Here is a 144,179-nt window from a genome sequence, read left to right on the forward strand (position 1 = left end):
GAAAAATTTGCATGGCAGAGCCATCAGAATTCGCATACCGCTATGCGGGTGTATGCGAATTTTCATGCAAATGCGCATGAAATCAATGGAAAAGCACACAGGCACTGCCATGGTTAAATTCGCATACAGCTTCATTCATGCAAATTCTGCATGCACATTTTTTCCGCTGCGTTTCGCACCGCACAAGTGGAAATGGGCCCTCAGGGTTACTTTGAAGAGGAGCTGTAGTGAAATTTTTTTTTAAACAATATTAAATTATTAGTCAGTGTTTGCCCATTGTAAAATCATACCCCTCCCTGATTTACATTCTAAAATATCACTGGTGGCCACATCTTTAGGTAAAGTTCTGCAGAAAATATTTTCCGAAGCCAGTAATCGAATACCTGCTCTCCCAGAATGCTCTGAGAATTCTGCATAAACAGCCTAATCATCTTTGGGAGGTCAGGGCTATGTACCAATATACAGCAACATGTATAGGAAGCAATTTCTTATGCTGAAACCAGAATAACTCAAGCGGGTATCATGACTTTCACTATCACTGCATTTTACAATCACAACAGTGCCTCTGTAAAGGACTTCCAAGCTGGCAAAATATACATTTACACTTACTTGGGCTTCTTCCAGCCCCTAGAAGTCAGTCTGGCCCCTCAGCACAGGTTCACTGTATTCTTTAATCCTGCTCTCAGCCTTGTGGTGGGTCAACGATCCACTAGAGGCAGGGAGTGTGGAATACAGCAGACCTGTGGCAAAGGTCTAGTCAGAGTTCTAGGGGCTGATTCAAGTTATTAGAGGCCTACTGGTAAACAGATTATGTATGAAATGCGAGATACTCTTTAATAAGACAGATTGCCTCAAATACCAGAAATTGTATAGTGCATTTGTATACATCCAATGTATCCTTCTGTTTGAGGGTGGATGGTGCCATCCTACCTTATGCACCTATATCTGCAGTAGAAGACAACACACAACATGATTTGAATACAAAAACTTTATTTTACATCCTACATTCCAATACAGAGGTTAAAAAAAAATCAATATTTTTTTAAATTATGTTTTTAAAATCTCCAATAGATTACTGGCTATGAATGCATAAAAAAAGAAAAAAACCTAGGAGACGCAGCTAAAATAATTACAGTATAGTACTTGTGTCAATGGCAAACCATGTCAGTGCAGTTTCATAAATGAAGCTAAGCATAGCCAACCTGCAGCCCTCCGGCCAACAGGGAAGAAAAGCATGCTGGGAGTTCCTTCCTAGGCAGAGGGACAACAGATCACAAGCCTAAAGGCTGGTACACACCTTCAATTGCGATTGAACACATTATGTAGGTAGGCCCTTGTACTACATGGAGGTGATAAGTGGACTGAGTATTGAAAATGTTGTCCCTCATAATACATGGAGGTGATAAGCCTTGTACCCACTTCCAATTTTGAAGGGCCAATTTTAACACGAGCACATCTCAGCAGGTGAGCACTTCAAGTTTTATTGGGATAAGAAAGCAGCTTTCTACCACGTAAGCAATCATATTTTCCCTTTCATTGTCTAATAACATGTATGGCGTTTTTCTCCTGTCACCCACTAAGGATGCAATGTTAGAACGTCTTGCCCATGGACTCCTTACTGAATAGGTACTGACCCTAATCAGGATTCGAACCCTGGTTCCCCATGTCAAAGGCAGGGTCCTTAACCAGTACACTATTCAGTCCACAGAATGCCAATCATTCTTGAATGCAAATTTAGGAGACCGTATGCAGCTTGCACTTGGGCCAATCAAAACAGCAGGAAGTGTGTGTGATTGGGCCATTTCCAAGCAGCAAACAATCTGCACTAAATCTGTACACAAGGCATATTTTGCCTCTCGTATGACATCTCTAGTTTCTAACCAATCGTAGCCCATAATACTGGGATAGCAAACAATAGTGAAGAGGTAGGGAGGAGTTATATAATTAAATGGAAACAGATAATCAAGAGCAGCCGATGAGCGACTTAAAGGACAACTGAAGTGAGAGCGATATGGAGGAAGACAGATTTATTTCAATTTAAACAAACCAGTTGCCTGGCTTTCCAGCTAATTCTCTACCTCTAATGCTTTTAGCCACAGATGATTGGTACTCTGACTAAAGTCTAACTGGATTAGATGCATGCTTGTTTCAGGTGTGCGATTCAGACACCACTGCAGCCAAAAGAGATCAGCAGGACTGCCAGGCAACTGGTATTTATTAAAAGGTTATAAATATGTCAGCCTCCATATTCCTCTCACTTCAAGTTACATTTAAAAACAAAAGTGACTGTATGCCCCTTCTGTTTTCTATGCAGGACAAAACAGGAAACCAAAGTGACGTGTGATCATGTGACCAATATTCAAGTCTCTGACTGTGTTGTGATTTCTATGTCACCTTCACTCCCATGTGACAGATAAACTGCAGATTTATTGCAGGATGTGTACTTCCTGCTTTCATGGAAGCAGACATTAGATCTGTGCTTCCAAATTAGCCGCTCTGCCGTGGCGGTAAGCTGTTCTATTGGGAGTCACTGTAAAGGTACCTATTAACGGCACAATTTTTCACTAAATATGATCTCTCGATACAATTTAACGATCGTAACTAATCTAAAGGCATCATAAAGCAACTCCAGTCCTCACACATTTTTGGCACAGCTCAAATGTGTTGGGACTGAATCAGGCAAGGCCGTTCAGCGGCAATGAGCCCCGGTAATTGCTACAGTTGCGTCCAGTCTGGCTCTTCTGCGCATGCGCAAACCTCCCACGCATGCACAGAATACCTAGACTGATGCAACTGAAGCAATTACCGGGAGTGATTGCGGCTGAGCGGCAGACCATGGGAGGACTGTGTGAGACTTGCATGTGTTCATGGGGCTGGAGGAAGCCACAGGCAAGTACTGAATCTATACATTTAATCATCTCTGCTTTCATTTTTTTTTTCTTCATTTTAACTTCATACTCCCTTTAAACAATACAAATAGCCTGGCTGTTCTACTGCTACTTTTAGGGATAGATCCTGAAGAAGCATGCAGATCGGGTGCTCTGACTGAAATCTCACTAGATTAGCTGCATGCTTGTTTCAGGCATGTGATTCAGACAATACTGCAGCTAATGAAATCAACAGGACTGCTGGTCAACTACTATTTTTTCAGATTTTCTTCATTTTTCTTTAAAGAGGAGCTGTCAGCCATCCTATCTCAGAAAAAAAAACCCACAAAAAAACCCTCCTTTGCTTAATAATTAATGCAGCTTGATGCCCCTTTCCCTCCTGTTTACTCCTCCCACACTTCTGTTTCCTCTCCGATTGGCTAATGTTGCTCATGCTGAGAATGCACTTTCTACAGTGAAGGGTGGGCAAATCGGGCAGAGGATAGTAAGGGAGGAAATTACATCAGGATTGGCTTCAAATAGCCAAAGTTAATATGGGAAATGCTAAGAAGGATTTTCTTTTTACTGTTTAAAAATCACTAAAATCAAAATGTGGACAGTGCAATAAATGTTATGCAAGTAGAGAAATATATATTTACTCTACTTACATAACATGTATTGCACTATCCACATTTTGATTCTAGTGATTTTTCTACAGAAAAATAAAAAAAGAGAATCTTTCTTAGCGTTAACTATATTAACTGTGGCTATTTTGAATCCAATCCTGATGCAATTTCCTCCCTTACTCTCCTCTACCTGATTTGCCCGCCCTTCACTGTAGAAAGTACATTGTCTCAGCATGAGAAATATTAGCCAATCAGAGAGGAACAGAGGTGTGGGAGTGGAAAACAGGAGGGGAAGCGGCTTCAGCCAATCAGGCTGCATTAGTTACCGGTATGTCTGAGGGGAAATAGAGAAGCAAAATATTACAACCCAGCATGCCCTACAAATTTCCTTTTTGTGTACCAAATAAAAAATATGATCATTTATCAAGAAAAGTATTTGTGATTTTCACTTTTGGATTGCCTGGTTAGCATCCGTATTACAATAAATAATTGCTTTTTGATTTTATGCCCGACAGTTACACTTTTAGTTGTGCATAAAGTGTTTAATCTTGCAAAGCAGAGCCAGCTTACTGATCCTTCTTTTAGGGCCAGATAAATGTCAATGAGTAATGCAAACCAAGTTCATAAAGCAGACGTAAGATTAAAAAAAAGTGCAAAATAGGAGTGAAGTTCATATCCTGTACATGGAGTTAATGAGGTCTTGCACAGAAGGTCCCCATCTCCCAGATACATTGTAAAGGGTAACAGTACTTACAATAGAATTAGGCAGTTCAACCCCAAATTGCACTCTGCATATAATAGGCAGTTCTTCAATGAATTGTATTATTAATCAGACACTTTCCTCAGTCACAGCAGTCTGTACACAGACACGAGTGCCAAGGTGCTCACTATGGTACACATAACCCAGGCGGGCGGATGAGAAGTATCGGCGCAGGCCACTTGGGTGCAGGATACAGCCAGTATATGGCGGATCCTGCTTCTGCATAAGTCCTGGTCGTGTAAAATACTATTCCCCCTCCAGGCCACCATGGATGGTGGGAAATGAAATAATTCGGCCTCCAGAAATTGCAGGAAGCTGAATTGTGTTCTAAAGTTAACTTCAGCTCAGTCTTCTGACGGCGCAGAAGTTACTCACTGTGCGCTGCTATAGCCATAATACCTATTACGGCCCATGGTGGCGCTGGCTGCACCCAAGTCTCCTGCGCTTAATTAACAGTGTTCAACCCAGGGGTACTTTATTTGGGCCCACAAGGTACTTATTCTGGTTTATAAAACATTAAAGACTACAAAGGATTGACTATCACAAGTTCAAGTACCAAGTGAGCCCAAACAGTTTATTAAAAAGCATCAAGTAATGTTTGGAAAACAAAACAAAACACAATGGAGTGTAACAAATCTATGTGCAACAAGGAGGCACAATGCCCTGGTGTACAACAGCAACACTATGGGTCTGATTGAATGACGGCATCCCTTGCCTCTAAGCAGCCATTAAAGCAAACCAGAATCGAAAATCAACTTATGAGATCGTGAATTGTATGTGTAGTACAGCTAACGAATAAATTATTAGTAGCAAAGAAAAGAGTCTCCTACTGTGCCAGTACAAGAAGAAACTTTAGTTATCTATGCAAAAGAGCCTCTCTGAGCTATTGGACCCACTAAACCCAATACATTCTTGTTTTCTGAAGCACTTAAAGTGAATCTTAAGTCAACTGTAAAAAATGAGATTTACTCACCTGGGGCTTCCCTCAGCCCCCAGCAGCCGATCGGTGCCCTCGCAGCTCCGCTCCGATAGCGCAGCATAGGGGGCGATATACAGGCTGGGAACGCGAAGAATCACTCGCGTTCCCATGCGTGACGGCCAAACCGGAAGTGCTCGCCGGCGGGTCCTGGGACATCGGAGCGGAGCTGCGAGGGCACCAATCGGCTGCTGGGAGCTGAGGGAAGCCCCAGGTGAGTAAATCATTTTTTACAGTTGACTTAAGGTTCACTTTAAACAGCAAAAAACAGTGAGAGACAGATTGAAATAAGGTTTTACTGCAGGAAAGTAAAAAGGGTCATTATTACCACTTTGTTTTAAAGCTTAAAGGGGCACTATGGTGAAAAATGTAAAATATGTGCAAACATATACAAATAAGTAGTATGTCTTTTCCAGAGTAAAATGAGCCATAAATTACTTTTCTCCTATGTTGCTGCCACTTACAGTAGAAAGAAGAAATCTGACAGAAGCGACAGGTTTTGGACTACGCCATCTCTTCTATTCTATTGAATGGCAGTTGCTGAATCCAACTGCCAAAAAGCTGTGTAGCGAGCAGGGAAGCTGACCAGCATCATTGTTTAAATCCTTTTTTGGGAATATCTTTATAAAGAAGAAAAGCCTTGCTGAGAATCCCCTATGAAGAGATGGACTAGTCCAAAACCTGTCACTTCTTTTAGATTTCTTCTACCTACTGTGAGTGACAGCAACATAGAACATTAATTTCAGTATATTTTACTCTCGGAAAAACACTTCTTATTTGTATACGTTTGCACATATTTTAACATTTTTCGCCATAGTGCCCTTTTAAAATGCAGTGTGGTTTGTAAACTGCAAATATGACAGAATGATGCAATGTTATTAAAAAAAAAAAAAAAAGTTAAGTTCTATAAAAAAAAAAAAAAATGTGAGACTCTTGTTTTTGCTATTAATGTTCTATTTGTTATGCATACTACTCATACAATTACTGTATATTCTGGCATATAAGACTACTTTTTAACCCTTGAAAATCTTCTGAAAAGTCAGGGGTCGTCTTATACGCCGGGTGTAATTAATACGCCCTATCTTGCTACCGCCTCTCAGATCTCGCTGCTGAGGACAGTAGTGAAGCGGCGCAGGCGCACGTTTGCGAGATCTGAGAGGTGAGAAGGAGGTAAATAGGATACAAGGGCGGGGCCAGAAGGGTGAAAGAGGCGTGTTTTATGGGCACGGCGCAATCTATTCTTCCATACCGCTCTGATAAACAGGGAGGCAGGGAGAGCTGACCAATCCAACCAGTCAAGCGCCTATATACTATTCTATACTGGGTACCATATACAGTACAGGACCAGTATATGATTTTTTTTTTTTTTTTTATTATTTTGTGTGCGTTGGAAGAGGGGTAGTCTTATACGGCAAGTATATCACAAACTCTATATTTTAACTGGAAAAGTTGGGGGGTCGTCTTATACGCCGGAATATACGGTATATCATAAGGTTTGGTTTCTGTAATGCAAACCTGAAGGAAAGACTCAGACCTGATGAATAGACAGCAGATATGCGAATAAGCATGTTGCACACAGGCAATAGGGTGGAGGTGGGGATTGCAGTCAGTCAAGCAAGCAAACCTGTGAGGTTTTATAAAGGTTCAGACAGCTGTTTATGGGAAAATAGTAATCAGCCATGATGGAGGGGAGGGTGGTATAACTGCACTATTAATCAAGGCCAGTTTGCATATTTACAAGTGCATTTATGGCCAAAGCCCAGAAACCTTATACAACACAATGGTTGCAATATATACAGCAGTAACCATCTTGGAAGACCTCAGTAAGAAGATGCATATAAAAATAAATTGCACATAAATACTACAAGGTTTATATTTAAGAAAATGTTACAAAATAGAGGAAGTGGAGTGTTCAGTTGCCAGTCTTGGTGAAGTTGGTGACTCATCTGGTGCAGAAGTCGATGTGGGCGAGCAACTCGCGGTGCTGGCTGGTGGGGTATACGGCTTTACATTGCGGGCACTCCAGGAAACTCTCGTCCAGCAGGTTTTTAGGTTTGGAAGACGGGTGCTGTTCTCGCATGGTCAATTTGTCTTCAAACTCCGATGCAAAATTGCCAGGTTTTTCAATAAAGTAAATGTCACGTTTCTGTGAAAGACGAGGAAAAAAAATACAGGTAAGTGAAAATACATTTTTGTGTTAATCTAAAAACTGAGGAATATAGAGTGATATTTACTTCCATCCACAAAATCCCCAGTTTTCACTGCAGAGAGCAGTAGAAGCTTTATCTCTAGTCACCAGCAAAGGCAAATGTACTGTAATAACTGCTGTCTGTCTGCCTCTGTCTTCACATTGCCCATCTCCCTCTGCTGAACAGACATATCACCCTGGCAACAGCTGAGTTACTTCAGAAGGAAAGGAAGGAGGCAGAGCGAAGACACATGCCTTCAGAGAGCTTCAGCTGGCAATGATTACATTTACTGATGGCTAGAGATAAGCAAGCCTGTACTACTCTCTGTAGTGACAATTCAGCTTTTTTACACACAGGAAAGGCGTAGGTACCCTCTGAAAATGTTCTTTTATGCAACCAAGTTACTGAAAATTTATTTTTTTGGAGTATGATCCCACTTTAAGTGCAAAATATTGCATCTTTTCTGTGGCTGAAGCTACACCTTAGCTTTTGTACATTACATATTAATGTACAAAAGCATAGTGAGGTATCTAAAAGACACGGATCTGAAAAATCGTGAAAATCTTACATTAACCTTCCTGCTCAGCTTGTCCATAGCCGCCGAGTCTCATATCTCTGGCCCTGCTAGGCCGATTTACTTCAAACAAACTGCGCCACACGCAGCTAGCACTTTGCCAGCTGCGTGTGGCCTTCGCACGCAGCGGCAGAAGAGGGGCCCCCCCGCCAGAGCCCTGTGATGCCCGGACACTTTCGGGCAGCGCAAAGGGCTGGATCTGAGGCGTCGACGTCCATGGCGACAAGGTAAGCCTAACAAGAAATCCCACTCTCAGCGGGATTTCTTGTTACTTGTGATCGCCGAAAGCGATCAGAAGGGCGCACCTTGTGCGCCCTCTAGTGGGCTTTCATGCTGCTGGCAGCATGAAAAGAAAAAAAAAAATGTAAAACCCTGCCGCCGCCGCCGCCACCCTGGCAATTTAAATAGAACGCCAGGGTAGTTAATGCATTCTGGACAGTTGAAATGTAAACATTTAAATAGTTTCCATCTGATTCTAGTGCAGTTGTGAACACCTGAGTCTGACTTGTCACTGAGTAGCAGCAAAATACAGTAGTGGCTACCATCTACCTCAAAGGGAAAAAAAAACCCTTAAAGTCCACCAATCACACTGAGTAGATATTAGAGACACCCCTTATTTGAAAGTAAACTAGTCTAACGGTGAGGTAACAATGCAGAGCTGCTTATATAAGGAACGCACATATCCAAACAGTATGTGTTTCCCTGAAAATTGTCTCTCACTTACAAGAAATTGATTCTGCTGATCATGTGGGTAATGCTGGGCATACACGTGTCAACAATTCTTATCAATCGAGCCGCTGATGGCTCGATTGATAATTTCCGACATGTCCGATCACCGCGCGGATCGATTCCCCGCTCAATACCCGAGCGGGGAATCGATCCGGCGTCTAATCGAGCCGCCGGATCTAACCGTGTATTCCCAGCATAAAAGTCTATTTCTTGTAGGCAGAGATCTCAGTCAGGCTCCCGAGAGCTATGATCGAATAAGCGGTGTGTCCTGGGAAAAGGTGAAGAGGTAAAGTGCTGCTGATGCTTATCACTACAGATCAGGATGGCTGGCTCCAACAAACATACATTGCCTGACACATATACAGGACTGTAGAATTCACATTATACTGCTGCTCTCCTGTATCCAGTCTTTGTATTGAACGTGACTTGCTGGTGTCATGTGGACTGCTGCTGGGGCTTTCATTCGGGGGAGGGCTTATATTTCAAGCATGTTAGGAACTCCTGCTAGGGCTTATTCTCAGGGGAGGTCTTACTTTAGGGGAAACAGTAGTCATCACAGGACTTAAAGGGGATCCGAGATGAAAAACTAACTATAACAAGTAACTTGTCTATATATCTTATCTTAAGTTTAGATCGTTTACACAGCAAATCTAGCCGCATACAGCTTCAACAAAATATGATTATTTCTTCCTGTGATACAATGACAGCGGCCATGTTCTGTTTGTAAACATTACACACAGGCAAGCTGATAGCATCTCCAGCCCTCAGCCTGTGAAAACATAATTCCCCCTCCTCCCCTCTGCCTCTAAAATCTATGGCTAGTACCATCTCCCCCTCCTCCTGCCCAGACTGAGCTCCCATAAGCCCTTGCTACTGTCTGAAAAACTGTGGGCGAGGCTTGTTTAGTTTATAGGGAATTGGAGTACTAAAACAAAAATAAAAGTATTTGGCTTGAGAAATGCCTTATAAACTATATGAAACAAACAATTATGCAAGGAGTAAAAAAGTTTCTCAGATCCACTTTAATGTAAAAATGGGTATGAGGAAAGATTTAAGTGATATTGAACGAGGAATGATCTGGTGCTAGCATCTCCGAAACAACAACTCTAAGGATTTTCTTGCCCAACAGTATCTTGGGTGTTGAGTGGCAGCGATTAGGTCTATTCTGGTCAAAAAAGGTTGGTGAACGAGAAGTGAAAGGAGAGTTTAACATGCATAATCCACAGCAACAGAAGGGCAACAACTAGAAAAATTACAGCGGAATTCAATGCAGGTGCATCACAAAGCATATCAACAAACAAGAGGGACTTTGTAAAGGATGGGCTTTAGCAGCAGGAGACCAAGAGTACCTTTGGTATTACAGAATGGGAAAAATCGTGTGGGCCTTTGCCAAGGTGCTCGATCGGTCTCAAATTGGTTTGAGGAACATCAATCAGCATTTAACCTGCTTCCATGGCCTGCTCAGTCCCCTGACTTCAATCCTATTGAGCATTTGTGGGACAAAATAGAGAGATCGCTTCAAAACGTGTAAAAGCCACCATTCAATGACCCAACTTAGAGCTGCCATTACGTCAGCATGGGCCAACATTCCTCAGCAACGGTATCAGCAAGTTGTTGAGTCCATGCCAAGAAGAATATCAGCTGTGACCAGAGCTAAAGGTGGACCAGCTGTGACCAGAGCTAAAGGTGGACCAACTCGTTATTAGAGGGTGTCCAATCAGTGTATGAGGGTCATCTGGAGTGTAACATCAGTTTGCATTTATTTGCCACGCAAGGTATTCTGTGTAATGTAACTTGCATCTGTCAGGGTAACCTTCTCTCCCTGCACCACTTGTCACATGGCTGCAGAACACCTGTGACCGTTTGTTCTGCATGATTAGCATTTACATAGATAGACCACATTCTACTAATGCCCATTTCATTTCTCATCATGTGAAGCGTTCATGTGTGAGACTCAGACTTTACCCCTGGTTCCAGCTTTGTGATCTGCTCCTGTGTCTTGCGGAGTTCCTTCAAAACTTTACAGAGCTGATGCTGGACGCTCTGTCTATCAATCTTCTCGTTTTCCAAATCTGATGTGCACCTCTGGATCTGATTACACAAGAAGAAACAACAAAGCCATCAGATGCAAGAAGCTCACTTGTATTTTGCAACTTAAAAAGGAACTCCAGTAAAAACTAAACATTAGCTTACCTGGTAATTTTATTTTAGGTAACCCTCCAGGACAGGTATACATCGAGATCTGGCCCCTCCCAGGAAACAGGAAACATCCACAAGCCTCTCTATAAGTAAAAAGATTTGTCAGGTATCCGGCAGTATATAACCAAGAAACAACTACCAACAGGTCTCAACTCCTGACACCTAACCAATAGCGTATTACAAATACACATTATTATTATAACTATTAACACTTGCCTCTTTCATAGTGCACAAAATTAACATATCTTCATATATACATAACAATATATACATAGCTTATGAACAATACGGGTGGGTTACCCCACCTGTCCTGGAGGGTTACCTAAAATAAAATTACCAGGTAAGCTAATGTTTAGTTTTTTCCATTAACCCTCCAGGACAGGTATACATCGAGATGATACTCAAGAAAACACTAACCTTTAGGGTGGGCTGACCGCATGTAAGACTTTCCTTCCAAAGTCTTGGTCTGATGAAGATATCCGATCTAGTCTGTAGTGCCGCATAAACGTTCCCAAATTCTTCCACGTTGCTGCCTTACAGATTTCCAGAGGAGAAGCACCAGCTCTGAAGGCCCAAGTTGTTGCTGTCCCTCTCGTAGAGTGAGCTTTAAGATTCTTTGGGGGTACAACCTCCATAATTTTATATGCTTCCAAAATGCATAACTTAATCCAGTTAGCTATCGTTCTTTTTGAAGCTTTCTGCCCTACTAATTTACCTGTGAAATTTACAAATAATGCTTCAGTCTTTCTTAAATTTTCCACTCTTTCCAAATAATCTTTAAGTATTTGTCTCACATCTAATAAATGTCGTTCCTTTTCCTTGTCATTTGTCGGAATCGGATAGAAAGTTGGCAGTATAATTTCCTGAGATCTGTAAAAAATATCTCCAACCTTTGGAATAAACTCTGAACTTGTTCTAAGGACTACTCTGTCCTTATAAAAAATACAATAGGGTTTCCTACAGGATAATGCCTCTAATTCACTAACTCTTCTTGCAGAGGTAATTGCTATCAAAAAAATAGTTTTAAATGTTAACAAACGCAAGTCCATTTCTTTGTGGGAATCAAAAGGAGGCCTAGTTAATGCCTTCAGTACTAAGGATAAATCCCACTTCGGAAATGGTTTGACCGCAATAGGTCTATTCCTTTCTATTGATCTCACAAAACGAGCAATCAAAGGATGGGTGGCCAATTGTCTGTCCAAAAAAACAGAAAGTGCTGAAATTTGTACTCTAATCGTGCTTAGAGCCAATTTCTTCTCTACTCCACTCTGGAGAAACTCTAATACTGTAGCAATCTCATTCGACTTAAATCCTGATTGTTCCTTCCATAAATTATATGTCTTCCAATACTTCAGATATATAGCCCTCGTATTCCTCTTCCGACTCTTAATGAGTGTGTCTATCACTTTGTCTGATAGGCCATAGCTTTTTAGAATCCGCTCCTCAGTAACCAAGCTGTTAACTTCCATTTGTTGATGTCTGGGACCAGCTGCCTCTGAATTAACACTAAATTGTCCTGAACAGGCAGAGGTAATGGATCTGCTACTTTTAACTTCAGCAGCAGAGGATACCATGATCTTCGCGGCCAATTCGGGGCGACCAGAATTACTTTCGCTTTGGATGCTGCAATCTTTCTCAAAACCAGAGGTAGAAGGTTCAATGGTGGGAATGCAAATGCCAGACTGAAGTCCCATGTTTGAGAAAGAGCATCTACTGCCGTCGGATTGTCTTTGGCGTTCAGGGAGAAAAACTGACGACATTTGGTATTCTCTTGATTGGCGAACAGATCTATGACTGGAGTTCCCCAAACGGATGTTATCCATTGGTATACATCGTTGTTCAATTGCCACTCCATATTCGATAGCTGTTTGCGACTGAGTAGATCTGCTAGTAAATTCATAGAACCCTTTAGATGAATTGCTGTAAGCGACAACAGAGTCTGTTCTGCTATGTTCAAGATTTCCAAAGCTAGTGTCAACAGTTTGTGTGATCTCGTTCCTCCTTGGCGATTTATGTAGGCTACGACTGTGGAGTTGTCTGTCCTTAGCTGCACATGCTTTGCCGTTATCAAATGCTGAGTTGCTATAAGGGCTAACTTGACCGCCATTAATTCCCTGTAATTTGAGGACTGACTCCTCATATGCTGCTGCCAAAGACCCTGTACTTTGAAACCCTGCACATGGGCCCCCCATCCTGACAGACTTGCATCCGTAGTCAGAATTACTTGTGTAGGGAACTGCCAAGCTCTGCCCTGAGATAACGAGTGGGGGACTGTCCACCATTCTAAGCTCTCTTTCACTGTCTCCGGAATTTCTATCAATCGGTCCAGAGACTGGATTGTCTTGTCCCAATTTCTCAACACCCAGGACTGCAGTATACGTGCATGTTTCATGGCCCACTGCACTGCTGGAGCCACTGAGTTTAACAGCCCCAACAGTCTCATTGCATTTCGGATCGAAATTACATTGCTTTTCCTGAAATCTTCCGTCTGTTGCACGAGTTTCGCAACTTTTTGTTCTGGTAGGAACATTTTCTGTTCTATTGAATCTATCATAAATCCTAGAAAGAGAATCTTCTGAGTGGGTTCTAATTGTGATTTCTCCAGACTTATAATCCATCCCGCTTGCTGAAGCTCTTTCACAACTATCTCCCTGTGTAGTAATAATGTTTGTCTCGAATCTGACATTATCAATAGGTCGTCCAAGTAAGGAACAATCATTATTCCCTTCTTGTGTAAGTGGGACACTAGCTCGGCAATCACCTTGGTGAAAATTCTTGGAGCGGACTTTATGCCAAAGGGGAGGCAGCGGAACTGATAATGGGTTATCATTGGACCCTCTTTTACCGCAAACCGGAGAAATCTTTGAGATTTCGCTTCTATTGGGACATGCCAATAGGCGTCCTTCAAGTCGATGCTGAGCATGAAACAATTGGCTGTTAGCAACGTTCTGAGAGAATAAATCGATTCCATTCTGAACTTCTGATGTTTTATAAAGGGGTTCAGAGGTTTGAGATTTAAAATTAGTCGATACTTTCCCGACGGTTTTTTTACCAGGAATATCTTTGAATAAAATCCTCTCTTTTGCTCCAGGATTGGCACCAAAGTGACTACCTTCCTTGTTAACATGTCTTGCAGAATGCAGGACATGGCTGCCTGTTCCTCGACTGACCTTAAATTTTTGGTCACACTGAATTTCACTGGGGGTTTTTGCTGAAATACTATGTGGTACCCCAGTTTGACCAGATTGAGGATAAATGGGCTGGTTGCGAATTTCTGCCACTGTGGGAAAAAAGCGCCCAACCTTCCCCCCACAGCCTGTTCGCTGTCACTGCTGTCTCTTAGCAGCGGGGTCTGAACTGCCAAACAATGCGTTTGGTCTGTTCTGCTCACGTGAAAAAGACCAGGGCTTACGTCTATTTTGGGGTTTGACTTTATTTTCTTGACGGTTCTTACGAAAAAACTTCTTCCCCTGTCTAAATGGTCTCTTTCTGGGGAACCCTTTCTTTCTGTCTGATGTTCGTTCCAATATTTCATCCAACTGTGGACCAAACAACAGATCACCAGAAAAAGGAATAGTACATAACTTGTTTTTAGATATATTACTACCCTCCCAGGTCTTGATCCAGATATTTCTCCTGGCTACATTAGACAAAGCTGCAGCCCTTGCTGTAAGGCGAATGGACTCTGTTGCAGCGTCAATAATAAAATTTATGGCTTTGAACATCACGGTAAAGGAATTTAAGATTATTTCTTTACTGGATCCCATCTTAATGTGACGCATTACCTGATGCATCCACAGATCTAAGGTGCGGCCCACACACGTAGTTGCAGCCGCTGGGCGGAAATTTGCACATATAGCAGACCAAGTCTTTTTTAGAGCAAACTCTGCCTTTTTATCTGATTGGTCTTTAAGGAAACCTAAATCCTCAAACGATAACTCATTTTCCTTTTGTACCTGTGAAAAGGCCGCATCCAGCTTAGGACATTTGTCCCACAGCTTACAGTCTTCCTCTGCAAAAGGGAATCTCCTTTTAAACCCCCTAGATAAAAACACTTTCCTATCCGGGTTTCTCCACTGGCTATCAATCAATTGCTTCGTTGATGAATGTACAGGGAAAACCATTGGTTTCTCCCCCTCCATTCCTGCGTACAATGCATCATGTGTAGATACTGATGAAGGCGTTTCATCTTTTAACCCTAATGAATCATAGATTGCCTTTAATAACTCATCTGTCTCGCTGGCAGAGAACCTAAATCTAGACGGTTTATCCTGATCTTTCTCTGATAATTCTTCCTCAGAATCACACTCAGAAATCTCATCTGAGTATTCTTCTGGTTCAGAATCTGATAAAACAGGACGATCCGTTTTTGCAGTTGCTTTCTTATGTGTCTCAGAAGGTAATGTCTCTCCTATAGAGACATCAGTAGATTTCCCAGTAGGTATAGCCGTTTGATCTATAGGATAAGCAGTCGGAAATTGTTGCGGGCTTGTGTCTATAACAATAGGAGACTGAGCAATAACCACAGGCTGCTGTATAACCGGCTGCGCAGCAGGAGCAGCAGAAGGTACAGTTCCAGAACCAGTCGGTATTTGTACAGGTGGTTGATTAATAACAGCTTGAGCAGACATGGATTCTCTAAAGACCTTCATAGATTCTGACATTTCTTTGCGGACCATTCTCAAAAAATCTTTATAAGCCACAGCAGATTCTTCATTCAAAACTCTAGTAGAACATTGCTGACATAATAGCTTATTCCAATGCACTGGCAGCTTCACATTACAAGAAGGACAGCGTTTTTTAGGCCTAACAGCTTCTGATGCTTCAGTAGCAGTGGTAACAGTTGTAGCAGTTGAAGCTGAAGATGAAGCTGCAGCGCTCTGAAAAACAGATAAAGTACCACTATTGAAAACAGCCTTAGCCTATTTTCAAAACACACAACCATGTGAGCAACTTCCCACCGAAAGCTATGTCACCAGCCAAATCCCCAACAACACAGTACTAGCAAAGAGCCACCACAGAAGCCTTCACATAAACAACTGTTTGTATGTGTATAAATGATACCTTAGTATCCGGCTTTGGCTCTTGCGTCTTGGATTCCTCCTGAGCAGCCTGCTGGCCCACGCTCAGAGCAGACGCCGACTGTGTCTCCATTTTGCGTCCTGCACGAGTGCAGAGACGCTGGGGACGCTGCCCACTCTTCTATCCGGCGGGCGGAAGTGACGACACCGGAACCGGAAGTACTCCGGACGCCATCTTGGATTATGGCACGCTATGCCCCACTCAGCCTCCGCTTTCCGCATAGCGTGCAGTCGCCATTCCAGCCGGCGGCGCCTGCCAGTAAGAAGCTGCAGCAGCCCTCTCTCCTTTCAGACCATCCACAAAGGCAATATGGAGAGGTAAGCGGACAACACAGGATAACAAACCTAATGCTCCTGGACATGCCTCCGCCGCACCAACAGCCCTTAGCCCCCCAAGCTCTCCAGGACTGCAGCGCAGGTATAGAGAGACCTGTCCCTGGACAGGAAACATCCATACTGCCGGATACCTGACAAATCTTTTTACTTATAGAGAGGCTTGTGGATGTTTCCTGTTTCCTGGGAGGGGCCAGATCTCGATGTATACCTGTCCTGGAGGGTTAATGGAAAAAATAAAGTAATGAAAAAAGTGCTTAATTTTTACCATAATTACTTATACATGATTTATTCAGTGTTTGCTCATTGTAAAATATTTCCTCTCCCCGATTTACATTCTGAAATTTCACAGGCAACATCTTTACTGTTGGCAGGTGATGTCTGTGGAAGGAGATGCTGCTTTTTTTTTTTTTTTGGCAGTTGGAAACGGCTGTCATTTCCCACAAAGCAAGAAGGCTCCCACAGTGTGATGTCAGAACATGTCATGCTGACATCACACTGTGGGAGGTGTTTCACCACAATATCAGCCATACAGAGCCCCCCGATGATCCGTTTGAGAAAAGGTATATTTGAATTTGTTCAATTCAAGAATAGCAATCCATTTTTCTGACTCATTGTAACATTTCAAAAATCTGACCAATGTACCACACACACGTTCAATTTTTCCCCAATCATGAATAAAATAACTGAAAGCTCAGACTTTTTTGGAACTGTACATCAAGTAATTGACAATCCATCACACATACCATACAAGTCTTGATAAAGTTGGCCTGAAATCTCCAACATGTCCAATCCAATTGACGGAGCAACTGCCATTCACTAAGTGCTTTTAAAAATAAAGAGAACCCTGAGAACTCCCACATGAGAAGATGGGCTAGTCCAAAATCTGTTGGTAATGTCAGACTTCTACTAGCTACTGTAAGTGACAGCAACATAGGAGAAAATTTATCAGCCATTTACCATAGTCACATGGGGAAGGGGAAGAAATGATCCCTTAACCACTTGCCGACCGCACACTCATACCGCGCGTTGGCAAAGTGGCAGCTACAGGACCAGCGACGCAGTTCTGTGCTGCAGGCTAATTAATCAGGAAGCTCGCGCGAGCGGCTGCTTCCTGTCAATTGACGGCGGGGGGCTCCGTGAATAGCCTGCGGGCCGCCGATCGCGGCTCGCAGGCTAAATGTAAACACAAGCGGAAATAATCCGCTTTGTTTACATTTTTACAATGCTGCTACAGTAGCAGCGTTGTAGTAGATCAGCAATCCCCGGCCAATCAGCGGCCGGGGATCGCTGTCACATGACAGCGGGAAGCCTATTAGAGGCTGCACAGGACAGATCCGTTCCTGTGCAGCCTCCGATCGCTCGGGCAGGGAGGAAGAAGAGGGAGGGGGAGAATGTCGCAGCGGAGGGGGGCTTTGAGGTGCCCCCCCCCGCCACCCACAGCATACAGAAGCGATCAGACCCCCCCAGCACATCATCCCCCTAGGGGGGAAAAAAGGGGGGAGATCTGATCGCTCTGCATGCCAGCTGATCTGTGCTGGGGCTGTAGAGCGCACCCAGCACAGATCTGAAAATACAGCGCTGGTCCTTAAAGGGGGGTAAAGGCTAGGTCCTCAAGTGGTTAAAGTGGTATTACACTCAAATTTAATTTATGTCCTAAAGCATTAAACACAGCATAAAATTTAACAACTAAAACCATCTGACTGATTTTCAAGGTACTTGAAGGGTTAAACCTCAAGTTTTTTTTTTTTTGTTTTAACACACCACACCTATCTGTTAATTGATAAGTGTGCCTTTGCCAATCAGCATTATCAGATCGTGTTGGAAGAGTGATAGATTGTGTAAACAAGGTAGAAAATGTCTCGCCGTCGACAAGACCAGACACAGAACATTTATATTGCGCTTTTCTCCATGTGGACTCAAAGCGCTTCAAGGATGCAGCCACTTAGGGCGTGCTCCAGGGGCGACCAGGATCATTAGGGAACCTTGCCCAAAGACGCTATCCAGCTGACACCAATTACTAAAGCCTGGCACATTACATTTTGATTGGCCAATGATGGGCTAATTTTACCACCTCCATGCAGTAAGAGGGACAACTGGTTTTAAACAGGGCTGTGGAGTCGGTACAAAAATCCATCGACTCAGGTTAGGATTCCTCCGACTCCTCTAATTTGCATATTACAATTTTGTTGTTTGAAAGTATGTAACATGAAATGCGTCTCTTAACTGCCAACGCTTAAGAATTTTAAAATACAACTGAAGTGAGAGGGATATGGAGGCTGCCATATTTATTCCCTTTTAAGCAATACCAGTTACCTGGCTGATCTTCTGCCTCTAATACTTTTAGTCATAGACTAAAACTAGTCCTTGGTAGGAGTACTTGTAGAAGGTACAGACCGGAACAAAGAACATCTATCAGGCCCTAGGCAATGTAAGTGTGGGTACATGTAAGAGTGATGTGCAGGCACTCTGCAGGGGAGTGAGGGGGATTCTTCCTCTATTACACATTTTCCATGCACAATCTGAACCAGGTTTATGGGTGATAGACAACACCTTTGTGGGGAGTGCATATGTAGAGTATAGTACTGCTGTGGAACAAAGTAAACCTGAGACAGATGAAATTAAAGTTTTATACATACCTGGGGCTTCCTCCAGCCGCCTTCAGGCTAATCAGTCCCTCGCTGTCCTCTGCCAACTGGATCTTCTGCTATGAGTCCAGGTACTTGAGCCAGTCGGGCTTTGTTGCGCATGCACACACTCCGCCGCTGGGTGCGTACTACACCCGCGCAGCACAACTGCACAGGTGCAGAATGTTCCTGGCTGTGGGAGCGGCACGTGGCCGGACTGCGCTGACTGAATTACCGGGACTCCTAGCAGAAAATTGAGGTGGCGGAGGAGGACAGCGAGGGACTGTTTAGCCTGAAGGGGGCTGGAGGAAGCCCCAGGTATGTATAAAACTTTTCTTTTCATCCGTCTCAGGTACCCTTTAATTTGTAGTCACCAAACCAAATTATTTGATTTCATGAGCACAGGGAGTCCCTACATTTGCATTAACCAGCATCAGTGCAGAATTATTTCCATCTCATTGACCATCTCTATTAGTGACACGGCTACACATCAGGCTTTATACTTACAGCATAGATGTTTAGTATATATAAGAGATTCCTGTGTACACATCATATATACAGTCACAATCAGATGTGTATATCTGACTTCAATAAAGCAGTCCCCGTATTTTTAAAGCAGCACAAGTAACTCATTTTTTATTGGTTTATTTCATTTTTGTGGACTGAGCACACCTATTACTGTATGTATAAAAATGATTTACTGTATGATGACTAATATCTGAGAAAGAACATTTTATCATATTTTCTATTTTAATTACAGTTTAAATTCATTAGGAGTCGGAGTCGTGCATTTTCTCCCGACTCCGGGTACCTAAGATTTGCCCCGAATCCACAGCCCTGGTTTTAAATACCATATTGTGTAGGTAAACTCATACTATGAAGAAGTGGTAAAATTGGTCAGTGATTGGCCAATCAAAATTAAAGCCGTGTACCAGGCTTTAATTAGAAGTCAATCTGATAATTTGTCAAGGATACCAGTTACCTTAAGTGAGTTGTAAGGCCTAGTTCACATTAATCGCCAGCACAATCACAAGTGCTGAGTGCTTTTGGAAGAGATTTCCCTGCGCTTTTCTAAGCGTTTTGCTTGACAATTTTTTTTCCTCCTGACAATCAGGAAGTGAACTCTTCGACTTGGAACTAAATAAATACAACGTATTGATTTTAAAAAGTGCTTGCCAAAAATCACTTTTCAAAGCACTTTTTCGAGCACTTTGCAATTTCCCTATACTTTGCATTGAACCCCAAACACTCTTTGCTATTGGAAAGCACTGTTGTTCCCCTACTATATATGCAAGTCTCATGCTGTGAGCACCAAGGTGACTTCGGGACTCCAGGTAGTGTGCATCAGCTCATTGGGTGCTGGCCTTTTCTGGAATGACTCTCTACCTTGATACCGAAAGAAAGCTCACCGCTCATATGAGAACACTCACATTGAGAAACATTGCACGAGCGCTTTTTAAAGTCGTCCGCACTTTTCAAAAATCGAAAAGTGCTCAGTGTGAACAGGCCCTAAATTTGCATTGAAGTGACATCAGAGCGGTCTAATAGCGTTTCATATTATTTTTCCTGTGTTATACACACATACATACATTAGGGCAAACATTTAATTTGGAGTGTAATCCCACGTTAAAGGGAGTAAATGGAGCAGGGAAGAAGAGGAAATGGGAGGGAACATCCCCACAAGCTTGCCTCTTCATGTACAAAAAAAAAAAATTAAAAAAAAAAATTACTTTATCCAAAAGTAATATTTTTAAGGAGTGACTATGGTGATGGGTAAACAAGAGGAACAGATGATGCACAGAGGTGTGTGGATCCAGCATGAACACCTCTGATGTTACCTTACGTAGCTCTGCCTCGGGCCAGGTATACTCTAAGCAGCAAGGAACTTCACGCTTTGCCAATATTTGTAAACCCAGCACACAGTACCTATCAGTACATAGAGAGTTTTATGAAGCAGAAAATGTATCTCCCACCTGCTGCTCTAAGGAAGCCACCTTCCTCTGGTCCTCTTGTTGTCTATGTAGCGAGGTCTTCATGCTCTCCATCTACAACCAGCAACACATTTGTTAGACATATTGTAACTTCCTGGTCCCTTGCACCAGACCAGTTATGTAGAGTGAAAGTAAAGTAAAAAGAGGAAAAAGTAAAAGAAAAGCCAAGCCCTGTTTGATGACCCTGGAAGGACCTTGGCCCAGATGCAATTCACTTTTTCACCTGAGTTTTCTCCTAGGAGATCATTTTTCATCAATTTAAAATAACTTTTTAGTACTTTGCAATGGAAAAAGTACCAAAAAGTAGGTAAACTATTACTGTAAAAAGTTATTTTGAGTATTTGTTTGATTGCTGGTGGCATAAAAGGCATTTTATTTTAAGTTGTAAAAATATCACCTTGGAGAAAACTCAGGTGAAAAAGTGAATTGCATATGGCCCCCTGTGTGTTCCTAAGTAAAACGAGATGTCTCAATAGGTTTGCCCTGCTAAGAGTAAGAAAGGAGAGTCAGTGGGAAACAACATGCTGCCATAAGGGTCGCTCTTTCAAGTAGCTACATATTCGTAGCTACTCAAATTTGAAGAATTAGTTACAGCACCTGTGACCACAGGAGAGAGGGGTTAACTTACCCATGTGGCCATCTGATCTGATAAGTTCCAATCGCGTCCCACCTTACGTTCACGTCACTACCACACTTTCTCCTTCAACCCGGAAGCGTGGTAGTGACGTGAACGTGATTTGGGATGCAACGTGAGATGCGATTAGAGCACATCGGTTCAGATGGCCACATGGTCACCCCTCTGCCATTCCCCTGCTATGCCCCACCCCATAACCCTCCCCTCTGCCAGGTCTCCCCCACACACCCTTCATCCAGACTGTTCATAAGCACCCCCCCCCCAACCGCCTTCACTCCTGCCAACATTGACAAAGTCAATCTATTGCTTGCTACTTACCCTGCCCCCTCCACTCTGACACCCTCCACCCCCACTGCCCTGACTTGGCCCTCACCTCCTTGTTCAACCTCTCCCTCAGAATTCTAGCGGTTTATTTATGCAGGAAAGCGGTCATATGTGTATGTATTAAGTTTTAATGTTCTATGCAAAATTTCATTGTAAAGTTAGAGTACTTTAAAATTTTGCTCTGGGACATCTTGGCATATTCCAGGCAGTGAAACTCAGATTAATTTTAGTTACAGAAGCTAAAACATTTGTTTGTTTACGTTTCAAGCATCTTTTCAATGCCAAGGTTATAGATAAACGTTGTGTGAAGACAAAGAAACGTTTAAAAGTCACATTACTGCAGCAATCGTATATGTATATTTGCTCATTAATTACATTAAATATTAATAATCAATACAGTCCTTCGAAAGAAATAATTGTTAAACCCTATAATTACATAATAGAATTTATTACTTTGAATTACATTTAAATGCTGGATTCTGCCAGTGAAAGTTTGAGACAGTAACATTTTCATAAGATTGTTTTAATTTTAACTAGAAGATTGTTTATCTGTTCTTTTTACTAGAAGGACATTTCAACTAGCTGAACAATGATAGCTGATAACATATGCTATGTTTTGGGAACAGGCAACAATATAATGTGTTTTCCCAATTATTTAAAAATGATTAAATAGTGACATCTGCCAGGGAAATTACTACATTTATTTATTCATAAGAAAGACAAATTTATAGAACATGATTTAGAAGTATTAGGTTTTAAATATGCAATTATACCTTATAGGATTGAAGGGGCACTACAGCGAAAAACTGTAAAATGTAAAATATGTGCAAACAGACAAAGAAGTACATTTTTTTCCAGAGTAAAATGAGCCATAAATTAAGTTTCTCCTATAATGCGGTCAGAAATCAGAAATCTGACAGAAGTGACAGGTGTTGGTCTAGTCCATCTCTTCATAGGGGATTCTCAGCAAGGCTTTTATTCTTTATAAAGCCATTCTCTAAAAAGGATTTAAACAATGATGCTGGCCAGCTTCCCTACAGTTTTTTTGGCAGTTGGACAGAGCTGCAATTCACTAAGGGTCCTTTTAGACTTAATCAGTTGGTATGCGTTAAGCAGCGTACACACGCCGGACTTTAGGCAACGACGAGTCCGTCGTTGCCTCCCGCTGGGTGGGCGTGCCAGCGACAGTCCGGCGTGTGTACGCTCTGTCGTCAGACTGATACGGCTGTTTCTGAGCGATCCGCCCGGCGTTAGTGCTAGTTAGTGCTAGTTTTTTCCATAGCAGTGCATTGGGAAGAATGGAAGTTTCAGCCAATCAGAACCAGAGATTTGGGGAAATTTCAAAATTAGACAGACATATTTAATCCAGGTGTATAAAAAATAGGTGGTTTTGAGAGCTTTCAGAGACATCCAGACCAAATCTCTCCTGAAAGAAACCTACTCAGCTACAAGCCAGAAGCTACCTTCCCACACGTGGTTCTAAATGCTGAAGAGATGACGGAGAAGGGGTAATATGCTTAATATTCTGGCAATTTACTTTATTTTCTAGCACTAACTTTTTGCCAACCGCGCCACGCCAATTAGCGTGAACGCGGCGGCAGCCCCAGGGCCACTCCATGGCAATTGGCGTGAATGGCCTATGGGGCTAGCAGGAGAGAGTGCGGGCGCCGACGCATGCGCATCTCCGCTTGGAAGGAGGAGCTCCGCCTTCAGTCTCCCAGCAGCGATTGCCGCTCGGAGGCTGTTAGACGGCAAAACCGCCGTCTAATATACCTGTACAGCGCTGCAGTCTAAGGACGCGCTGTACTGGGGACAGCGATGTGACACGGCTGTCCCCCTGGGGTTCACAGAAGCAATTAGCGGTCATAGGCTGAAACCTATCACAGCCGATTGCTGTGATAGGCTGACAGGTGGGGGGGGGGGGGGGGGTGGAATTAGGCATTTTTATGTTAAAAAAAAGAAACATTGGGGGAGTGATCAGACCCCACCAACAGAGAGCTCTGTTGGTGGGGAGAAGGGGGGGGGGGATGTAAATCACTTGTGTGCCGAGTTGTGCGGCCCTGCAGCAAGCCCTTAAAGTTTCAGTGGCCCAATTTATGAAAAATGGCCTGGTCTTTAGGGGGGGGGGGGGGGGGGTTACCACCGCGGTCCTAAAGTTCTGTTAACATGTTAGCATAAAAAATAGCTTCTAATAATTTAAAAAAAAAAAAATACTTGCTATTTCTTTAAGAAGATTACTACAAGTTTCACAGCTACTATATACACAGCTATTAATACAGACAAGACTACTTTTTTTCCTATTCTGTATAACACAACTGTTCTATTCTTTTTTGAATATGCGTAGAAGATTGATTGCTTGGCTATAAAGGCTATGATGAGATGGAATTCTGTTAGAAGGAAAGCTACCTGGAACTGTTCATATTTTGTATATATGCTGTATGATAAGGAAATACATTCTTTTTATATAAAATCATATACTGAGTGCTCTGATTCATTTCAAGGTATACCGTCAATCTATAATTACTGTTAGAGGGTTCAGACCCGCTATGCCGGATTTATAAGATAGCAACGCTTTAAAAGTCTGGTCCTTTACTGAGTTAGCAATCATGGAAAAAAGGCAAGAATCGCGCAGGTTTTTGATGTCCCCACCACCACCTTCCCCTCAGCTTGTAAAAAGGCCACTGTACTTTCCCTGCTGAAAGAACCTTAACTTGGCCCCTCCCTACCCTCCAACTATTGCTCAATCTCCCTCCTCCCCTTCGCCTTAAAGCTCCTCGAAAGCCTGATCCACAGACGCATCACCCACTACCTCAGCACCAACTCCCTACGCTACAATCTGGATTCCAGCCAGCACACTTGTCAAGGTAGTAAGTGAACTTACCCTTGCCAAAGCGGAAGGCAACTACTCCATCAAGCTACTTATTGACCTTTCCTTAGCATTTAATATACAGTTGACCAGCTCCTCGTCCTTCAATCCCTACAGGCCATAGGGATCTGCAACAGTGCTCTGGCCTGGATCTCATCATACCTCTCTGATCGCCTCTTCACATGAAGATACCCAAATCTATTTCTACACCCACCTCGATCTCTCCCCCTCCACCACGGACAAGGTCTCCTTCTGCCTCTCGACTATGTCCTCCTGGAGGTCAGCTGAAGCTCAACTTGGATAAAACGGAGCACCTCATTTTCCCACCGTGCTGCACGACCTCTCCTGGATATTCACATCACAATCAACAGCACTTCCATCCACCCTACCTTTTAGCGCCGCTACCTGGGCGTCACCCTAGACTCCTTCAGACCCCACATCCAAATAGTTACCAGAGCCTGCAATTTCCACCTTCACAACATCTAAAAATACGCCCATTTCTGACCTCAGACACTACCAAGCTTCTCATCCATACCCTTATCTCCCATCTTGACTATTGCAATGCCCTACTGTCTGGCTTTCCACGAAACGCATTGCACCCATTCAAATCAAGGGGGGGGGGGGGGGGGGGTGAGGGAACCTATTGCTCGTGAGCCACATATGGCTCTTTTCAGGCCTGCATGTGGCTCTCTGGCTCACTGAATTTTGGGGGACAGGCGAGACTGTCAAGTTTTAAATGAGTGCACCGCCTCGCCACCATCTACTTCCTGCGCGCCCCCCCCTGCACTAAAACTCCTCCCCTCACATGGCCGTGCTGTGCGCCGCCACCTCCAAGCACCGCTTTATAACTCCGCTCCCATGTGTTGCGGCCAGTGATGTCATGTGAGCCCGCGCTGTGGAACCCCGCCGACCCGCGGCAAATTTCAAAGCTGCCTGGCCTGGTGAGTGTGCTGTCTAATGCAGCACTTTCTGTATTTGTTATAGTCCACTCCAGCACCTCACCTGCCTCCCCCGCACCAAGCAATTCATCTGCCACCCAGCACCTCCCATCCTGACCAGCCTCTCCCACTCAGCAACATTAGCTGCTGCTCCCATCCTGACTTGCCTCTCCCACTCAGGATGCTCACCGGCCTTCCCCACTCAATGCACACATTTCCTTGTATTTCGCTTTAAACATATTGTACGGCTCTCACGGAATTTCATTTTAAAATATGTTGCGTTTATGGCTCTCGGCCAAAAAGGTTCCCTACCCCTGATCTAGACTCATTCATTCTTCCCACAGCTCCGGTTCCACTTTTCCCCTCTGCGAAGCCCTACACTGGCTCCCTATCTGCTTCAGGATCAATTTTAAGATTCTGTACCTGGCCTACAAGTCTGTGCACAAGACCTGCCCAATCTACATCTCTGGGCTCGTCCACAGATCTATACAGTACACAGGACCAGATTTACCATAAGGCACATGCCTACAGACGTATGATGATTGGAAGGCGGCTCACTCTCCTCCCCAAGTGCCTCCCTCCCGCCTTACCTATGCAGAGTCCTGAGCGGAGTGTAAATGACAGGTAACTCTCCCAGTCTCGGCATTCAACTGACGAGATCTCCCTTCAGTCAGTGGCACCTCTAGCTACCTAATACTTGGGGGCAGCTCTAGCTACTTAAAGGATACCACAACTGAAATGTGACATAATGAGATAGACATGTGTATGTACAGTGCCTAGCACACAGATAACTATGCTGTGTTCCTTTTTTTTTTTTTTTCTTTCTCTCTCTGAAAGAGTTAAATATCAGGTATGTAAGTGGCTGACTCAGTCCTGACTCAGACAGGAAGTGACTACAGTGTGACCCTCACTGATAAGAAATTCCTCTTTATCTCTTTCTTGCTCTCAGAAGCCATTTTCTGCTAGGAAAGTATTTTATAGGTGGAATTTCTTATCAGGGAGGGTCACACTGTAGTCACTTCCTGTCTGAGTCAGCCACTTACATACCTGATATTTAACTATTTCAGGCACAGAAAGAAAAAAAAGGAACACAGCATAGGTATTTGTGTGCTAGGCACTGTACATACACATGTCTATCTCAACATGTCACATGTCAGTTGTGGTATCCTTTAATACAGATAGCTCTTGCTACCTTATTTTAAAGTTAAGGTCCAAGCTCCTGAAAAAAAACAAATTCCACTTACCTGGGGCTTCCTCCAGCCCCTGGCAGCCGTCCTGTGCCCTCGCCGCAGCTCCGTTGCCTCCAGTTGTCCCCGCACTGCAGAAGCCGACCTGGCGAGGTCAGCTTCCTTTACGGCCTCTTCTGCGCTGCATGGAGCGGGTCACATGGTCCGGGCTGACGTCATCAGCATCGTACTGCGCAGGGGCAGAACTACGAATGATGGGCAAGTGAATGAAGGGAGAAGTGACAGCTGGGCCAGCCAGTACACTTGTAGGTTCATGAAGGGTGAAGTCTAGGGTATCAGGACAGCTGTGCCTATAGGCTCCTGTGATGTAAATCCAGGCCCAATTGTATATATACCTGCCTGCCCCCTCCGTCCTCCAATGATCTCCGCCTCGCTGCCCCATGCATTTCTGACTCCCATGCACACCTACAGGACTTCTCATGAGCCACCCCCACTCTATGGAACTCCCTCCCACCCCCTACCTCCCCCAGACTCGCCCCTTCCTTCAACACCTTCAAGCAAGACCTCAAAACAGATTTCTTTAATGGATACCCAGAGCGCATGCGCAGAGGTGCACCCGGGCACGGTTGTATGCTGTAGTACGTGTGCAGCTCGGCCAGTGCAGGTGCACTGACGCGCGACCAAGCCGACGGAAAATGGGGCCGGAGGGCAATTACAGGTAACAAAGGGGGGCAGTGAGCATCAGGACAGACCACCATACATACCTGCTCCCCTTTCATCTTTATTTGGGCTCTGGTATCCTTTAAAATGGCCTAATTTCACCCCCCCCCCCCCCTAACAATTTAGCTCTCTCAGCTGAGCACCTTTTCCACAGCCCTAACTTATGTGTCCCTCCCCCACACTTTAGATTGTAAGCCTTTGGCAGGGCAAAGTGTATCCTTTTTGATCTTGCAACCCCAGCTATGACACCCTTCCGATGGACTAGCTCAGACTTGAATTGCTGGGTCTCTGTAATGTAGTAGTAGTGTGTAGTGTAATACCCAGTTTGCATGTATAACCTTGTGCTACTTCTCCATCTGTCACCCCTTGTTTACAATGCATGTATCCCTATTTATTGTCCAGCGCTGCACAATTTGTTGGCACTTTATAAATACAACTAAAATAATAACAATAACAATTATTATTATTATTATTATTATTATTATTATTATTATTAAATAATTTAAATGAATCAAAAATGTACTCCATTTACCCAGCTTAAAATATACTACACAATTAAACTTCATAGGTACTTCTTAAAATGGAATCCTACTTAATAAAACCAATGTCCCTGCATCGTCCTCCTGTGTCTGTGCTTTTTCGCATAGCGCATGCGAGGCACGCAAGCGGCCATTAGAGCAGAAGGATGATGGGGCAGGCGTGTGCGGTGCGTCGGCATGCGTGTACGCGCTGACGGTGGTCACAGGGGGGGGCGAGGCCTAGAGCCCGTTGTGTTACCGGGCTTAGGTCTACTAGTATAAAAGGCAAAATTTACATTCATTAACAGCTTCTGGACCAGCGTGGTCGAAATCTACATCCTGCTTGTGGCTGCGCAGCTCTGACAGAGTGTAGATTTCAACTATCGTCGCCACGCGGGCCCTGCAGCTCCCGCCGCAACTCACTTGCCCATCCATTATGATGGCAGAGCTCTGTCAGCTGGTCAGAAGCAGATTTCATTGGCTCCTAAACCTGTGATCACAAAAAGTCAATCCCCATTGGCTTACATTGATGAAGTGCGGTGTGACCGGCAAGAGCAGCAGATCTACAGATTTACAGGTATCGGCAGTCTCTGGTCTTTAAGGGGCTAGAGACTGCTGATATGGAAGTAGTTAAAAAGGAAAGAAATCTACTATGAAAAGCTAAAGGAAAAAAGTCTACACACAAGTCATTATGCCTTATTCTGTGTGGTATTGACAGGATCAGTAATCATAATGGAGCCATTCTTTGTTATAGTTTTTTTTAATAGGGCTTGAACCAGAAGGTGTATATTTTTCCTGACTGCGTACGGGTCCATGTTACAGATGACATCACTGCCCTAAATGCTCCCGTGAGGCAGACTAGTCTACAAGGATGATGGAAGCTCCAGAGATGAGGTTTAGTAATGACGTTTGTTTTTGTTTAGCAGAAGAATTTGCTAGTAGATATACTGATGTGAAAGTAATTTTTATATGCAGACTTGGAATGTAGAGGACAGATCCACCTCAAAGGATACCTGGAGTGACATGATGAGATAAACATGTGAATAACTGTAAGGGTTAAATATCCCGGGATCCAAATGACAGTTTCTCTGCAGTCAGACTGAAATCTAAACAGTATAACTCTCACAGATAATTACTTTATTTCTGGGACTAGAAGACTCACTTTTTCTCCCCAAAAGTCTTATAGTCCAAATGCAGAGCGTTCCTGACTTGTGAACGCCTGCTAATATGAGCTGCCGACCCGCCGCAATGTCAGGGGCTCCCTGCACTGTGCCCATGCAGGAGGAGGACATGGGGGAAACGTAGGACACAAGGGGACACAAAGGGGCAGAGAGAACACAAGATGGACACAAAGGGATATAGGCGTAAGACAAGGAGGACACATGGGGACAGAGGAGGACACATACGGGCATGAGGTACAAAGTGGGCATAATCCACAAGATTCCCATCACCATGGATGCACCAGGTTTAACATATATCCCCCCCCCCCCCCCCCCCCCGGTTATTGTCCTCTAAACCTAGGTGTGTGGGTGTCTTCTAGTCCAAAATACAAGCAATTATCGGTACTAAATCTCATGTGTGGCTAAGAAAACAAAAACAAGACCAGAATTCCAGGAAAGTTCTATTTAGGATTGATTATCAGCAGTTTATTTTCACTTCAACTTTGCTTTAACTTGTTAACGACTGTGACTGTCAACTGTTAACGACGCCAATGAGTGTGAGCGCGGTGGCAGCTCCAGGACCACCTAACGCCAATTGGAGTCAAGTCCTGGGGTGGTGATTTGCAGGAGATCGTGCGCACGATAGCCGCTAGGAGACTGTAAGCTGTCTATTTACTCTGTACGGTGCTGCGATCTACTGCAGTGCTGTACTGGGGACAGCCATGTGACACGGCTGTACCCCTGGGCGGCAAGGAAGCAATCCGCTGTCATAGGTTGAAGTCTATGACAGCCAATCACGCTAATTGGCTGGCAGGGGGGGGGGGGGGGGGGGAAATAATAGAATAATAAAAAAAAAAATTATTTTGTTATATTAAACAAATATTTGTAAAAAAAAAAAAAACATTGGAGAAGCAAAAACAGCCCACCAACAGAAATCTCTGTTGGTGGGCAGAAAAAAAAAATGAGAGGGGGGTTGGGGGTTGGGAAGATACCTATAAAAAAAAAAAAAAAAAAAAAAAAAAAAAAAAAAAAATAAAAGGAAGCTAAAACTAACACTTACCTGGGGCTTCTATCAGCCCCCTGCTGCTGTAGTGTCCAGCATCGCCCTCCTCGATGCGCTGTACCCCACCACCGGCACGGGCTAATTATTCATCTAACTAGATGAATAGAACTGCGGCTGCCCTTGTGCTCGCTCCCATGCGCGTCAGCGGGAGCTTACTGCGCAGGCGCACTACAAGAAAACTTTGTACTGCGCCTGCACAATGAGCTCCCGCTGACGCACACGGGAGCGAGCACAAGTGCAGCCGCAGTTCTATTCATCTAGTTAGACGAATAATCAGCCTGGTGGTGGGGAACGGCGCATCGGAGGACGACGATGCAGGACATACAGCTGCAGGGGGGCTGATAGAAGCCCCAGTTAGGTGTCAGTCTTAGCTTTAAGGTACCAGAGAACCCCTTTAAAGTTGCAGTGGCTTATTTTGTAAAAATGGCCTGGTCATGGGGAGGGGGAGGGGAGTGGTTAAACAGTACCTAATCCAAAAATAACATTTTGAAGGAAACACCTGTCCAAGTAGCCTACCTTCCGTTATCCCTATTCAGCTGGTTTTCATCGCTCATCAGTGGCTGTAACTGCTGTAAGGCAGAGGTTTCATTTTGCATGCATCATCAAATATGGCACCTGAAGAGCTTTGCTTTTCTGCGCAGAGCAGCTGACAGAGCGGGAATCTCCTCTGCGCTCGTGCACTGTTCCAACTTCAATGCATGAGCATCTTGAAGTCCGACGCACGGCCGTGCAGGGAACCGCATGCGCATAGCTGGGAAAGAGCGGTGGCGCGTGCACACGATAACAAGCCTCGCGGAGAGATAGAGCAAACACACACAGGAAGGTCTTTGCAAAAGTCAAGGTGTCTGATTAATCGACTGGCTAGTCAATGGGTAACAATCAAGGGGAACCACAGGAGGCAATTACAGAGGACGGGGGCAAAAATTAATAGTGCAGACACTGCGGCAAGTGCCTGCTTTGCTTCAGAAAGATATACAAGTCAATGGAATGACATATTTGCCACAGTTTAGGTTCCCTTTAAGTGGACACAGAATCTTCCTACCTGACTACACAGCTCTGAGGTTTTCCGCTTTTCCTCTTCATACATTTCCCGATATACATCCAGTTCGCTCTTTGATCTCTGCATCTTCTCCTTCATGCGTCTGCGGTCGTCCTCGCGCTGCTGCCGCTCATTTTCGCTCAGGGATTTCAGGGCCGTCGATAAATCTGCAGCTTCTTTCTTCTTCTCCTCCAGTTTCAGCCTCGTTTCAGAGAGTTCAGAGTTTAACTGAGCCGAGATCTGACGCTCTCCTTCAAGATCTTTCTTGGCGGAGGCTAAAAGTCCATTATAATATTTCTGCATCTCTTCATCTTTTCCTGGAATGTCAAAATTAGATCAGATATTCAATATATTTGCAGCATCTCCAGCCAGACAAATAGGATTCTATCGCTTTTCATGTGGCCGAGCAGAGAGCCAATATGGTTTGAAGAGGAAAAAAAGAGGGAGGGGAATGTGGGAGGAAACCAAGAGCTCATATAGTGTAGTAAGTTTGTGGCACAGGAAATAAGATGAGTGATGGTCAATGAGATGCAAATAATTTTGAGTTGATGCAGGATTATGCAAATTTATGCATCTTGAAAATGGACCAGTCACATTTTACCTCAGCAGGACTTGATCGATTCATTTTTCCAAGCTGCATAAATTTGTATACAAAATTTGAATAACCCTGCATCAACTCAAAATTAATTTGCTCTCATTGACCATCATGAATTAAGACATTGTGAATAATTACTCATGTGTGCCACGGGAGTGGCAAACCAGTAGGGAGAACCAACCCAACCCTACTTGTGTTAAAAAGTTGCTCTCTGCAATTATAAACAAAACAAATGGATATACCCTCCACATTAGGTGCAATGAAAATGTATGTGGTTCAGAGGCACCAACGTGAAATAAAATTATTAAAAACAGTTGAAGGAAAAACCTCAATGGTGAGGCTAAGAACTGTAATTTTATTGATTCACATAAACCAAAAAACTCATAGAATGCAACACGTTTTGAGGGGCTAGGTTCCTGCTTCTTCAGGCATATAGAGAGCAAAATCTCCAATGAGCTGTAGTAGAGCCAAGAGTGTCAGTTGAGAGCTTTGTTCATTTGGATGCAGATTTGTATATTATATGCAGATGGTAGTATGTCAGTAATGTTACCGATATTCTACTATTACCTCTCCTAACCCTCTCTCATACTTCCCTACAGCTGAGGTGGAGTATGGCTACATAATAGCGGAAACGTATCCCCCGCCAACATCCTGTATTTCCACCACCCAAATTAACCTCCTCATGTTAGGTCAATTTGCAAAAGCCTGTAGCCAAACAATGGTACTCCGAACCATCAAAACGGAACAAAGATAATCAGCACCGCTAGAACCAAATCATGCTTGGCTATACTATAGCGAAGTGCCCAATGCCACAGCATCCCTGCTACCAGTATCCTGAGCTTGGCTATATAATAGTGTAACATGGTGTTAGTCGTCACTGTAGTGCCTGCCTAGTGCCCAAATTAACCTGTTGGCTCTACCTTAAAAGCCAATTACATTACCTGCTTCATTAGTAGGAACCCCCCCCAATTTCATCGCTTTGAATTGGCTTATGATGAGGAACCTCATTAACCAATAAAATGGAGGGAGGGAACATGGTTATACTCTATTTTTCTAAAGAAAGTTGGATCTAACAGTATAAATTAAGAATGTACCATTACAAATAATTCGATCATTTCACTTCTTTGCTTCACATTAGAATTTTTTTTTCTTCTAACAAAAAGTGAAGTGTAAAGTACACTTTAAATGACTTCATGAAATAAACCCAGATGTTACCGTTTGAGCTGTTCTCCTTTCTCTGTTGAGTTTCCTTGGAATTAGCCACTTGCTGTTCCAACTCAAAGATTCGAGCCATCAGCCCCTGAACAAAGGTCTCACGCTGCTGGTCATATACCAACCACTGCTGGTTCTTCTCCAAGGCCTGCCAACCATGATGGCATAAGAAAAAGTGTATTAACAACAAGGACATAGGACCCCGAGCAATTTTCACATTTCAGTGCTGCTCCTATTCATTCACCAATGACTTGATTAGCACTTATCACACCTTTATAATCTATTATTGGTTTTGTTTTCAGGACAAAAGGCTTTTTAGTGGGTGATATTTTGGTTTAGAAATTACCTATTTTCTTTGTAATTTAAAAGGAAAATAAGGGGAAAATGGTAAAAACAAACTCCATTTTCATCCATTACAGCTTTACAATAAACAGTGCTAACTAGAAGTTAAACTGACACATTTGTGTATCCATCCTGGTTATTACATTTTGATTATGTTCCTAGTAATGTATGGTGACAATATTGTATTTGGAAATAAAGGTGTCTTAGGATTTGTGGTTTTTGCGTTCTCATTGTAAACCATCAATGATTACAAGTCCTTATTTGCAAGGATAACAGTAATGTAAAGGTGCGTACACACGCAGTACTGTAATGGACGGGTCCCTCAGACCCTCCCACTGGGCGGGCGTTCTGCCGACAGTAGTGCGTGTGTACAACGGATGAGCCGGTTTCTGAATGATCCGCTCAGCGCTGGACGGACAGACAGACAGACAGACCAAGTTTGGGTTAAAGAGATACTGAGGTCTCTTTAAAATTCGTTTTTTATAACAAAATCCTTTTTAACATATTAGCCCTAACTAAACTGCCGCATCCCTGCAGCTGTAAGCTATCTAAACCCCCCCTAACTCACCCTCCCCTGCTAAATCCACAACTTTCTTGGTCGTGGATTCTGCTGCCCTCTACTCTTCCGTGTGAGGCAGGGGTATGAGCTGCAGTCCTGCCTCACATGCGTCTGTCAGCGGCAGATCTCCGCCTCTCCCCCGCCCCTCTCAGTGAAGGAAGGCTGAGAGGGGCGGGGGAGAGGCAGCGATCCGCCGCTGATGGACGCGTGTGAGGCAGGGCTGCAGCTCATACCCCTGCCTCACACGGAAGCGCTGCCCGGAGTGCCCCCCGGGGAGTTTGGGGGGGATTTAGTTAGTTAGATTACAGCGACGGGGATGCGGCGGTTTAGGTAGGGCTATTATGTTAAAGGGAATTTTGTAATTAAAAAAAATGATTTTTTTTTTTTAGAGAATGAGTTTTCTTTTTAAACGTGTTTAACTTAACCTTCTGCCGCCCGCGTCACGCCAGTAGGCGTGGCCGCGGCGGCAGCCCCAGGACCGCCTAACGCCAATTGGCGTAAAGTCCTGGGGCTCTAATTTGCATGAGATCGCGCGCATGGTGCGCGCGCATCTCATGCACGGAGGGCGGAGCTCCGCCCCTCCTTCAGTCTCCGAGCGGCTATTGCCGCTCGGGAGACTGTTAGACGGCGATCACGCCGTCTATTTACTTGGTGCAGCGCTGCGATGAGCAGCAGCGCTGCACTGGGGACAGCCGTGTGACACGGCTGTCCCCATGGGGGACAAGAGAGCGATCGGCTCTCATAGGCAGAAGCCTATGACAGCCGATCGCCGTAATTGGCCGGCTGTGGGGAGGGAGGGAGCGAGGGAGGGAAGGGAATTAAAGTAACGGGTTTTTTTTAAAAAAAGAACAACAACAATATTTATTTAAAAAAAAATAAACATGGGGGGAGCGATCAGACCCCACCAACAGAGAGCTCTGTTGGTGGGGAGAAAAGGGGGGGGGGGATCACTTGTGTGCTGAGTTGTGCGGCCCTGCAGCTTGGCCTTAAAGCTGCAGTGGCCAATTTAGCTAAAAATTGCCTGGTCACTAGGGGGGTTTAGCCCTGCAGTCGTCAAGTGGTTAAAGGCAGGACATCAATCTGTTTTTAGGAGTACAAAATTTCTTTTTTTTCTTTAAAGCAAGCCTGAAGTGAAAATAAACTAATGAGATTAACAATTGTATCTATAGCTCTAATCATACATAGGACTGTCCTGGAGTCCCAGTCTGATTTTGGATTGTTAAGATTAAAAAGGAAATCTAACATATACATATAAAAAAAAACAAAAAAAAAAAACACTGGAGGGATACTTACCTCAGGAGGGGAAAGCCTCTGGAACTTAATGAGGCTCCCCCTACCCTGGCAATCTGGGGCTGGGACCCCCCTCCCCAAAGTGCAGTGAAGTAAATGTTTACCTACCGCGATCCAGCACAGGCACATTAGTGGCTTTCCATTTGGTTTCAGGCAGAAATAGCAGAGCCTGATTGAGCCTGCTGCACTGCACAGGTGCAAGTCACCTGCGCAGTAAAGCGGACCCGATTGGGCTCTGCTATTTCCGCATGGGTCCTTCAGAAAGCCACTACTGCGCCGGTGCTGGATGGCTGTACGTAAAGGTTGCCGTGCCTGCACAATGCTTATCAAGGAACGTTTCAAGAAAGTCAGTGCTGGATCCCCAGACTAAAGAGGACAGGGGAGCCTCATTGGGATCCTGAGGCTACCCCCTCCCAAGGTAAGTATCCCCCATAGGTTTTTTTTTTTTTTTTTTTTTTTTTTTTTTACACAGATTCTTTAAAAATTACATTTTTGAGTGTCTTTTAAATAACTTATAGCTTTATGCAGCTCCCATACAGACTATGGCTTTTTTTATTTTTTTTAACATTCCTGCACTCAGAATGGTTTGTAAGACACAGGTGTTTTATGACCTTTAATTAGATATCTATGACAGTTGCTACAGGGCTGCAGTCCAACTGTAGAAAAAAACAAAACTATCCACTTAGAGCCATACATTCTTAACCATTTCAGAGAGGAAGAAAACAAATAGCTTGTGTTTCTTTTCTTTAGAACATATACAAGTTTATCTCATGGTACTACATTTCACTTCAGGGTCATGCTAACCAATTAGCATCTTCAAACAAAATATTTTTGAAGAAGCTGCACCCATTTTAAACTTGTCAGCAGAATTCGTTCTGCCTACTGGAGGTCATGCAGAACGGCACGGAGCAAATTTTATAGTAACCGGTTTCGGATGCTGGACCGACTACTCCTTTTCTTCCATCCGCGATGCTGCACATTCGGCATTCCTCTTCGGACTCCTGTTCACACAGAAGATAGTGTCAGCAGTGCAGCGCCACCCGGTGGTAGAAGAGGGGTAATGGAACAGTCTCACCCCTCTTCCACCACCGTGTGGCACTGCACCGCTGACACTATGTTCCGATTGGAAGTCAGAAGATGTCGGCAGCGTATGGCTGTGGGTGGAGGAAAGGGAGAAGCAGGCCCAGCAGCCAGAACACGCAACTAGAAAACCGCTCCCTGTGCCGCTCTGCATATCCTGCCAGGCTGGGGAAGGCACACTTCCCCAGCCGCAGAATTCAGCCCTGCAGCTACATTAAGTTTTACTTCATGTGGCTGCTAAATGGATATCCAAAGCAACAGTCCAACGTCAGGATGTGAACTCCCACGGCTGATTGCCCTCTTGTGATTCAGTCACAGGTTTTTCCTCATTAATATGAGCGTGCATGCAGGTTCAGGTGTCTGATATACCTTCAGCCCATAAATTATCAGCAAATTACTTTTTTTAATCATCATGTAGTGCAAAAATGTGATATATACAGCAGTAACTAATATAGATTGCAATCTATATTTGTAATTATACGATATTATTGCCATTTTGGCCACATGATACGTCCATATCTATCCATCAGCATCTACACCTGCAGAGGCGTGCAAAAGTCATGCAGCACCTACCTCTATGGGGAGTCCAACATATCTGAAGAGAAATTAAGAAGGTAAAAAGAAAATAACTCAAACTTGGCATCAAATGAAAGGGAATGGAGATTGCTAGTTTTGAATCCAACCTGCATAGTGCTTATTAATGAGACTCTGAAACCTCCCTTAGGGCCCATTCACACTTAATGATCGCAAAACGCTAGCGATTTTGCTAGAATTTTGCTCTGGCGTTTGTGATTAACGCAAAAATAAAAAAAAACATTTCCACCTGGCGATTTTTTAGCGATTGCTTTTTGCGCTTCTATAGCACTAAAACGCAATCGCCGGAAAATGGTGCAGTCTACGCCTTTGCGTTTAGTGTTTTTGGCCGATTTGCGCAAATCACCCAAATGAGAATGGGCCCATAGACTTATTACCCTAGCGCTTTGAAAAGCACAATAGTTTGAGCGTTTTGCCAAAATCGCCGGCAAAGCGCTCAAGTGTAAATGGGCCCTAAATCACCGTTTTCACTTAATCCTGTTAAGCATTATTGCCCCCTCTGAAATGCCACATCCCTGCGGCTGAAATCTCAATCAGTCCCCCAAAACTACAGGGCAAAAATCCACGACTTTTCTAGTCGTGGATTTTGCTGCCCAGGGGAGACCGAGCTTTGGGCTGTAGCTCTGCATCCATGCGCGTCATTCTGCGCTGGTCGCTGCCCCTCTCAGTGAAAGAAGACAGAGGGGCGGGGGAGAGGCGGAGATCCGCGCAGATTGAAGGAGTAGAAGTAGAGCTACTGCGCAAAGCTCTGCCTATACAGGAAGCTATCCCCTAATCTTGCCCGGGGGGGGGGGGACGCTTCAGACTGATGTAGGGACGCTTCAGACTCTCTTTAAAGGCTTTCCAGCGTTGACACTCATGCTGTGTGTACTTGTCTGTGAGCCCTCAGAAGCACTTGTGTTCCCGGGTGCTTCTGAAAATGGGCGGCTCCGTACTGCGCATGCACTGAATAGAGCCGCCAGTCTTCATAAGCACTCGGGGATACTAGTGCTTCCTATGCCACCCGAGTCTGCAAATTAAACGGTGCTCACAAGGGGCATAAAGAGAGGACAGGGAAGGCTCTATAGGATTCAGATTCAACAATATGCCATCATACTCATGTTCTAAATGTACTCTCCCACCTTTTTAAACACCCAACACCAACCTCCTAATCTTCCCCTCTCGACTCCTAAAACGAACCTTCCCCTCTCCTACCGCTAACCTCTTCCCCCTCCGCCTCCAACACAACCCCCCCCCCCCCCCCCCACCACCACCACCACCACGCCATTACCTTGATATGAGTTAGGCTAAAATGTGACTCAGTACCTCTCCAAGCACTCAGCCATATTATGACCAAGCAGCTGCAGCAAATTTCAGTTGGGCTGCATAGTAGCCGAGCGACGCCATCACCCACTAAACTCAGGGCCCTGGCATTCCATAGCCGCAAATTTATATTGCGGTCTATGGGTTACTGAGATGCGGCAAACGCCCTATGCAATACAAACTCCATCCAAAGTAGTTTTTAGTAATTGCTTTTGTACTTTAAAAAAAAAAAAGTGAACTACACATCTCAGGAATATCTGGTTTGCATGCAAATTTTTTATGCAGCTTGGAATATGGCTAATCCATGTAGTCAGGAACTGCATTCGGTTGGCCCAATTCTATGCTGTATGAATAGCACCTCACTAACCATCTCCATCACAAACTAGACCAGAGATAGTTGATGGATGTCTCAGTAGAAATGGGAGAAGGTGTTGGCTGAAAACCAGCATAGCAGGCACAGAATAGTGCAGGAAGCAAGCTTTGCGATCGTTGTATTGATATTTGCTTGCTGATCTGTGCTATGCATATGGCATGTGTGCCCCAGTCCATATTTCCACTTTTAGTAGTAGTTTTTAAAGTGAACCTGAGATGCATCCAATTGCTATATTTATTCTTACCTGGTGCTTCCTCCAGCCCCATGAGGTGTGTGGGCTCCCTCACTATCCCTCCGGTAATCTGGCCAGTTGTGCGCTTATTCGCATGCGTGGCCCCAACGCACGTGCCCCGTTACCCGGGAGCATCCTGCACCTGCTCAGCACTACCAAGGCCGAATTTGTACTCTTTACCGCCCAAGGCCACTGTAACCAGCCGCCCCCTTTATTATAGGTCGCCAGATGACCCCTCCCCCTTACCCTCTAGTACAAGTAGCCCGATAACCCCTCCCCTTCAAGTGTAGGTAGCTAGACGACTACCTTAATCCCTCCTTTTCGCACTCTCACCTTTCAGTATAGGTAGCCAGCTTGCCTCCACTCCGCAGTAGCCATCAGTGTCACCTCTCCGCACATGTCCAGTGCAGAAGCTTCCTCTTCCCCTCCGTCTCTCCTGATCTCCCTGCACTGCAGCATTTGCAAGCTTGCAAATGCTGTACCAGTTTAGCCTGCTGCTTTGGTGCCCTTGCTTATGTGGTGTCCTAGGCCATGGCCCAAATCCAGCCCTGAGCACTACTGCGCCGGTGCAGATACAATCGGAGAGGCCAGAGAGGGAGCCCACATACCTCATGGTGCTCAAGAAAGCCCAACGTAAGTATAAATATAACAATTGCATACATCTCAGGTATTCTTTAATAAGTTATAATGTTTTCACCGTACCGCTGCTTTGAAAATTTGTGTTTATTTAGGGTGTACTGAGAGCAGAAGTGCAGTCCGGCATAAAATGCAATATAAACATGTTTCTCAACTCCTTACTGCCCATACACAGTTATCCTACCTGCCTTTGGCCTAAAGTAATGTCATCTCTGTACATACCTCAAGCCCCCATCACAGTGCTGGAAGCAGCCATTGAATGTGTACCTCATATCCTGTGCAGTCAGAGGGACACTAACGTACTGGATTGTTGCTGTACTTACATCCTTTAACTGAGCCTCCAGGATCTGAGTATTACTCGGAGCAGATTCTTTGGATGTGTCCTAAAAAGTGATGAGAGACAATAGTCAGCGTAACTGAACAACTGCAGACCAGCAAGAAGGACTGGGTCAGATGCAACTTTCCAAGCACACAGCATGCGCGTTACAGGTGTAACAGATTTACATGCAATTATATCTGGCCATTTCAATAGTGCCTCACCAAAGCCAGACATCGAAATGCTCACGAGATACAGGACAAGCAAACTGTGGAATCCTTGGACAATTTGATTCAGTTATTTGATCAGAACCAGTGGCATAACTAAGGAGCTTGGGGCCCCAGTGCAAGTTTTACATGAGGCCCCCAAGCACTCTGACATGGAGCCCAAAAACCTACCAAGGACAGCTGCAGTGTCAGAGAGGTGTAGTCAGAGTAAGGAAAGTTTGTCAAGATTTACCACTATGCAACGCACATAGAGGGGTGATCATTACCAGCATAACACCAATGAAAAGCTAATAAAATGGATGATGGAGTTCAACCCCCCCGTGGGCCCCTCTGGTCACTACATCTGCACCCCCTAATGCTACGCTACTGATCAGAACTAAATGCCAAGCTAACGCACACTCTTGCAACAAAATGTTTTAACTACAATGGGGCAGGTGGGGGGGGGGGGGGGGGGGGGCAGTGAGAATTCTGTAATTCATCAACATCAGTCATCTTTATTCTGAATTGTCAAACGTTAAGGGCTGGTACCCACTAGAGTGATTTTTTTTAAAGTTTAGGGAGCGATCCAAAACACTAGCGACTTCCCTAAACGCTCAGCCAATGTTAAGGGATGGGCCAAATTCCACTGGAATGATTGAGATTAGCAAAATCGCAAACGCAGGACATGCAGCATTTTTTAGCGTTAGCGTTTTGCCTTAGCGTTTCTGCAATGTAAAGTATATAAACGCTGGCATAATCGCTCACGAATCTCTATACAGAGTGACTTTGCTAGCATTTTTAGTGGGTGTTGAAAATAAAAAAAAAAACGGACACTTACCTGGGGCTTCTACCAGCCCCCTGTAGCTTTGTCCCACGCCGTCCTCCAACGATCCACCGTTCCCCGTCGCTGGTCCTGGTGCAATTTCCGATACTAGCAAGACTGTGGCTGCACACTCGCACCTGTGCGAGTCATCGGGAGCTTATTGCGTAGGCGCAGTACATGAAAACTTCGTACTGTGCCTGCGCAGTAAGCTCCTGATGATGCAAGCGAGAGCACGCACTATTCGTCTTGTTAGACGAATGTTTGAACGGTGCCAGCTGTGGGGAACGGGTGATAGGAGGACGACGACGGCACGGGACAGACAGCTACAGGGGGCTGATAGAAGCCCCAGGTAAGTGTCCGTTTTTATTTACAACAACCCCCCAGAGAACCCCTTTAAAGGAGAACTGTAGTGAGAGGTATATGGAGGCTGCCATATTTATTTCCTTTTAAGCAATACCAGTTGCCTGGCTATTCAGCTAATCCTTTGCCTCTAATACTTTCAGCCATAGGCCCTGAACAAGCATGCAGCAGATCAGGTGTTTCTGACAAATTTAGACAGATATGACAAGATTAGCTGCATGCTTGTTTCTGGTGTGATTCAGACACTTCTTTAGGCAAATAGACCATCAGGGCTGCCAGGCAACTGGTATTGCTTAAAGGGAAATAAATATGGAAGCCTCCATATCCCTCTCACTACAGTTCTCCTTTAAAGGGAATCTAAACTGAGAAGGATATGGATTTTTCCTTTTAAAATACCAGTTGCCTGACTCTCCTGCTGATCCTGCGTCTATAATACTTTTAGCCACAGCCCCTGAACAAGCATGCAGATCAGGTGATCTGACTGAAGTCAGACTAGATTAGCTGCATGCTTGTTTCGGGTGTGTAATCCAGCCACTACTAGAACCAAAGAGATCAGCAGGAGAGTCGGGCAATTGGAATTGTTTAAAATAAAATATCCATATCCCTCTCAGTTAATGTTCCCTTTAAGTCTGAGGGTAGAGAAGCAAAAAAGGACGGCCCAGCATGCCCTGCAACTTCCTTTTGTGAGGCAAAGTAACAAATAAGAGTCCAGTAAACTGGGGAATGATCATTTATAAACAAGAAAAGCATTAGTGATTTTTAACACTTGAATTTCCTGGTTAGCATCCTTATTACTTGCTTACCAGATAAATATAAAGAATTGATTTTGGATTTTATGCCCGGACAGTTCCGCTTTAAATACTTTCTGTGAAAAACTGTATAAAAGATTGTCTCTTTTATAAACGAGGCCTATAAAGCCATACATAGAAGTGAATGCGGATAGCTCGCACTACCTGGACAGCTTGCGGGACGGAGGACTGGAATGTAACTTTACGAGGAGGAACTTCTGGCATCTGCTTGCGAATTTCTTTGGAAACATTCTCCATCTTCCTGGCTTCCTTATCTACAGCCAGCAACTGGCCCTTGTTCTTCTGATTCAGCGCCTCATTCCTATGCTGTATGATTTCAGCCTGCCGAGACAGATCCTGACCGCTCTTCACTTTATGCGTTTCCAGGTCAAGTATTTTCTACACAGAACATACAATTCAAGGCAGACATTAGAATGGAACATTTCCAATAAGGCCATCAGTGAGGCCTGGTTCACACAGCAAGAGCTTTTTCTGAGCGCTTGTAATTTTAAAAGCTCTCGCTCATGTAGGGTTATGAGTCTGTTCTCACTGGAGCGATGTGCAGGGCCGGCGCTACCATAGAAGCAAAGGAGGCAACTTCTCCAGGGCCCCGACCTCTGCTGAGGCCCCGCAGCACCGACCCTGGCTGCCTGCTCCCCAGGGCCCTGAAAGTATATTAGTAGCAATAATTACCTCAGTCCCGGCGTGTAAGTTGGCAGGCAGCGGTTGCACTTTCAGGCACACTGTCTCACTCTATGATCCGGCGCGTTTACACGACGCGCCGGGTCATAGAGTGAGAGAGAGACAGCGTGCCTCAAAGTGCAGCCGCTGCCCGTCCGCTCAAATGCCGGGACTGAGGTAATTGCTACTAATAGACTTTTAGGGCCCTGGGGAGCAGAGGGGTCCCAACCCTGCAGTTTGCCACAGGGCCCTTTAAACCGGCCCTGGCGATGCGATTTTGTAAAAATCACCCATAGCATTGCATTAGCAAGAACTTTTCAAATCGTAAGCGCAAAAAAAAAACAAAAAAAAAACAACACACCTCTTGCAGTGTGATCCAGGCCTAAGACTTTGCAAGACACAAACAATACACAAATCTACTTGAATCGGGACTTTTAAAAAAAAAGGACATATAGGGAGGCATTAAAGCAAATGTAAAGTGAATCTATATTTATGTTTCAATAGTTTTTTTTAAATTTTAACATTAAACAAGAACAACATTACAGTCAAAATAATGAACCGTATAATACATTGCTGTATTCAAACAGAAAGATAGTGCAAGTACAATGCATATCATGAAGGTAGTAGCATGGCAATATGAACCTTAAAACTGTGAAAACCTGTGAAGATTGGGTATCAGGAATCAAAAGGTTGATAAATAATGGCAACCCCTAACAGAGTAAAACAGTTTTTAGAACGGCACAGTGTTAATAAGCTTAGGAACTTAGGGAAGGTAGTAACTGCCGTTCACAGAACCAAGTATTGTTGGGCAGGGCCATCATCCCTTAGGTGCAACTGGGAGCTTATGAGGTCCTGTTTCCAGCGAGACAGGATGAATCTAAATAATATATACATACATACTCACCTATGGAGAGGAAGGGCTCTGGATCTCAGAGAGCCTTTCCAGGCCTCGCTCCGTGCCCTTGTTCCACTGCTGTCCCCATTGAAATTTCCACACCTTCACAGTCCTCAGAAGGACTCCTGTTAGATTGCCTCTTAGTGGCTCTGTACTGCACATGTGCGAGCGCGCACTCACACATACACATTATGGAGCCACCCATCTTTAGAAGCATCAGAGGTCATGAGAGCTACCGAAGTCTTCTGAGGGCGCCCAAAATGGTTTCAACCAGTTGCCAAATAATGTCAACAGGGAAGACCGTGGTGGTCCAAGGGCATGGACAGAGGACTGGAAAGGCTCTATGGTATTCAGAGCCTTCTCTCACAATAGGTAAGTACATCACCTTTATTTCTAGGTGTGCTTTAGTTTAACTTTAATGGTCAAAGGAGCGAACACTGGCAATTAAGCGCATGAGACTTGGGCGCTCAGGGAGTAACTTCTGTGCCGTCAGGAGCTGAAGTTAAAGAAAAAAAAAAAAAAACCCAAAACACCAATTCGGCCTCCAGCAATTACTGGAAGCCGAATTATTTCATTCCCCACCATCCATGGCGGCCTGGAGGGGGAATAGTATTTAACATGGCCGGGAACTTGTGCAGCAGCAGGATCAGCCATATACCGGCTGTATCCTGCGCAGATTCCTCTCGTACTCCAAAGGAGGGGCTTTCTCCCAAAGTAGTATGTGTAGCCCTAGAACCAAAATCCCTGCGTTTTCACAGAAGGTAACTTATGTACTTTATCATCTTATGCACCACAAACCATGTGACATTCTGATCACCTGCAAACATCCAGAAGAAAACATAAGAGTGTCTCAGGGAGAAGCTGGATGCTTGCTACAGGAATATGGAGTCATGTGGACTGCAGTGTGTCCATTGACAAGCGTGTGGGGCGGATACTAGGCCTGAACAATTTTAGGAAAAGATTGAATTGTATGATTTATGTCAGAAATTGCGATTTCAATTCACGATTTTCTTCAAATCGAGCTTTAATCCCTATTTTTCCAATGTGCACAGTAACAATCGCAAACATGCACGGACAGAAAAGAACATTTTGCACAAATTCACTGTGTCCCACTGCAGCAGACAACAGCTATGCAAAACAGATTGCAATACCACAATTTCACAGTGCCCCACTGTAGACAGCAGCTTTGCAGAATAGGTGGCCACAGTCAGTGACACCACAGCACAGTCATCAGCATTATCCTGCTGACACTGTGCAAAGGAGCTGGAGGCAACACAAAATTTTATTGATGGGCGTATGGGCGGAGTCTGCTGCCCGTGATATTTCAATTGACAGGCGTGCGGGCGGAGTCTACTGCCTACCCAGCTAGTAATGTGCTCATGGAGGAGTGAACCGCGTGAGATTGAGAGCCTGCGGGCGGAGTCTGCTGCCCGCTTAGCTGATAGGCTGCATTGCACAGGGGGAGAGAGTGACCCGCCTCCCCTCCATCGCTGCAAATAAGACCCGATGCGAGCAACACCCGCTGAGCTGCCACTGCACGGAGCGGCGAACAGTGCACAGTGGGAGAGGGGACTGCTATACTGCCCGTGGGTGGGGGTGGGGGTCTGGGGAACAAAAAAAAAAAAAAAAAAAAAAAAAAAAAAAAAAAAAAAACACAAATTGCCGCTATGACGATCATGGAATCGCCGTTTCCGTGATCGCAATTTCGATCCTGAAACGATTTATCGTTCAGGCCTAGCGGATACAGTAGTCAAAATATGTCAATTGAGGTGGTTCCAAATCTGTTTGATTAGGTTAAGTGCGGGGAATTCAGAAGCCATAATATAAAGGTCAAAATGCGATTCATCAGCCTGTCAGTAGAAATCCCCCAGGACTAATTAGGTGGGCGGGCCGCCTGGCTGTTTTGAGACCCCGCCCGGGTGCTATCAAAGGCTTCCCCCTAAATTGGCCCTAGACTATGATATATACCCTACACGATGCATACACAGACATTTGACTATGGTAAGGATTATAGTGTGCGCCCCTCTGAGAGACAGTTATGAGACAAGACAATATACTCTGTAGTTAAGATGTTGGCGCTATATAAATTATTAAATATTAAAGGGACATTACCTCCATCAACCTGTTCCTCTCGCCATCAGACATCTTTGATTTGGAGGAGTCTTCAAGTTTCTTCTTCAGGGCTGCATTTTCCTTCTTGAGTTTATCCACATTGTTGTCAGACTTCAGCAAAGCGGGTTTTAGGCCCAACTTGTTGGTGATGATTTTAGAAGTCATTTTTTATAAATGTCGTCTGGACAAAAAAATGAAGTCACTAGAATAAGAATAAAAAAAATGAAATAAGTTACTGTAATCAAGTGAGGTCTTCAAGTACACCTGAAACGATGAAGTTAGATACTTCCCTCAATAGAAGAAAGGCACTGAACAATACAGATATTTCCCTGTTCCTCTGAGCACATGGTCTCACTACATTCTTTTGGATAATCACATCTGGGCTGAGATCAATGAGGATCAGGAATGCTGGAGAGCTATATCCCCCGATCTCAACTGACACAGGTACTACTCTCATATTGTGCCATCCGGATGAGTAATTCTGGCGGTTGACAAAATAATGCTTGGTGAGTTCACTATAATCACTATTTAAAGCAGATCCAAGATGAAAAACTAACTATAACAAGTAACTTGTCTATATATCTTCTCTAAAGTTTAGATAGTTTACACAGCAGTTCTAGCTGCAAACCGCTTTCATAGAAAATGTTTTTTTCTTCCTGTGATACGTCATTGATGCCTCTGTAATGTTTACAAACATGGCTGCTGTCATTAGCAGCCATGTTTGTAAACATTACAGAGGCAGGCTTATTTGTATCTTGAGCACTTAGCCTGTGAAAACTCCTCCTCCTCCAACCTGTGGGAGTGGTTTATTTCATTTATAGGGAATTAGAGTATTAAAACAAAAACGTATTTGGTTTGAGGAATGCCCTATAAACAATAGGAAAGGAACACAATTATGCAATGAGTAAAAGTTCACCTCGGATCCACTTTAAGGCCTAGTCCACACTAGGTCCGAAAACATATCAGTGGCTCTGGATCAGTCTGCGTTTGCGGGCACCAGTTTTCAAAACCTGAACGGAAGGTCCGGATCTGCTGCATTTTCACAGCGATCGGTGGAGAGCAAGGAAGTAAGTTCCCTGCTCGCCGCCTGCTACATTATATTGGATTTTAAACTATTTTTAAATGACTGAAACTAGCTGGAGGGGTAGCGGGGACGGAGGACCCAGGTGAGGGAGGGGGGGGCGGGACCGACCCCCCTCCCCACTGCTGCCCCCTTCCTGCCTGCTCTACCCTTCAGCATTGCAGCTCCTCCCACCCACGGCAAGGGCTGGAGACGTTTCCACGGACTGGAAACGTCCATGCAAAATAGCCATTTTCTCTCAAAAACGGAGGGAAAAAAAAAAGGATTTACAAAAAGGATCCATTTTAAACAGATCTGTTCTGCAGGGCACAAGTGTGGACCTAGCCTAAAGCAAACCTGCAGCGAAAATAAAGGTATGAGTTTAAAGAGAACCAGAGATGAAGCACCCTCTTGTATTTTACCTTATAAATCAGTGGGAACATGACAGTAAACACCTAATCTGCTCTTTGTTTTATTGTTCTCTGTTTAATCTGACTGTTATCACCTCTGATAAGAATCCCTGACTGAGCACTCTAGCTTTGCTACGGAAAGATTATAGCTGAGTCTGTCTTCTCTGGTGTCTTTTCAAGCCCAAGCCTGCCCCCTTGTGGCTCTGCTATAATGACTCAGCTATAATTATTCCCTGCAAAGCCAGACTGAATGCTCAGTCCGGGATTCTTATCACATCTGATAACAGACAATTTTAGCAGTGAGGATGAAACAGAGAGCATGGTAAGTGTTTTCTCTAATGTCCTTACTGATCTATATGGTAAAATACACAAGGGTGCTTCGTCTCTGGTTCCCTTTAATGAGTATAATGAATTGTATGTGGAGTACAGCTAATAAATAGAAGATTAGTAGAAAAGAGTCCCATTGTTTTCCAAGTACAGGAAGAGTTAATAAAATCAATGCAAAAGAGCTTTACTGAGTTAAACCGACTGGGTTGAATATAGTCCTGTTTTCTGAAGCAATTGCCAAGAAACGGTGAGAGACAGCTTGAGATGACTGCAGGACAGTACAGGGGGTCCTTCTCTCAGCTTTATTTTATAGCTTGACAGTGATGTTTCTAAACTGCAATTATGACAGAATGATGCAGTGTGTAAAAAAAAAAAAAACACACACCTTTATTTTTATCTGGTAAACAAATAATAAAGATGCTAACCAGGCAATCCAAAAGGTAAAATCAACATTACTTTTCTTGTTGATAAATGATCATTCCCCAGATTACCCAACTCTTATTTGGTACATTGCTGCAAAAAAGGAAGTTGCAGGGCATGCTGGGTTTTATTTTTGTTGCTCCATATTTTCCTTTCGCACTTAAGCCCTGGGGGGGGTTGTTTCACTTACTTGGGGCTTCTACCAGCCCCCTGGAGCTGTCCCCTCCGGTCCCCCACCACCAGCTACTTTCAATTTGCGGGCAGGCCCATCATGCCTAGCCAAGCGACTCCTATGCGTTCCGTTCTACGCGTTCCTGTACAGGACGCTATTGCGGACAGCAACGCGTAGAAGGAGATACGTGGCCAGGCCTGTGCAGTGAACCTGTCGGCCGAAAATGACACTAGCTGGCAGCGGGAGACAGGAAGATCTGAGTGTGACTGCAAGGGCAAGAGACAGCTGCAGAGGGTTGGTAGAAGCTCTAGGTGAGTAAAACTATTTTTTCTACCTTAAGTATCCCTTTAACTAATGCAGCCTGATTGGATGAAGCCTCTTCCCCTCTTGTTTTCCCCTCCCACTCCTCTGTTCCTCTCTGACTGACCAATATTTATCATGCTGAGACAATGCACTTTCTATGGTAGACCTGGGTGGGAATGCCTGAAGACTGGGAGGAGGGCGGGCAATGCATACACAATGAGGCAGAGGAGACTAAGGGAGGAAATGACATCAGGACTGGCTTCAAAATAGCCACACAGTTAAAATGGAGAATCCTAAGAATGATTTTCTCTTTTTTTACTATAGAAAAATCACTAAAATCAAAATGTGGACAGTGCAATACATACGTTATGTAGGTAGAGCAAGTATTTATCTACTTATATATGTGGAAGTTTTTTTTTCCTGAGAAAGTATGGCTGACAGCTTCTCTTTAAAGCTCACTACACACACTACTTATTTCACCTGTTTATACATCCTAGATGGTGTAACTTATCCTCGATTTTTACCCTCTCTTAATGTGGCAAGAGTAGTCTACTGTAAGGCCTCTTTCAGATGATCAGCTGTCAGGCGGTGATTTCAGCTGTATTTGAATTGCACCCAAATTGCACTAGAGGGTGGCAGACAGGGTGCTTGGTAAGTGCGCAGTTCAGCATCCCATCTGAAAGAGTCCTAAGCTGCATGAAGAGATCACCTGCTGAGTCCCCTAAATCTATGGAAAGGCTGAGAATTATTGTAGGTTCCTAGTATAGGATCGGATACTTATAAAATACCAGTGAGGGCTCTTTCACACTAGTCAACACGTGCACATGTTATAACCAATGTATCAGCTGAAAGGATCCGCACCGTCTTTAAAACAAGTATTTATTGAAGCTCTTTTAAAATGTCATGAGTATAATTAAAGTGCGCTCCGGATCACCATTGACGCACAGCGTTTTGGATACAATCCTTCCTCAGAATGGTTCCAGTACACACTGTCATAATCACACATGCTATGTTCATTAAATGCACAGGCAGAGGACCTGATGGAAGACTACATTATGTCTACCCAATTTACATATATGCATATTCATGTCAGCAGGAACCAATGAAAATCCACTTAAATTATGTAAACATTGCAGAGACCAATGTGCACGAGACATTCAAACCAAAACACCTAAGGACTTACATCAGGCTGATCGCACAGTTGGAAATGCACCAGAGGTTCCCTGCACTGAAGGCACTCCCTTATCCATGGGGGACATGTAATACACATCCTATGTTTATTCAGGTCATCGTGCCTCAATGCCCAGTTAGCGGTGTTGGCATGAATATGCATATATGTAAATTGGGTAGACATAATGTAGTCTTCCATCAGGTCCTCTGCCTGTGCATTTAATGAACATAGCATGTGTGATTATGACAGTGTGTACTGGAACCATTCTGAGGAAGGATTGTATCCGAAACGCTGTGCGTCAATGGTGATCCGGAGCGCACTTTAATTATACTCATGACATTTTAAAAGAGCTTCAATAAATACTTGTTTTAAAGACGGTGCGGATCCTTTCAGCTGATACATGTGATCCCTGTGACTCCAGGGGTGATCCCGGCACGTCAATTATCCATCGGTGCAGATGTGATTGGATTATCCCATGTTATAACCAATGGCATGACTTCAGGACATTGCTGTTAGATCAGCGGCACTTGTTCTAATTCACCCGCTGTGAAACTGCTTGCGCCGCAGGATTAAAAGCTCCCAGAAGTGTCACAACATAACGCTCTGGATTGCTTTGTCTAATGTGAAAGGTAAAATGAAAGTCAATAGACTCAGGTTACCCCGCTTACCACATCCTTGGAGTGATCCATCAAAATGGACAGAACAGCTCCTAGTGTGAAAGAGCTCTGAGACCTTGTGACAGGGGGAGTGATATTAGATGCTTGTTCTAGGCTAATAGGTTTAGCGATTCATAGAGGGCCGGAAACCCTTTTTCTACCTTCCTTTTCTTAATGTGTTATGGAGGGAGGGGGGGCTACCTGTACTGGGGGCACCTTTACCTAGCTATCTATACCGGGGCAACTATACTTGCCTAACTATACTGGGGGCACCTTTACCGAGCTATCTATATAGGGAGCGAATATGATTGGTTAGCTATACTAGGGACAGCTTTACTTGGCTACCCATACTGGGGGGCCACCGCGCCTGGCTACCCATACTGGGGGGCCACCGCGCCTGGCTACCCATACTGGGGGGCCACCGCGCCTGGCTACCCATACTGGGGGGCCACTGCGCCTGGCTACCCATACTGGGGGGCCACCGCGCCTGGCTACCCATACTGGGGGGCCACCGCGCCTGGCTACCCATACTGGGGGGCCACCGCGCCTGGCTACCCATACTGGGGGGCCACCGCGCCTGGCTACCCATACTGGGGGGCCACCGCGCCTGGCTACCCATACTGGGGGGCCACTATGCCTGGCTACCTACACTGGGGGGCAACTATGCCTGGCTACCTACACTGGGGGGCAACTATGCCTGGCTACCTACACTGGGGGGCAACTATGCCTGGCTACCTACACTGGGGACACCCATGCCTGGCTACCACGGATCACACAATTCTTATGAACAGGGTTTGTGAGATTCGAAAGGTTCCAGATATTCGAGAACCTTTTTAGATTGGGATTCAAAGAAACTGGGTATTTAGTCCCACCTCAAGTATGGAGCTGAAACACTGTCAAGGGCTTCAGTCCACGCATTAAACTACTGTTTAATCACCTCTCTCACTGTATTTAGCCCTGTCACAAGGCTAAAATGACCCAGATGTAAACCTGAGCAATTTCAGCTCTGTATAGTTTGACACAGATGATCCACTCTCACAGGAGAATCTCTACAGGTAGGAACATTTATGGAGAAGCATATAATGTATTTATCAATCTGTAGATCTATCAATCTGTAGTTCTCAATTAACATCACAAGAATAAAATTACATTGTTTCCTGTGGTGGCCAAACAAGGAAGTACACATGATATATGATAAATCATGACTGTGCTTTTCCAGCGATTCCAACCCAACCCTCTAACACACTACACTGAACTGTAAAAATATTTACTGATAAATATATCAGTCATTCATTCTCAACCTGCTGGCTTGCCATTTTACGGCAACTAAGAAGAACGCTTAGAGGTAAACATGAAACCTAGAGAGAAAAAAAAATAGCACCCTGATCCCTCCTGGAGGTCTGCAAAGGTGGCTTTTACTTTACATTGTAGAGAAGGACAATCACCATTATGAATGATTCAGGAAACATCGAGGCCTGGTTCACACATAAATCTGCACATTTCCAGTCCTGTCAGTTACGCATCAGTTTTCTAATCGGTTTTACCTGACTGGGCCGGAAATGTAAACATTGGCCTCAATTCACTAAGCTTATCTCCTGGCTTTAATAACGTTGCTATAGTTATCACCATGGTGACGAGGCATGTAGTATTCAGGAAACATTTCCCCTCAGGCAAACCTAAAGTTAACTCTGTCTAAGTTAACTCTTCAATCCTTAAAATAACTCCAGGATTCTAAAGTTAAAGGGGAACTGAAGTAAGAGGTATACGGAGGCTGCCATATTTATTTCCTTTTAATTAATACCAGTTGCCTGGCAGCCCTGCTGATCCTCCGCCTCTAATACTATTAGCCATAGCCCCTGAACAAGCATGCAGCAGATCAGGTGTTTCAGATTTTAAAGTCAGATCTGACAAGACTAGCTGCATGCTTGTTTCTGGTGTTATTCAGATACTACTGCAGAGAAATAGACCAGCAGGGCTGCCAGGCAACTGGTACTGATTAAAAGGAAATAAATATGGCAGCCTCCGTATACCTCTTACTTCAGTTCCCCTTTAAAGACAGGCTGTTAACCTCCGTGGCGGTCTAATAAAACCGCCAGGATGGCGGCGCAGCACTGTTTTTTTAATTATAAGCCGAGCGGCGACGATCGGCTTGTACACGCAAAAAGTGTGCAAATCGGCACACCAGGGGCTGAGAAATCCTCCGCGGTGGCTTAGCTTACCGCTGAGGAGGTTAATTAACTGTGTGTGAAAATAACTACAAAGGAGGTAACAAAGAGAAACTCTGACCAAGAATTGAACTTTATCCCAATCAGTAGCTGATACCCCCTTTTACATGAGAAATCTATTCCTTTTCACAAACAGACCATCAGGGGGCGCTGTATGGCTGATATTGTGGTGAAACCCCTCCCACAAAGAAATTCTGAGTACGTAATCCTGGCAGTTTCCTGTCTGTGAACCTTGCTGCATTGTGGGAAATAGCTGTTTACAGCTGTTTCCAACTGCCAAAACAGCAAGCAGCATCACTTGCCAGCAGTAAAAATGTCACCATGTGATAAATGTCAGACTATAAATCAGGGATTTAAAATATTTTACAATGGGCAAACACTCCTTTATCATTTATACATAATTATTGTAAAAATTAAGCACTTTTTTATTACAGTATTTTCACTGGAGTTCCTCTTTAAAGGAATGAAGAGATAAGATTACTCTCTCACAGTGTGGTGGCAAGTTTTCTCTTGCCTTATCTCCAGCTAGCATGGTCTTCGTGAATTGAGGCCATTGAGGCATCTTTCACAGTGCGACGTTTAACCACATGAGGACCACAGTGGAAAACCCGATTAAAGGCCAGGCTAATTTTTGTGAAAATGGCCTCTGCAGCTTTAAGGCCGAGCTGCAGGGCCGCACAACACCGCACACAAGTGATTTCCCCCCTCCAGAGCTCTTTATTGGTGGGGTCTGATCCCCCAAAGTTGTTTATTGGAAAAAAAAAAAAAAAAAAAAAAAAAAAAAAAAAAACACACACACACAACAAGGCAAAAATAAACTTTTTTTTATATTGATAATATTCCCCGCTCCCTCCCTCCCCCCCTGCTGGCCAATCCATGTGATCAGCTGTCATAGGCTTCAGCCAATGACAGCCGATCACCTCCAGTCAGGAAGGAAGAGCAGTGTCACGCGGCTGTCCCCAGTACAGCGCTGCTGCTGATCGCAGCGCTGTACAATGTGTAAAGACGCCGTCTAACAGTCTCCCGAGCAGCGATTGCCGCTCGGAGACTGAAGAAGGGGCGGAGCTCCCCCCCCCCTCCTGAGCAGGACATGCGCGCAGCCTGCGCCCAATCTCCTGCAAAACAGAGCCACAGGACTTGACGCCAATTGGCGTTAGGCGGTCCTGGGGCTGCCGCCACGCCCATTGACGTGGAGAAGTCTTTAAGTAGTTAAGTGGCACGTTAGAAAATGTTTTAACGCAAACTAACACACAGCAATACTAAGTCTGTGGCACATTCACAGTGACACTTCTTTTGGGGTTCCCCTCCCCAGCATCTCCCCATTCTTCTCCCCTGACTCATCTAGAGACACCCCTCTCGCATAGTACACAGCCTTTCACAATAACTGGTGACAGATGCCGCCCACCGACCTGTTAATATTGTGACTATAGGTCAGGTGGATTCTGTGCCTGCCAATGGCCGGGCAAATGGTCAGTCACTCTGACAACCAGACCGCCTCCGTATACGCTGAGACTATAGGCGGCACCCGCACACAGTGTCCTATGTGTGCGGACCAATGACAGTACGGCATTTCGTAGCCGGGGTAACAGGCCGCCAGTCACAAACAACGTAGGTCCTGCACGCATAATTTTGTGCGTGCGAACCAATGGTGAAACGGCATTCCGTTGCCATATCAACAGACCCTTTGTCACACCTGACGTAGGCCCTGTATCCTATTGGTTGCTATGCAACCTTACGCTTTACGTTGGGCGGAAGTGGGCGGTGGTGATACACACACCGCTCCTGAGTACCCGTCTGCGGGCGAAACTGAGTGGAAGGAGAGAGATCGGGATGGATGCGGTGGGCACACGCAGTTGGGACATCACCCCTTACGGATGGGCACCCACAGGTAGCGATCCAAGTGTAACTTTTACTTTTCGCTGCTGTTATATCACGGCAACATATAGGGGACACGCCCCACCAGCAGGGCGGTACTCATTTCCTGTCCCATCAGACATTTAAACAGCTGCCTGACCGGGCATTTTAAGCTTTGATTTAAGCTGTGAGGGTTGATGATGGGGGGCTCCTTGTAGATATTTTATTCACCATTGTATATTTGTACATTTTGTATAGCACCTCTGATGAAGCCCTTCTAGAGGGCGAAATATGTTCATATTAAGGTTTTAATTGTACAGCACCTTGCACCTGATTGCTCTTTATCATCCGCCTTCCATCTTTGGATACATTGGAGCCGGGCAGAACCTTGGGGCCTTACCCAGACCAGTACTATCTGACCTGGAGTAGGTAGCTCACACCCCCCATCTCCTTTGTTGTCCTGGTGCACCAGCCAGCCGTACCTGTGGGATAGCTACACCCCACCCTGGTACGTTTAGTGTGGGGGGGGGGGGGGGATCAGCCAGGACCTCCGCAGGTACCACCGGTTTTTACCCCGATTGGGGGAGTGCACAGTCTACATCCACCATTACACTTTTAGTGGTTGTTACCAAACCAATTGGTTAAACACCTAGGCATATCTTGACCTTGTTCATTTACCTATAGGGCCAGTCTTCTATTAGACATCGTGTTTGTATGTACATTTCCCTGGTATTATCTCTTCGGCCAGTGTGTGCACATTCACAGTGCACACGTTGCGTTTGTGTGTAGCGTTAGAAAAAGTGCTGCATGCTGTGCGTTTAGCAATGAATCTGCTGCGTTATTTGTGTTGCACATGCTCAGTAATGTTTTTTATTTAAAAAAAAAAAAAATGTAACGCATGCGCCGTTTTCGTTCCATCACTGTGCAACGAAAACGGCGCACCAAAGGCTTGATTCAGAAAAGGGTGCTAACACAGTTAGCCCGCCTAAAAGATTTGGACTTGCAAACTAGGGTGCTAAGTAGTTGGCACGTCCAAAGCGGTTACTGATTGCGCGTTAAGTTGGTGCACACGAAACGTCGCACCGGTGTGCGTGTAAAATAGCTTTCCAGGGTATTTTGCGCATGAACAGTGCGATGTTCCACGCGAGCTGCTAACCTTTGCAAGCGCTTTCGCCCATATTAGCACGCATAAAGAAAATGTCCAAGTTAAAGTCTATATGCGTTGCGTTAAGGTCGCACAACGTGGCCCTAACGTCGCACTGAAACGCAACGTCCTACTGTGAAAGAGGCCTTAAGGGACACTGTAGGGGGGGTCAGGGAAAAATGAGTTGAAGTTACCCGGGGCTTCTAATGGTCCCCCGCAGGCATCATGTGCCCGCGCATCCACTCACCAATGTCCCGGCCCCGCCTCTGGTTCACTTCTGGAATTTCAGACTTTAAAGAGAATCTGTACTCTAATATTCTTACACTAAAAAGCATACCATTCTATTCATTATTTTCTCCTGTGCCCCTCTGTGCTGTTTCTGCCACTCTCTGCTGCAATCCTGGCTTGTAATTAACAGTTTTAGGCAGTGTTTACAAACAAACTAACCAGCTTGTAATAGGCTCAGCTAAGCATAGTGTGTGAGTCATTCAGAGTGTGCAGGGGGCCTGCAGAGGGTGTGTATCACTTCTACCAATCACAAGCAGCCCTGCACATTCCACACAATCAAGCCTTAGCCCGACAGACAAGACAGAGGAAAGATACATAGATTTATTACAGAGACAGTGCAATTAGGAAAGACTGCAGTAAGCCAGAGCAGATTAGAACAGGCATAGGAACTTATAGGATAGAAGAACTAAGGCCCCGTTCACACTGCACGCGTTTCCAGCCGCGTTTTGGAAACGCGTGCAGGTGGCCGACACGCACGACATCAGACATTGCATAGAGTGCAATGTCTGATGTTCACACTGCATGCGTTCCGGACCTGTGCGGTCCGGGAACGCATGCTGCACGCATTTTTTGTAAAAACGCATGGCTGTCCCATTCACTTTTCAGTGATGGGATCAGCCATGCAACGCATACGAACGCGGATGGCGTGCGTTCGTACGCGTTGCGGTCCGCATGCGTTGCGGTCCGCGTTCTGCAGTCTGAACGGGGCCTAAGGCTGAAAAATTTGTTACAGAGTCTCTTTAAAGGGATACTGTAGGGGGGGGGGGGGGGGGGGGGGGTCGGGGGAAAATGAGCTGAACTTACTCGGGGCTTCTAATGGTCCCCCGCAGACATCCTGTGTTGGCGCAGCCACTCCCCAATGCTCCGGCCCCGCCTCCGATTCACTTCTGGAATTTCAGACTTTAAAGTCAGAAAACGAACTGCGCCTGCGTTGCCGTGTCCTCGCTCCTGCTGATGTCACCAGGAGTGTACTGCGCAGACACAGACCATACTGGGCCTGCGCTGTGCGCTCTTGATGACATCAGCGGGATCGAGGACACGGCAACGCAGGCGCAGTGGTTTTCTGACTTTAAAGTCAGAAATTCCAGAAGTGAACCGGAGGCGGGGCCGGAGCATCGGTGAGCTGCTGCGTGGGCACAGGATGTCTGCGGGGGACCATTAGAAGCCCCGGGTAAGTTCAGCTCATTTTCCCCCGACCCCCCCTACAGTATCCCTTTAAAGTCTGAAAACTACTGCGCCTGCGTTGCCGTGTCTTCACTCCCGCTGATGGCACCAGGAGCGTACTGCGCAGGCCCAGTATGGTCTGTGCCTGTACCGTGCGCTCCTGGTGACATCAGGGGAAGAGAGGACACGGCAACGCAGGCGCAGTGGTTTTCAGACTTTAAAGTCTGAAATTCCAGAAGTGAGCCGGAGCATCGATGAGTGGCGGCATGGGCACATGATGCCTGCGGGGGACCATTAGTAGCCCCGGGTAACTTCAACTCATTTTCCCCCGACCCCCCTACAGTATCCCTTTAATGTGTGAAAACACCCATAGAAACACATACAAATCTGACAGGACATAAGGCCTCGTTCACATTAGATGCGCTGAGAAACGTGTAAAAGCTCATGATAAAACCGCTTGTGCGTTGCGGTGTGCTTTTTAAGCATTTTTTTTGCTTATTGTAGCAAGTAGTCCATAAAGCTTTGTTTTCATATGTAAATGATTTTTTTTCCAATTAGGGGTAACGCATGCGCTTCTACGCGCTAAAAAAGCGCACCCATTCACTTGCATTGATGTGCGTTTTACAGCTAAATGCACAGAAATGCATGCGACGCCATATTTTGGTAACGCTGCTCAGCGCATAGATGTGAACCAGGCACATTTAATTACATGGGAAAATCAATACCTTGCAGAACGCACAGGGCAATGCGCTGTGAAAAGCTCACAGAAATGTCCCTAGTGTGAACGAGGCCTGAATGTACACATTTATGTGTGAACACAGCCAGAGAAACACATGCAAAAAACTAATGCAAACTGTCAAAAAAACCTGAGAAGACAGGACACCTTTTTATATGTGAACCAAGCCAAAGGCAGTTGATTCTTTATTGCAACAAATGACGCATAACAAATAATACCTTCAGGGACTACTCTTCAATAAAGTCAAAAATACTTGTGCAGAATAATAAATCCAGGTATAATCAAAGGGCTCTTTACAAATTGTATGCTTTCTGCAATATCTTGAAAGCTCATTACTATTCTTACAGGAAACAGCTTGCAAATATGTAGGCAGCAAACACTTACAAATTGTTGCAGTCTACATACAGTATTTACAACAAAGTATATACACAAATTGTATCCCTCATGCCAGAAGCTTTTCTGCAAAATCTCAAAAGCCAATTACTAAAGAGTTATGCCAATTACTAAACCTATGAGTTTCCTGAATCACTCATAATATTGATTGTTCTTCCCTACTAAAGGGGCCCATACACCTAACGATTTTCCCACTGATATACGGCAGATTCGATCACAGTGATCAAATCGGCTTTGATCGAATCGGCTGTGAAATCGCTGCGCACACCGCTGACAGAACGATCAATTTCCGTCTGAAATCGATCGTTCCCGTCGATTCTAAAAGATCCGTCCGGAAGATTTTTCTCGATCGCCGGCGGGTCAGGAGTGCGTCGATAGCGGCATCGAATGCCCGACGCAATACAGCGGGTATACATTACCTGTTCCGGCCGGCGCAAGTCCCCTGGTCCCCGCTCTGTCTGCTTTCCGCGCTGGGTTCTGGACCGGCTACAGATACACAGAACTTCCTGTCCCGGCAGGAAGTTTAACCAGTAGAGCGCCCTCTACTGTAAACTTCCCCTGGACAGGAAGTTCAGTAGCTGCAGGCACGGTCTGGAGCCTGGAGCGGAGAAGAAGACAGCGGGGGAACGAGGGGGGGGGGATTCGCGCCTGCCGGAACAGGTAATGTATGCGGGGGGGGGGGGGGGGTTGCAGCAACGGCAGCTCCACAGATTGTGATCGGTTTCAGGCTGAAATCAATTCACAATCGGTTTGCAGTAAAGGTGGCCATACGATCCGTCTCTGATCAGATTTGATCAGAGAGGGATCTATCTGTTGGTCGAATCTGATGGCAAATCGACCAGTGTATGGCCACCTTAAATTGAACATTAGTGCAGGTGTTAAAGGTATACTGTAGGGGGGGGGGGGGGGGGGGGGGGGAGTCGGGGGAAAATGAGTTGAAGTTACCCGGGGCTTCTAATAGTCCCCCACAGACATCCTGTGCCCGCGCGGCCACTCACCAATGCTCTGGCCCCGCCTCCAGTTCACTTCTGGAATTTCAGACTTTAAAGAGGAACTCCAGTGAAAATAATGTAGTAAAAAAAGTGCTTCATTTTTAACCATAATTATGTATAAATGATTTAGTCAGTGTTTGCTCATTGTAAAATCTTTCCTCTCCCAGATTCACATTCTGCCATGTATTACATGGTGACATTGTTACTGTGGGCAGGTTATGTAGCTGCTCCTAGCTGTTTTGGCTGTTACAGACAGCTGTAAACAGCCATTTCCTGTCTGTGAACATTGTTACATTGTGGCAGTTTGCCCAGAGTACCGCGGTACTCAGAGCTTCTTGTGGGAGGGGTTTCAGCACAAAATCAGTCATACAGCGCCCCCTGATGGTCTGTTTTTGAAAATCATTATATTGCTCATGTAACGGGGTATCAGCTACTGATTGGGATAAAGTTCAATTGTAGGTTGGAGTTTCTCTTTAAAGTCTGAAAACCACTGCACCTGCGTTGCCGTGTCCTCGCTCCCGCTGAAGTCACCAGAAGCGTACTGCGCAGGCCCAGTATTGTCTCTGTCTGCGCCATGCGCTCCTGGTGCCATCAGGGGAAGCGAGAACACGGCAACGCAGGCGCAGTGGTTTTCAGACTTTAAAGTCTGAAATTCCAGAAGTGAACCGGAGGTGGGGCCAGAGCATCGGTGAGTGGCTGCACGGGCACAGGATGTCTGCGGGGGACCATTAGAAGCCCCGGGTAACTTCAACTCATTTTCCCCCCGACCCCCTACAGCAGGGGTAGGGAACCTTGGCTCTCCAGCTGTGATAAAACTACAAATCCCAGCATGCATTTGCCTTTATTAATCATGAGTGTGGCTGTCAGACTCCTGCAATGCATTGTGGGACTTGTAGTTCCTTAACAGCTGGAGAGCCAACGTTCCCTACCCCTGCCCTACAGTATTCCTTTAGCTAACCTGTGCACTGTGCATTCAGCAAAGCAGTGCCTGGACCATTTTTGGGGTGATCTTTCTATAACTGAATGTGTAGGAAGAGCGCTAAACGCTCACAAAATCGCTTTGTGGAGCGATTGTGTTTGCAAGGTCAAAGAGTTCACCTCCTGACTTGTGTCAGGGAGTGAATTTAAAAAAAAAAAAAAAAAAAAAAAACGCTCTGCAAAAGCACTTAGAAAAGCGCTTTTCACAAAAAGAACACCCACCCAAGCACCGGGAATAATAAAAAAAAAAAAAAAAAAAAAAAAACGCGACAAAAACCCCAACACCAGCAGAACGCAATGTGAACGAGCCCTTACAGTTTTAAAAGAACACTGTCTTTAAACTATAAAACAAAAGCAAATATAATGACCCTTAAAACTTTCCTGCAGTAAGGGCTCATTCACACCTAGGGTGTTTTGTGTTTTGTTTTTTTTTTGGTTTGTTTTTTTTAAAGTGAATGTTTACCGTTTAAAAAAAAGAAAAAGTCAGATACTTACCTAAGGAGAGGGAAGGCTCGGTCCTAATGAGCCTTCCCTCTCCTGGTGCCCGGTCCCGCGCAGGATCCCCCGTGGCAGTATTCGACCAGTTCGGTCAAATACTGCCACTTCCGCATGCCGAAGGGAGCTTTCCGAAGCCTTCGGGAGCACTCGGGCTCCCGATGACGCGGCCGCTCCATACTAGGCATGCGCGAGCGCCCTCTATGATGCGTACGTAGTATAGAGCGGCCCGTCTTCGGAAGCCCGAGTGCTCCCGAAGACCTCCGAAGTCCCTGCGGCGGCGGACGCGAGCGGGGGAGCCAGCGCAGCACCGAGAGAGGAGAGGGAAGGCTCATTAAGACCGAGCCTTCCCTCTCCTTAGGTGAGTATCTGACTTTTTCTTTTTTTAAACGGTACCCATTGGCTTTAAGCGCAAGAGATTTTCAAAATTTCCCTAAAAGCACTTGTGTAATGATTCCCTATGAGTGTTCACATCTGAGCAGTTTGTTTCTGATCCGCTCAGCAAAGCGCTGCCTGTACCATTTTTTGGGGCGATTTGCCTCAATGGAAGGTATAGGGAAATCTCTAAGTGCTTGGAAGGAGAACAAAAAAAAAAAAAAACACTTCGTATAGCTCTTTCATGAATAAATACATTGTATTAATTCATTTCCGGGTAAAAGACTTCACTTCCTGACCGACATCAGGATGCGAAAAATCGTAATCACAAAGCGTGCAGGTAAGCTCCAGGAGGGGGGGGAAGGGGGCGACAAACAAAAACTTTAAAAAAACTCGCTGGCTCAATGATTTCGATTTTTTATATGTGAACAAAGCCTAACACCTTGGGCTCTATTCCCAAAGAGACATGCGGTAAAGGATTTTTTACCGCAAAATTACCGCCAGCGGTAATCTCCACTTTTTCAGCAGTCACTAAAATTTTCCGCAGTAAAAAAAAAAAAAAAAAAGTGCGGAATCAGCCATTACACATGCGGTAAACGTGTTAAAAAGGTCGCATGAAAAAGTGTTAAAAATACCACTGAAATAATGCGCCTGAAATGTTTTGTGAATTGGGATTTTTCGCGGAAAATACTGACTTTTGCAGAACTTTATCCGCATGAATCCAACACATTTACCGCACTTTTTACGCATGCAGGAAAAACATGCGGGAAAAAATTTGTGAATGTTAACATAGCATTGTTTTGGGCGCAAACTTCCCGCATGTACTTTACCGCACTCAGGAAGTTATTGAGAATAGAGCCCCTTATAATAGAGCCCCTTAGAGCTGTCTCTCACTGTTGTTTTGCTTTTAAAGTGCTTCAGGAAACAGACTGTATTGAACCCAGTGGGTTGAAGAGCTCAGAGAAGGTCTTTTGCATAGACAACTAAAGTCATTGTGACTGTTTTAGCCACTAAAGTGCCACCCATATTCTACAGAAGGAAACAACTGACAGTTGTGGAATGAGGATAGCAAGTCACAACACAGGTGGTTGTCCAAATAGCCAAGGCCATCCTACCATTTAACATCCCTTCCATTTTTCCCTCAGGGAAACTACTGTACAGTATGCAATGGCTGTCAGTGCAAAGCTGTGGACACCTGAAAAGAAGCATGTGGCAGAGATACACCTCGTCATTGGGTAGGAGACAGAAAGTTTTGATTGCAATTGTCTTATCAAATTAATATGATGACAAAATAAATGGAAAATAGCTGGAAAATGTACATCAAGATGAATGGATCTATACGCAATTGATCACTTTTAAAGTACTTAGCCAAAAAAAAAGAGATTGCATTTTGAGAACACCTGAAGTCAAAAGGTATATGGTGGCAGCCATGTTTATTTCTTTTTAAACAATACCAGTTGCCTGGCATCTTACTGATCTTTATGTGTGTTAGTGTCTGAATCACACACCCGAAACAAGCATGCAGCAAATGCCATCAGAAACAGCTGATGTGCATACTTGTTCAAGGTCTATGGCTGAAGGTATTAGAGGCAAAGGATCAGCAAAACAGCCAGGCAACTGGTATTGTTTGAAAGGAAATAAATGTCAGCCTCCATATCCCACTCGCTTTAGGTGTCTCGCACGAAGCCAACATCAGTTTTTGCCGATTGCCTGGCTGGCCGAGGAGCCACAGTAGTCTGCATTGCGCTGTATGGACAGTAATGTGCAGGTAGCCGATATAAAGCCACTTCCTGCAGTGTATATACACTGACACTGCCCAGCTACAGCAGCTCCTCTGCACGTTACACCGCATGATACGATATATGGAGTATCCCCAGCAGGAGGTCACTCACCAGCAGGCTGAGTCTCCAACACCCCGGAGAGTCTCAGCTGAGAGAGCCAAAACCAACCACAATGACACCTTCTTAGGTCTCCCAGCCCAGTATAAAAACACTTCACTTCCGGGATGTTTGAAAACCGCGCCGTGCCTACGCTGCGTAACGTGCAGGGACGTCGCTCGCTGCAGAATATTCCTGTCTCCCGAGCAGGCGCCATTTTCCTGAAGTCCACATAGACACAGTGTGTGTTCTGTGTCGGCGCGTCTGTGGTGTCTCGCTTTCTTCCTCTTTTCTGGGCCGCTTATAAATCCATTGGCGAGTAACACGGCGTGCTGGAGAGACGCGCTGTCTTGTATAGGTGACAGGGAGACTTTCTGTCAGCTGCTCTTCCTCACCTCCAGCATAGCTCCCAAGTCCCAACTGTCCCTCATTTGGAGGGACAGTCCCTCTTTGGGAGCCCTGTCCCTCTTTCCTCCTCATTGTCTTTCAGGACTTTGTCCCTCTTTCTATGTGAATATATATATATATTTCTATACTAAAAATGTGTTTGATTTATTGTAAACTTCATTCCCATCAATTAAATTGATATATTACTAACTTTAAAATGTTAATATGAAGGAAAATGAACCAGGATAGAAAGGACCAGTGTGGAATTATAAAACAACATATTTTTCTTATGAAATCTTTATGGTATGTGTGACTAGGGGTGGGATGGGGGGCATGGCAGGGGCGTGGTTTAAGTGTCGCTGTTTCTCATCTCAAAAAGTTGGGAGATATGCCTCCAGGGATATTCCCAGTCTTGGAAGACCACCACAGTATTATTATTTTATTATTATTATTATGTATTTATATAGTGCTGGTATCTTCTGTAGAACTATACAGAGTGTGGCTGGTCGTGTAATGGTTAAGGGCTCTGACACAGGAGACCTGGGTTTGAATCTTGGCTCTGCCTGTTCAGGTAGCCAGCACCTATTCAGTAGGAGACTGGTGCTTTGAGTCCGCCGGGAGAAAAGTGCAATATAGATGTTTTTTGTTTGTAGTATATTGTCTTGTCACTTGTAAACAAGAGGCTGAAAAGGGGGAAAACATGTATACATAAGGGGCTTCCCTTGCGCCCTCCTCTGCCTCCTGGTTTGTGCTTTATGCGCATGCGCAAGAACTGTCTGTCTCTCGAAACAGTTGGTTTTGGAGACATGAGCAGTTGCCCTATAATATTGCAATGCCCTGCATCTGCAATATTATAGTGATCAGCAAAGTGCTTCCACTAAAGGATACATTCACACTGCAGTGGTTGCGATCTCAATCGCAGACGTGCTGCATGCAGCATTTAGCAGTGATTCTCGTTCTATTGCACGGTAGTCACAAGTCTAAATCGTGCTGAATCGCAAGATTTTGCCCGCAAATCACGGAACTGAACGCGATCGTGGGCAAAGCGCCGAGTGTGAACCGGCCCTCAGCCCGAATTGAGAATTAATAAAACTGCTGCACTCTAATGCAGTATGTGGCCACCTGGCACCTCACTCTTTTGATCGATAAACTTGCTGAAATTGATTACTAGTTTGTCAGTAAGAGATGGAACGCAACAGTGCGGGACAGCGGCTCCTCACGTTATCTGCATGTTGCGTCAGGTACAGTGAAGCAAACAGTCAATGAAAAAGTATGCTTCACTGTAGTAATCAATGCGCACATTTGCGTTTAAATTAAAGCTACAAATGTCCACTGAATATATTCAAGTGACAGGAATGCGAAAATGCCATGCAAAATAATTTTGGAATTTACATGTTGAAATTCTGTGAATTTCAAATTCTCACTTTCAACTTGAATTTGCGAAAGTCATAATTCCCTGAAATCCATGCACTCATTCCTGTTTTTCAGATATGTCGATGTTTATGGATCACTGACACATTCAATGAAAGTGAACACTGAAGAGGACACAGGTACTTCCGAAGACTCCCCAAGGTGGGCTGAAGACGTATTCAGCCAAGCTGGTTGAAGAATTTTACAGGGGTCGGCGCTGGCCTGGAATAATGGAATGTAGCAAGAACTCCGTTTTTTGCGCTGCCTCAAATTTACTTTAAAGTGGAACTATTAGCTAAAAAATGCCCCCCGCCCAAAACACATATGTAAGTAGATAAATACTTGCTCTGCTTAGGCCCTGTTCACACTTGCGTTTTGGCAAGTAAACGGACCGAATCCTGATCGGATCCTGATCGGATCAGGACCTGATCCTGATCAGAACCATACGGTTCCGATCCGAATCCGGTCCGTTTGTATCAGGCATGCATCAGGCTGCCATCCAGATCCGTGGGCAAAAAATAGTTAAATTTAAATTAAAAATTGTTGGGGTCAGCAGAAGGTGCACCTGGTGCACCTGTAGAATCAGGTCCCTCCGCTGTAGGCCTCACCTCCACCTCCGACATTCTGCCAAACAGCTCCAGCACGTCTGTCACTACTGCTCCACTCCAGACATGCTTGGCCCATGTGTCCCCATCCGAAATGGCCGCTTGGATACGCATAGGAAGTGGGGTAGAACGTCAGGTTTTTGTAGGCAGTGTGTTCTGTGCCTTCCGTTTCCCATTGGTTTCTGTGTTCCGGATGGTGCTGTCAGGCTCAGGTCCGGCTCCGGTCCGGGTGCGTAGGCCGGAGATCCGGACCCAAAAAATAGCTCATGTTGGAAAAGAGTCTGGAGTCCGGATCTGATCCGGCTCCGATACGTACGGAACGGACGCGTGTGAACGTCTGCATAGACTTTACATTGCTATGCGGAACGTACGTTCCGTTTGTACAGTATGCGGTCCGGATCAGATCCGGAAAATCCGGATAGCGAACGCTAATGTGAACCGGGCCTTACATAGCAGATGTATTGCAGTATCCACATTTTTATTCCTGTGTTTTTTGAATTCTAAAGTTAGATGACTCCAGTTCCTGACAGGGGCCATCTTGTGTGCTCTGGCTGGATCATTCCGTTCCCCCCCCCCCCCCCCTCGCATCCCCCTACTCCCCGCACTGTTTCTGTGCACAGCATGGAGGAAAAAATGCAGCAGCTACAGACTTACCTGCTAATGGATCAAGCGCTGCAGTTCCCATGTATTCTCTGCACTACCACCGGAGGCAGTGCAGAGAGTATATTAGGATACTGCAGTGCCTGGAACCATTATTCAGGGACTCTGTGTGCGCCGCCTTTTTATCCTTCCCCGATGTTCAATGCGGGGAAGAGAGAGAATCCGGCTGTGGTGGGCGGCAGAAGGGCTGAGGGGAGGCGCAGACATGCTACTGGAGGAGGGGGGCAGAGGACAGTGACAGTAGATAGCCTCTGGCCCCCCTCCCTGCGCTCTTACAGCGGCAGGACCACCGGAGAGAAAGGGAGACCAAGGCGGCCAATCAAAGAGCAGAGAAGTGAGTGACAGAGGCATCAGCCATTCAGGCTGATTTAGCATGCCTGTCACTTCTTGGCCGTGCGTACGCTCTTAGAGCCTGGGGGCATGAGGAGAGAAACTGCACATAAAAAAAGTAAGAATGATTTTAAACTTTTCAATTGCCTGATTAACATCCTTTTTACTAATATATCATCATGCAATGTAGAACTAATTGTCTGTTTTTATGCTAACAGTTACTCTTTAACCACTTATTTGAGGCAGTATATCTATGCCCTGCAGGACTTCATTTAAAGTCCATGGTATGTAGATATTTGTCTTCTGCTCTCTGCGAACACCACAGGGCGTCACCGGAAGTTAGATTAGTTAGAGCTTAGATTGGTGAATGGGAACATGCAATCACCAAGCCAATCAATCTGCCTAATTCATGAATGATAAGTGCTGTAATGAACCAATGTAAAAAATGATGGGATTTAAAAGAAAATACATAAATTGTTCCTTTAGAGACTTCGTTTTTTTGTATATTTATGCCATGTGGTTATAATATTGTTATTTTTTGCAAAGTAGAGATTGTAATTATTGATAGAATATAATGAAAAAAAAATGGAAAAAATACACCTTTATTTCCAACTAAAATATTGTCACCATACATTGTACTAGGGCAGACTCTGTAACAAATTTTTCAGCCTTAGTTCTTCTATCCTATAAGTTCCTATGCCTGTTCTAATGTGCTCTGGCTTACTGCAGCCTTTCCTAATTGCACTGTCTCTGTAATAAATCTTATCTTCTTTCCTCTGTCGTGTCTGTCGGGCTAAGGCTTGAATGTGTGGAATGTGCAGGGCTGCTTGTGATTGGATAGAAGCGATACACACCCTCTGCAGGCACCCTGCACACTCTGTATGACTCACACACTCTGTTTATGTGAGCCTATCACAAGCTGGTTAGTTTGTTTGTAAACACTGCCTAAAGCTGTTAATTACAAACCAGGATTGCAGCAGAGAGTGGCAGAAACAGCACAGAGGGGCACAGGAGAAAATAAGGAATAGAATGGTATCCTTTTTAGTGTAAGAATATTAGAGTACAGATTCTCTTTAAATGATGTAATAATCGGGAAAATGGGCAAATAAAATGCGTAGGTTTTTTCTACAGTCGCAAAATTTATTATAAAATGGTGGATAAAAACTGAGAAATAATGATTTATTTTTATATTATTCCTGTTAAAACAATAACAATAACAATAATATTTATATAGCGCTTTTCTCCCTGGGGACTCAAAGCGCTGTGACCCTGCATTATGCAGTCTCAAAGGCTAGGGAAAAGAGGTGAGTTTTTAGCCTTTTTTTAAAGCTGTCCAGAGAGGGAGCCTCTCGTACTGATTGTGGAAGTGAGTTCCATAGAGTAGGGGCTGCGTAGGAAAAGGCCCGAGCACCAAATGTTAAGTGTATCCTGGGAATAATCAGCTTCATCTTGTTGGCAGAGCGGAGGGTGCGTGGAGGGGCATAAAGTTCCAATAGATCCGCTATGTATTTGGGTCCCATGTGGTGTAGAGCCTTGAATGTCAGCAGGCAGATCTTAAAATTGATTCTCCATTTTACTGGCAACCAGTGAAGAGTTTGCAGTACTGGGGTGATGTGTGAGCTGCGGGGGGCATTGGCTAGGAGTCTGGCTGCAGCATTCTGTACTAGCTGTAAGGGGCGCAGAACCTTATCTGTAGATCCGATGAACAGGGCGTTGCAGTAGTCTAGGCGGGAGGATACAAATGCATGAACCAGGGCAGGTAGGTCTTCAGCTGGGATAAGGTGTTTGATTTTCGCTATATTTCTTAGATGGAAGAAGGAAGACTTGACGACAGCTGATATCTGCTGTTTGAGTTTTAGATTTCCATCCAGGATCACCCCAAGGTTTCGCACAGAGTCTTTATACTGTACAGTATCTCCCCCAATTGCTAGTTTGAGGTGGTGAGCGTTTTGAACTTTATCCATCATGTGTGGACCACCTACCACCAACACCTCTGTTTTGTCAGAGTTCAGCCTCAGCCAGCTGGTGTTCATCCAATTTTGTAAATCCACTAGACACGCATTTATGGATGCTGATGGGTCTTGGGTGCCAGGCTTGAAGGACAGATACAGTTGTGTGTCATCTGCATAACAATGGTATCCTAGGCCATAGTTCTGGATTATTTTGCCCAGTGGGAGCATGTAGACTGCAAAGAGTAATGGTGATAGTACAGAACCCTGTGGAACTCCATAGGGAAGTGGCACTGGATTAGAGTAGTGTGTGCCCAGACATACTTGCTGTGTCCTGCCAGATAGGAAGGTCTGAAACCAGCTAAGAACAGTACCCCTTAGGCCACAGTAATTCTTCAGTCGCTGGATTAGTATTTCATGATCCACAGTATCAAATGCTGCAGACAAGTCAAGAAGAATCAAAATTGAGCAATCACCCTTGTCCCTTGCAGTAAGTAGATCATTCATTACTCGGACTAATGCAGTTTCAGTGCTGTGCCTTTTCCTGAATCCTGACTGAAAAGTATCAAAGATGTTGTTATCTGTAAGCCTGGCTTCCAGCTGGTTGGCGACTACTTTCTCGATAACTTTTGATAGGAATGGTAAGTTCGCAACAGGTCTGTAGTTGGTTACAGAATCAGGATCTAGTGATGGTTTCTTCAAGAGGGGTTTTATGATTGCTTTCTTTAGTTCCTCTTGGAAAAGTCCACTTTGCAAGGAGCACTGAGTGATCTTGTGAAGTGCTGGCCTGATCAGCTCTGGGCACTCCATTATGGATCCAGTTGGGCCAGGATCCAGGTCGCAGGTAGTGGGGCGGAGACTTTGAATGAGAATTCCAAAATCTTCTTCACTCAGAGTGTCAAAGACTTGCCATGGTGGTACGGTAGTAGGCAGATGCAAAGTCCAGTGATCAATTGATGTTGGTGTAATGCTGGCCCGGATGGTAGACACCTTGTTTGTGAAGAAGGCAGAGAATTCTTCACACCTTTCCCTGGAGAATGTGGTTGGGGCTTTTAGGCAGGAAGGATTTCAGAGTGATTCCACTGTGTGGAAGAGTTGACCAGCTCTGTTGTTGGCTGTAGATATTTTGTGCGAGATAAAGTCTGATTTTTTTCTTGGTTATTGCACGTTGGTATTGTCTGAGGTGTTGAATTAGGCTAGATTTGTGCTCCTCAGACCCTGATTTACGCCACTGTCTTTCAAGTCTGCGCCCTTTCTTTTTTAGATCCATGATGGTTTTGTCAAACCAATTAGCTTTCTGCTTTTTGGTTGCTGATTTGGTGCGCCATGGGGCAATACTGTCAAGTGTTTCATATATCGTGTTGTTGTACTGGGTTACTAGAGTGTTTGGGTCCATTTGACTGTGGAGCAGATTTGTAAAATCCAGGTTGGCAGTTATCCTCTCCGGTGTTAATTTATTCAGGGGACGGATTTTGATTGTTTCTTTAGGGAGCTGCTTGATAGGGTGATGTTCAATAGTAAACTGTATTATGTGATGGTCTGACCACACCACTGGGGTTACTGTTATGCATATAAGCATGAGAAGGATAAACTGAGAAGGATATGGATTTTTCCTTGTAAGTAATACCAGTTGCCTGACTCTCCTGCTGTTCCTGTGCCTCTAATACTTTTAGCCAAAGCCCCTGAACAAGCATGCAGTTAATCCAGTCTGACTTCAGTCAGAGCACATGATCTGCATGCTTGTTGAGGGGCTGTGGCTAAAAGTATTAGAGACACAGGATCAGAAGGAGAGTCAGGCAACTGGTATTATTTAAAAGGAAAAATCCATATCCTTCTCAGTTTAGGTTCCCTTTAAAGGGACTCCGAGCAGTGCAGAAACTATGGAAAGATGCATATCATTTTAAAGCTCTCTTTCTCCTCTTTCCAATGATATATAAACCGCCGCCCTACGCCTTTTAGTTTTCGCTATTTTCGCGATTGAAATTGCCACGGCCGCGATTTCAATCACGAAAATAAAGAAAACTAAAAGATGTAGAGCGACGATTTAGGTGTCGCCAGAAAGAGGAGAAAGAGAGCTTTAAAATGATATCCATCTTTCCATAGTTACTTGTATTACACAGGACGACACTTTCCCCAGTGTCAGCAGCTCCATTCAGCAGAAAAAGTCGGCCTGTGTAAAATACAATGTAACTATGGAAAGATGGATATCATTTTAAAGCTCTCTTTCTCCTCTTTCTGGCGACACCTAAATCGTTGCCCTACGCCTTTTAGTTTTCTTTATTTTCGCGATTGAAATCGCAGCCGCTGCAATTTCAATCGCGAAAATAGCGAAAACTAAAAGGCGTAGGGCAGCGGTTTATATATCATTGGAAAGAGGAGAAAGAGAGATTTAAAATGATATGCATCTTTCCATAGTTTCTGCACTGCTCGGAGTCCCTTTAAGCACTTTGACAGAATCTGTCAGTGATCCATAAACAGCGACATATCTGACAAATAGGGATAAATGCATGGAGTTTGTAGAATTCCCTCTGCGGTGGAAAAAAGCAAGGACCGAGGTGGCTCAATAGGATCCAGAGCCTTCCCTCTCCATAGGTAAGTATCTACCTATATTTTTTTGCACCACTTCAGATTTGCTTTAAATCTGCTGCAAAAATTTGACCTGTATATGGTTAGCCACACACAATACAATTTTTTATTTTTGTGCATTTCAAATGAAATCCCTCTAATCTGAGTTATGCCTTTCTAAAGCATTAACAAGTATTACAACAGAGAAACTAGAGTAACTGCAGTCATCATAGCAGTTGTATAAATTCATTGTTTCATACACGTTTTTGGTTAATACAATTGCTGCCTACATAAATCAGTGGATAACCAGGCACTAAAGGGCCCTAAAGCAGTGGCATTGCCTGCTATAGTTACATATGTGGTAGCTTCAGCCTTGAACAGTAACTAGTTCTGCGAGGTATTAGGTAGATCCTGCTTTCTGCTCCGGATTGTCCCTCCTCACTAATTCTTTGCTAATTTGCACATGGTCAGAGGGCTCGAGAGGTTACAATCACTATATATTTTCTTATCTGTGATGAGTTTTAGGGCTGGTTCAGATGGACGTTTGGAGGCGTTGCGTTCGTTGGCGTCGCGTTTAGCGTTCGTGTGCGTTTGGATGCGGTCGCGTTTTTTCTTCCCCTAGAGGGACATTAGCCGTCGCGGTTAACCTCCCCTGAAAGCTACATGTAGCTTCCAGGGGCTCCTTGAACGCCAGGGAAAATCGGGACCCAAACGCCGCGTTTGTGTAAACGCGCTTGAAAGCTTGGTACAAACGCTCCCATTCACTTGAATGGGAGCGTTTAACACCAAGCCCTGAACGCTGGCTGTAAACGCTCTGCAAACGTCCGTCTGAACCAGCCCTAAATATGACCTCATCTTACCTACCATTGAGGTTTTGCTTATTTGTATACCTAATCTTTAGACAATGTTCATACAAGGATGTTTACATTGCAATTCTTATGCCTTGTGTGTTGTGTCTTTGTGACATACCACGGTCACTTTTGTTAAAGTAGCAGGGACAGCCATACTATCCCAGGAAAAAAAACATATATAAGTAGATAAATACTTGTTCTATTTACATAATATACAGTATGTATTGTACTGTCCACATTCTGATTTCAGTGAATTTTATATCTTTAAAGAGGAAACTGTTTCAGGCATTTTCCATCTTTACTGCAGCCAATCGTGATGTAATTTCCTCCCTAAGTCTTTTTTTTTATTCTCCTAGAAACTGCACTGTCATAGCTAGCTTGCTTTGTAAACACATGTGAGCACAGCATAGATCATATTTCAGCAGATTCTGCAGATGGGTGAGGTGTATTTCCCTTCTCAGCCTCACACTGAACTACCCTCAGCCAATCCGTGTGGAGCAGGAATGTGGGAGGAGAGATAACGAGCTTCCCTCTCCTCTGCAATGTACAGAAAACCAGGCTGACTGAGAGAAGATTCATTATGGCAGAAACATCTGAGACTGCATGTAGACTACATAATACAGTAAACACAGTTTAGCGGAGGGTAAATGGAATTGGATTTTGTGGCTGACAATCCCACTTTAACAAACTCCTGTCCTTTCAGTAAACATTTTTCAGTAGATATTTTTTATTGCACGGTCAGGTCCATAAGGGCTGTTGTTGATGTCTGCAGCATCAGCAGACATCCGATACATCACAAACACTACTGGATATTTTTGTTAGGGAACCACCTGCTCATTCTGTATCTGCAGAACATTTACTATCTGTTCCAATACTCACCTTAGTTGTGTGAAGCTTCTGGTTAGTCTAGAGGTTTCCCAGATCCTCCGTGTGGAGTCCACCATTCCACCACCAGTCCACCATTCCAGCACACTGGGACCCTCTATACCTCTTCTATTGAGTAGAATAAGATTAGTCTGAGCATGAGCCAGCCGTACTCGTTTGATTCCATACTGGGCATGCTCAAGTGCAGCCCACACATGCCCAGTAGAAAGAAGTGATCGTACATGTTTTCTTTTCCTCTGTGCACAAGTGCTTCCCTCTACTGGGCATGCATGGACTTTACTTGCGCTTGCCAAGTCTGGATACGCTTATCCACAGCCACACTTGTCTCCAGAAGAATCATATTTGACTTAATAAGGGAAGTAGGTAAAGAGATACTCAGAGCTGGAACGGAGGAGTGTAAGAGGATCTGGGAAGCCTCTGGACTCTCCAGAAACTTCCCACTACTGAGGTATCTATTTTTTGTCTTACTTTTAATTTCATTGTTGCTTCAAATTTGAAGTTGCTTCAACTTCAGTTTGGCCTTAATGGATACATCTGAGATTTTTTTTTTTTTAAATCAGATTCACTTACCTGGGGCTTCCTCCAGCCACTGAAAGCCTATGTGTCCCTCGCTCTGCTCTGCTCTAAGCCGGGGTCCCCTCCATAGCACCCACTAACCCAGCCAGATCATCTGCCTCTGTGCATGAGCAAGCGCGTGGCCGCGCCGCTTGTGCTGCCGTGTCCAGGAGCAGAAGTACTTTGCAGAACAACGGCAACGGGAGTGCAAGCAGCACGCCACTCTCGCACATGCGCCTGGCAGGGCTGGCAGCTGCTATGGAGGAAACCCCGGGAGACCGGCCTGGAGCGGAGCTGCAGCGAGGGACACTTAGGCTTCCAGTGGTTGGAGGAAGCCCCAGGTAAGTAAATCTGATTTAAAAAAAAATCTTAGATGTATCCATTAAGCTGTTTACTGAATCCAAGCCAGTACCTGAACTCAATCCCCTCCACTTGTTGCATGGAGCCTCCCTTTTAATACTTTTCACTTGAATTATCACACCTTTCTTATTTTTAATTGGTTGTGTAGTATGAATAATTAATAGAGCATTAGTAGTAAAGAAAATAGTCTCATATTTTTATTTTCAGTTATGCATTCTAAATGATTTCACAGAGCAGGCTAATGAACTTCTGAACTTTCCGCTGCAAAAAAAAACACAATACAGTGACAGACACTTAAGATAATAAACTTCAGAAGTCAGAGCTCTCTGCTACTTTGAAAGTTGGAGAGATCAGTGAAGCTCTTTTGCATAGATAACAACTCGAGTTTCTTAACTCTTCCTGTACTGGAAACAATATGAGACTTATATCTCTGCTGCTAATGTTTTATTTCTTAGCTGTACTACACATACAAATCATTATAAGTTCATTTTTACTTCAGATTCCCTTTAATATAAGCAAAGATAATTCATGAGCGAAACAAGTAAGAGGAGATCATTCATGAGAAACACATAATGGGAGATAAACCAGGAGTTACACAACCCTGAAGCAAGTCAAAAAGTAGTTAGATACTCATCTATGTAGAGCAGGTGTCAGGAACCTTTTTGGCTGAGAGAGCCATAAACGCCACATATTTAAAAATGTATTATCCTGAGAGCCATACAGTATGTTTCTAACTGGAACAGTGTGCATGCTCAGCAGAGGGCTGTCCCTGTTGCCATGGTGATGTGTATACAGTTGATCCACCTGGCAGCGGAAGTCTCATGCTAGGTACACACTATGAGATTCTCTGGCAGATTTACTGTCGAATTGATTATTTCCAACAAATTTGATTTGATTTTCGATCGATTTCCAATAGGAGTAAATGGAAAACAGACAGAAATTCAACACAAAATGCTTGGAAATCGATTGGAAATGATATCGGACATGTTGGAAATAATCGATCTGACACTAAATTTGCCAGAAAATCTCATAGTGTGTACCTACCATTAGGTATGTCTTCAGCTTCTCTCTGGTTTCAGCAACATCAGCAATTTCCCTGAGAGCCAGACAGGAGAAATACTGACTAACAGCTTGTACAATTAGCTACCTGACTTGGGGGTTGATTCACTTTGAAGGACAAGATCCCTGCACCTTGGCCCAATAGGTTGCCTGTCAAGTGACAGGCAGCCTATTGGGCCAATCAAAGTGCAGGGATCTCATCCTACAAAGTCACTGGACCTGATAGGGTCCAGAGTGGGACAATTGGAGCAGCTGTTAGTTTTGTGGGGAGTGAGAGTAAGTTAATAGTGCATGCTACAGCAGTAGCATGCCTACTATGAAAATGTTACTTGCACTGCCACACTAAGCTGTGCTGCTTGAGCAGTGTAGCTTAGTGAATCAACCCCTACTGATTTGTCTGTGAGCCAGATGCAGCCATCAAAAGAGCCACATCTGGCTCCCGAGCCATAGCTTCCCTACCCCTGATGTAGAGGATCCCTTAGAGCCTTCCCAGTCCTCGCTTTGTGCCCTTGTTCGAGTGCTTTCCACCATTCAATTTTCATACTTACGGGACTACTCGGTAGGTTTATGAAGTTTTTGGATCTCCAGTGCTTCCGAAGATGTGCGCATCTGCTCAAGTGCATCCCCTGACTCGTGTGTGCAGTATGGATCCGCGTGTTTTCAGAAGTGCTCAGGGACGTGAGTCTATCCAACGTTTTACCAGAGATATGAGAATCAGGCCCATAGAGTTCCTATGGGGTTCGTTCACAAAACTTATCTCATTAATTAGACCCAGTTTGGCAATTAAGCGGCAAATGTATCCGTGAAAACAGAGCTGATTACCGGTCGATCTGATCCGTTTTCACTCCGCTGCTTCCGTTCCCCTGGCCCCCATCACCAAAGTGAATTTTGCTGGCTACAACGGTCACTAGTGTGAAAAAATGTTCCGTTTTCTCATTGCCTCCAATGCAGCGCTTCAGATTTTGTTTCCGTTCGGCTGGGCTCAGCGATCCTAAAAAATGGCTCCAGCACCAAAATTGCAGTCCAGTCAGCGGATCGTGCAGAACAGATCCGTTCTAACAGACCAACGTGAACAGAGCCATAGGTTAACATTGGTTTTTTTCCCGTCCGTTAGGATTTGCGAATTGACCATTTTTTTCCGCCAGAGTAAAACTCATCTCTGGTTAGACTGGTACCAACATCGGTAGAGTACCGCCTGATGTGCAATTAGCACAACCCTTGGTACATAGGTTACGTGAGCGTAGCTATGGTAAGGTGTGTTACCGGTAATAGTGGCAAGAGTATCGTTGTGTTGTGCTGCCTGTGCATGGCAGTTTTACCAGAGCTACATGAGTCTGGACCTGTGTTTCCTAGCTGGAACTGGGACTCTAGTGCTGTGAGGGGGGGTTGCTAACATCTTAGCATTGAGAATGGATTTATTTCTTCAGCTGATGTATATTTCTTGTTTTGCTTGCCTTTCTCCTGATACAACAGTGTCAGTTATTTACTTTAATGCTGGGTACACACGATGAGATTTCCCGCTCGATTTGCGGATCGATTCGATTATTTCAAACATGTTCGATTGGATTTCGATCGTTTTTTCCGTCGATTTTGCATACCTATCATGAAAAAAACGATCGAAATCCAATCGAACATGTTTGAAATAATCGAATCGATCCGTTCGATCCCGGGAATCGAACGTGAAATCTCATCGTGTGTACCCAGCATTAGGTTGCAGAGCCAACTGCAGGGAAGTCTCCTCCAGCCTGATGGGAGCCCTCTCTCTCACTCTCACTCTCTCTAACTGCCACATCATTTATTTAATGAATCAAGCCAGATCAAAGGAGGAATGAGAAGAACGCTGGAAATAAGATAAGAGGCTGGCCCCATTAAGTGCTTTTGAAAAAGATACAAGTAGTGTGGAGTGGTTTATATTTCCAAAGCTACAAATATTTCTCTAAGAACATTACAAGGATTCTGTTTATTTTTCTATTTAAAACCACATTATGATAATGCCCCCATTGTTAATTTGTTTAAAGAACAATCCCAGTAATCACATTCTATTTGTGAACTTAAAGAGGAACTCCAGTGAAAATAATGTAATAAAAAAGGTGCAGCACGGTGGCGTAGTGGTTAGTGCTCTCACCTTGCAGCTCTGGGTCCCCGGTTTGAATCCTAGCTAGGTCAACATCTGCAAGGAGTTTGTATGTTCTCCCCGTGTCTGCGTGGGTTTCCTCCGGGCACTCCAGTTTCCTCCCACATGCCAAAAACATACAGATAATTGGCTTCCCCCTAAATTGGCCCTATATTATGATACATGCACTACACGACATAGACATATGACTTAGGTAGGGACTAGATTGTGAGCCCCTCTGAGGGACAGTTAGTGACAAGACAATATACTCTGTGCAGCGCTGCGCTATATAAATACTTAAAAAAAAGTGGTTACTTTTTACAATAATTATGTATAAACTATTTAGTCAGTGTTTGCCCATTGTAAAAACTTTCCCTGATTTACATTCAGATATTTATCACATATGACATTTTTACTGCTGGCAGGTGAGGTCACTGGAAGGAGATGCTGCTTGCTTTTTTTGGCAGTTGTAAACAGCTGCTATTTCCCACAATGCAACAAGGCTCCCACAATGTGATATCAGTACCTCAGTGCTGTGAGGCACTGACATTTGTGGGAGTGGTTTCACCCCAAAATCAGCCATACAGAGCCCCCTGATGATCCGTTTGAGAAAAGGAAAAGATTTCTCATGGGAAAGGGGGTATCGGCTACTGATTAGGATGAAGTTCAAATCTTGGTTACAGTTTCTCTTTAAGGCCGGTTTCACACTGCAAACTGGCGACACCGCACAAAACAGGCCTTCGGGGAATACCGTGTTACTATGCGATATTCCCCATCTGGCATTGGGCCAAGGAAGTAACACGTGCTTGCGGTCTGCTTCGGGGTATGCAGAAGTGCACGGAAGCGTGTTGTAAACATACGCTTCTGCGCACGCCCCACGACATTGCATTGGTAATTTTTAAAAAATCCCAGAAGCAGATCGCTGCAAGTCACTGCAGAAGCTGCGCAGTAACGAACTTCTGGACCAGCGCTGGGGATGCGGCGAAAGCGTCACTTCCATTGCGCCACGCTGTACTGAGGCAGTATGAAAGTCTCCACATACTTTTATTGCCCGGCGGTGGGTAAAAATACAGTTTGAAAGGGCCCTAAGATTCTTTTTTAATAATATAGCCCCTGTGCTAGAAAGATGGTACACCAATTGTGTTTGAGTGTTGCAAAGGGGGCAGGGCTTGGACACAAGGGGCTTGATTCACTAAACCGTGATAACTCAAATATCACACATTATCAAAGATCACACCTTATGAAAAGATATCACACCTTATTAAATATATCACACCTTATCAAAGTTAACATACCTTCTCAGAGAAGCATAGCGAGCGCTACAAACCCGTAGGGGCTCGGGGCAGGACGAGTGCCATTGCCAATTAGCAGGCATAAGTTCGTAGAGCTCGCTATGCTACTCTGATAAGGCATTTTAACTTTCATAAGGTGTGATATCTTTTCATAAGGTGTGATATCTTTTCATAAGGTGTGATCTTTGATAAGGTGTGATATTTGAGTTATCACAGTTTAGTTACATAGTTATTTGGGTTGAAAAAAGATTAGAGAACAAAGTACAACACCAGCCTGCTCCCTCACATATCCCTGTTGATCCAGAGGAAGGCGAAAAACCCTAAAGGGGCCCATACACCTAACGATTTTCCCGCCGATATACAGCTGATTCGATCACAGTGATCGAATCGGCTGTGAAATCGCCGCGCACACCGCTGACAGAACGATCAATTTCCATCCGAAATCGATCGTTCCCGTCGATTCCTGTCGATCCGTCCGTGCGGAAGATTTTTCTCGATCGCTGGCGGGTCGGGAGTGCGTCGATAGCAGCGTTCGAATGCCCGACAACCGACGCAATACAGCGGGTATACATTACCTGTTCCGCCGGCGCGACTCCCCTGGTCCCCGATGTCTTCTTTCCGCACTGGGTTCCGGACCGCTGCAGCTATACAGAACTTCCTGTCCCGACAGGTAGTTTAAACAGTAGAGCACCCTCTACTGTTTAAACTTCCCCTGGACAGGAAGTTCAGTAGCTGCAGGAACGGTCCGGAGCCTGGAGAGGAGAAGAAGACAGCGGGGACCAGGGGAGTCGCGCCGGCGGAACAGGTAATGTATGCGGGGGGGGGGGCTGCGGCAGCAGCGGCAGCTCCACAGATTGTGATCGGTTTCAGGCTGAAATCGATTCACAATCTGTTTGCAGTAAAGGTGGCCATACGATCCCTCTCTGATCAGATTCGATCAGAGAGGGATCTACCTGTTGGTCGAATCTGATGGCAAATCGACCAGTGTATGGCCACCTTTACAAGGCATGGTCCAAATAGCCCCAAAAGGGAAATAATTCCTTCCCGACTCCAGGTGGCAATCAGATAAAATCCCTGGATCAACATCACTGGGCATTAACTAGTAATTGTAGACATGGATGTCTTTCAACGCAAGGAAAGCATCTAAGCCCCCTTTAAATGCAGGTATAGAATTTGCCATAACTACTTACTGTGGCAATACATTCCACATCTTAATCATTCTTACTGTAAAGAACCCTTTCCTGAATAAATGGCTAAAACGTTTTTCCTCCATGCGCAGATCATGTCCTTTGAGAAGGCCTAGGGACAAAAAGCTCATCCGCCAAGCTTTTATATTGCCCTCTGATGTGTTTATACATGTTAATTAGATCTCCTATAAGGCGTCTTTTCTCTAGACTAAATAAACCCAGTTTATCTAACCTTTCTTGGTAAGTGAGACCTTCCATCGCACGTATCAATTTTGTTGCTTGTCTCTGCACCTGCTCTAAAACTGCAATATCTTTCCTGTTATGTGGTGCCCAGAACTGAATTCCATATTCCAGGTGTGGCCTTACTAGAGAGTTAAACGGGCAATATTATGCTAGCATCTCGAGTTTTTATTTCCCTTTTAATGCATCCCAAAATTTTGTTAGCTTTAGCTGCAGCGGCTTGACATTGAGTACGATTATTTAACTTGTTGTTGATAAGTACTCCTAAGTCCTTCTCCAAGTTTGATGTCCCCAACTGTATCCCCTTTATTTTGTATGGTGCTCGACCATTGGTACGACCAAAATGCATGACTTTACATTTGTCAACACTGAATTTCGTTTCAAAAGTGTTTTATTGAAGAAAATCCATTGAAAGTTAACATAAAGGAAAGATTTCACATTGTTCCCCACATAAGGGATAATCAATATAGCAACAGAGAGTTATTATACAATATAAGCTACATATAAACTTCCACTTATAATTAAGGAACATAAGTTTGCCCAGGTTTCTTATTTTAAAAGGGGGGGGGGGGGGATAAAGGGTAGGAATAGGAAAAACGCCCAGTGAAAAGGAAAATAGAGGGGGGGGGGGGGAGGGGTTTACCAACATCCAATTTCATCTGCCATGTATGTGCCCATATAGCCATCCTATCCAGATCCTGTTGCAATATGACACTATCTTCCTGAGAGTTGATGATTCTGCACAATTTTGTATCATCTGCAAAAAGAGCAACATTGCTCACTACTGCATCTACTTGGTCATTAATAAATAAATTTAAGAGCACTGGACCCAGAACAGACCCCTGTGGGACCCCACTGCTAACAGTCTCCCATTTTGAGTACGATCCATTGACCACAACTCTTTGTTTTCTGTCCATTAGCCAGTTCCCTATCCATGCACACAAACTCTTCCCCAGTCCTTGCATCCTCAAGTTTTGCACCAGACTTTTGTGGGGAACAGTGTCGAAGGCCTTTGCAAAGTCCAAGTATATCACATCTACAGCATTCCCAATATCCATATTAGCGTTCACTACCTCATAAAAGCTGAGCATGTTAGTCAAACAGGACCTGTCTTTAGTAAACCCATGCTGATGCTGAGAAATAAGATTATTTTCTACTATGAAGTCATGTATAGTATCTCTTAGTAACCCCTCAAATAGTTTGCATACAACGAGGGCTGGCTTAAGGGGCTCTGGGCCATGGGGCAAATTGAATGGGGGGGCCCCCTGTCCGTATACCCCCCTCCCCCCGGCGATCACCTCTGCTCCTCGGGGCCCTTATTAACAAGCTGCAGGAGCAATTACTCACCTCTTCCGGCAGACGGCACAGTCCGGGCACTCTTGTCATGTTGTCCTCCACCGTTATTTGTAAACACGCGCCGGAGTTATAGAGGAGGACAACATGGCAAGAGTGCCCAACCTGTGCCGTCCGCCGGAAGAGGTGAGTAATTGGTCCTGCAGCTTTTTAGCAGGGGCCCGGGGAGCAGACCGAGCGGAGAAGCAGGCAGTATTTAGCAGGGCCGGTGGCGCGGGGCCTCTGCAGAGGTCGGGGGCCTTGGGGCAAATGCCCCTTTGCCTCTATGGGAGCGCCGGCCCTGCATACAGCTGATGTTAAGCTTACAGGTCTATAATTTCCTGGATCTGATTTTTTGCCCTATGGGAAAACGGGGGCTGTACGCCAATCCACTGGGACTCTGCCAGTGAATCAAGCCCAAGAAGTGCAGTGCCTGCATTTTTACAGGTTGTGGTCCAGGATGATGGTGAAATTTATACGTTGGTTCATAAAAGGACCGTAAGGATACAAAGTGTAGACTCAGTAACAAACACTCTCCTTGTCCCACCTGTGTGCTGGGTAGCTACACCCATCACTGAGACTTATGCACGGGGAGGTGGGGGAACAGCAAGGACCCCAGCACACCGGTGTGGTACACACCACAGTATCTCCCACATAACCTGGTTGTGGAGGTTTTTACTTTAATATTAATACATTGCCTGTTGCTAATTGAGCAAACATTTTTTATCTCTGCACTGCACGCCCTTAGGACCATATATTATATGTCTTTCCCCTCAGTACAATATTCTGAAGTTGTTTGTTAGCTATGTATACATGCAGTGTCAGACTGGAAGGTGGAAAAACTGAGGAAATCCACCTTCTGGCCAAGCAGCAGGAACCCTGAATTATCACTCCCAAGGCATCAAATGATTCAGGCATCAAATGAAAGAGAAGAGCACAAGCTACAGAAAGGTATGCATTTTTAAGTACTTTGCATTACTGGTCGGAGTCTTAAAGGGGAACTGAAGAGAGAGGTATATGGAGGCTGTCATGTTTATTTCCTTTTAGACAATACCAGTTGCCTGGCAGCCCTGCTGATCCTCTGCCTCTAATACTATTAGCTATAGCCCCTGAACAAGCATGCAGCAGATCAGGTGTTTCAGTGGTTCAGACTTATAAGTCTGATCTGACAAGACTAGCTGCATGCTTGTTTGTGGTTTTAATCAGATACTACTGCAGAGAAATAGACCAGCAGGGCTGCCAGGCAACTGGTATTGATTAAAAGGAAATAAACAGGACAGCCTCCATATACCTCTCTCTTCAGTTCCCCTTTAAAGGCATACCCATGAGAGGTGCTCGGAGTCCCTTTAAGCAAGTTGTAGTAGGTGTATAGATCATGTGAATTATTATATGGTATGTTCTACAAGTGGTGTCTCCTGTCACTTTACTCCAATGACCCCAAAATACAAAAAAATGTGACAAATCAGCTCTATTTACACTTCCCGGATTACAACACATTCCCTGCAGAGTAGATTTATAGGTCTCGGAGTCTGAAAATGAAGCAACACACCCTGACTGGCTGCATTACTTCACACTCCTCCAAGCAGAAAAGCCATTTATAGCTACTTCACACAGGCCACATGCACTGCAGTGTCAGATGTGAGGCCTGGAGTAGTGTGCTGAGTGTGTTTCTCAACCTGCACTGCCCCACGTGAGAGCTCCCTGTCTCATCTGAAGGGAAACCTGCCTCATTATTTGACCAATGGGCAGAAACTGATATGCTATTTCTATACAGCTTGTTGAAGAATAAGTGTGCTCACAACATACCAGTGTCACCTGATTTCTTACCTGCACAGATATTATTTGTACTTACCATACAAGAGCTTCTACATGGGGTGACTGGTGTCCCACCACGTTGTCCTCACCTCTATAAACAGTCAGTGTTTTTCTTTGCACTTAGTTCTAGTACGGTATTCAACCGTCATTCACACACAGTTGTACATTAGCAAGCCATCAAACAAATGATACAAAGTACAACAGTACATTTAGGAGGTCCTGGAACAGCAGTGGTTTCAGACACCTTGGTAACCATGACTCTGTTTGATGGTCCCATTTAGGCATACATTAAAAAATAGGGCAGGCAAACTTGGGCACAGGGTGAAGCCAATAGATGGCTCACCCTGCCTTTGCTAAACTTTTCCCCGTGCAAAATGCTATTCCCATTCCGAGTTGTAATTCGAGCTACAGCTATTTTCGGCGTCCGAATTGGTTCCTGAGTGCTAGAGGACCATGGTGTGAATGATATGTTATTATACTGTATGTTATGCTAGAACAATGCTAGCATATTGACATGCACAATGTTTTTTCCTCCATGCACAAGCAGCTTTGTGCTACTGTCCACGCACGGGCACCTGCACAGTGGGTCTGTGCTTTAACATGGATAATATTGCAGCCGCAAAGAACAATAGGGTCCCGGGGAGCAGCAGAGGGGTGGAAGAGGATCAGAGAAGTATTTGGATCATCCAGAAGTTTGCCTCTGCTGAGTTAAAGGATTTCTGGAGGTGAAAAATTAAATCTAGTTTTACTTAGCTGGGGCTTCTTCGAGCCCCTAGAAGTCATTTGTGTCACTTGCAGCAGCTCGGGTCTTCTCCTGGGCCTGCTGGCAGCCTCTGAAGGATTGCACAGTATGCTCCTGGTGACATGGGCACGTTCTTGTGCAAGGTGGCAGCATGCACAGAAGATGCCGACCCATCGGGGGTTGGAGATCCTTCAGAGGCTGCCAGCAGGGCCCAGGAGAACACCAGAGCTGCAGTGAGGGACACAAATGACTATTAGAGGCTGAAAGAAACCCCAGGTAAGTAAAACTACACTTAATTTTTCACTCCACAAATCCTTTAAAGAGGAACTCCAGTGAAAATAATGTAATAAAAAAGTGCTTCATTTTTACAATAATTATCTATAAATGATTTAGTCAGTGTTTGCCCATTGTAAAATCTTTCCTCTCCCTGATTTACATTCTGACATTTATCACATGGTGACATTTTTACTGCTGGCAGGTGATGTCACTGGAAGTAGCTGCTGCTTGCTTTTTTGGCCGTTGGAAACAGCTGTAAACAGTTATTTCCCACAATGCAATGAGGTTCACAGACAGGAAACTGCCAGGACCATGGTCCTCACAGTTTCCTGTGGGAGGGGTTACACCACAATATCAGCCATACAGAGTCCTCTGATGATCCGTTTGTGAAAAGGATTCTCACGGGAAAGGGGGTATCAGCTACTGATTGGGATGAAGTTCAATTCTTGGTCACGGTTTCTAACTTTACTCTTTTCCTCCCCAGGTTTGGAGAATCACGCTGATATGCGCAACAATTTGCCACCTGGGACAGGGGCGTTGCTAGCCCCAAAGATCAGTGCCACGTTCCCCGGAACTATTCTAGGGTGCCCCGGATGTCCCCCAGGCAGAGTCAGCTGTGGTGTCTTAATGGTGGGCATGCTGGAAGCTGTGGTGCATCAATTGGGGGGTATGGTCAGTGCTGTGTTGCCATGCTGGGTGCTGTGATGCCTTTATGGGGCATGTAGGGAGCTGTGGTTCTTCTAAGGGCATGCTGGGAGTTGTGGTGCCTCAATGGGAGGCACTAGGGAGGGGGTCCACTAGAAGGTCGGAGGGGGGGGGGGGAGTTACTGCTAGATAACCTGGCGGCAGGCCAGCCTGCCCAGCAGAAAGCCAGACCAGTCAGCACAGAAGCCAGGTAACTCTGCCTAGTTATGTTTAATTGACACTGCCTATTTATGTGATGTGCTGAATTTTTGTTTTTTGTATTAATGGAGAGGGGGGCTTCATCCAACATTTTGCTGGACAGGCCTACTTAGACCACCTAAATTCATGTAGATTTGGCTCCACCCATGACCACACCCACATTCAGCTGCATGGCCACACCCATTTCCTCACTGGAGTGCCCAAAAGTGCCTCGGATCTCTTGGGATCCTAGCAATGCCCCTGGCCTGGGACAATCTTGAACAATCATTTCTACTAAATTGTACAAGGTTTTATCAATCTTGGTCTCTGAAACAGGAAATTCCTTGTAAGGTGATACATAAGCAGATCTAAGAAGCAATCAAATATCGACCCTTGCTTATTGCCAACAATTGAATTGACTTATTAGGGACAATGTCTGAATAGAGTTTGTTAGATGTTACACTGTGGGCATTAGCTTGTAAAATCATTTTGAGAGACAGTCAGTGATGCAGTAGGCTCAGTGTTCACTGCACTGCTCTGCTTATACTCAGCATTGTGTTTTGTCAGGTAAGTTTTATATGTGGACATTGCTTGTTTTGAGACAGCAGATGGTGCTCCCAAGCAGCAGAGACTGATAGTCCTAGCCTGCTGAGATGTCGGGAACACTTCATGTTATATACTTACCTATGTAGAGGGAAGGCTCTGGATACCATGAACCTTCCTGATTCTCTGTCTTCCTGTCGTTCCTGCACTGTCCACAGCTGTTGTTCTCTGACCTGCTTGGTCAAACAGGGCCACCATCAGAAATTTCTTGGCCCCATATTGGGCAAACCTGCTGCCCCCTCCCCTTTCCCTCATGCCAAAATAATCTGCAGAAAAAAACCTTTTAAGGCCTGAACACACTATCGCCTTTGTGTCCACTTTTCATGGTCTGTAACACTAAGGTGATGCTGAAAAGCAGAGAGAAGAGTGTTAGTGTGTTCATAAAGGGGAGGACAGGGCCAAGCCAAGGAACTGGCATAACGGGGAGGTCAGGGCCAGGCAATTATTAACAACTTCATCATTTTCTTCATCGTGCGTATACGCCAGCCAAGCAGGCAAACAGTAAGCAAAGGGCAGTCCAGGGCCGGCCCGCTCATGAGGCGGGGTGAAACTTTTGCCTCAGGCGGCAAATTTCCAGGGGCGGCATCCGCCCGTCCGTGCGGGGAGCCGGCCGCCGAGCTGGAGGGGTAGCTGGCAGGACGGGGGTATTAGGCCTAGCGGCGGGGAGGGGGTCGTACCCCCCCTCCCTCGCCTGGGTCCCCCGTCCTCCGCTCCCCTCCAGCCTTACATAGAAGCAGCCGCTATTTGTAAGAGGCATGGGCGGGGAGGACTCACCTCTTCCTCGATCCAGCGTGCGCTCCACTGACGTCACTTCCTGCAACGCTGCAGGAAGTGATGTCAGTGGAGCGCACGCTGGGAAGAGGTGAGTCCTCCCCGCCCGTGCGTCTTACAAATAGCGGCTGCTTCTTCTATGTAAGGCTGGAGGGGAGCGCAGTTCAGGGGACCTAGGGGAGGGAGGGGGGGTACGACCCCCTCCCCGCCGCTAGGCCAATACCCCCGTCCTGCCAGCTACCCCTCCAGCTCGGCGGCCCCCCAGAGCGCCCCCCCCCCCCACCGGGGGGGGGGGGGGGGGGGTTATGGCGGAAAATTTTTTTTTGCCTCAGGCGGCAAAAAGCCTAGGGCCGGCCCTGGGGCAGTCACACAACGGACACATCAATACACAGCAACTGGGGCTTGGATGTGTTGCACTGTTCGCCGGGCCCCAGACTGACTCGGGCCCCATACCCTAGTGCTTTCTGTGGTGCTCTGAAGGCGACCCTGAGATCAAATAGCTCTTCGGTACTTCTCGTTCAGCCTTTGCACCTCTCCAAGTACTAAAGTCTGGCCAGTACAGATGCACTCTTCTTCAGAACTACTCAGGGGTGCAAGTAGTTTCGAAGGATGCCTGTGGAGTGCCGAAGACCTAGCAGGACTTGCTATACGATCAGATTATAGAAAAATAAATATTATATATATATATATATATATATATATATTGTAAAAGATAAGTGTCCTTAACATATAAGGACCAGAGACTACTGGTACCAGAAACCGCCGCATGTACCCGCCGCTCTCGATGCTCTCACAGCAGAGTTGTGTGAGCTGGTCAGGATGTTGTCCATTAGAGATGGCCCGAACGGTTCGCATGGGAACGGTTCCAGGCGAACTTTCGGTGGTTTGCGAACTTTTGCGGAAGTTCAATTCGGCCCCATAATGCGCCATTAGGGTCAACTTTAACCCTCTACATCACAGTCAGCAGGCACATTGTAGCCAATTAGGCTACACTCTCTCCTGGAGCCACTCCCCCCCCCCCTTATAAAATGCTATCTACCTATACTAGGGCACCTACCTATGCCTATCTACCTATACTAGGCCACCTACCTATGCCTACCTAGCTATACTGGGACTCCTACCTATGCCTAGCTAACTACTGGGGCACCTACCTATGCCTATCTACCTATACTGGGACACCTACCTATGCCTACCTACCAATACTGGGACTCCTACCTATGCCTAGCTAACTGCTGGGGCACCTACCTATGCCTATCTACCTATACTAGGGCACCTACCTATGCCTATCTACCTATACTAGGGCACCTACCTATGCCTACCTACCTATACTGGGACTTCTACCTATGCCTAACTAACTACTGGGGCACCTACCTATGCCTACCTACCTGTACTGGGTCTCCTACCTATGCCTAGCTAACTACTGGGACACCTACCTATGCCTACCTACCTATACTGGGACACTTACCTATGCCTACCTACTTATACTGGGACTCCTACCTATGACTAGCTAAAAACTGGGGCACCTACCTATGCCTATCTACCTATACTGGGACACCTACCTATGCCTACCTACCTATACTGGGACTCCTACCTATGCCTAGCTAACTGCTGGGGCACCTACCTACCTATACTGGGGCACCTACCTATGCCTACCTACATACAAGAAGATAATAAGGTTGTTGCTTCATTGTGGACAGACCAAATTTGAGCAGTTGGACAGTCACTGTTGTTCTATCATTGAGCTACCACAGCCCGGCGACCATATGTGCTGGAAAAACGCCACGGCCTACACTCTCGCCATGGTGCGCACCAGTCCAGCACGGCCGTCACTACGCAAACAGCTGTTTGCAGTGCGTTACACAGTGAGTTTGGTGTGTCATGTGAAGCAGTACTCTAATTACACTCCCTGATTGATGTATACACATGCAAGATGTTTGAAAAGCACTTTAGTCTTGCAATTTAGCATTCAATGTGATTTCCGCCCTTTAAAACGCTGCTTTGCATCAAATCCAGATTTTTCCCCGGAACTTTTGCCGTCTATCCCACTCATCCATGTCCCCCTCCAGGTGTTAGACCCCTTGAAACATCTTTTCCATCACTTTTGTGGCCACCATAAATATTTCTTGTTTTCAAAGTTCGCATCCCCATTGAAGTCTATTGTGGTTCGCGGTAGTTCGCGAACCTAAAATCGGAGATTCGGGCCATCTCTACTGTCCATCAATGTAAGTCAATGTGATTGGCTCACATTAAACACGGTCAGGAGCCGATGAAAGCGGCTCCTCACCTGCTCACAGAGCTCTACCGTCTTATAGATGGCAGGGCAAGTGAACTGCAGAGGGTGCAGAGCGGCGAGATCGGCAGGAGCGTATAGCAGAGAAGGTGAAATCTATGTTCTGTCGGAGCCACGCAGCCACCTACAGGACATACATTTCTACCAACGCTGTCCGGAAGCAGTTATTGATTAATCTCGTGATAATCTGTTGATGATATTCGTGTCCTGAAGCGATATGGAGACACCTCTGGAAATATATTATTACAATGTGCATAGCCTTTACTAGTTCAGTTTCCACTTGCAATGGATGTAAAATGGCATAGTAATCGTATCCGCTCAGCGTCCGCCCCGTCCGTTATGTATCCACCCTGCCCATCTGCTCCGATCACGATTGCCGATACTCATGTGTCCCCCTGGTTCAGCCACTGCTGACTCACAGACCAGCGGCCGCAGGAGCGTGGGGCTCCCCATAGGATTACAATAGTCCACCATGAACCAATGAGAATCCTCCCTGTTGCTGAGGATTCCCATTGGTCTCCTGTAATCCAAGTGTGATCCCCATGCTTCTGCCCAGTACCAATCTGTATCCCGGGACTGAGAGGAGTCAGCAGGAGAGGAATCGGGGGACATGTGAGTATTAAGGCCCATACACACGTCGGATTTTTGCGAACGACCTGTCGTTTGAACGTTCCGTCGTTCCATCGTTCGCTCGTAAAATCCGACGTGTGTACAGACTATCGTTCAGGTGATAAGACTGGTTTACAGCGATCCGCCCGGCGACTGAAAAAACAGTCTTATCACCTGAACGATAGTCTGTACACACGTCGGATTTGACGTGCGAACGATGGAACGACGGAACGTTCAAACGACGGATCGTTCGCAAAAATCCGACGTGTGTATGGGCCTTTAGCGTGATGGCAGCAGTTGAAGCGGATGAAGTGGAAGTAGCGACCAGCCTAGTGAGAACGGATGCTGTACGTTCTCATTCATTGCGTACATGCTGCATCCAGCCATTCCAGAAAAATGCAGCAAGTTCAGATTCTGTATTTGGCAAAAGGATCCTTATTTTCTTTTACAGTGGAAATTAACTCAGAACTTCCTCGCTGCTCTAAAAGATACGCAACAGCATATCAACCTTTACAGAAAAACATTTCTTTGTTACAGCTGATAAAAATTCTACAATAAATCTGCAGTGTTTCTACTTCCAGCTTTCATGGAAGCAGACATATTGTTAACATACTGTGCTATCAAATTACCTTATCTGCCGTAGCAATCAGCTGACATAGCGGAGAGATCAAATTACAGCTTGTGATTAGTCACAGATGAGGGGGAATCAGACAGACTAAACGCTCTAAATACATACAGGGTGCATTTCTGTTTTCCTTCTGTCCTGTGCAAGAGTTCAGGTTCACTTTAACCCCCCTGGTGGTCTAAAAAATTCCGCCAGGAGGCAGCGCAGCAGTTTTTTTTTTTTTAAATCATGTAGTGAGCCCAGGGCTCGCTACATGATAGCCGCTGCTCAGCGGCATCCCCCCGCCCGCTTCGATCGCCTTCGGCGATCTCCGATCAGGGAATCCCGTTCAAAGAACGGGATTTCCTGGAGGGCTTCCCCCCGTCGCCATGGCCAAGGGGCGGGATGACGTCACCGATGTCGGGATGTCATTGGGAGTCCCGATCCACCCCTCAGCGCTGCCTGGCACTGATTGGCCAGGCAGCGCACGGGGTCTGGGGGGCGCGACGGATAGCGGCGATCGAGCGCGGGGCGGCGGCGATCGGTGTGCTGACGCAGCTAGCAAAGTGCTAGCTGCGTGCAGCAAAAAAAAAAAAATTAAGCAAATCGGCCCAGCAGGGCCTGAGAAAACCTCCTGCGCGGCTTACCCCGAACGTACCGCCAAGGAGGTTAAAGGGATTGTCCGAGGAAGTAAAAAAAAAAAAATCTACTTATCTGGGGCTTCCTCCAGCTCCTGTCAGCTGTCCTGTGCCCTTGCTGTAGCTCTGCTTCCCATCGGTGGCCCGGGGTCCCATCTGGTGCAAGATACCGACCTCGGCAGGTCGGCATCTACTGCGCGAGAGCAGCTCGCAGTAGTTCTTCTGCACCTGCGCAGTACAATCCAGATGACATTAGCGCCACTGCGAGCGGCTCTCACGCAGGCTCAGTGGATGCCAAAATTGCATCGGAGGGGACCTCAGGCCACCGGCAGGAAGTGGAGCTGCGGTGAGGGCATAGGATGGCTGACAGGGGCTGGAGGAAGCCCCGGGTAAGTAGATTTTTTTTTTTTTTGTAATGTCTTCCTCGTACATTTCCTTTACCTTACAACAACCGCCTCATGCCAACGCCAATTGGCATCAAGTGTTGGGGCGAGGATTTGCGCCGATGCGCGTTCATCTCCGAATGAATGACGGAGCTCAGCTCCGCCATCAGTCTCCCAGAGGCGTCTATTTACTTAGTACAGCGCTGCGATCTATACTGCGGACAGCCGTGTGACACGGTTGTCCCCCTAGCAGGCTCAGTAGTGATCGGCTGTCATAGGCTGATGCCTATGACAGCTGATCACGGTGATTGGCTGGCGGGGGGAGGGAGGGCTGTCCACAGTGGGGGGAAAAAAATTGTTAATTTTATTAAAAAAATAAAGAAAGAAATATTTAAAGAAAAACAAACAAACATTCTGGGAGCGATCAGAGCCCTCCAACAGAGAGCTCTGTTGGTGGGGAGAAAAGGGGGGGGGGGGAGGGAATCACTTGTGTGCTGAGATGTACGGCCCTGCAGCGAAGCCTTAAAGCAGCAGTGGCCTATTTTACTAAAAATAGCCTGGTCACTAGGGGGGTGTAAGCCCAGGGTCCTCAAGTGGTTAACCACTTCATCCCGCAGGTTGTTTTCACCTTATGGATGAGAAGAATTTTCACATTTCAGCACTTCTCCCTTTCATTCCTCAATAACTATATCACTACTTATCACAACAAAATGATCTATACCTTGTTTTTTCCCACCAATTAGGCTTACTTTGGGTGGTACATTATGCTAAGTATTATTTTATTCTAAATGCATGTTAATGGGAATAATAAGAAATAAATCATTATTTCTCAGTTTTCTGAGTTTTTTTGAACAAAAACAGTGATCATTCTCGCCGGACAAGCCCCAAAAACTTCTTGGACGTGAATCTTGCATCGCTGTGGCTGCAGCCACAATACCTGCAGAAGTGAGACTCCCGTCTGAGCGGCTAAAATAGTTAACAAGTGGAAGCGTTCCCTGATACACAGAGGGGTAGTGAAAATCTATAGCAAAACGGATCCCTTTTTACACAGGCAGCTTTGGACACAGAAACGGCTCTGATTTTTGTGTCCCAGCCTGTGGGTGGGGAGGGGGCCGCCATGCTGGAGGTAGTAGCAGCCAGTGTCAGGAGCCAGCCCCGCGGCACGCCTGCGTATACGGTTCCCGACTGCGGGTTTGACCAGATCAAACGGGGAGCAGCCTTATTCAAGCTGAAAACAAGGCTGGGACCCCTCAAACACTTCTCACTGCCACCACTAGCTGTTGCTAGACACTTCCACTCTGCTGTCGAGTAATCTGCATGCAATCCGCGGTTTCGCATTTGGGTCAGCTTTGCTCTTTAGGCCGAATACGGGAACGCCACGCACGCGCACACACACACACACACACACACACACACACACACACACACACACACACACACACAGTTGCAATCTTACACTGTAGTGAAGTCGTTCCGAATGATACTGTTAGCCACTCCGAGACTTCCCACTCTGCTGTCGAGCGCAGAAGTGCCTCATACATACAATGCAATTACAATCTTATACTGTAGTGTTGCTAAAGCATACAATTAGGCATGGACTTATACACAGTTACACTTCAGTCTCTTCTAGGCTATGAGTGTTAGCTTAGTACAGCAGAAGTCAAACTTATTAAATAACGATTTAATATTCCAGGACAAAGTGGAACAATGCAGAAAATAATATATACAAAAGATTTACAAAAACAAAGTAAAAAGTTGCAAAATAAAAGTTACAAGGATACACAACACGACAAGTTGCAAAAATAAAAGGAAAATAAAAAACGTTACCATCGTAGGTTAGAACGTGGTTGGCGGGAGAATGCAATTTGCGATTCGATCGGGATCATCCCTAGCTATGCGCTACCTCCAAGAGAAGATGATCTGTGACTGTCCTAGCTGCTGTTTTATAGCAAAATGTGTGCCCCGGGGCCACCCCAATGTCCAGGTCCAGGAATACTCCAATTTCCTGTTTAACGCATGCAACTTCAAAGCGTTCCTGTTTTAGCTTATTAAGTTTGGGGTAAAATTATAGTCTAGACCATACATCAAAAGATAGTGGAGTGAGGCTTCCTCGTGTCATATGTAAATTCCAAGGCTTTTCCTGTCCACTTTGAACTTGGCAGACTCAATTAGGGCTGGTGCACACCGAGCGGCTTTTTCAGCGTTTCTGCAGCCGCTTGCGGCTGTGGATCCGCTTGGTCAATGTATCTCAATGGGGTGGTGCACACCAGAGCAGGAGGCGTTTTGCAGAAACGAAAAATGCCGGGGTGAGGCATTTTTTGGATTGCGGGTGCGTTTCTGCCTCAATGTTAAGTATAGGAAAAACGCAAACCGCTCTGAAAAACGCCTGTTCAGAGCGGTTTTGCCGGCGTTTTTGTTACAGAAGCTGTTCAGTAACAGCTTTACTGTAACAATATATGAAATCTACTATACTGAAATCCGCTGCAGCAATCCGCAAAACGCTAGCAAAACGCCATAGAAAAATAACAAAAAGCGTTTCAAAATCTGCTAGCATTTTGCGGATCTGCTAGCGGTTTTTGGTGTGCACCAGGCCACAGTCAGATTGTATTTTGTTCAACAGGTAGCTGTTCACATGTACACAAGCAATGTTGTTATGTAATTACCTGTACCCAGACACAGACAATCACATCTGAGACAGCAGATCAAAGGTGAAGACCTGACTGCTATTGTTCACCCTCAGATGCAAATGTACTACAGTAGATCCAATTAGCCACTTCCCCTTCCAGAGGACTGAATACAGACTCAAGGTAGAAGCTTCCTTCAACCACCATACCTCCCAACATTTGAAAATGTGAAAGAGGGACACTTAAGCCACGCCCCCTGTGCGGCCTTAAGCCACACCCCTGCTTTTGCAGGAGGGTGACAATGGGAGGAATGAGTTTGCGGAGGAGGGTGCCAGTGGGTGGGAGAGGGTGACACTGGGTGGGGAGCAAGGTGCCAGTGGGTAGGAGGAGGGTGTTAGTGGAAAATGGAGGGTGTCAGTGGGCAGAGAGGAGGGTGCCAGTGAGCAGGGTGACGAGGAGGGTGCCAGTGGGTAGGAGGAGGGTGCCAGTGGGTGGGGAGGAGGGTACCTGTGGGTGGAAAGGAGGGTGACACTGGGTGGGGAGGAGGGTGCCAGTGGGTAGGAGGAGGGTGTCAGTGGGTAGGAGGAGGGTGACACTGGGTGGGGAGGAGGGTACCTGTGGGTGGAAAGGAGGGTGCCACTGGGTAGGAGGAGGGTGTCAGTGGGTAGGAGGAGTGTGTCAGTGGGTAGGAGGAGGGTGACACTGGGTGGGGAGGAGGGTACCTGTGGGTGGAAAGGAGGGTGCCACTGGGTAGGAGGAGGGTGTCAGTGGGTAGGAGGAGGGTGACACTGGGTGGGGAGGAGGGTACCTGTGGGTGGAAAGGAGGGTGCCACTGGGTGGGGGAGGAAGGTGCCAGTGGGTAGGAGGATGGTGTCAGTGGGTAGGAGGAGGGTGCCAGTGGGTAGGAGGAGGGTGCTAGTGGGTAGAGGGGTCGTCAGTGGAGGGGGGGAGAATGCCCGTGGGTGGGGATAAAGGTGCCCCTGTGTGGGGAGGAGATTGCCCTGGGGAGAGAAGAGGGTGCCAGTGGGTGGGGAGGAGGGTGCTAGTGGGTAGGGGGGTCGTCAGTGGAGGGGGGGGGGAGAATGCCTGTGGGTGGGGATAAAGGTGCCCCTGTGTGGGGAGAAGATTGCCCTGGGGAGAGAAGAGGGTGCCAGTGGGTGGGGAGGAGGGTGCTAGTGGGTAGGGGGGTCGTCAGTGGAGGGGGGGAGAATGCCCGTGGTTGGGGAGGAAGGTCCCCCTGTGTGGGGAGGAGATTGCCCTGGGGAGAGAAGAGGGTGCCAGTGGGTGGGGGAGGAGGGCCCCCACTAGCACAGTGGGTAGGGGGGTCGTCAGTGGAGGGGGGGGAGAATGCCTGTGGGTGGGGATAACGGTGCCCCTGTGTGGGGAGGAGATTGCCCTGGGGAGAGAAGAGGGTGCCAATGGGTGGGGAGGCGGGTGCTAGTTGGTAGGGGGGTCGTCAGTGGAGGGGGGGAGAATGCCTGTGGGTGGGGATAAAGGTGCCCCTGTGTGGGGAGGAGATTGCCCTGGGGAGAGAAGAGGGTGCCAATGGGTGGGGAGGAGGGTGCTAGTGGGTAGGGGGGTCGTCAGTGGAGGGGGGGGAGAATGCCTGTGGGTGGGGATAACGGTGCCCCTGTGTGGGGAGGAGATTGCCCTGGGGAGAGAAGACAGAAATAAATGATCGAGGCGCCAGCCGCGCCAATAAGGGATGCGGGAGCCTCCTTTATTCCTCCCTCCCTCCCTCTGAGTGCCCCCGCCTGCTGTGAATGTGTGGCCCCCCCCTGAAGGTAGTGTGTGCGGAGCGGAGCGGTAGGTCCTCTTACCGCAATCCATGCTCACCGGCAACTAGTCTCCTGCTTCCTGTGACGTCATGGTAAACAGGAAGCAGGAGACTAGTTGCCGGTGCGCATGATTGCGGTAAGAGGACCTACCGCTCCGCTCCGCACACACTACCTTCAGGGGGAGGGGCCACACATTCACAGCAGGCGGGGGCACTCAGAGGGAGGGAGGGAGGAATAAAGGAGGCTCCCGCATCCCTTATTGGTGCGGCTGGCGCCTCGATCATTTATTTTTCTCCGTCTTCTCTCCCCAGCCGGCCCGGGACTTAAGGGGGGCTTCCCGGGATAGCGGGAGAGCCCCCCCAAATCGGGAGAATCCCGACCAATCCGGGACGGTTGGGGGGCATGATACACGTGACACACAATGAAAAATATGTTCCTGTATTATCCTTAACATCATAACTAGCTGCTATCATGACAGCCAGGACAAGGGTGAAAGCTGTCGGCAGGGAGGGGGGGTCACCCTCCTTCACCTAGGTCCCCTGTCCACTCCCCCTCTAGCTACTTGCGCAGAAGTCCTTAAAATGTATGTAGGCAGCGAGCGGAGCTTACCTTCTTTACTTCCTCTGCATGCCGCATCACTTCCTGCAATGCTGCCCTCTGAAGTATAGAGGGCGACATTGCAGAAAGTCTAGCGGCAAGCAGAGGAAGTAAAAAAGGTAAGCTCCGCTCGCTGCCTACATACATTTAAGGACTTCTGCGCAAGTAGCTGGAGGGGGAGCAGGGACCAGGACCTAGGTGAGGGGGGGGGGGGACTACCCCCCTCCCCTCCGACCGCTGCGCACCCCCCCTCCCCCATCCTGGCTGCTACCCCTCCAGCATGGCGGCCCCCTCCTCCCACAGGCTGGGCATACATTTCCACGGACTGGAAACGTATGCTTCAATTTTATTCAACACTGGAAAAATGGAGGAAAACATTTTTTTTTTTTTTTACAAAAAACAGATCCGTTTAAAATGGATCCGATCTGCAACGGACCAGTGTGGACCTAGCCTAAGGTCTGGAACCCACTGCCAGTGCTTTTCTAAGTGCTTTGATTTCGAAAGCTCTTGTTAATTCAATGGTTTGGGCCAATACCAAATCGGTAGCCTTATTGCAAACACTAAGCGTTTTTAGAAGCGATATTTGTAAGCGATTCCAGGCATGTGCCTATCGATTTTCTAGCTATGCCTTTTGATTTTGGGAGCGTTTTGGTGTAGAGATTTGTTATTTTTTGTACAGTTTGAGCTGATAGTGATCAGCTTTTGCAAAAAAAAAGCTTTGGAATGTTATAGCGTTTTTAGAGCGATTTTCCACTTTTCCTATAATTAATATTGAGGCTGAATCGTCTCCAAAATGGTGCACGACCTGCGTTTCGTTTGGGGAAAAAAAAGATCAAATTGCTCTGGTGTGATCCATCCCATGCAAATACATTGCAATGGGGAGAAAATGAAATGGTCGCGCCTCTAACCAAGATGCACCTGATAGTTACTCACTGCATAGGGCTAAAGAGCCTCTCAAAGGCACAAGTGTGCTCATTGGCCTCAATTCATAAACAGCAGTGCGATAAAAAAAATCTTGTCGGGAAAATACCGCACTCGGTATTTTCCCAGTCTGTGTGCTAATTCATAAAGATTTCCCAAGCTGCCCTTGGAGGTCGGTAAATTACCGCAGCCCATTGAGCGGTAGAGTATAGCAGTGTCTCGATCCTCTCTTTGCCCTGCAGAAATGAATCACACAGATGGCTCTCTCTGGCTCTCTCCACTGATGACTCAGACAGATGAGTCACACAGTCTTTCCCTGCCTGCTAAATGACTCACACAGCCGGCTCTCTCCTTTGATGACTCAGACAAATGAGTCACACAGTCTTTCCCTGCCTGCTGAAATGATTCACGCAGACGGCTCTCTGGCTCTCTCCACAGATGAATCAAACAGATTTCGGCTCTCTGCACTTTGCATTCATCAGAGCTGTCAGAGCTGTCGGTAACTTGTTAAGACCTCACCAGAGGTGTCGGTAACTACCGCCAGGCTTACCGCTTGTTGAATGCTTTATGAATTGGCATTTGCTGACAATTTACTGACATGTGTTGTCGGTAACTGCAGCCAAGTCGGTAATTTATCTCCCTGGTCAGTAATGTCAGCTTTTCATGCGGTAACAGCCTTTATGAATTGAAATTTTGCTAAGTGGTCGGTAAAGTCTGCTGTTTTCAGCATTACCGCATGAGGTAATGCTATATGAATCGAGGCCATTGCAGTGAAACAGGTGCATTAAGAACTAATGCATCTCACAATACAAACAATGGAAGCAAATCCATGCGTTACACATTATCCGGGGACCTTACCCTTCTCTTATTGAGAGACATCTGTTCCACGCTGCTGAGCATGTTAGCAGGGACGGCTCGTGCAGCCATCTCTCGGAGTCCCCACCCTATCTCCCTAAAATCACCCAACATTATGGGAACATGCTAGCAAATACATTAGTCAAGCGCTTTTCAAAATGCTAGCACTTTAAAAAGCGCTCAGAAGCACTCTTGGTGTCAGGGGTGTAGAAATCACTGGGCCCCACTGTGAAACTTTGGTTAGTGACTGGTCAATCAAAAATTGAAGGTGTGTACCAGGTTGGCACACTTTCAATTATGATTGGCCAAGCACTGACCAATTTTACCACCTCCATGTAGTACGAGGGTCAACAGATATTTAATATTATGAGCATATTGCGTAGGTAAACCCTTAGGCCTGGAACCCACTAGCAGTCTGTTACTAAGCCATTTCTAAGCACTTTGCAGAGTTCAAACCCTATAGATTGCACTTTGCTGAGTGTGAGCCCCATCGATTGCACTTTGCAGAGCGTAAGACCCATAAATTACGCTTTGCAGAGTGTGAGCCCCATAAGTCCCATAGGTTGCTCTTTACAGAGTGTAAGCCCCAATATTGCACTTTGCAGGGTGTGAGCCCCATAGATTGCACTTTGCACAGTGTAAGCCCCATAGATTGCACTTTGCACAGTGTGAGCCCCATAGATTGCACTTTGCAGTGTGAGCCCCATAGATTGCAGTCCCATCAGCCCCATAGATTGCACTTTGCACAGTGTGAGCCCCATAGATTGCAGTCCCATCAGCCCCATAGATTGCACTTTGCACAGTGTGAGCCCCATAGATTGCAGTCCCATCAGCCCCCTAGATTGCACTTTGCAGGTTGTGAGCCCCATAGATTGCACTTTGCAGGGTGTGAGTTCCATAGATTGCACCTTGCATAGTGTGAGCTCCATAGATTGCACTTTACAGGGTGTGATCCCCATAGATTGCACTTTGCACAGTGTGAGCCCCATAGATTGCACTTTGCATAGTGTGAGCCCCATAGATTGCACTTTGCACAGTGTGAGCCCCATAGATTGCACATTACACAGTTTGAGCCCCACAGATTGCACTTTACAGGGTGTGAGTCCCATAGATTGCACATTGCACAGTGTGAGCCCCATAGATTGCACATTGCACAGTGTGAGCCCCATAGATTGCACTTTACAGGGTGTGAGCCCCATAGAATGCACTTTACAGGGTGTGAGCCCCATAGATTGCACTTTACAGGGTGTGAGCCCCATAGAATACACTTTACAGGGTGTGAGCCCCATAGATTGCACTTTACATGATATGAGCCCCATAGATTGCACTTTGCAGAGTGTGAGCCCCATAGAGTGCACTTCGCAGGTTTCGAGCCCCATAGAGTGCACTTCGCAGGTTTCGAGCCCCATAGATTGCACTTTGCAGGGTGTGAGTTCCATAAATTGCACCTTGCATAGTGTGAGCTCCATAGATTGCACTTTGCAGAGTGTGAGCCCCATAGATTGCACTTTGCACAGTGTGAGCCCCATAGATTGCACTTTGCAGTGTGAGCCCCATAGATTGCAGTCCCATCAGCCCCATAGATTGCACTTTGCACAGTGTGAGCCCCATAGATTGCAGTCCCATCAGCCCCATAGATTGCACTTTGCACAGTGTGAGCCCCATAGATTGCAGTCCCATCAGCCCCCTAGATTGCACTTTGCAGGTTGTGAGCCCCATAGATTGCACTTTGCAGGGTGTGAGTTCCATAGATTGCACCTTGCATAGTGTGAGCTCCATAGATTGCACTTTACAGGGTGTGATCCCCATAGATTGCACTTTGCACAGTGTGAGCCCCATAGATTGCACTTTGCATAGTGTGAGCCCCATAGATTGCACTTTGCACAGTGTGAGCCCCATAGATTGCACATTACACAGTTTGAGCCCCACAGATTGCACTTTACAGGGTGTGAGTCCCATAGATTGCACATTGCACAGTGTGAGCCCCATAGATTGCACATTGCACAGTGTGAGCCCCATAGATTGCACTTTACAGGGTGTGAGCCCCATAGAATGCACTTTACAGGGTGTGAGCCCCATAGATTGCACTTTACAGGGTGTGAGCCCCATAGAATACACTTTACAGGGTGTGAGCCCCATAGATTGCACTTTACATGATATGAGCCCCATAGATTGCACTTTGCAGAGTGTGAGCCCCATAGAGTGCACTTCGCAGGTTTCGAGCCCCATAGAGTGCACTTCGCAGGTTTCGAGCCCCATAGATTGCACTTTGCAGGGTGTGAGTTCCATAAATTGCACCTTGCATAGTGTGAGCTCCATAGATTGCACTTTGCAGAGTGTGAGCCCCATAGATTGCACTTTACAGGGTGTGAGCCCCATAGATTGCACTTTACATGGTATGAGCCCCATAGATTGCACTTTACATGGTATGAGCCCCATAGATTGCACTTTACATGGTATGAGCCCCATAGATTGCACTTTTCAGAGTGTGAGCCCCATAGATTGCACTTTGCAGGTTGTGAGCCCCATAGATTGCACATTGCATAGTGTGAGCTCCATAGATTGCACTTTACAGGTTGTGAGCCCCATAGATTGCACTTTGCACGGTGTGAGTTCCATAGATTGCACCTTGCACGGTGTGAACTCCATAGATTGCACTTTGCAGGTTGTGAGCCCCATAGATTGCACATTGCACAGTGTGAGCCCCATAGATTGCACTTTACAGGGTGTGAGCCCCATAGATTGCACTTTACATGGTATGAGCCCCATAGATTGCACTTTGCAGAGTGTGAGCCCCATAGATTGCACTTTGCAGGTTGTGAGACCCATAGATTGCACTTTGCAGGGTGCGAGTTGCATAGATTGCACCTTGCATAGTGGGAGCTCCATAGATTGCACTCTACAGAGTGTGAGCCCCATAGATTGCACTTTGCACAGTGTGAGCCCCATAGATTGCACTTTGCAGGGTGTGAGAACCAGTGGCGTAGCTAACGAGCTGTGGGCCCCAATGCAAGTTTTACAGTGGGGCCCCCCAAGCACTCTGTACATAACAATTGATACAGCGTACCAAAACCTGCCAAATACAACCACAGTGTCAGAGGTGCAAGAAGGGGATGAGGAACAGTTTGTTAGTGATCACTACCATTCAATGTATCTATAGAAGTGATTATTACCAGCACAGGACCAATAAAGAGCTAATACTGTAGTTGAGGGAGGGCCCCTTGGAGCCCCTCTGACCCAAGGGCCCCCGATGCGGTGGCTACCTCTGCACCCCCTATTGCTACGCCCATGGTGAGAACCACAGATTGCACTTCACAGGGTGTGAGCCCCATAGATTGCACATTGCAGAGTGTGAGCCCCATAGATTGCACTTTGCGCAGTGTGAGCCCCATAGGTTGCACTTTACAGAGTGTGAGCCCCATAGATTGCATATTGCACATTGCGAGCCCCATAGATTGCATATTGCACATTGCGAGCCCCATAGATTGCATATTGCACATTGCGAGCCCCATAGAGTGCATATTGCACACTGCGAGCCCCATAGATTGCATATTGCACACTGCGAGCCCCATAGATTGCATATTGCACATTGCGAGCCCCATAGGTTGCATATTGCACATTGCGAGCCCCATAGATTGCATATTGCACATTGAGAGCCCCATAGATTGCACTTTGCAGAGTGAGTTCTCATAGCTGGAAGCCGTGCTTTCCCCTCCTGCCTCTCTGACAGGCTGGGACCTGCTAGTCATCATCTCACAGGTATTCCTCTGCTGCTGCTGCCGCCGGTGACTAATCACCTAACAGATCCACCCAAGTTTAACAATCCCTTTTGTACTTCCCACTCCCATCAGTGGCCGCCTGCGTCTCAGCACTGCTGCTCAGGAAGCTGCTCCGTCTGCAGCTGAGGCCAATAGCAGGATCATTCCTCAGCGACCTTCCAGCCCCAAAACTCTGCAGCCATGCTGAAGGTGTTTGTAGAAGCGGCGGCCAACATCCCTAAGAGCAAGCTAGGGGGGCGGCCGGACCCTATAGTGACCCTCAGCTTCAGAGGTAAGCGGCTGCTGAGTTTAGGGATATTTCTCTAACATCTGCTACAGAAAACTCTCTATATATGGGAGTCGCTTTTCCCATCTGTGGCTAAGTTGTACATTCCAAGGGCTGAGTCCAGTCTGCTAACTGCCTTGTAACGAGGCTGCAGACTGGGACAAAAGTATCTGTTGTGTGTAATGTAACCTTGTAACTAGTCTGTTTAGTTATGCTGGCTCTATATTACTGCTGCTCAAGGTGAAGGGATTCCTCTTTTATGAGGTCAAGGAAGCCTTTCATTTCCCTTATGTGTGAAAGTGCAGCATTTTTCACAATGAACTGCCAGTGTTAGTATAGGAGTTGATACAGGTTTTTTTCTTCTCTCTCCTATTTGGTTCTCTGACTGCTGTGTTGATCCTGTGACTTCACTAGAAACCTGGAACAATCATGCTGCCTCAGAAGTACTATTAGGATAGTGGTATAGCAACAGTGCATGCAGAAGGCTGCAGCCACACCTGGATGTGAGGGGTCTATGATTATCTCTTCATTGGTGATATAGTGGTTACAGTCATGTGTAGGATTCGTTTTAATTGTGTTCATTACCAAACCCTTCATACTTAACCTTGCCAGGGCATTATCTGCACAGAGGTTGTATGTTCTACCCTTGTCCATGTGGGTTTCCTCTGGGCACTCTAGTTTCCTTCCACATACCAAAAACCTGCAGATAAGCTATTTTTGAGGGAATGGAGGCTGCCATTTTTATTTAATGCTTAGCAAATCTTCCAAAGTGATCTGGCACAGCTCTTTTACCAAAAAGTTTGCTTTATTGGATCTTACAAAACATACATGTAAAAAAAACTGTATAGTAGTGTTTAAGCAATAGCAGTTGCCTGGCTACCCTGATGATCCTCTTCCTCTACTTTCAGCCATAGACCCTGAACAAGCATGCAGTAGATCAGGTGTTACTGATATCTGACATTAGCCACATGCTTGTTTCTGATGTAATTCAGCCACTACTGCAGCCAAATGGATCTGCAGGGCTAAAGGGAAACTGGTATTGTTTCTGTTTCAAATATTTTATTGAAAATTTTCAAAGATCAAGATACATCACCAGGAAGGGATCAATATTCACCCCCAACTGGACAGCATGACAGTGAACATATTGGCTTAACATGTAACATAACAGCAAAAGGTGGCATACCGCACAGAATCAATTTCAAAGTAGGGGGGCGAAGCCACCCCTATATACACCCAGCAGGGAATTCTGGCCCAGAACGGCCGAACTCCCCGGAGATGTTGAATTCGGTCCCACACCTGACCCGTGCCCCCTCCCCTGAAGACCTTCCCACCCCTATCCCCCAAGAAGAAGAGGAAAAGGAAAAAGAAAGAAGAGGTGAGAAGGACTCAGGCGCCAGGCCCCCTACCACTCGCTTCAAGACTCCGAAGGCCCCCTTAAACCGAGATATTATCCTCTACCTGTGATGGTTAAATAGTCTGGAAACTGGTATTGTTTAAAATGAAAAATATGGCAGTCTCTATCCCTCTATCTCGCCCGGTACCGATTTCCTTTTAAGCAATACCAGTTGCCTGGCAGCCCTGCTGAGCTATTTGCCTGTGGTAGTGACTGAATCACACCAGAAACAAGCATGCAGCTAATCTTGTCAGATCTGACAAAAATGTCAAACACCTGATCTGCTGCATGCTCATTCAGGGTTTGTGGCTAATACTATTAAATAGACACTGAAGTCTCTTAAATCCCTTTTTTTTTTTTTTTTTTTTTTCCACAAAATATTGTTTAACATATTAGCCCCAACTAAACTGCCGCATCCCCGCTGCTGTACACTATCTAAATCCCCCCCAAACTAGCCCTCCCTCTCCCCTGCAAAATCCAAGACTTTCTTGGTCATTGATTTTGCTGCCCTCTACTCTTCCATGTGAGGCAGAGCTATGAGCTGCAGCTCTGCCTCACACGCGTCTGTCAGCGGCGGATCTCCGCCTCTCCCCCGCCCCTCTCAGTGAAGGAAGACTAAAGGTTCGTATACACGTCCGATAAAGATCGTTCGTTACGAACGATTCGTGACGTTTACACGATATTCAAATTAGACTGAAAAGATCGTTCGTAATGAACGATTGTGTACACACGTGAACGATATAAGTATAAAGTACTGAACGACGAACGATAAAAAAATGCGTGCGCAAACGGAAGTGACGTTATGACAGGCAATAAGAACATGCGTTATCGGACGATCTTTGTACACACTGCAACGATTGAACGATTATCTTTCGAAAAAATCCGCCGGGTTGGATCGGTCCGATTGAACGATAACGATCGTTATCGTTCACAAAAACGATCGTTCACACTTTTTGAACGCACGATTATCGTTCCGATTGTCGTTATCGTTCGTTTTTGAACGATCGTTATCGTACGTGTGTACTCAGCTTTAGAGTGGCGGGGAGAGGCGGTGATCCGGGCTAATAGACGCGTGGAGAGGACAGCTGCGGCTCATAGCTCTGCCTCTCACTGAAGCGCTTCCCGGATTGCCCCCCGGCGAGTTAGGGGAGATTTAGATGGTGTACAGCGGCGGGAATGCGGCGGTTTAGTTAGGCCTAATATGTTAAACAATATTTTGTGATAAAGGATTTTTAAGAGACTTCAGTCTCTTTAAGGCAGCCATACACTGGTCGATTATGCCACCAGATCGACCAGCAGATAGATCCTTCTGTGATCGAATCTGATCAAAGAGGGATCTATTGGCTGCCTACACGGCAAACAGATTTTGAATCGATTTCACTATGAAACTGATTTACAATCTGGAGCTGCCGCCTGCATACATTACCTGATCCGGTGTGAGTCCCCCGGTCTCCGCTGTCCCTTCTCCGCGCTGGGCTCCAGCTTCACTTTACTTCCTATCGGGGGAAGTTTAAACAGTAGAGGGTGCTCTACTATTTAAACTTCCCTGACAGGAAGTGAAGCCAGCCGGAGCCCAGCGCGGAGAAGGGACTGCGGGGACACGCGCCGGCGGAACAGGTAATGTATTGCTGCTAGCGTCGGACATTCGAATGCCGCTATCGCCCGTCGGCGATCAAGCGAAATTTTCCACGCGGACAGATCGACGGGATCGATTGTTTTCGGGTGTGAAACGGTCGAACAGCCATCGTTTGTGCATCGATTTCACAGCAGATTCGATCACAGTGATCGAATCTGCTGTCTATCAGCGGTAAATCGGGCATGTGTATGGGCACCTTTAGAGACAGAGGATCAGCAGAACAGCCAAGCAACTGGTATTGCTTAAAGGAGAGCTGTAGTGAGAGGTATATGGTGGCAACCATATTTATTTCTTTTTAAAGGGGAACTGAAGAGAGAGGTATATGGAGGCTGCCATGTTTATTTCCTTTTAAGCAATACCAGTTGCCTGGCAGCCCTGATGATCTTCTGCCTCTAATACTATTAGCCATAGCCCCTGAACAAGCATGCAGCAGATCAGGTGTTTCAGACTTAAAAGGGAAGGTTCAGGGAGGGAGGGAAAAAAAATAAAAATCAATATCCACTTACCTGGGGCTTCCTCCAGCCCGTGGCAGGCAGGAGGTGCCCTCGCCGCCGCTCCGCAGGCTCCCGGTGGCCGACCTGACCTGGCCAGGCCGGCTGCCAGGTCGGGCTCTGCTGCGCTCCATGGCCTGGCACTTCTGCGTCCCACGCGGGCGCGCTGACGTCATCGGACGTCCGTCGGGCTGTACTGCGCAGGAGTACACCGGGAGCCTGCAGAGCGGGGGCGAGGGCACCTCCTGCCTGCCACGGGCTTGAGGAAGCCCCAGGTAAGTGGATATTGATTTTTATTTTTTTACCTCCCTCCCTGAACCTTCCCTTTAAAGTCTGATCTGACAAGACTAGTGGCATGCTTGTTTCTGGTGTTGTTCAGATACTACTGCAGAGAAATAGACCAGCAGGGCTCCCAGGCAACTGATTAAAAGGAAATAAATATGGCAGCCTCCGTATACATCTTACTTCAGTTCCCCTTTAAGGTAAGAAAAGTATTACTGAAATGAAGTTAGAAGGTGGCTAGCAGGTTTGAACCCTAAGGCCCAGTATCTCATTAGAAAAAATGAGCCAAGCAGATCCGGTCTCCGCTTCACCGGATCCGTATGGCTCTGTGCACATTGGCAAACGGATTTTGAAAACTGATCTGATCACCGATGGTTCGGTTTTCACTCCGTTTGCCAGCAAATACATACGTAATGTCAGCGGCAGAGGCTTCCTCTTCTTGCACTGTGATTACACAGCACATCATGTGACTGGTCACATGATGCGGAAGAAGACTGATGCCTCTACCGCTCGCCTTTAGGTATGTATAAGCGGGCCGGTTCACCTTTGCTCACCACCCGCCTGGCTGCTGCACCCTCCCGCCGCTCAGGTTTGCATCCCCCGTGGAACGGTCCGTTTCTTCACTAGTGTGAAGAAACGTTCCATTCCCCATTGCCCCAATGCAGCAGCATTTTTTTTTTGTTTTTTTGTCCGGTTCCGTTCCGCTGGGCAGAATGGTCTGCAAAATTAGGGCCTGCAGCATTTAAAATTTTTTTTTTTCTTCTTTGTTTGGTCCGGGGAACGGAATGTATCCGTGCCAACGGACGCATGTAAACGGTCCAATAGGTTAACATTGGATTCTTTCACATCCATTCAGTTTGTACAGTATACGTTCTGTAAAAAAAGCAGATGTGAACTGGGCCTAATAGGCAGTGTGTTTTCATTGGTGGTAGTTAGCTTGGAACGTTCTCATGTGAGTTTTCTGCACATGCTTTGATTACTCTGTACACACCCACCCAGGGGTTTCTGCATTGCTTCATTTATGGTTTCACAACTAAAGGAAAAAGAATGAAGGTATGTTTGTGGAAGGAATTACTAAGCTTTGTTCTCATGCAGGAAGGATGGTTGGAGTTCTGTAAAGGTATTTGGAAATCTGCAGATGGTCACCTCTGGAAGAGGTGTGGTTTCCATTAGTGGGCTGCTGTCTCCTGAGGGCTGTGAAGGAATGATGCTGGGGTCACCCCCTGGCACCACATGTGTTCAGAAGCTGCAATCGCATCTCTTTCCTTACACCAGAGGGATCAGATTGTGTTCTGTGGAGTAACCAGTTTTCTTTCCTTTGTGGTTTTTCCCTTAAGTTGCAGCAGGCAGATGTTGGCAAGGTATTGAATGACTGGAAAGTAACGTCATCTGTTACAGAGAGCTGCTTATAGGCCAGAAGTGATCTGCACAAAATTCACTCACAATGATGCAAATTTCTACTGAGCCTTGAGCTGAGCTTTTTTAGTGGGATACTGACCTTTTTTTTTTTTTTTTTTCTCTCGCTCACTGTTGTGTGTTCTAAAGCAGCCCATTAAAACCGTGTGGGAAAACAGCCGTGATTTGTTGAAGGTGTAAATAGGCTCTTACTGAGAAATTACCTCAGCCCTTTTCGGTTTTCCAGTACAGCAAAAGTAAAAAAAAAAAAAAAAAAGAAAAAAAAAAACTTATGCAAAAGAGCTTGTCGAACAGCTTGCTGAATTCAGTCCAGTTTCCTGAAAAGTGAATAGAAGCTAAAAGCCTGTTATCTATCAGCAAGAAGAAAGATGGTAAGTAAGGTTTTAGTGCAGGAAAGTTCAAAGGGTCATTACTTCTATACTCTGCCATGTAAGCTAAAGTAGATTTTAAACTGCAACTGTGACAAAAAAATGACTCATTTCTGTATTAAGGTTCTGTTTATCACCTATATTTCACATTAATTTCATAAGCTTATTTTCATCTCAGCTTCACTTTGTGGCCCATTTCAGTCTGAACACTTGCCTAGAAGTACATTGTTGGGCCTGCTGCCCACCGAGGCAATGAGGTGAGAATCGGGCATGAGCTTACGAGTAGTGAACTACTCTAATTCGTGATTAAAATGAGGCGTAATTGCTGGGAGAAGAGGGGCTTACTTACCCATAAGTCCGCGGTCCTCTATGCATTCCAAACGTCTTGCACGCGTCCTACTGGACGCGTTGCAAGACTCACTACCGCGCACTCCCTCCTTCCGGCTCTTATCCACTGCCTGTCAGTTGTTTGTCTGTGAGAGGCCTTAATGCAGCAGTTATTGCATTTGGTACATTTTCAAGCTGAATGCATGTGCATAACATTTGTTGCCATGAAACGGGCACCTCAGTGAGGACTAAATGATTGTTCAATGTGAATTCCTTGTACCTGGTCCAGTTATGTCATACTGCGCTGTGCCGCATTCCATTCAGCACATACTAATTATCATTTATCAGTTATGCCCTGTGGTGCAGGTGAAGCCTTCTGAGTCAGTCACACCTTCACAGTTTTATGGTACCTGCAAATTCTAATTCCTGGCATCATCTTGTACTTTCAGTATGCTGGATGAATGAGTGATGCTGTGCAGGGTGCAGCATACTGGGGAGAGATATTGTCTAACTCGTGTTGTACACAGGACAGCTGACTTATTAAAATCCTGCGTTCCTTGTTTAGCTTAATGATTTACTTGTGATTATTTGTGTCCAGTCAGTGAAGGGAAAGGGCTAAATGAAAGTCCATCCTCATCCATGTAATAGCTGTTACCACGGTTTAGTGAAACATGTCTTCATTTGCAATGGTAATTTTTTATTTTTTTGCCTATAGCTCGTCTTCCCTTGTCCCTTTCCGCTCAGCTGCTAAAGAATGGTGAAGAGGCGTTGTAGTGAATACAATGCCATTAATACAATTGTGGTGTGTATCTTTGCGGAATGCTTGTGTACTGAGAATTCTGGACCCAGTATAAATTTTATTCCTGGTTTCCCAGAATGCTCTGAGAGGAGAATTCCACATAGCTTAAAGAGGAACTCCGGTGAAAATAATGTATTAAAAAAAGTGCTTAATTTTTTACAATAGTTATGTATAAAGGATTTATTTGGTTTGCTCATTGTAAAATCTTTTTTCCCACTGATTTACATGACATTTTTCCTGCTGGCAGGTGATATCACTGGAAGGAGATGCTGCTTGCTTTTTTTGGCAGTTGTAAACAGCTGTTATTTACCACAATGCAATGAGGCTCCCACAGTGTGATGTCAGTACCTCAGTGCTGTGAGGTGCTGACATCATTTGTGGGAGGGGTTTCACCACAAAATCAGCCATACAGAGTAGGCCTGAACAATTTTAGGAAAAAATTTAATTGAGCGATTTTATGTCCGAAATCACAATTTTGATTCGATTTACGATTTCCTTCAAATCAAGCTTTGTTGCCCCTCTGTCCCTCTGCTCTGCTTCGCCCCATACATCCCTACAAGCATACAGGAGGAGGACTACATCTCCCGGCATGCCTCAGCGCCCTTATATAGCAGAGCTGTGTGGGGTGGCTGAGGCATCGGCTCTACTCAGTGGGCATCGGCTCCTCTGATCCGCATCAGAGAATCGGCTCTTAGAGCCGGGTCGTTCGCAAACGACCCATCACTATCCTGTGTCATGTGACATACAGGAACCAGGAAGTTTGCCATGCACAGCTGGCAGCGTTCGACTTCTGTCAGAAGGTATGTCCAACACTGCCGATGCTGCGGGCCGCACGCAAAGGGATTTGAGGCAAGATTGAAGCCGCTTCTTCAAGCTTCCCCATGTGGAAATGTCATCACAGAAATTGCCACTTTGATGATTCTGAATTTGTGAGCTTGGTGATCACGATTTCGATTTGAATTCGATTTATCATTAAGGCCTAATACAGAGCCCCGTGATCTTTTTGAGAAAAGGAATAATTTCCCATGGGAAAGGGGGTATCAGCTACTGATTGGGATGAAGTTCAAAGAGCGACCGTTTCCATGATCTCACGACGTTTAGTGATGCGCGGTGAAAACGACCGTCATGGCGGATTGATGACTCAGAGTATGAGTGCAAAATACAGCGATTGCTTGAATTTGTGTAATGTCGAGCATAACCGCCAGTGGGAAGATGGATCGGGGAAGGCTCATTGGGGTGTCGCTGGATGAATCTTCCTGGGTCGGTACTGTTAATACTCAGCTTTACACTTTTGCAGCTCTGGCACCTTGAGTCCACCAAGAGAAAAGCGAGATCTGAATCTACTGTCTTGTTAGTACAGTGCCTCCTTTAAAGTGGATCTGAGAAACTTTTACTCATTGCATAATTGTGTTCCTTTCGTATAGTTTATAGGGCATTCCTCAAGCCAAATACTTTATTTGCTTTGTTTTAATACTCTAATTCCCTATAAACTAAACAAGCTTTGCCCACAGCTTTTCACAGAGCCTTGGCACTGTAGCAAGGACTCATGGGAACTCAGTCTGGGCAGGAGGAGGGGGAGAAGAAGGTGGTTACTAGCCAGAGATTTCAGAGGCAGAGGGGAGGAGGAGAGGGGACTGAATTTACACACAGGCAAGCTGATAGCATCTCCAGCCCTTAGCCTGTGACAACGTGACAAACAGAACATGGCCGCTGTCATTGTATCACAGGAAGAAATAATCATATTCTGTTGAAACCGTTTGCAGCTAGATATGCTGTGTAAACTAAAGTTTAGATAATATATAGACAGTTACTTGTTAGTTTTTTCATCTTGGATCTGCTTTAAGCTGGGTTTACAAATGAAAATTTATGCCAAACAAACGCAAAAAATGTATCCCTGTTAGCCTTATTTAGGGGTTGAGTTGGGAAAACTTTGAGAAACCTTTCAGGCACTTTGGCATTCTGCACACCTATTCTAGGCAGAATGTGTCAGTCCCTTTGGCTCAGTGCAATGAATGGTGTGTGTGATAAGCCTCTTTTGCTCAGTGTGACTTTGCCTGGGAGGATCCTCCTTGTGTTTTTTTGTTTTGTTTATGACAGTCTTGCCAGATTTTGGATCTCGCATAGTTCTCTGTTGAATCAGTGACTTTTCTTTTCCCTGCAGTGTTTTTAACCATCAGCAAACCAGAATGGAAAAATTCAGTCAGCAGGAGCAGCAGGCTGGCTCAGTGTTTAGCCAGCACCAGAGTAAAACGTATACAGTACAACTAACCTAAAACAAGGGCAAACCCAGGGATTATGGTAGCTGCTCACAGGCCTCTGAGCTGGTGTGCATAGAAATAGCTGTGGGCATGACATTATTTCCTGTACATGGATGGATAACACACAGCAGACCTCAGAGAGCAATAATTGTTAGTGGATGCAAAACACTCGCTGTGTTGGGGGAAGGGACTCGCTCCTGGATCAAATAACATCACAGGCAGCTTAGCAAACTGAGCTGAGAAATGTCCTGTATATGTAATACGTCTTTCCCTCGTCTGAGGACCACTAAACTTACAAGTTTTTGGGTAGTAACAGAAACCTGTACCCTGCATAGTCTGTGATGTCCTATGCTGGCCTGGGTACCTGGCAACCAAAAGGGATAAACATAAACGGCACCAGACCTGAGATAAGGTGGAACTCCAGCAAAAACTTTTTTGTTTTCCATGGTATTGACAATATCCTCAGTGCCATGTTTGTTGTGGTCTGTGTCCCTTTTGGAGATGATGTTTGCTGTTTCTTTGAGAATCTTTACGTAACCCTTTAGCAGCCAATTTATTTAGTGGTTTGCTATTGCTCCAGTCTAATTCATTTTAGCACTTTTTTTATTTTATTTTTATTAAACTTCCTTGCTTCTAATTAGTAGTCATGTGATGTGTATTTATGGCCACTTGTCACTAGGGGGCAGTGTGAAACAATAACAGAGGACTTCTGCTTTTTTTTTTCCATATTTTCTGCTAGTAGAGAGAGATCAAAGCATTCCAAGAATTTACAGGACGAGTTCTGCCGACGGAGGTCAAAAGCAGAGCACGCTTTCTGAAACGAGATAACTCCATTGAAGCTGCTAATGGGTTAAAGCACACCCCAAGTGAGAGGACTTGGTAGGCTGACTTATTTCTTTCCTTTTTGCACATTGCCTGGCTGCCCTGCTTATCCTCTGCCTCTAAAACCTCAGCCATAGATACTAAAACAAGCATGCAGATCAGCTGTTTAAAGGAAACTGAGCACATACTCTTTCACTGGAATCTCTCCTGGCATAGAGGCTGCCATGTTTCTCACCCCCCCCCCCCCCCCCACCCCTTCTCACATTCCTTATTTACAGAAGTCAGAGATGCTGTCTTGACACTTTGACACACACAATGTCTTTGAAGAAACAGACCTAATTACTCACCCCCTTTGTTAATGAAAAGGTATTGTTTACGTCTTGGTAATTAGCTCAATAAAACCATTCGCTTCCTGAAGTCTCTGCGGTTGGGGACAGTCGGGCAGCCCTGCTGAAACAGGTTAATAAAACGACTTTGAATGTAAAATACAAGGTAAAATGAAAGTTTATTTTAACAATGAAACAGATTGTTGGCATGCATTTTTCATGTGGTATAGAAATGTTCTGAGTGCTAAAAAAGGTGCTCGGTTCACTTTAACTGGATTAGCTGCATGCTTGTTTCAGGTGTGATTCAGACACTACTGCAGCCAAATAGATCAGCAGGACTTCCAGTGAACTTGTATTGGTTAAAAGCAGGGCTATGGAGTCAAGGAGTCTGAGTCGGGGCAACTTTGGGCACCCGGAGTCGGAGCCGTTTATTTCATAAACTGAGGAGTCTGAGTCGGATGATTTTTGTACAAAATCCACAGCCCTGTTAGGTATTAGACTAAGGAGTCGGAGCCATTTTGGGTACCTGGAGTTGGAGTCGTGGTTTCAGAAATTGAGGAGTTGGAAGATTTTTTTTTTTTTTTTTTACCGACTCCACAGCCCTGGTTAAAAGCAAATACATATGGCAGTCTCCATATACCTCCTCAGCTCAGGCCTCCTATAAAAGAGGTTCATTTCAATAATATTTTGTCACTGGAACCAGTATCGAGAAACATTCCTGCAAGGAAAAGTGACATTTGGACCATTTCGATAGTTATCCAATGGGGTGGTCGATAAAACCAAGCTGTATGGCCATCTTTTATTTTGGCCCTCGAGGCCGGTTTCACACTGCAAACTGGCGGCAGTGATGCGATGCATTGTGCCTGCCGCACCGCCAGAAAAAGGCCTTCAGGAAACCCTTCGTTAGTACGCGGTTTTCCCTAAAGGCCACCAGCCAAGCAGGAAGTGATGCGCGCTTGTTGGGTATGCTTAAGTGCACAGAAGCATATTGTAAAAATACGTTTCCGCGCATGTGCGCCACAACGTCAAGTTTATAAAAATAAATAAATAAAAAAAAATGTTGCCATAGACTAACATGACTTCCAGGTTGCTGCGGATCGCGCACAGTAACGTAGTTCTGCGCTAGTGTTAGATTGGGGACTTCCAGCGCAGCGTACCACACGGTGGGAAGTATTATCTTCCCCATAGGGTTACATTAGGCTGCGGTGGCAGTGTGTCAATTTGACGCACCGATCCGGTGTGAAAGAGTCCTCAAATGGATTTGATGTGATCTATGGTAGGAACTCTACTCCCACTTATCACCTATCTATAATTAGGCCGCCGGGAGATTTGGGTGAACGGTAAAGCTGAAAAAAAGCTCACCCTGCGCCTTCAAACGTCCCGGCGGCATTAATTACTATCCCCCCCCCCCCCCCCCCCCTCCGGGTTGCAGTCTATAGTGGGGAAAGATGCTATCGCTGGCGGGCGAATGACGTTTTTAAAGTAATTTGTGCTCGGTCTGAGCGCTGCAATTGCTATTACGGCCTATGGTGGGGTCGGCTGCACGGTTTTCGCAGCGCTCCCACTTATCTGCCTCAAATTGCTCTTGAAGACAGGCCTGTATCCCTGATTTTTTTTCCTCTATCCCTCCTTGCATCGACTTCTGTCTATAAATGATGCGCTTGTTATGTGTGTAACATTTGCTGCTTTTCCTGGTCGTGTGACCTTCTGTGTGGTTCACATCATTATGTCCAGAAAAGACCCTTAGTTCTGGAACCAGACACAAAAATCACAATTTCACACCTGCCTAATGGCCGTGTGTGACCTTGCTTGGCAGATCACCACAAGCCGTGTGAGCAGTTTCAGCCTTTTCTCCTATAGGATTATTATAGAGCCCTACAGGCCTGTCAGAATACAAATATTAATTTTAGTAACCTCCTTGCTTGTTCCTTTTCATACTTTGACTACCTAGAGCTCAATTCCAGGTGTGTAGTATTTATTTGTTCCTAGACCTGTATAGGGACTCGCTGTTTCTGGCCATAGGATATCCAGGTAAAGGCCTGGAATGTACTCGGTATACAGGGCAAGATACCCCACCCTCTGTAATAATGTGTATTTACTCAGACTCGCTGAAGTAAATGCCAAGTCCAAAACTTGCCGGTTCTCATACTTTTACTACCTTCTGTTCATGGCCGCAACATAGCAGAAAATTCATAGCTCATTTTACATGAGGAGAAATGCACTTCTTATATGGTACAGACTAACCAGCAAGCTCATGGTGACCCAGAACTCATTGGAGTGTGTAAGGGACTACAATGGTCCTAAAAGCCCCCTTACTAAGATGTTAAGAAAAACAAAAATTTGCTTTCCTAAAACAGAAAGAATTTGCGATAATTCAGGTTGGAGTGAGCTCGAGATGTCTCCCAGAGCAACACTGCTGAATATATGCAAATTAACCATTGTACCCTTAGAAGCTAAACACACCTCCAGAACCGCTGGAATGCAATGATGTGTCAGCTTGTTAAATTGTACAGAGCCATAATAATCCAACATGTATCTGTATTTTAAATGTTTACATTTTATTTGCAACAGTGGGCCTTTTTAAAGGAGTTCAACTTGCCTGGGGCTTCTACTGGCCCCCGGCAGACGTCCTGTGCTCGCGCCGGTACTCTATTATTCTCCGGTACCTGCCATGGCACGCTTCCGTTTTTTGAGACGCAGGGGCATAACTAGAAATCACTGGGCCTCCGTCTGGCGTATCCAGACGGGGGTTCTGGATGTATGGAACACCCCCCTGAGACTCCTGTACCTTTTAAAAAAAATTCCCTGAAATCACTGAAGCAGACAAGCTGGTAAATATGCAGAGGCTTGCCTGCAGGGTCTGTGGGAAAAACTCAGCTCTTTCCCTATTGTAAAGACTGCATGTAGACAGCTACATAAGGTATGTCACAGGTTGAAAAGTTTTAACAGTCCCTAAAATCCAGGAGGGCTGTCTGCAGCTTGTGTGAGAGGCTGACCAACGCTTATATTCTCCACACCCCTATGGACGGTATACCTATATCATTCCCCTATTCCCACAATCCTCCCCACCATGTTGTTAATGTTTTGTTTTTGCTTTGGCAATGCTAAATGTATTTCGTCCTGCCAATAAAGCTTTTTTGGATTTGGCTGGCAGGGACAGGAGACACAGTACATGCAAGTAGCCTCTGTGTGATGTGGGACTGCAATACAGATACGCTATCTGCTCTATCTCAGTCTCTCCACTCCACCTGGGGGGCAATCTCTCCCCCCCCCAGGCCCCCTTTCATTCCGTGATTTATGGCTGGTGTCTGGTGTATTCAGGTTTGTTGTTGTAAGGCAATGCAAAATACTAGGCTAGCTGATAAAACTGCAATTAAAGGGCAGGCAAGCTGGTATATATACACAGCATGCTGCAGAGCTTGCCTGGAGGGTCTGTGGGCAAAAATTTGTCTCTCCCCTATGTCATAATGACTGCATCTTGTTAAACAAGGTGAACATTTTTTTTGACAGTCCCTAGACTCTAGGAGGGCTGCTTTCTGACTTGTGTGAGAGACTGGCAGGGACAGGAGTCCTATTACAGGCAAGTAGCCTCTGTGTGATGTGGGACTGCAATACAGATAATACTCCATCTCAGGCTATTCTCAATTTCTCTCCACTCCTCTTCTCTCTGGGCTAGTGCACGCCAAAATCCCAATAGCAATCGCTAGCAATTAGTGAGTGTGATTTTCAGAGCGATTTCTGGATGAATCACTCAAAAATGCAACATGCGGTATACCTGCGATTTTGAAAAAATCACAACGCTGCTGTGGGAACACCCACATAGGGTAACATTAGCCCAGCGCTTTTCAAATCAATGTTGATTGGAAAAACGCTCAGAAGCCCTCTTGGTGTGCACCAGCCCTCCCTCATTGACCTTTGTGTCCCTCTTCCCCTAGTGCTGGCTGGCTGTGTCTTCTTGTCATACAGGAAAGCTAAATAAAAGTGCAATCCTGGTGAGGCAAATTATTATTTAGTATTTATATAGCGCCGCCATCTTCCACAGATGCATATATCCCTGCATCATATGGGTATCGCTTGCGCTATGTGACATGTGACATATTCCACTAAATTGTCCAAACTAAGTCTATCTCCCGTTCCTCTCTCGTAGAGTTGTTCCAGCGCTGTCCCCTATTCAAATTTGCTGCTTCCAGAAGCCCTCAGAAACACTTGTGTCCTTGAGTACTTCCAAAGATAAGCAGCTCCGTAATACGCCAGCGCACTTTTGTGCATGGGCAGTATGTAGCCACCTGTATTCGGAAGCACTCTGGGACATAAGTGCTTCTGGACCTTTCAGGAACCCCCCCCTTAAAATCCTGCATTTGCCCCGCCCCCCCCCACCCTCGCTTTCTGCACAGGTAAACCGAGAACCAATGTTTTCTCTGTTAATTGAGCTTCTGTGATAAAACATGCTTGTTTTCACACATACAGACACACATGGTGTGCAGAAAACTTGTACAGATGAGTGTGCTCCCAGCCAGCTAGCTCTCCAGCATCACTACAGTACACGGCACTTGGGGAGGGGGGGTGTAGGCTGAGGGAAGGGCCCTGTAAACAAGAGCCTGCTGAACACTGAATAGGGACTGTCTACAAATCATTGTCTACAAAACTTTGTATGATTTATCAGTGGCTGAGCAGATGCTGTCATTAGAACAATTGTGCAGAGCAGAATTTTTTTTTTCCTTCTCTCTGTGCCCTTAGTTGTCAGGGCCCATTTCCACTAGTGCGGTGTGATTCCGTTGCGGAAAATGCGAAAATGAATTTGCATATGGATGTAAATTCGTATGTGAATTTTAACGTGAAAACTCTTAATGCATGGAAAATTTGCATAACCAAAACTCAGGCGAATTTCCTATTAAATACATTACAGGCGCATCACACACTAGCCTTGCGATGTGTGAATTCTGATGGCTCTGCTGTGCAGATTTTATTCTGCACTGTCCACCACACAGAATTTCTGACAAGTGGAAACAGGCCCACTGATTTCTATTAGTTATGCGAATCTGCATGCAGAAAACGCTTGCAGATTTGCTGTAGTGGAAACGGGCCCTTAGTCTGTCAGGGCAGGCAAAAGAAAAGAAACAACTTCTCCCAGAGGGCCCCTGCAGCTTCTGGGCCCCCCTGCAGCTGCATCCCTTGCAGGGTCTATTGTTACGCCACCTGCTTTAATGCAGCAAACTGCGCCTGCATGGCCTTGGCCACGCGCCTCCTCGCTCCTGCAGGGACCTCCCGGCGACGTCAGACGCGAGGACGCATGCGGCCAGGTCTGTGCAGGCACAGTTGTTTACGACATTAGTCTCAAACTGGAAGTGTGCCACGGCGGGGACCGGAGAATAGTAGAGAACCGGCGAGGGCACAGGACGTCTGTCAACACCCATTCAGTAAGGAGACCTTGGGCAAGACTCCTTAGCACAGCATCTGCCTACTGGGCGTGTCCTAGTGGCTGCAGCTCAACTACTTTAAGTCTGTCAGGAGAAAAGCACAATATAAATTTGTCTGGTCTTAAAAAGCATGATAAGCAATGAAAAAACCTGACAAGTTTAAGTGCTGTTCTCCACTCCTTGCTTATTTCAGTGCCACAGGTTCTGCACATATTATTATTGCAGGCATGTCAGGACGTGACATGTAGTCCAGGAAAATCTATCTGCAGTGCTTCAGTATTGGTTTGACCTTGTTCTGATATCTTCCTGTTATGTGTTTGAAATGTGTCTCTACAACTGGTCCCTGTATGAAATCTGCATTCCTTTGCCCCTCCTCCCTGCACAGATGTTTCTGTATTGGGTCTGATTTGCAGAGGAGCATTCCTATGCCTGGGGTTACCAGGCCATCTCCCAGGATATTCCCTGTCATGGAATGCAAATCCTGGAAATGACCAAGAGATTCATTGCCAGAGCTTTCTGTTGCTGTCTGACAAAAGCAAGAGGTTTTGAATCAGGATGATACAGTTTTTATTAGTAACCAAGCAGCTCGGGGTGACCCAAACCATTAGGAAAGTATAGTCCGTTGTACTGGTCCAAATCCTATCCCATAGGGCCATATCAATCCCTGCCATGCACTGAAGAGGGCCAACAGTCCAAAACAGGCTGTCTGCACGTTGCTTTGATGTGGCTCTGTAAAATTTAAAGCTATAGGCTGGCTATACACCAGTGGTTTTGGATGTAAGTCTGGCTTCAGGGGCATAAAGAGATAATTTGCATATTCAGTAGCAGTGCATTGTGGGTTACCACTGGTAAAGGACCATTATCTCGAAAATCATACAATTTAAAATCCATGTAAACACATTCAAACAAGTACATTTCTCCCTGAGTAAAATTACTTTTTTCCTATGTTGCTGTCACTTACAGTAAGTAGATGAAATATGACAGAACCAACAGGTTTTGGAGTAGCTTTATATAGAATAAAGGCCTTGTTGAGAATCCCCCATGAAGATGAACTAGCCCAAAACCTTTTGGTTCCATCAGGTTTCTACTACTTCTGTAAGGCCTCGTTCACATCTGACTAGCGCAGATGGCCGTGCGATCCGAACGCAACGCGTACGATCGCACGCCATCTGCGCCGCTGCCCTCCATTGACAGTGATGGGATCAGCTCTGCGCTTCCGGGTAAAATGCATGCAGCAGTATGCAATCGCTTCCCAGCACATCGTACTGCTGCGCAGTGCAGTAGACGTGAACGGTAGAAGGGCAGTCTTTGTCCTTCTGCCGTTCCTGCGTTTCAGCACATCATACGCGCTTCCAAATGCGCACAGAAGCGCGTATGATGTGAACGAGGCCTAAGTGACAGCAACATAGGAGAAAAGGAATTTATGGTTAATTTTACTGTGAAAGAAATTTACTTTTTTAACTTCTTGCTAACCGCTCCACGCCAATTGGCATGAACGCGGCGGCTGCCCCAGGACCGTTCCACGCCGATTGGCGTGAACGGCCTTCTTTGGGGCTAGCAGGAGAGCACCTGGGCCGATGTGTGCGCATTTCCACTTGGAAGTGGGAGCTCCGCTCTGCCTTCAGTCACCCAGCAACGATCGCCGCTCGGAGACTGTTGGCGAGACCGCGTGTACAGCGCTGCAATCTAAGGCAGCGCTGTACTGGGGACACAGAAGGGATCAGCGGTGATGGGCTGACAGGGGGAGGGAAAATCATTAAAAAATAAAAAAATTGGGGGTATGTGATCAGACCCCACCAGTAGAGAGCTCTGTTGGTGGGAAGAACAAGGGGGGGAATCACTTGTGTGCTGAGTTGTGTGGCCCTGAAGTGAGCCCTTAAAGCTGTAGTGGCCCAATTTAGGAAAAATGGCCTGGTCTTTAGGAGGGTTTAACACCGCGGTCCTAAAAGGAGTCATCAGGGGTTTCAAATGAAAATAAATGCTACTTACCCAGGACTTACCCGGTCCACGTGGTGGTGATTGACAGTGCCACTCGCGTAGGCGCAGTACAGGCCGACCTCCAGGTAGGACTGATGTCATCGCCGGGGACCGGGAGGGAGAGGCGGCAAACTGTTCACCGCGGAGCTGCAGCGAGGGACAGGCTGGGAGCTTGGGGCTGGAAGAAGCCCCGGGTAAATAGCATTTATTTTCATTTGAAACCCCTGATGACTCCTTTAAGTGGTTAAACGTGTTTACCTTTAAATTTTACTTCCCCCCCCCCCCCCTTTTTTTGCCAGCGATTCTGTAGCGATTTGCAATTAGCGTTTTTCTGATTGGTCCTTTCAATCAATTTTGTGCAGTAATTTTAAAAACGCTAGCAAATCGCTCTGTATAGCGATTCATGAGCGATTACACTAGCATTTATATACTTTACATTCCAGAAACACTAACTCCACCAAAACGATGCATGTCCTGCTGTAGCGATTTTGGTAATCGCAATCGCTCCAGTGGAATTTGGCCCATCCATTAACATTAGCTGAGCGTGTAGGGAAATTGCTAGCGTTTTGAATTGCTCCCTAAACACTCAAAAAAAAATCGCTCTAGTGGGTTCCAACCCTTAGCTTGGCTACTTTAGGGATTATCTCTAAGCAAATAATGGTATCACCCCCGATTCAAAACTTCTTGTTTTTAACCACCCTGGCGTTCTATTAAGATCGCCAGGGCGGCTGCGGGAGGTTTTTTTTTAAATAAAAAAAAAACTATTTCATGCAGCCAACTGAAAGTTGGCTGCATGAAAGCCCACTAGAGGGCGCTCCGGAGGCGTTCTTCCGATCGCCTCCGGCGCCCAGAATAAACAAGGAAGGCCGCAATGAGCGGCCTTCCTTGTTTTGCTTAGATCGTCGCCATAGCGACGAGCGGAGTGACGTCATGGACGTCAGCCGACGTCCTGACGTCAGCCGCCTCCGATCCAGCCCTTAGCGCTGGCCGGAACTTTTTGTTCCGGCTACGCTGGGCTCAGGCAGCTGGGGGGACCCTCTTTCGCCGCTGCTTGCGGCGGATCGCCGCAGAGCGGCGGCGATCGGGCAGCACACGCGGCTGGCAAAGTGCCGGCTGCGTGTGCTGCTCTTTATTTGAACAAAATCGGCCCAGCAGGGCCTGAGCGGCAGCCATCGGCGGTGATGGACGAGCTGAGCTCGTCCATACCGCTAAGATGGTTTAATGATGAACACAGTAAAATATCCTACTGCTACTACTCTGTCCAACGAGTAACCTAGGCCGATTTGCGTGGAAATGGATTGAGTAGAAGTCATTTTACAACCTTTCAACTTCCAATCAATTACTGTCCAGGGTTTTGCTGAAATGTGATCAAATCATTGCACTCTCTACATTTGTACTGCTCAGTAGATTAATGGTCAATGAGACAAATAATTCTCAGCTATTGCAAGGGTTTATGCTAATTTTTATGCTAAAGGAAACTTGAAGTCAGAAGAATATGGAGGCTGCTATATTTGTTTACTTTTACACAATACCAGTTGCCTGGCAGGCCTGCTGATCTATTTGGCTGCAGTAGTGTTTGAAACCAGAAACAAACATGCTGCTAGTTTTGTCAGATCTGACCATGTCAAACACCTGATCTGCTGCATGCTTGTTCAGGGGCTATGGCTTAAAATAGAGGCAGAGAATCAGCAGGACAGCCAGACAGACAGCCTCCATATCACTGTCACTTGAGGTGCCCTTTAAAGTGACACATGTAATGGTATTCAAAAAATGTAAAACCACTTGCACATCTGCACAGAGTGTGTATGTTCTCCCCATGTCTGTGTGGGTTTCCTCCGGGCACTCTGGTTTGCTCCCACGTCCCAAAAACATACAGGTAAGTTAATTGGCTTCCCCCTTAAAATTGGCCCTAGACTATGTACTTGCACTACACGGTACATACATAGACATAGGACTATGGAAGGAATTAGATAGCGAACAGTTAAAGTGTACCAGAGATGACATGTGACCTGGTGAAATAGACATGTGTATATACAGTGGCAAGCATACAGACACACATGCTGTGCTCCTTTTCTTGTTTCCCTGCCTGAAAGACTTTATAATTCGCTATGGAACTGACAGTTTTTTCTCCAGTCAGGACTATCGGCTCACTGATAACAAATTACATTTTTGTGTTAGTTGGTCGATAGATAATTTCCAACATGTCCAATCTTATTTTCTGATCAAATTCTCATAGAAGTTAAATGGAAATGGATAAGAAAAGATAACAGAATTGAAATTGATCAGAGAATCGAATCGGAATTCAGATGGGACATGTTGGAAATAATCGATCTGGCAGGTAAATCTGCCAGAACATTGTATGGTGTGTACCTAGCATAAGGAATGGAACTTCAGAGGCAAAGTAGAGGTATGCAGCTGTTCCTAGGTCAGTGATGGCTAACCTTGGCACTCCTCCAGCTGTGGTGGAACTACAAGTCCCATGAGGCATTGCAATACTCTGACTGCGCTAAACATAACTCGGGGAGGCAGAAGCATGATGGGGTTTGTAGTTTTGTCAGAGCTGGAGTGCCAAGGTTGGCCATCACTGTCCTAGGTCAACATACAAATATGTTCATTTATTAGGACAAAAAATTGCGTTTTCAGGTATTGAAATATACACATCACAAGCAAATCAGGCAGTCCAAATTTAGGTTGCATACCAGCTAGATTTGTCAATTACTTTTCCACAGGGAGGATTCCATACTTGTTTACATTGGCTGATGTATCATTGCCAGACCTGGTAGAGGATGTGGGCAGACAGATGCCAACTCGTACAAGTTTCAACTGGCTATCTGATAAACCATGCCATGCATTTGCTCAAAACAGCCGTAAACTGTATTGTGACTTCTATTTGCTTGCATTTCACATTTTTTTTTTTTTTTTTTTTTTTTTTTTTTTTTTTGTGTGACTTCTACCTGTCCCTTAAGCTTAAAGTACAACTGAATTGAGAAGAATATAGAGGCTGCAATATTGATTTCCTTTTAAACCATACAAGTTGCCTGGCAGTCCTGATATGTTTGGCTGCATTAGTGTCTGAATCACACCAGAAACAAGCATGCAGCTAATCGTGTCAGATCAGACAGATGTAAGAAACGCCTGAACTGCTGCATGCTTGTTCAGGGTCTATGGCTAAAAGTATTAAAGGCACAGGATCAGCAGGGCAGCCAGGCAACTGGTATTGCTTTAAGGGAAATAACTATGGTGGCCTCCATATCCCTCTGGCTTCAGTTGTGCTTTAAGCCCCATACACACTTATGAGGCATGTTGCCTGGCAGCAACTGGGATCCGATACCTCAAGGAAAATTGCAAAGGCGAAGCTGTATAGACCTGACGCTAGCCTGCAGGCTAGCAGTATGTTGTTTTGCTATGCAGAGGGCTGATGGAGCCACATACAAGTGATGTCACACAGTGAGTAGGGAGAACCCTGCACTCTGGCCGTGACTGGCCAATTCGGTCCACCGGCCTGATCGCTGGCCAAGGCCCCGGGCAGCCGATGTGGTAGTTACCAGTTTCATCTACAGGGCATTACTCTACCCAACAGAAGTAGCTAAAAAAGCAGTCTAGTTATTCTCGCGACCTGATGCTGCTGAGTTCAAGGAGTTTATGCTATTGCTGCTTCTGTTACTGCTATATACATATAGATCATTTTTTTTCTATCTCACTTAGATGGTGTAAGTAATGGGAAAATCATTACTGTATCAATAGCAACACAGCCGAAATGGCAAAATTTGTCAGGGACCTCAGTCAGTTTTACGCGTGTTTTTAGTGGTGGGATGTGACGCTCCTGCCACAATCCACTGCCAACGCAAAAAACGACAATCCTATTACCCTGTGGCAGAGTGCGGCGACAGGGTCATACGTATAGCCCCCCCCCCCCTCCCCGGTTATGAATTCCCGCCGCGACGCCCTGTGCTTTGTCATTTACACTGTGCGTCGCCCATAGACTTCCATTACCCCAAGCACTGTGCGTTAAGAGCAGTGCTTGCGGTAACGTGTTGCAGCCCTTGTCGGCTCGGATACTTCTAGAGCACCACAACAGATCGCAATAAGTGTGAAAGCCTCCATAGACTTTTTGCTTTTTTTGACCCTTGCAGCTCTTGTGGTAAGATAGGTAATGCAACGCAGAAATGACCTGCAAGTGTGTAAGCGCCCTCAGGGTTCATCCGCCCTTTTTATAAGGCCTCGTTCACACTAGTCAGTGAGTTGAAATGCATGAAAATGCTGGGTGTGAATGGTTTTGTAAGCTGCTGTGTATGCATGCATTTCCACACATTACCATGAGTTTTAAAGCGGATCCGAGATGAAAAACTAACTATAACAAGTAACGTGTCTATATATCTAAAGTTTAGATTGGAGAGTTTACACCGCAAATCTAGCTGCAAACCGCTTTTAACAGTTTATGATTTATTATTTACTCCTGTGATACAATGAGGGCAGCCATGTTTTGTTTGTCACATTACACACAGGCAAGCTGATAGCATCTCCAGCCCTCAGCCTGTGACAAATTCAGTCCCTTCCCCTTTCCTCCTCCCTCCTCCCCTGTGCCTCTGAAATCTCTGGCTAGTAACCTCCTCCTCCTCCTGCCCAGACTGAGCTCCCATAAGCCCTTGCTACAGTGCCAAGGCACTCTGAAAAAGCTGTGGGTGAGGCTTGTTTACTTTATAGGGAATTAGAGTATTAAAAACAACAAAAAAGTATTTGGCTTGAGGAAAGCCCCATAAACTATATGTAAGGAACACAATTATGCAATGAGTAAAAGTTTCTCGGATCCACTTTAAGGGCTCGTTCACATCATTTAATGCAGATGGTTGTGCGATCATATGCATTGCGTTCCGACCCACAGCATCGGGGCCGATCTGTGCTGCTGATCCCATTCGCTACAGTGAATGGGTCAGCACTGCGCTTCCCGAAAAATGCATGCAGCAGTGCGATAGCGATGTGCAGTGCATATGTTGGGAACAGCAGAAGTGCTGTCTATGGACTTCTGCCGTTCTTGTGTCGCACATCATACGCACTGCCGCAATGCGCACTGCAAAGCATGTAATGTGAACGAGGCCTCATTACTCCCGGCACATTGAAATGCACTGCACAGCAACACCCTGCTGTAGTCTGAATGTATCATTTCATTTTATGGACTTTCATGTTACCATGTAAAACGCACACTGTGCAGTGAGTCAAACCTCACTGCAACTAAAAGTGAATGGAAATCGATCGGAAAATCTATCGAAATTCAGATCGGACATGTTGAAACAAAATCGATCTGGCAGGAAAATGTAGAAGTTGTGACCGCACCAAGTCCCTTGGGACAGAGGGGCCCACTCGGGGGCCCTCTATCCATCATCTTAGCTTTTTTTTATCAGTGCTATGCTTGTAATGAACACCCTCTATAAGTGCATTGCATAGAAGTAATGTTTCTTTACTCTGATTACATTTGTTACTGCAGCTGTCCTTGGTAGCTTTTGGGGCTCCACATCAAGAGTGCTTGGGGACCCCTGTAAACAGTGGCATAGCTAAGGAGCTGTGGGCCCTGATGCAAGTTTTACAATGGGACCCCTAGGCACTCTATACATAACAATGGATACGGCGCACCAAATCCTGCCAATGGCAACCACAGTGTCAGAGGTGCAAGAAGGGGATAGGAACAGCTGGTTAATGATTACCACTATTCAAAGTATCTAGAAGTGATTATTATGAGCACAGAACCAATAGTGAGCTAATACTGTGTTTGAGGGAGGGCCCCGATGCGGTCGCAACCTCTGCCCCCCCCATTGCTAAGCCATTGTCTGTAAAACCCACAACTGGCTCCTAAGCTATGGCCACTGGCCCTAAGGGGTTGTCAATTACCGCAATCGCCACTATAGCTGCTAATTAGCAGCAGTAAAATGGGAATCGATGTATTTGTAAACTGGCAAATGGCTTAATCGTCACTTTTACAAATGACCACATGAGTAGTGTTTCCAGCTTTAATTGTGACTAACACCAATTCATGTAACCGATTCTGTAAGGGATTATAGGGAAATGTCTGAACTGGAGGACCCTCTGATGTCTGTGGATGTAGTGGGTGACCTCTGCACATTCAGAGCGATTGCTTAAGTATGCAGAAAATCTCTGGATCATTGTCTGCCCTGGGGGCGATACTCAGAAGACAAGACCCCCACGTGTGACAAGAAGACCTTTTTAATATCTCAGGGCACCGTTCAGAGATTGCAGATCTCCTAGAAGTAAAGCTTTTATTTGCTTCTTGTACCAGCGGTAATATGTTACTGTGTGTCAATATTTAACGTTTTTAGTACTTGCTGAGATTCCTCAGGTCTGGGTGGTGGCTTTGTTACAGGAACCTGTTCTATAACCTACAGGCATACAGAAGCTATCCGACATGCAGACACCTTAATCTGAGTTTATTGTACTTTCTTATATACTTTCCTTGTCATTTCGCTGATAGTCGTCCCGTTAAATGTTGTCTTTATTTTAGCAGTTTGCTCTATTAAAATACAATCTTGTGTAACCAATTTTGATTGCCACAGGGAGTGTGATAAGGCACCCGGCACCTTCAACAATATCAGCTCACATTAAAGGCCATGTCATACATTGTGTAGGGGAGAGTTTGTGTAAATAGACCTTAACCCCTTTAAGGCTGGTTTATACAGCTTGTAGCATTTTAAAGCAGGGGTCCCCAACCTTTTCAGGCCTGGGGACCACTTTCTGACCAAATTTTTGTTCGGGGGGGGAGGGGGGTTTGGTGCGCTTCCTAGTGGACAGTGTCGTGCGCAGCGGGTTCCGGGGGGAGGGGGGTTGGGCTGGGGTGCGGCGGCATAGCTAGCATAGTTGCCCCAGTATAGGGAGTTTAGTTGCCCCAGTATGGCTAGTATAGTTACCCCAGTATGGCTAGTATAGTTGTCCCGGTATAGCTAGCATGGTGTCCCGGTATAGCTAGCATGGTGTCCCGGTATAGCTAGCATGGTGTCCCGGTATAGCTAGCATGGTGTCCCGGTATAGCTAGCATGGTGTCCCGGTATAGCTAGCATGGTGTCCCGGTATAGCTAGCATGGTGTCCCGGTATAGCTAGCATGGTGTCCCGGTATAGCTAGCATGGTGTCCCGGTATAGCTAGCATGGTGTCCCGGTATAGCTAGCATGGTGTCCCGGTATAGCTAGCATGGTGTCCCACTATGGCTAGTATAGTGCCCCAGTATAGCGCCCCAGTATGGGTAGGTAGTGCCGCAGTATAGCTGTCCCCACGGCCACCGCTGTTATTACCTTAGCCAGCGGCCGCTTCCTTAAATTCCCCGCAGTTCCTGCGTGTGTAACTGATTCCCAGCAGAGTGTCTCCCGGCTGCTGTCTGTGGGGAGGCAGGAAGCAGGAGAGCGTCTTCCTGTAGCAGCAATGTGTATCGCCGTTACTATGGGAACCGCTCTCCTACTTCCTGCCTCATCACAGACAGCAGCCGGGAGACACACTGCTGGAATCAGTTACACACGCAGGAACTGCGGGGAATATAAGGAAGCGGCCGCTGGCTAAGGCAATTGCAGCTGTGCGTGGGGGGGGGGGGGGGGGGGGTAGGTCAAGAGGACAGCCCAACTGCAAACGTCCCACGGAGCAGCAGTGGGCCACGGACCGGTGGTTGGGGACCCCTGTATTAAAGGACAACTGAAGTGAGGGCAATATGGTGGCTGCCATATTTATTTCCTTTTAAGCAGTACCAGTTGCCTGGCAGCCCTGCTGATCTATTTGGCTGCAGTAGTATCTAAATAACACCAGAAACAAGCATGCGGCTAATCTTGTCTGATCTGACAACACCAGATCTGCTGCATGCTTGTTCAGGGTCTATGGCTAAAATTATTAGCCAGATGATCAGCAGGATAGCCAGGCAACTAGCATCGTCTATCAGGAAATAATTATGGCAGCTTCCATATAACTCTCCCTTCAGGTGTCCTTTTAAGGCCTGTTAAACATATAATTTCCGACAGGTCCAATCATTTTTTTTCTGCTTGACTTTAATAGAAGTGAATGGAAATCGATCGGAAAATTGATTGTGAAGTAAATCTGCCAAAAAAAAACTCATGGTGTATTCCCAGCATAAGGGTTTGTTTCCACTAGAAGCATGCATTTAATTTTTTGGTTGCAAAATTCCACAGGCATGGTTGCTTACTTGTACAGTATATGCTTCTTTAAAATGTGAAATCGTACGCGAATTTGCATAGTTCTTTGCTTTAAAAAAAAAAAAAAAAATCGCATTGATATTGTGCATGCGAAAACATAAATTGTAACACTGGTGTCCTATTTATTTATTTATTTGTCTTTGGGACATGATTGCATCTAATAAAAATGGGCTCATAGGAAATCATTGCTATGCAAATTTGTATGATGAAATTATACACATGTTCACACCTAGTGGGAACGGGCGCTTAAACTATTACAGCTGCCTGATCCATTTTTAGTCCGTGAATGATAAATCACTTGACAATGTCCGATCTGAATTTTGATCGTGGGTTTTTTTTTTTTTTTTTTTTTTTTCTTCTGATCGATTTCCATAAAAGTGAATGTAAATTGATCGGAAAATCTATCGAAATTCGTATCACATGTTGGAAATCGATCTGGCAGGGAAATCTGCCAGAAAAATTGTATGGTGTGTACCTAGCATTACAGCCTGATTGTGCTTTGCACTGCCCTGCTATATTGTGCTTGTCTGTACATTCTTTCCAGGCTCCGCCACAGTCCCTGTACAGACATGCAGGCTTGGAGTTGCTAAGCAGGGCTGAATACAGAAGACATAGGATTTGCCTGTATAGACAGCAGTCTGTGACTCAAAATTATGGCCATCATTCATTTAAGGCAATAATAATCAGTCCAAGGCTTTAGCTGTTAAGCCTTTCCAATCCAGTCTTGCAAGTGCCTGGATGATGGCTGGATTGCGGGTATTAATGGGGGTTTGCGCACTGCAGCTCTGCCCTTTTGCATATGCGCCGCTGTAATACACTTATGAGCTGCAGCTTGGTGCTGGAGGTTATCAGTGTCAGACTTGAATCCACATAGGATGACACTACTGGACCTGATCTGGCAACAGCATCCCTAGTGGCCCCAAATGTGTCCACGTAATAGTGGAGCTGACAGTGAACAGTGTCAGGGTTGGAACACACTAGGCAGAACGCATATGCATTTTCCACTATGTGCTATGGAAAATGCATATGCGATTCTGCCTAGTGTTCCTACCTTCAGACGCTTTGATCCAAAGGGGGCTGACAGTGTGCTGGAGTATATCTGGCAACAGCGCCCCTAGTGGCAGCCAGTTTGCTGGAAAAAGCTAATTTGGACCTAGTCCAAAAAAGGATTGGAAAGGGCTAATCTTCCTCAGTATAGCTATTCGAATTTGAATGGGACGCGTTGCACGACTCACTACCGCACTTCCTCCTTCCGGCTTGGAGGAAGTGTGGTAGCGAGTCATGGAACGTGTCCCATAGGTTGCGTGCGAGTGGGGTGAGATGCATAGAAGCCGACGGACTTCTGGGTAAGTAACCCTCTATCTCCTGTGCTCACACCTGCTTTAATTAAGCCTCATTTTAATTTTGAATTCGAATGGCTGTCTACTTGGAAGCCCATTGCTGCTCACCAGAGGGACCCAGAGCCTCAGAGGACCAGAAGCATGGCTGCCAGCGTCTAGATCCTGGGGGAGGTGAGTTACATCTGCAGCGTGCAGGCGCTGCCTATACCTCCTGGCGGCTACCCGAGTCAGGCTTGGCATTGCTGCTGAGCTGCGGATTTCTGGCCCGAGCCTGACTGAGTTACCACTAAGGAGATTACAGGTAATAAATATGGCAGCCTCCATATCCCTCTAACTTCAGGTGTCCTTTAAAGTGGACCCAAATTAAAACTACAAGATTGCAGAAATAAAATCTATTTTCTAACTTGTAATAATAAATAGCAGCCTTTTTTTCAGCTGCATGATGACCAATATAAAATATTTTACATTTTATTGGAGGAACCCCTCCCCTCCCTTCCTTTCATATTGCCGGGACAGAATCCGGCAGACTGGTGGAGGAGATAAAAAAACAAAACACAGGCTGCTACTAATGATGTCATGGGGAGGTGATCTCTGCTTGTGTGAGATTTCACAAAGACTACGACCCTGTGAGGGAGGGTAGCTGATGACAAACACACCCATGATGTAAAACCTCCTACTAATCTCAGAAGTAATGGCTGCCACCTGTATAACCCTAGTTATGAAAAGAGAAGGGTGAAAAGCATGCACTGAAACGCTCATAGGCTTGAAGTGTTTCTTTGTGCCAGAGTGGTGCAAGTAAATATTTGGATTTAAAAAAATGTTTGGTTTGGGTCTGCTTTAATGTTCCCAGAATATTGTACTGCAGACCTGATGGTGCAGGTTGTCCTGATTCCTGATGTCTAGTATTAGAAGTCAGTAGAGCCATATTTTAGTACAGCCCTGCCTGTACCCAGGTAAGGGCTGTCCTCATCCTTATCTAGTGTTTGCTGGACAATTGAGCCACATTTCCCTCCCATGTGTACACAAAGCCTTCTAACAGCAATTCATACAGGCCTAGAATAACATTCCCAGCCAATTGTTTCAACTATGTTTGTAGAAGAGACATTAGTGTTTACCTGAAGGTCAGCTGTATGTACTAATCAAGTATATAAAACAGCCCAGTCTATAGAAAGGCATAAGGAGGCTTCCATATTTGCTTTTAAACAATACACATTGCCTAGCTGCCCTGCTGATCCTGTGCCTCTCATATGTTTTTAGCCGTAGACCCTGAACAAGCATGCAGATCAGGTGCTCTGACTGAAGTCTGACTGAATTAGCTGCATGCTTGTTTAAAGAGAACCCAAGGCGGGTATTTTGAATCCTAAAGGGAACCTGAAGCGAGTAAAATTATTTAAAATAAACACATGACATAGATGCAAATGAATATTACATACTTACCTCACCGTCAGTTCCTCTCAGAAGCTCACCATTTTCTTCTTAGTGATCCCTTCCAGTTCTGACAATAGTATGTCAGAACTGAAATAGATCAGTTGCTGTCAGTTATGTATCAGCAGCTGTCGGTTACAACTGAATGTGCAAAGTAATGGCCATGTTTTCCTATGGCTCAAGTGGATGATATTACAGTTTAAACAGTGTGCTAACCAGGAAGCTGTTATGGGGTAATGGCCATTTTCAAAATGAAGGACAGAAAATGTTGTTGATCAGTGGACAAACTGGGCTCGGAAGATGAGAAAGAGATTGATGAGTAGACTACACAGGAGGCAAGTAGGACAAGTTTGTGTTTATTTTGACTTATAATTTTCAGTTCAGGTTCTCTTTAAAGAGAAACAGTGACCAAGAATTGACCTTCATCCCAATCAGTAGCTGATACCCCCTTTTACATGAGAAATCCATTCATTTTCACAAACTGATAATCAGGGGGCTCTGTATGGCTGATATTGTGGTGAAACCCCTCCCACAAGAAACTCTGAGGACCATGGTCCTGGCAGTTTCTTGCCTGTGAACCCTGTTGCATTGTGGGAAATAGCGGTTTACAACCGCCAACAACTGAAGCAGCAGCAGCTACATCACTTGCCACCAGCATAGCCGGCCTTTGACCTGAGCGACTGGAGCGGTCGCTCAGGGCGCCGGCTTTTAAGGGGGCACCTATAGCTGATTACATATACTGAGGGCACCTACACCTGATTTCCTGTACTGGAGGCACCTACGCCTGGCTACCTATGGGGGCGAAGGAGACCTTCAACTGACTTCCTATACTGGGGGCACCTATGCTTGGCAACCTATATTGAGGGCACCTACACATGAGATCCTATACTGTGGACACCTATACCTGGCTACCTACTGAGACTGAGGGCGTTTTTTGGGGGGAGGCACACTGCGGCTATAACACATGGTGGAAATCGTCAGTGCTGTGTTATCATTCTAAATTGGGGGGGAGGGGGGGTGCTAACTGTCCCACTAATTGTTTATATTAATATTCCAGAAAGGTTCTAGCCTTCATTTTTAAGTGTATTCAGGATAATGCACTCTTTCCATCCATTCGTGGTTATTAATAGTATTTTTTCTATTATACATATGTGATGTGTTACAGAGATCTGAGCATTTGGCGTGATGTGTCACGACGTCAAAAAGGTTGGGAACCACTGTTCTAGGAGATATCTCAGGAGAAAAGGTGAATTGCATATGGGCTTGTGTGTGCGCGCGCATGTGCGAAGAGGATAAAGGGGGGCACAAAAATCAGGTTTCGCTCAGGGCGCTGTGAAACCTAAGGCCGGCCCTGGCCACCAGTAAAAATGTCACCATGTGATAAATGTCAGAATGTAAATCAGGGAGAAGAAAGATTTTACAATGGGCAAACACTGACTGAATCATTTTTACATCATAATGGTAAAAATGAAGCACTTTTTTTATTACATTATTTTCATTGGAGTTCCTCTTTGAGAAGACAGGCATGTTCTGTGCATATACACATGCCCTTTGTCTCTGTATTGCCACCTATACCCCCCCCCCCCCCTCCCGGGTCTGCTGTGCCCCCTAGCAAAAAGCACCAGGCTAGTGACCAAGGAGATCTCCTTGTCACTAGCCTTCTATTTACCTTCTGCATGTCATTCATTGCACGCTGCCTGCCTCTGTGAGCTTCCACCAATCAGAAGCTAAGCCACGACCTGGGAGGTACTTGCCTCGGAAGGGGGAAGCCTCTGGATCCTAATGAAGCTTTCCCTGTCCTCTTCCATCCCACAGTGGCAGGCAGCGCTGGCTCCCCCCAAACTACAGCCGACAAGGATGTCTGTAGTGCAGTCGTAGTAGTGCCTGCAATATGTAGCTTCCTGGCTCCAGTGCAGGCGCTGTAGCCGCTTTCCCATGGGCTCAGGTGAGCCGAGCCCGATTCGGTCTACACTACTGAACAGGCGACTCGTGCCTGCGCAGTAGAGCGGACCTGATCAGGCTCATCTATTTTCTCCTGAGCCCGAGCGGAGAGCCGCCACTGAACCTGTGCTGGAACCAGGGAAGGTAAATATTTACACGCCCGCTGTTAGGGGGTTTCTAGCACTGCCACCATGGGACAGAGGATGACGTCTGAAATGCATGTAATTATACGTCAGTACATCACAGAAATGACAAAAAGATCTAAAAACACTGAAGCAGAAATCTTTGTGAAAACCAGTATTTGTGTCATTCTCAAAAGCTTTGGCCAAGACTTAAGGCTGCTGGCAGATTCAGGCAGAGTGATTGAATCCTCCATATATGTGTGGTGTTTTTGTTTTGTGGTTGTTTATCGATCAGAAGCCTGTTTGAGTGGCGTTTAATTTTCACAAATTGTACAGCAGGTAGATATTGTATGTAATTGAATTGTGTATTGTTTTGGACTGTTAGGCCCGGTTCACACTGGCGGGGAAAATAAAAAATCAGTTCGCAGATCCTAACTGATGCGAACAGATCCAGTGTTAACCTGTAGATCCGTTAACATTGGTCTGTTAGAACGGATCCGTTCCACACGATCCCCTGAATGGACCACAAATCTTGTTCTGCAGCAATTTTTCCGGACTGCTGAGCCCAGTGAAAAAGGGAACTGAAGCGCTGCATTGGGGGCAATGAGAAAATTGAAGGAGTCTTCACACTAGTGAAGAAATGGACTGTTCTATCCAGCAGAATCCACTTTGGTGATGGGGGTTTGGGGGGGATGTGAGGAAACGGAACAGAAGCAGCTGAACGGCAACGGAGTAAAAAACTGATCCAATCGACCGATAATCGGATCTGTTTTCACAGATTAATTTGCCACTTAATTTGCCAGTGTGAACCGGCTCTAATGCTCCACAAATGAGCAGGACAGCATTTGGGTCAGATCAGATTTGAGCAGAACTCTCCTCTAGATTAAATAATACAATGTTGTGGATTGCCTCAACCTCATTAAAGCCCCCTCTATTCCATTCAATTTCAGGCGCAATTGATCGAATTTGATTAGATCAATTAAATCGGACATGTCCGATCGGGATTCGATCGATCGCGTGATCGATTTTTGGTTAGTTTTCAATGCAAATCGATAACACGTTCGAATTTCGATTATGTCCGATTAATCGATCTAATTGAATTCAATCCAATCAAATTCAATCGATCGTGCCTGGAATTGAATGGTGTACAGGGGGCTTTACAGTTAGCTGAGTTTTATTCACGCTAACAACTGTGGAACACAAATGCCCATGCCAGATTTTCACTGGAAATAATGAACCATCATTATGGGTGCTGGATATTTGGTGTGTGTGTCCATAGCTGAAGTCTGGTTGTACACGATTCAATTTCATATGCTAGACCTACACTATGCAAATTTGTGGTAGATCCTAAACAGTAAAGTTGCCCATTCATCTTCTGATTTTTGTGGCACGATCAACCATACAATTCGATAATTGTCAACCAATTTCGGGCTGAAATTGATCAACTGCTTTGATTGGACATGCTGGAAAGACCTTGTCTAAAGTGCTTGATCGACCGTGTGGCGGTAGCGCTGTTTAATACCAGACGACCTACCGACCCCGGCTCACTGTCCAGCTGCCCCGACTCCTGCCCTCATCTGCTGCTGTCAACCCTGTGTGGCACCAGGTGTGTGTTTACCATTCTGTGCATGCCACACGTGGCTCTTGTAACGGTGGATATGGGGATGACCGCAGAGGATCCTGGGAGTCACGGCAGCAGGACAGGTAAGATTTAACACTGCATGGGCAGAGGAGGTGAGGCGCACATTTATATGCCTGGCAGGCGGCATTGCTAGGCCGATTTCTGATAGATTTCCTGAGGTGTATTAGATGAGAGAGAGCTGTCTTTCGACCGATCTGCCCATACATCACTAGGTTTATGGACACCTTAAAGAGGAACTCCAGCCTAAACAAACATACTGTCATTAAGTTACATTAGTTATGTTAATTAAGATAGGCAACTGTTTGAGTTCATGATGGCAGCCATCTTTTTGGTTAAAGAAGGTGACAGGGAGCACGTTCCAACTGTCCTGTGTCCTGAGCACCTCTCCCAGTTACTAGGCAATGTGAATAACATAGGAAATACCATCATGCTCTGCACAGCATCAGGGGAAAAAAGCCTGGGCTTTTTTTCTTTGATGGGTGCAGCTTAGCTAAAAATGCAGCTAAAAATGATGCTTTGGTAAGAAAAACAAAGTTCCTGATGCTCTGAAACTGTTGAACACCAAGCCTTTTCAGTTCTGCTGAGTAGATTTTTAGTCTGGAGGTTTACTTTAAACTTCTTCCAGATATTACTGGTTTACCATGTCACACCAGTAGATATCGGACAAGATTTCAGCAGATGTGCTTCTCCAGCCAATATGAAGAAAAGAACAGGCCTGTTTGAGGTTTATTATTTTGGTATGTGTATATACAATTTTTTTCACTGCTCCACAATGTTTTTTAAGATCCTGGGGATAATCCATCGCAGATGGTTAGGAGTGTTTTGCAGTAGAATGTTTATGCTTTTTGAAAAAAAATTCTTCCAGATCGCTGCAATAAGTGGGCATGCCGTCAAAGCATAAGAACCTAATTCATGCAGCATACAAGCTACAGACTGAAGAGGTTTACGTCTGTGGAACACAGAAGGGACTATTGATACTGCAGACTACATAACTAATAGTTACTTTTATTCATTTAAAGGCTTTATTGTTGCTTTATACAAGTGTCTGCTTATGTGTTGCAGTCACAACGTAGCACATTTGTAGCACGCATGCAATTGTGAACCTTCCATGGAGCCTTATGGGGGGAGCTGCACCAACTTGCTTACTCTGCTGGCTCGATATGAAAATATAGCACCTGTAGCAGCACGGAAGACATCCGTACCTCCCAGCATTCTGCTACTGAAAAGAGCAACACCTTCCCATGCCAACATTGCTAGACACACCCTTGCCACAGCACTGAGCAGGATTGCTTAATGTCAGAAAAGCACTTTGCTCATGCTTTTATCTCCCTAGCGGTATTGACGGTTATACATGTCAATACAAAACATGCTGTGAATAGTATTGACGTGCATACACGTAAATTATCTCCTGCACTGTATACTAGATCCTTGGAAAGTTAAAGGGGAAAAAGTTATGAAAATTTAATTTGATCACATTTTGCACAAAAATCCTGGGGAAATTGAACGCCAGGGAGCACATACCAGCAGAAGTTTAGATTAATATGCAGTTTCTCTGCCAATAATGCATTTAGCCATAGACCCTGAACATGCATGCAGATCCGATGTTCCTGACCAATATCTGACAAGATTAGCTGTATGTTTTTTAGGTGTGTGATTCAGACACTACTTACTGCAGCCAAGTAGCCAGGCAACTGGTATTGTTTAAAAGGAAATAAAATATGACAGCCTCCATATCCCCCCTAACTGTAGGTTACCTTTAAATCTGCCCAGGTGAATGATTGATTTCATGGGTCACCCCTCTTTTACTGAAGCTGAGATTCCTTTTTGCAGGGCTAGTGTTAACATGTCTCGGGTATCTGAGACTTTAAGACTGCTTTCACAGTAAGACATTACAGGCGCACGTTAGTGCAGCCTGTAACGCATCCCACCGCACAGCAATGAAAAATCAATGGGCTGTTCAGTGCCCACGTTGCGTTACAGTGTAACGCAGCATGTTTAAACAAAGTGCTGCATGCTGTACGTTATACGTGGCTAAGCCGCGTTAGACTTTTTGCACATGCTCAGTAATGTTGGAGGAGGAGGTCTCCCCTCCTCCGCGGCCAGCCGCATGGCTAATTAATATTCACTGCACTGTGTGACGTGCAGTGTTTACTTCCTGGAGCGGCCGCTTTGTGCGGCGATTGGCTGGCGGGACCACGTGATGCCGCATGCGTCCAAGAGTACGCATCACGGACGCATGAAGAGCCGCATGCATAACGCGTCTCAATCTGACGTCCAACTTCAACCCCACGTTGCGTTGGGGACACGTTATGCAACCTTAACGTGGCATCTAATGCAACGTCTTAGTGGGAAAGAAGCCTAAAGGATTAGTAGTGGTTTATATTGTTAAGCAATCAGGGCTCATGTTTTTTGGTGAGTGCTGTTAACGCCTTTCTAAATTTGGAAAGAGATCTAAACAGATGTGTTTATAATGATGGTTATTTGGGATGAGATGGTCACAAATGCCTTTTCCCCAGCTTTCCGAGAAGTCTTTGTAATTTCTGTGTATATTGGAATTTCCAATTTCTACAGAATTTGTTGTGTTAATTTTTGTCAGTTAATTGTAAAAAAAAAAATACACTTTTTTTTTTTTTTTTTTGCGGATTTACGCTATTATGAGGAATCAGCATTTCCGATCGGCCATTGGCAACTGCTGATCTTTCTCTGGCCTTAAAGCAGTTAGATTAGCCATACTATGCCAGGAAAAAAAAGCATATATATAAGTAGATGAATACTTGATCTACTTACATAACACGTTTTGTACTGTCCACATTTGATTTCAGTGAATTTTATATAGTAAATGAAGATAATTTTGTTCCTGGTGGGAGCCATGTCTTTTGCCCACAGTTTAGGCTAAATCCTGATGTCCTTTCTGCCCTTTACTTTTTTTTTTCGTTTCTCCAATTGCTGAGTCACCTCAGCCTTGCTTGTAAACACAAGTGAGCAGGGGATCAGGTTTCAGATAAGCAGCTAGACAAGGAAATAAAGGGAAGAGGAAGAATATATTATAGATAAAAAGAACCCCCAGCATGCATCTGTTTGGCACTGGCTACTAAAGGGCCAGTGCTCCTTAAGTATGTGATAACTCCAAATCATAACAGCAAAAAAAAAGTTTTGATAGTTTTGAATGCAGGATTGGCATCTTTATCACTTAATACGATCTGGCCAGTTGCTGTTAAAATTTGATTATGGGGACACTCCCGCTTTAACACTTCCAAGTTTTCTGATTGTATCAAGGTAAACTGAGGCGCCAAAAGGATAAAATTGAGGTAACCTTTTTAAAACATGGAGGTGGACCCTTACCCACTCTAAAGGACACGACAAAGGAACGTGTTAAAGTGACTAACAAAAAAAAGTTTTCCTGGGAGGTACTCTAGGAGGGGGAAGCCTCAGGGTCTCAATGAGGCTTCCCTCATCCCTGTAGCTGCAGGCAATCCAGTGCTGGCTCCCCCAAAGCGTCCAGCAATCCTGGCTCAATAAAGGCTTGATATATTTACCTTCCCTGGCGGGGCGCTGTTGCGGCTCTCCGCACAGAAATAGCCAAACTCTGTTGGGTCTGCTCTACTACTCAGGCGCAAGAGACTTGAGCCTGCGCAGTAGAGCGGACCGACAGTGATTGCCTATTTCCACCTATCTCCAAGCGAAGAGCAGATACTGCGCCTGCGCTGGAGCCGGGAAGGTAGATATTTACATACCAGCTGTTCGGATGGGCACAGCGAGACTGCTGTAGGACACAGGACGACGGGGGAAGCCTCGACAGGATCCAGAGGCTTCCCCCACCCGAGGTGAGTTTTTTTTTTTTTTTTTTTTTTTTTTTTTTGGGTTACAGGTTTTCTTTAAGGAATAACACCAATGTATTTTTTGGTGAGTTTGCTAACGTTGTGGAGTGTATATATTGGTGTTATTCCTTCACGCGTTCCTTTGTCGTGTCCTTTGGAGTGGGTAAGGGTCCACCTCCGCCTTTTCCATGTTTTAAAAATTTGACCTCAATTTTATCCTTTTGGTGCCTCTGTTTACCTCGATACTGTACCAATCCCCCCTTGGTGGAAGCGTGGAAATTATAATATTTCTTCCTCTCTACAGAGAGCGACTTCTGAATCCTGCGTGGGGACAGGCTTGTTCTCCCCATCTGCCTATACAGTGGTTGCCTGGGGGTAACCCTGGTTTGTGAGTATTACTTTGCTTACTCTACATTTTCCCTCATCACCAATACATACTATACCATATTGGGTTCTCGGTGTCCCTGTTTTACAAGTCTTCTGATTGGTGTTCTATACAGTGCTGATTCTCTGATTGTCTAAAATTTTGAGTCTCAGTAATGTTATTTCCATGGAATTTCGTTTTCTGCTGCGTAAAGCCGATTTTCCAATTTAAATCTCCAAAATCTGAATATAAAAGTTCATCCCTAGCGCTCAAATAAAATACTTTTTTGTGAAACAGTTGCATGTAATCTTCCGTTTGATGTTCATTGTTTTGCTAACTGAAAAACACAATGGCCTCATATCTAGAGATGGACGGCATTAGGGCCCTTTTCCACTAGCAATCGCTAGTGTTCGCGCTAAACGCTAGCGATTGCTGAATCGCAAAGTGCAGGAAACTTCCCAGCAATTGCGTTCACGATTTTTCTATGCAATGCACTGCATAGCAAAATCGCGGCAAAGATCGCGGCGCAATCGCGTTTGATTAAAAACCGAAATCGCGGTAGTGGAAATTACCTACCGCGATTCCCATGTTAAAATGCAAACCATAGTGATTTAAAAATCACTAGCGGTTTGCGATTCAGCATCGCAATCGCCGTTAGTGGAAAAGGGCTCTTACTGTGGATTCTGAAGGGTTGGTTTGTTTTTATGAATACTAGCAAACACAAAACATTTGCGGAAAAGTTTGAATAACAGCTCCACAGCGTTTAGCATCTAGTTCTTAGAATGGACAGTGAAGGTAAATATGAGCATGATGTCATTATCATAAGTCATCTTATACATTCCTGTACCAATCGGTGCCTCCGACAATGAAATTGCTATGCAAGAACTGGAAACAGGAGGTGAGCAAAGATGTGCGGACAACTGGATATTAACAGGTGTTCAAAAACTGTTTGCTTGGCCATTACAGGAACTCTGTGGCAGGGCTTGTTTTATGTTGACAAACGCTTATTATTATTATTATTATTATTAAATCCTTTTTAAAGCTGATCTGGATAGTTGCTGCAGCTAACCACTTCCTGTATTGCAGACTTCCATTTCTGTTCTCTGCAACCTCTTCAAATAGTTTTTTCTGTGTCCCACCCCCTGCAATCTGAACAGTCTGTAATTCATGCATAGATGGAAGTGACTTTTAACAGCTGTGCTATGAACTCCCTCAGCCCAAGATCATGTTTAGTGGCCATTGCGTTCCTGTGAGAACAGGAACATAACGGATCAGGATACTGCCTCCAGCTGCCTGCTCACTTACCTGTTCCCCTCCTCCTTATTCTGAAGTCACGCCTCCCTACTAAAAAGATTGGACATTATAATAACTTAATGTAGAATTGACAAGGGGACAGAACTGAAGAAATCGCAGTGCAGTTGGACATGAAATAGTACGGTAGAAAGCGGGGATGGAAACCAAATTAACTGTTCTCTGCATAATTGTTAATCTATATTGAAGCACTGGTTTTCCAAAATGAGTGAGGGCCAAAGAACTGAACCTTGTGGTGCACCAACAGCAGATGTAAAGCAGAGTTGGTATGTGTCACAGACCGCAAAGTCGGTCTGCAGACGGGTCAATATCAGCGTCAGAAATCCTCTCACACTGTCATTTTGCTCATCACGAAGCGTAAACCTGACTTCGCAATTTGATGAACTGACTAGTGGAGGGAGCGTTCGGACGCCAAAGGATTCACCACACACATACAATTCAAAGATCTGCCACCAAGCGGGTTACACAGCCCGCTACTGTAATTATACTAGTACTTCGAGAACGCTCTATTAACCCTTAGCAGTATGCAGGAGCCTGGGTCAGATCTTTGTATCTGAGCCAGATTCACGCATACGGGTTATAAATGTGCACTTCTATTAAGCACAGGGTAGCGGTTTCAGGAGAATGGGTACGATTGTGTATGTTCAGCAACAGGTCATAACCGCTAAACGATTTTTAAACGTTTTTATAACAAAAATGCATTACATATAGTTATATACACCAATTAACATATACACACAAAGCTTAAAAATAAAAGGGATAAAATCAGAAAGTTCTTACTTTAGTTACGGCTGAGCAGTCCATTTGGAGAATGAAGAAAGAGTCCAGTTTAAATGAGGCATTACTGTTAAGAGATTTTATAAAATCTTAGAATTGGGGCTGGGTTACCTCCAAACTAGGTGAAGGGAAGGCGGGGTTAGCTTCTAATCAGCAGGTTGCCACCCCCAGAACTCAGAGCAAGAAAATGTAACATTTATTAATAATCTGTGTGACTCCGCCCCAGATTGGTGCATCGCAAATCCGAGGCTATATTCATAAGCGGCCTGCGACCCTGTATCAAATGAGGCTACACATGCCTATTCTATCGCATTCGCTCTACGTAGGCTGAATAAAGCAGTTTCCCTACTGACTCCTGACAGTTGGAAAATTGTAATTTGGTGGAATTACAGAACTGGCTTATGGGTATCCGAAAATGTAATTTTTTTCTTTCTGTGACAAGCCTATTTTGAAATACAAAGACATTAAAGTTTCCTTTGTTTGAGTCTACGAGTTTGAAGGGAATCTCTTATCTTACTGGTTGGATCTAGTTTCTGGGACATGAGCTGTGCAGCAAATGGCTCTACCTAGGAGGTTGGGCCACGTGTGAAATTCCTTGCTGACCTCACAGGACATGGGGGGAAGTTACTGTACTCTGTTTTTTAGAGAAGAGAGGGAAAAGACATTTGCTTGTCCTTTTTGAGCGAGAATGTCATGTCTACTGATGGTGCAATCGATATGCGTATCGGTGGGCGCAATATGCCATTTTATTCGCCACAGTGTGCAATTGAGAAACAGTGAAAGAGCACCCAACCTAGTAAGAGACTCAGGAATGGTCATACGCATCAAAGGCTGAGGAAAGATTGAGGAAAATGCAGCTCGGATTGGAAATTCAGTTTTCCAAGAAAACGCTAAGCTGGGTGGCAGCTAGAGATAGCTGTGGAGTTGAGAGATTTGCTGTGTTAACATTGCTTGTTTGAGGAAACTGCTAGGTGTAGGAATAAAAAACGTGATGACATGAGAAGGAATAAGGATCCAGTGCACAGATAGTGAGGATGATGCTAAGGCCCCTTTCACACAGGCAGCTGACAGGCGGTGAATTCAATTCACCACCTGTCAGCTGCTCTACCTCTTCTGCACTGATTGGTACCGGCGCTGGAAAGGTGCCCCCTCCCCCATGGAGTCAGGTCTCTGCCATCCACTGCGTGTCAGCGGTTGACACACATGGTGTTACTACTTCAGTTGCAGCTGAATTGCACTGGTGGGAGATTGAACTGCTGAGCAAGCATGCAGTTCAGGCTCCATTCTGAAGTAAGCCATAATGCTCCAGTGATGAGCAGGTGGTTGGAGGAGGAGGTTGTAGTAAGGTGTTGAAAAGTAGTTTGAGAGCTGTGGGAATGAAAGCAAAAGTGTGACTGATGTAAAAGACTTTCCTAAGCTCATGTAATGCTTGTTTTTTGGACTACTACTTTTCTGAGTATGCTCCAACCTACATCTCCAACCGGTTAAAGGATAACTGTAGTGAGAGGTATATGGAGGCTGCCATATTTATTTCCTTTTAAGCAATACCAGTTGCCTGGCTATTCAGCTAATCCTCTGCCTCTAATACTTTCAGCCATAGGCCCTGAACAAGCATGCAGCAGATCAGGTGTTTCTGACAAATTTAGACAAGATATGACAAGATTAGCTGCATGCTTGTTTCTGGTGTGATTCAGACACTTCTTTAGGCAAATAGACCATCAGGGCTGCCAGGCAACTGGTATTGCTTATAAGGAAATAAATATGGCAGCCTCCATATCCCTCTCACTACAGTTCTCCTTTAATAGATTCAGTCAGTTCGTCATTCAGGGTCGCTGAGCCTGGTGTTTGGGTGTCATTTTAGTTGATGAAAGCTGATCTTATGTACAGTATATTTACATTGTTTTCGTACTTGTGACACACACTTCCTGGAAGTATGCCTCTGAGACCGATCAGGAATGCAGCCGATGTAAAGTGAAATTTGCTGTACTTGCCAGTAAGTCGTTTGTCTTTGTACTTGAAGCATTCCTCTTCCTTCATGCCTTTCTTTCTCTTTTGAGGAACAGCCAGCTTCCCCCAGTGTCCTGGGGACTTATAAATAATGGCATGTCTCTGCTTACACACTGGTGCACAGAGGACTGGAAGAGTGGCCACACTTCTCAGTGATACCATTACGCAATGTTTCATTTCTCAAAAATAGATGGGGATTTTTGACCAGGGCTGTGGAGTCTGAGTCGAGACAAAAAGACAAAACAAATAACATTTATATTGCGGTTTTCTCCTGGCGGACTCAAAGCACCAGAGCAGCAGCCACTAGCGCGCGCTCTATAGGCAGTAGCAGTGTTAGGGAGACTTGCCAAAGGTCTCCTACTGAATAGGTGCTGGCTTACTGAACAGGCAGAGCTGAAATTCGAACCCCGGACTCCTGTGTCAGAGGTAGAGCCCTGACACAGGTGTGTCACCATCCAGGTGTTGGAGCAATTTTTGGAGACCTGGAGTTGCAGTCTAGAAGAAAAAAATGTGCCAACTCCCCATGAATTTAAACTTAAAGGATACCCGAAGTGACATGAGATAGACATGTGTATGTAAAGTGCCTAGCACACAAATAACTATGCTGTGTTCCTTTTTTCTTTCTCTGCCTGAAAGAGTTAAATATCAGGTATATAAGTGGCTGACTCAGTCCTGACTCAGACAAGAAGTGACTACAGTGTGACCCTCACTGATGAGAAATTCCCCTTTTTACCTCTTTCTTGCTCTCAGAAGCCATTTTCTGCTAGGAAAGTGTTCTATAGTTGGAATTTTTTATTAGTGAGGGTTACACTGTAGTCACTTCCTGTCTGAGTCAGGACCGAGTCAGCCACTTGCATACCTAAAATTTAACACTTTCAGGCAGAGAAGGAAAAAAAGGAACACAGCATAGTTATTTGAGTGCTAGGCACTGTACATACACATGTCTATCTCATCATGTCATATGTCACTTCGGGTATCCTTTTAAATTAAAATTTTGAAAGAGAAAATGATAAAGTCCTCATAAATAACTTGTAGTACGCACACACACACACCCGCACACCCGCACACACCCGCAGTGGTGTTGTCTATCACCCACAAACCTGGTACAGATTGAACATGAAGAATGTGTAATAGAGGAAGAATCCCCTCATTCTCCTGAAAAGTACCTGCACATCACTCTATAGGCCCGTAACCACCTCACAATTCTTCTGACGATTTTCCCGTGTATAGATCTTTCCACCTTACAGACAATGGCCCTGAATTTTTCTATAGGGGACATAGAAAAGGTAGAGGCCTTTTTCTGCAAGGTGGCAGGGCTACACGCTGGAACCCAGCTGATATCGGGCTCTATTGAATGTTATGTAGAAAACATGCTGGGGAATTCACGTTGGCAATGACAGGTCAGGATGCCAGGCAGGGTAGTGACGTCTTCCGGGCCAGGAGATTTTTGTTCCCAAAAACAGATGCCATCTTAAGTATAGCTTTAAAATTCCTAAGCTTTGGTAGTGATGAAATTTAATTTTTTTTCTGTTATATACTTTAGATCAACAAGATTGTTGTATGCAAATTAGGAGTCCGCTCAATCATAAACTGAGGAGTTGGGTGGTTTTTGTTCCAACTCCACAGCCCCGTTTTTGACCCCCACAAAAATGACAAACTTATTTTTCTTGCACAGCAGCTAGAATAGGGTACTTGTTAAAGAGACTCTGTAACAAATTTTTCAGCCTTAGTTCTTCTATCCTATAAGTTCCTATGCCTGTTCTAATGTGCTCTGGCTTACTGCAGCCTTTCCTAATTGCACTGTCTCTGTAATAAATCTTATCTCCTTTCCTCTGTCATGTCTGTCGGGCTAAGGCCACATACACACATCAGACTATAGTCTTTTGAAAATGAAAGATCACAGACCAAATTTACTCCATTCCATGTAGTATGAGAGCCATACTCTACACAGTCTTTTCTATGGAGCTGAACTCCCAATCAGAAAAAAATCTTTGCAAGATACTGCACACAAACATGCTGTACACACTCAAAAGATCTGTAGCTGCAAAAGATCTGTTCCTGCCAAAAATCCATTCCTGCAAATTGCAATGATAGTCTGAGATCTGCAGATCATCATACACACATGATTTAACTGACATTCATCTGCAGATCAGATCCGCCAGGATGGATTTTCAGATCTGCGGATGATTGCTTGATCTGTAGATGAATGTCAGTTAAATCATGTGTGTATGATGATCTGCAGATCTCAGACTATCATTGCAATTTGCAGGGATGGATTTTTGGCAGGAACAGATCTTTTGCAGATACTGATCTTTTGTGTCTGTACAGCATCTGTGTGTGCAGTAGCCTGCAAAGATTTTTTTCTGATGGGGAGTTCAGCTCCATAGAATAGACTGTGAAGGTGTGGCTTTCGTACTACATGCAGGGTGGTAAGATTGGTCTGTGATCTTTCAGTTTCCAAAGACTATAGTCTGATGTGTGTATGAGCCTTAAGGCTTGAATGTGTGGAATGTGCAGGGCTGCTTGTAATTGGAAAGAAGCGATACACACCCTCTGCAGGCCCCCTGCACACTCTGTATGACTCACACACTCTGTTTATGTGAGCCTATCACACGCTGGTTAGTTTGTTTGTAAACACTAAACACTGCCTGAAACTGCGAATTACAAGCCATG

The 144,179-nt window shown here is 45.5% G+C and overlaps 3 protein-coding genes across 3 annotated transcripts in view; 1 reads left to right on the plus strand and 2 right to left on the minus strand.

Moving 5' to 3' along the window:
* Nucleotides 1–7,086: 7,086 nt before the first annotated feature.
* Nucleotides 7,087–62,990, minus strand: CEP55 (centrosomal protein 55). The gene is made up of 9 exons (XM_068255553.1): nucleotides 62,853–62,990; nucleotides 45,798–45,999; nucleotides 42,275–42,508; nucleotides 39,940–39,999; nucleotides 33,212–33,356; nucleotides 31,405–31,718; nucleotides 20,935–21,006; nucleotides 10,687–10,812; nucleotides 7,087–7,375 (listed from the first exon to the last, which is right to left on the minus strand). Exons 2-9 carry the CDS (start codon nucleotides 45,960–45,962, stop codon nucleotides 7,172–7,174), a joined length of 1,320 nt encoding a protein of 439 aa, XP_068111654.1. The 5' UTR covers nucleotides 45,963–45,999; nucleotides 62,853–62,990; the 3' UTR covers nucleotides 7,087–7,171.
* On the minus strand, nucleotides 10,938–13,538 carry LOC137534755 (uncharacterized). The gene is made up of 2 exons (XM_068256385.1): nucleotides 11,338–13,538; nucleotides 10,938–11,003 (listed from the first exon to the last, which is right to left on the minus strand). Exon 1 carries the CDS (start codon nucleotides 13,536–13,538, stop codon nucleotides 11,340–11,342), a length of 2,199 nt encoding a protein of 732 aa, XP_068112486.1. The 3' UTR covers nucleotides 10,938–11,003; nucleotides 11,338–11,339.
* Nucleotides 62,991–100,846: 37,856 nt separating the features above from the next.
* MYOF (myoferlin) overlaps nucleotides 100,847–144,179 on the plus strand; it is a 225,995-nt gene continuing 182,662 nt past the window's right edge. The window contains 1 exon segment of the mRNA XM_068258907.1: nucleotides 100,847–101,055. Within this exon segment, the coding sequence (XP_068115008.1) occupies nucleotides 100,965–101,055 (91 nt within the window). The 5' untranslated portion in view covers nucleotides 100,847–100,964.

This window comes from Hyperolius riggenbachi, chromosome 10 (assembly GCF_040937935.1).
Source record: "Hyperolius riggenbachi isolate aHypRig1 chromosome 10, aHypRig1.pri, whole genome shotgun sequence".
In the NCBI taxonomy this organism is placed as follows: domain Eukaryota; kingdom Metazoa; phylum Chordata; class Amphibia; order Anura; family Hyperoliidae; genus Hyperolius; species Hyperolius riggenbachi.

Bases quoted from the DNA above. Each gene is read 5' to 3' on its own strand.
- LOC137534755 (XM_068256385.1), bottom strand. From the start codon at position 13,538: ATGGATTATAAGTCTGGAGAAATCACAATTAGAACCCACTCAGAAGAT.
- CEP55 (XM_068255553.1), bottom strand. From the start codon at position 45,962: ATGACTTCTAAAATCATCACCAACAAGTTGGGCCTAAAACCCGCTTTG. The intron at 33,357-39,939 runs GTAAGTACAGCA...CATGGTTGGCAG, and splicing joins TGGAGGCTCAGTTAAAGGAT to GCCTTGGAGAAGAACCAGCA. The intron at 7,376-10,686 runs GTAAAGTCTGAG...CGTCTTTCACAG, and splicing joins TCACAAAGCTGGAACCAGGG to AAACGTGACATTTACTTTAT.